A 122,383-nucleotide genomic window follows, 5' to 3' on the forward strand; every position below is an offset into this window, starting at 1 on the left:
GGCATCTCAAAGGACTATTTAGTAAGGCACATGGCATGAGTAGACCTAATTTGGATGTCTGATTGTCCCAATACCATTTGTTCAAACTTTATCCACTGAATTGTCTTTGTAAATTAAGCATAGCTATTTCTAGGCTTTCTACCCATCTATCTTATCTATCCTCCTGCCAATAATAAAATACTCTGCATTATTGTAGCTTCCTAGTGTATTTTCAAATTGGGTCAAGCTTTCCAACGTTTAGTGGAATTATGGCTTAATTTTTTAGAATTTCCAGCTGTGCACACCTACACAAAAGCTGATTGGGAATGACTAGCTGTACATTCAAACCTATGAAATTCACGAGACTCCCAACCATACCTGTCTCTCCATTTACTTAAGTCTTATGTATATATTTTTTAATTCTTAACACACAGGTGTCAATTACTGAGTAGTTCAAATACTTCGTTACTCCTATCCACACATTTCTTTGTAGGGAGAGGTGGTGAGAGTGGCATATTTGAAGCTTTGTTAAAAATTCTTCATGTAGGTCTTTAGACCTTTCACCAGCAACTTGAAGTAGTTTCTGTGGCTCCGTTCAGGTTTACATCTGAGAACAATTCTCAGATGTCCTGAGACTCCCCCTCAGTTCTCTGGGTGTTACACAGCTGTGGGTGGCATGTTCTCAGCTGGACATTCAACTGGGCACAACAGGTATATCACTGAACTCAATTTCTGAACACACGTTACTAAGGATGTATGACACACAAACTTGGAGTTCCAGTGGGCTTTTATTGAGATAAAGGAACAACAACAACAACAAAAAAAAAATCAAGATTTTACCAATCATCTTTTCTGAACCTTAACCGCAGTAGACTCTGGTCCATAAATGTGTACATACAACATAACACATCCCAACAAAAACAGAGACCCACTGGAACATTAGCCAATTAACAGAAAGCCAATTTTCCCAAATATTTTCAAAATTTTGAGTTCCCACTGCTCACTTCTCAGTGGAAAGTGGTCCCTTGTGGCTAGGGACATTAGAATTTTCTATTTTTACCAAACCAAAATAATAATAATTTCAAGTTTCAAAACAGGGAAGTGACTTTGTTTTCACCAGGCACCCCTCCCCCGCAACCACTGGTTAAAATACAGCAGCCTGTATCTTAATAACCCAGCCCTACCCCCTCCCTTGCCTTGCCCAGCATTGTCTACTGGAGAATTTAAATACACTTCTGTTGGAACCTGTCAGCTGTGGAGGGGCAGAGTCCAGGTGCCAGGATAGCTCCCTCTGACCTCATGAACTGTTTTAACCTTTGGACACTTCACTCTTTACCCTAAAGATGAGTTACTAGATCAGAGGAGAGATTTTATTCTTTGGGAGTTTTAAGAAACTATCTTTAGGAATATAAAGTAGAACTATAAGCTCATCAAAGTCCACTTAAGTTCACCAAAAAGCTGACTCACTTCAGCTCCCAGAGGACAATAATTTTGCTTGACAAAGGTTATTTGGCAAGATAATGATTCCATAAAAACAATTTTAAAGATACACAGAATGCTGGGGGGAAAAAAAAGGCAAATTAAAATAACATGGCTTAATTCCCAAGAATTTATTTCATCTTTTTGTTACTCATCTAGAAGGTCAGGAGTGTGGCTAAAGGCAGTTTCTGATGAGGTTATGAGCTTTCAAAGTGTTTCTAAATCCTTTGTGCAGACACCCACCCTTTGGGGGCACAATACCCTCCCCCTCCCACCCTATTAAAAAAACAAAACAAACAAAAAAACAGAAGTGATCAGAATGAGATGTTCTGAATCCGACAATTTACGCTAAAGGCTTTGTGCTGTCTTGTTTTAAACCAAGCCCGATGGTATCAGACACAAAGCAAAAATTAAAGGAAAGATGCTCCCATCTCATTCTGAAAACAAAAATGAATAACCACACCACCCCCCACCCCCAGCTTTTTGGGCCAACCCATGTTATATACTGGGATCAAACTAAAAATAAGATATATTTAGGTTTTCCTCTCCCTTGCTCTTTCCAGAAAGATCTTAGAAGGAACTTACTGCACTCCCCAGGGAAAGGCAAGAAAGCCATTTCCTCCATCAAAACAATGGGGAGAGACACAAAAGCAAAACCATAGGCCAGAGGCAGCATGGTGTGTAACAGTCCATAATCCATTACACAACTATACAACCAAATAGACCATGAATTGGATGCAGTTTTAATATTAAAAATAGGGACTAGTTCTCACTGAAATGAACCACACTGGAAAAATAAAACCATTACTGAAAACAAAAACAATATGAAAATAATTCCAATAACAATACTGAGGGATCCCCAAATTAAAAAAAAAAACAGAGGGGGGTAGGAAAAAGACCAGGCTTTAACCCAGTCGTTAGAGCATCTTTCCATTTCACAATTCCTAGTCAGGAGTCAAGCACCAAAACTGGACAGTTGCTTCTACAAAACTATGTCCAATAGTGGTGTCCCAGATAGTTTAAGTGCCACTCCTCCTCAGAGGCTGTACTTCAGTAATACTTTGCATGTTTAGTCTGTGCTTTAAGAGGGACCCATAGCATGTGGCACCAGGCTCAGCAGTCCAAAGTTGGCAGACTGCACTTTTTCTTAAATAGTCACCCACAGGTCTTCTAGCGAGATTAAAAAAAAAAATTGAGTTTATACTCCTGTCTTGCTTTCGCTCTAATGAAATGATCCCTCTCATCTCGCCAGAGGTGGGGGAGAAAGAGAGCTGCATCAGTACAAGGGCAAGATTTTTTGGTCAAATGTTAACACCTTTTAGATCCCCTCCCATGTCCCTTTCTGGGAAAAGGTTAGCTCTTTATTAAGTACAGTTTGCGTTTAGCAACCAACATTGACTGGGCAGACATGAATGACTTGACTCCCAAAAATGAGCTTGCTCTTTTTTGGGTTTGTACTGTGCAGCTCTTGCTACAGTTGTTACAGAGTCAGGGCTATGTCTGATCAGGAGGCATCTGTAGGATTTTGATCCCCAGGGCATTTTGGATGAGTCACAAAACAGGTTTGCTCAGAATTAGGCAGGTCAAAAAAGCAACTTCAAATAATTGATTTCTTTATCCAGATGAGTTAAGCATAAAAGCATATGCAGGACTTGCAATATTATAAGGTTTTAAAAAACAATAGAATATGGAAATAATTTTTTTGGTTTTTTTTTTTTTTTTTTTGCTTTTCTCCCCTCAGATGCCTCCTGATTGACCTAGTACACTGGGTTAAAGGGAATTAAAAACATTAAAAAAAAAAGTTCACTGGTTTTGATTCATCTCACTCCTTTTGCCTGGAGATCAGGCCAAACATCAAGCATGTTGGGAGGGGCACAATTTAAAGCAACACTATTTACTGTAAAGCATTTGCCAGCAATTTACAGTGCAGAATAACGTAACAGTTCCTGTCACAATGCAAGCAAGCAGCTCTCTTGAAGCATGGAACTAAACAACTCTTCAGGGGTTGCCCATTGCTGCAGAAGCTTATGAAATAATGTGGGCAGAGGGCAACACATTTACACACTACAGGAGATGATCCACAGAAAATTGAGCTCCTGAACTGCTAACGTTGCCAAAGCTGGTACCGGTTAACATCCTGAAATGCAGATCCACGCTTTATACATACATTGTTCAAGGACACTGCCACCCAGCAGAATTCCCACACTGCAAGCAGATTCATCTTTGCCCTCTTTTGCAGAGATTTTGAGCTTCCTCTTGAACTTTTAAAAAGGAAACAGTATCAGAGAGTCTCAAAAAAAATCATTTTGAATTACAGATTTTTGAAGCTTCCTTGATCCCTCTGATAAGTCTGCTAAAAAGGTTACTAGATGAGGCAGTGCGGCGTAAAGGGTGTGTCCCAGACTTATGGATCCCTCTTTTAACACAAGGGTCCCATTGGTGCCTGCATTCCATATTAAGAGGCCAAGAACTTTTTAGAATTTAGTGTTGCGGAAAACTGAGCCCCTCTCATCTTTAGCTGCTCCCATAATCACTCTAATCCCCTTAATCCCAGCAACCTTCATCCAGAAAAAAAATATTATATATATATGTATATATATATATATATGAACCCAGAAAAAAACTTATTTACAGAGTTTATACAAGTATACACACCCAATTTTCTATGGGACACGCTTCGCCACAGAGGAAAGAGGGTCAAGGCTCTGACATGTCTACACATCAAGTGCCATACTGCTAATGGAGGCGTATGTAAACCAGTCTTTAGTGTTCTGTTATAGAGCACAAAGGCTTGTCATATGGCTCCTGCAATGATTGACTGCTCTTTCCTTTGAGAGCGATGATGTTGGATCTACTCAGCCCAGAAGAAATTTTTTTACGTGGGATTGTTTTTTTTTTAAATACATGTATTTACAGTGCGGATGAACTGCGGTTGCATATCAACTCCTCCACATAAAGAAAAGAAAATGGTGTTAAACATCACTAGTAAGTTTCATCTTGCAGCCCTGGGCTTGAGTAGAAAGGGAAGAAAAAGATTTCAATTTGAAACCAAACTGAAAAAAGACAAATTCTAAAATATTAAAGAAAACAAAGAAAAAAAAAAAAGAACTACTATTGTTGATTCCTTGGGCTGTGTCTAAAGATGATATTCTGAATGGTCTCATAGCATAAGGCACTTCGCACAAATAAGTAATAAGCTCTTCAGGCTTAAAACGGATGAGTAATCAGGGAGAAGTTGAAATGCGCGAGAGTCAGCTGTTGGAGAAATTTGAATTCGTAGACAAGCTTGTGTATTCTTTGAGATTCTTCTCTTTTTAGGGTTTCTCTCCTTCTCTTCTTTTTCTTCCTTCCTTGTCCCCTTTCCCCAGAAAACATATTTTTTTTTAAAAAACCAGCAGTTAGTGCAACTAATGTTCAGTCAGCACACAGTGCAAACAAGTGGAACAAAAAAGGTATATTCCTTCTTTTCAGCTTTTTTTCCTCTTCACCAGTTAAAAAAAGAAAAAAATGTCTGAGCTCTTTTAAGTCTTCATAGTTCCAAAATAAAAGAAGATGAAAAACCCACAAAGAGAAGAGCATCCCCCCAAAAAATGATGTGTCACAGATCCAAACGAGCCTCCTGTAGTTTGTCAAAGCCTATAGAAAAAGGGAAACACGAAAATCAACATCTGTAAAAGCAACACAAACTAGGATACACTGGGTTTTTCACAATCCTCATCTAGTAATTTCTATTGAAGCCTTTACCTATTGTAAAATTCTCTGGTTACAATTAAGGAGTTTCTATCCTGAGAAAAACTTGGAAACCAAATGTTCTGGTAGCAGATAGCTAGCATTCATTTACAATAATTGAGGCAAGGGGGAAAAATGTATCTTACCTGAGCCGAAACAGTCTGCAAAGTACTTAGCAAATGTCACCTAGTTCTGTCTACTTGTTTTGTGTTTGATAATTCAGGAAAAAGAGGCTAAAGCCTCATTCTTTAAGCTCACTGTAATTTAGAAACTATCTTGTGAAACTAAATGAGATTGAAGGAGATTCAAGATGGTGGAACAGCGTAAGGACACGTTTTAATGGACGGAGACGCATTTAATCAGGATGAAGCAGAGAGGACACATCCCAGAAAATAGGAGAGGAGAGAACAACAGCAGAGGGGTACCTGGAGACTGACGGACACAGGAAAGCAGCGGACACAACCGTGTGGTGTGGCAGTGACTGATACTCTAGCAGCATTCAGCTAACGGTGATCTGAACTCCACCAGCAACCAGGTGGGAAAGGACTTTCACTGGGAACTCGGGAGGTGAGTCCAGACAAAGAACTGTCCGTCCTGCTGGTCCGTTTGATTTGATCAGGAGCAGAGACAGAGAGGATCCCAGACGGACAATGTGAGAACAGGGTGGATTTCACAGCCCAGTCAGCCCCTTAGAACCAAATTGGCCACCATTTTGCCTAAGGAGGCAAAGGCAAGGGTAAGAGTTGATCATAGCCAAGCTGACTCAGTGAACTGCATCAACATGGTATTCTACAGGTTCCACCCAAGACAGGTCTGGGTAGCCCTCAGATCTGATGGCCAGCAGATCAAGAGCTCTAGTAGTGGGTACGTCAGGTGCCATTTCTTACAGTGTGGCAAAGAATTTAAGACTGCAGAGGACAATAGTGAACTGCGCATGTGCTGAGCTCACAATAACTCACTAAGTTCAGTGGATTGCACTGGTCCTGCAGGAAAATAATGCTGACTGTGGCATTGTACGGGTCAAAATAGGTCCGTGTGGCACCTAAACCTAACTGCCAACAGGTTCCGGCAAGATCAGCACCAACAACAACCTAGCTATATAGGATACCTAGTGTTCTCTAATCCGGGGATCTGCTCAAACCAAAAGTGGGAGAAAGGTTGCAGAGACAACAGTGTAGCCTCAGCATGGTATCACAAGAGGTGTAGACTGGTGAGCCAGAAGTTGGGGCTATGGAGTTCTTGGTGGAAATCTGACATAAGAACCCAGACCAGAAACTCACTGCAGGTTGTGGCACAATTGGCTGCAAGCAAAGAGTTGTGTACCAATCACAATAAGTAAAATCGAACTGTAGACCTGTGGGTGACATAGCTTAGGAACCTGCCCTAAGAAGACTCTGCTAACCAGAAGTACAATGATCAAGAGCAAAAGAAGAGACAAAGGCACAATGAATATTACTGAAAACTCTTCTGCAAAAGTGCAAAACCCTTTGCAAACCTCAGAGTTAACTAAGGAAGAAATCGAGAAAATGGGGGACAGAGAATCCAGAAAACTCATTTTAAAGCTTCTGATCAACAATGGGAAGCACATATAAGAGTTCAAAGAATTTAAGGAAGCAATAAAGCAAACCAAGGCTGATACATCAGAAATTAAGAACATAGCAAATTAAAAGTACAGCGGAGAGTCTCCAAAGTAGAATGAAGCAAGCAGAAGAAAGAATCTCAGAATTGGCAGATATTTCCTGTCATCAGGGAGAAGCAAACAAAAATCTGGAAGCAGAGCTGGATCAGGCCAAAAAAAAGTATTCAAGAATTGAAAGACACGATTAAGAGCCCAAATAGAAGAGTTATGGGAGTCCCAGAGGTGCAGAAAGAGAAGCCGAGTTTGCAAATGTATTTAATGAAATAATAAAGGAAAATTTCCCTAATCTAGAGAAAGAATTGGGAAACAACATCTAGGAGGGGCACAGAACTCCCAACAGGCTTGGCCAAAAGAGATCTTCACCAAGACACATGATCATCAAGCTCTCTTCAATTGAACATAAGGTAAAGATTCTTAAATGTGCACGTGAAAAAAATCAGTTGACATATAAGAAATGCCAATTAAACTCACAGAAGGTCTCTCCCAGGAAACTCTACAGCCAAGAAGAGAATGGACTAACATATTCCAGAGTCTAAAAGAGAAAAATTGTCCACTTGGATAACATATGCAGCAAAGCTTTCTTTTGTCTTTGAAAATGAAATAAAATTTATCCACAGTAAAGAAATGTTAAAAGAATTTGCCTCTTCCAAACCTTCCCTACAAATGATGATACTTCAAGATGTTCTCTTGACAGAGAAGAGGAATAGCACCCAACAAAACCAAAGGCAAATGGGAAGAACATCCCAGTAAAATGACAACAGAAGACTAAATCAATGAAAAACCTGTTCCTAAAATGACAGGACCAAAATACCACCTGTGCATATTAGCCCTGAATATAAATGGCTTAAGCTCAATCAAATGTCAAAGATTAGTAGACTGGATTAAAAAACAAAACTCATCTATTTCTTGTCTAGAAGACACACATTTCACCAACAAAAATCAGTGGAATCTATATCTCATGGGATTTGATGTTTTCGGTTAGTTTCATCTCTTCAAAACACTTTCTTCTGATTAAATCATTCAATGACTCATAGATCATAGAGTAGCATCATTTTCTTCAAGAAGGTTCTTGATTTTCATTTCTTCAGCTACGTATTAGTCATTTAGTAACATTTATTTAACTTCATGGTGTTGTTAAATTCTTTTTTCTTCCTGATGTTGATTTTGTTTTGTGATTCTTCATTTAAGCGGATTTATAGTAGCTATGTAACAGAGACTGTTGTACCTAGTAACACGTTATTTAACTTCATGACATTGTTAATTTCTATTTTTCTATTGTTGATTTTGTATTATGATTTTTCATCTGAGGGGATGTACAGTAGCTGTGAAATAGAGACTAACATCCAGATGTGAAGATACAATGCCATATGCATCTCTACTTCCAGACAAAGATGGACTTACAATGAAACTGTTTACTATATCTTGACAATAGGATTCTGGACTCTCTGCCATTGTCCATGTCTGCTATGATGGACATATGACTGTGTAAGAACTATACTTTAGTAATGATATAGAGGAACTAGGTGGGGGTCGGGGGGAAATTGGGGCTGGGAGAAGGGAAATACCAGCAGCCTATGGAACTGTATCATAAAATGATAATGGACATTTGAAAAACGAAGTCATCCTCATAACCTGATTAAAGACTTGGTAATAAAGAGATTACACAGGTATCTTTACTCAATTTACTAATATATCCATTAGAATGCTAACAGAGGTTTCATTACTTTGGGAGTCTAAAATTATGTTCTGTTCACCTTTCACACTGTCCTGGAGCCTGCATTCCAGATTCTCTAATGAGATCTTAACCTCATTCAAGAGACATTTGCTATTTATTGTGTTTCACCTGTACTGCCATTAAATATGATAAGGTATCCAATTTCTCCCAGGAAGAAACTGCATTAACTGAAGATGGCTGAGCCTGGGGGCTGGTGCTGGGTTAAGCTGACCTTCTAATATTGACATCCCACCCAAAAGTACTGTTTACAGTCCCACCTGCTGTACTTCTGTTCTAACTTCCTACCATTACGCCTGGCAAGGCAGTAGCAAGTGACCCAATACCTGAGCTCCTGACACCTATATGGGAGTGGGAGATCAGGTCAGAGAAATACAGGTATGTACAGTTGCTGATTTTACTAACAGCAGTAATCCCACTGTTGACAGTATATTTTTCTCTTTAACTTGCATATTAAAGGCAGAATTAGGAAGAGGGAAGGCAACAGAGGGGAAGCGAAAGAGGAGGGAGTGTGGGAATGAGGGGAAGAGAGACCATTCACCTGCTGGTTTACTCCCCAAATGGCCAGAGCTAGGCTGATCTGAAACGGGGAGCTTTTCTGGTTCTCCCACATGGGTGAAGGAGTCTAAGCACCTGTACCCTCCTCAGGTATCTTGCCAGGTGCTTCAGTGGATAGCTGCACCAGAAGCAGAGCAGTGAGGACTGTTGCCCCTATGGGATGCTGACACCACAGGTGACAGCTTTACCTATTACACCAAAGCACTGGCCATGACAGCTTTTTAAGTTTTCCTTTGAGACCAGATGATCTGAACTGTGAAACCAGTCTAACAACACAGGGGGAACTAGTTGGTCTTGTTTGGTGGTCTGTACCGTTTCCATGGTTATACCTGTGAATGGTAACCTAGTTGCTGGGTAGGAAGGGACTCTACTGTAAGAGAATGGAAATACCTTAACTCGCTGAGTTAGAATTTTAAAGCTGGTCTTTGGTATCCCCCTTTGTGCCAGACAGTGATGGCAGCATACTTCCTTCCCCCTTCAAAGGTTCTGCTCACTCAGCTGTCAGGTACTCACATGCTTGTTAAGGTTTCTCATCTTCTACAGGCTCGCTGTGGTATTCTGCCACATACAGGCTCTTGTCAATGTTGCTTGGGATAGGTTTAATTTCTGTTCCCAGCTGCTCCTCAATACTTTTCAGGTTGAAACGATCATCATATGTGATCAAGTTGATGGCTAAGCCAAGATGACCAAAGCGACCTAGCAACAAACATTTAAATTCATTTTTAAAAAACTAAGTATAAACATCAACATGCACGTGCCAGTCTATAAATGGGGTGGAAAAACTCACATTAAGACTAACTTTTTTCAGTATCACTGTGAAAGATACTTATCAAACACATATTATGTCAAAACTTCAAGTTTCACATTCCAAAGTACAACAGTGAGAACTCCATATCTATGGATTCAATCAACCACAGCTCAAAAATACTTGGGGGAAAATATGTTTATGTACTGACCATGTAGATCTTACCCAGTAATTCCCTAATTAACACAGGTTAAAAAATATTTAATATGGACAGTTCAAACTGTCTTGGTATTCATTAGCTAGCGATCATTCAAAATATATGGAAAGCTGTAGAGAGTTTTATGCAAATATCATGCCACAGTCTTGAACCTGCACAGATTTTGAAATCCCCAGAGAGTCCTAGAAACTGTTCTCTGTAAATTTTGATGGTTGGCTACATTTTATCTTTGCGTAACAGAATAGCTGATTATTTCCAGTCAAAAGTTATCAGTGAATAAACTGATATATAAAGCACTAATTGTCCTCATATTAAGTCATTTTTAACTTTCTTAATAGTTCTAACAATAGGAAAACTTAAGTCTTAAACACTGCACAGATTACTGTTAACTCACTGTTCTGAGCATTCTCTCTAAAGGGTGTGAAAAAAGGCTTAGTGCCTTTCAATATCATTCTTCACAGGGAAACAAAATGTAGTGATTATATTTTTCAATATGTAATTTCCAGGAAAGCCATTGCCCTCTTCCTTACCTGATCTTCCAATACGATGAAGATAGGTCTCTGCCAGCTTTGGGAAGTCAAAATTAATCACCACATTCACAGCTTGGATATCAATACCTCGGGTAAACAGGTCTTTAAAAAAGAGAGATTATTTTCATTAAATCTTTCAACTAAAACACAAACATGGCTTCTAATATCACACACCTCTTTTAACATTTTGATCTAGTCTTAACCCTAGGTAAACTGACTTCATTCAAAGGTAATACCTTTCCTGATTATTTATCACAACCAGCTTTCTCCGCTCAAGGCTGCCTTTTCTCAGTACTGTCAACAGGTTTTAAAAATAAGCAAAGGTAGGGCCCGGCGCGGTGGCGCAAGTGGTTAAACGTCCTCGCCTTGCACGCCCGGGATCCCATATGGGCGCCGGTTCTAATCCCGGCAGCCCCACTTCCCTTCCAGCTCCCTGCCTGTGGCCTGGGAAAGCAGTCGAGGACGGCCCAAAGCTTTGGGACCCTGCACCCGCGTGGGAGACCCGGAAGAGGCTCCTGGCTTCGGATCGGCATAGTATCGGCCCGTTGCGCTCACTTGGGGAGTGAATCATCGGATGGAAGATCTTCCTCTCTGTCTCTCCTCTCTGTATATCCGCCTTTCCAATGAAAAAATAATAAAAATAAATCTTTAAAAAAAAAAAAAAATAAGCAAAGGTAATTTTGTAAATATAAAAGACTAGTAAGCCTTAAATGCAAGAGATGGGTATAGCCAGTAATTTTCTTTAAACTACTTTCTCAGAGTTAATCTATGATTCACAAATCTAGAGTAATGAAAAAGGAAGAAATAAAGTGTTTGGTCTAACAACTGAGATGGCCAAATACCACATGAGAGTGCCTAAGTCCACTGCTAGCTGCAGGTCCTAGTTTCCCTGTAGGGGAGAGTCTTGGAGCAGCAGGCGATGCCTGACCCATACAGACATCTGGAAAGTAAACCAGAAGATGTGAATTATCACTCCCTTTCTAAAGTTAAAAATTAAGGGAAAAGAATGACAAGTTGTTCCACTAACAGTAACCATGTATAATTTAGAATTAATCCATCCCGTTCTGCTACATGATTTGATCTAGGTTAATTTTCTTTTTTTTTTTTTAATTTTTAAAAAAGATTTATTTTTATTATGTTTTTATTGGAAAGGCGGATATACAGAGAGGAGAGACAGAGAGGAAGATCTTCCATCCGATGATTCACTCCCCAAGTGAGCGCAACGGCCGATACTATGCCGATCTGAAGCCAGGAGCCTCTTCCGGGTCTCCCATGCAGGTGCAGGGTCCCAAAGCTTTGGGCCATCCTTGACTGCTTTCCTGGGCCACAGGCAGGGAGCTGGAAGGGAAGCGGGGCTGCCGGGATAGAACCGGCGCCCATATGGGATCCCGGGAGTGCAAGGCGAGGACCTTAACCACTGCGCCACCGTGCCAGGCCCAATCTAGGTTAATTTTCAAAATCTCCAGGGCAACATTGTGACAAATGGGGCTAACCCTAAGGCCTACAATTCCAGCAATTCTTATGGTTGCTGGTTCGTGTCCCAGCTGCTCTACTTTCCATTCAGTTCCTTACTAATAATGTGCCTGGGAAAGCAGTGGAGGATGGCCCAAGTACTTGAGCCTCTGGTACCCACATGAGAGACCTCAAAGAAGCTACTAGCTACTGAATCCAACCCAGTCCAGCCCGGTTGATGCAGCAATTCATGGAATGAACTAGTGATGGAAGATCTCTCTCATTTTTAAAGATTTATTTACTTATTCCCTCTATTATTCCCCAGTCTCAATAATACATTGATTCAAACTCTGAAAAACCTATACAAACCCCAAATCTTTGGAAGCTATGTACATGTATGAAAGTTAAACAGCTTATTCCTAGACAACCAGTGGATCAAGGAAGAAATCAAGGAGGAAATTCAGAAATCTCCTAAAAATTATGAAAAGAGAAACACGAAAAAGCAAAACCTTTGAGATAATAGCAAAAGCAGTACCAAGAGAGAAGTTTATACCATTCAGTGCCTACATCAAAGAAACAGAAATATCTCACAAACACTTAACACCATAGCTTAAGAAACTGGAAAAGAACATAGAAAATCCAAAATTATTAGAAGTCAAGAAATAACAAAACTCAGAACAACAGTGACAGAAAAGTTCTAAAATGCAAATAAACACTACAAGGAAGCTGATGCCATAAAGATAAATCAAATTGATAAACTCTTAGCTACACAAGAAAATAAAGATTCATATACATAAAATCAGAGACAAAAGGCATTATAACTGATACCACAGAAAAACTAACTATATGGCAACAAAACGGAAGATAACCTGGAAGAAATGGACACATTTCTGGAAACAAACACCTTACCAAGACTGAATCATGGGGGGCTGGCATCATGACTTAGCAATTTAAACCACAATGTGTGATGCTAACATGCCTGTGATTCCTGGCTGCTCTGCTTCTGATCCATCTCCCTGCTACTGAGCCTGGGAAAGCAGCAGCAGGTGGCCCAAGTGGGAGAGCAGGAAGAGCTGGCTCTTGGCTTTGGCCTGGACCACGCCCTGAACCAATGATGGTTGAGCTCTCTCATTCCCTGTCTCTCAAATTAAATATATCTTAAGAAAAACAAACAAACCCATCAAAAAACTAAAGCATGAAGTACCAGAACATATAAAATACAAACAATGTATGTAGGAAAGCTGAATCAGTAAAAAGTCCATCTCTCATCAATGAAAAGCCCAAGATCAGATGGTCTCACTGCAGACTGATTAGCAGTAATGTGTTTCTTGAATTATTTCAAAAAAAGAGGGAGGAATTCATCCAAATTTACTCTATAAGGACTTGATACCATATCCACACCAGCATAAAATAGGAAAAAAAAAAAATTGCAGGCCAATATGCCTGATGAAAATATACAAGTAAGTCTTTGAAAAATACTGGCAAACAAAATTCAGTAACAGAGATGACAAATGGTTCACCATGTGAATCAATAAACATGATATACCATACACCGACAGAATGAAGGACAAAATCATATTATCGTTTCAATAGTCAAAGATTTAAAAAGATTGAAGAAATTAAAATTAAGTAAAGAAGAAACACACCTCAATACAATAAAGGTCACACACAACAAGCCAAAAGCCAGCATCACAGCAATTTATAGATTCAATGCAACCTCTATCAGAATTGCAATGGCATTTTTCACAAAGCTAAAAGAAATACTACTAAAATTTTTATGTAGCCACAGAAATCCCTGATTAGCCATAGCAATTTTGAGCACATGAACAAAACAAAACATTGCACTAACTGACCTTAAAATAAATTAGAGGTGCATACCTTGTGGCACAGTAGGTTAAGTTGCCACTTGGAACCTGCATCCCATATTGGAGCACCTGGGATGGAGTTGTACTCCACTGCCCACCCAATTCCCTGCTAATGGGCCTGGGAAACAACAGATGACAATCCAAGTAGTTGGATTCCTATCACCTACATAGCAGGTTCATAGAGCTCCTGACTCCTGGATTCACCCTGGCTATCCCTAGCTATGGCAGGTATTTGGGGAGTGAACCAGCAAATGCCAAGATCTTTCTTTCCGACTCTGTAACTCTGCCTTTTAAATACACCAATTTTAACACCAAAATAAGCATATGTTAAATACATTATAAAGCAAGAGTTTAAAAAACATGGTATTGGTATAAAAATATACAGTCCAAGGGCACAAAACAGAGATTCTAAAAGCCAACTACACATCATAGCTAACTACTTTGACAAAGATGCCAAGAACACGCACTGGAAAAGACAATCTTCCCAACAAATCTGCTCAGTAAATTGGCTATCTACATGTATAAGAATGAAACTAGAATCCTCCCAGCATGCACAGAAATCAGCTTAAAATTAATTAAAGACCTATAAGTGAGACCAACACTGTGACACAGCACCATGATTCCTGCCTCCCATATGAGTCCTGACTGCTCCACTTCCAACCCAGTTCCTGGCTACTGCACCTGAGAAAACAGTGGAAGGCAGCCCAAGTACATGGGGCCCCGCTACCCGCACAGGAGACCTGGACAGAGCTCTACATTTTTGGCTTCAGCATGACCTACTGGAAAATGCACCAGGAGATTTAAGATCTCTAATTCTGCCTTTCAAATAAATAAATAAATCTTTTTGAATATTTGAAATTACTACAATGTGCAAAGCTTTTTGGAATCAGATCTCGAAAACATGGGAAATAAGAATAAACAGAACTTTGTCAAGCTAAACGAGCTTTTCTCAACAAAAGAAACCAACTACCAGAGTTAAAAGATAATCTACAGAACCAGAAAAATATTTGCAAGTCATATATCTGACAAGGATTTAATAACCAGAATAAATAAGGAACTCAACAGCAAAATCCCTAAAGAATCCAAATTTTAAAAATGAGCAGATCAGACATTTCTCAAAGACAGACTTATAAACAGCCAGCAGGTACATCAAAAAAATGTCAAGATCACTAATTATCAGGGAAATACAAATCAGAATCCCAGGCAATACCATCTTATTCCAGTAAGACTGGCTATTGGCAAAGAAACAGAAATTAAATGCTAATGAAGAAATGAAAAAAGGGGACACCCTTACATTATTTGTGAGGATATAAATCAACACAGCCATTACTGAAAACAGTGGAAAGGTTCTTTAAAAACTAAAAGCAAAACTCAAATCCCATCAATGGGTATATAACCCAAAGAAATTAAAATCAGTCTAGCACCATTCACAACTGTCAAAAACAGGTATAACCAAAGCATCCATCCACTAGATAAAAAAAATGTGGGATGAGCCCGTGGAGCAGCAGTTAGCACATCACTTTGGATACTGACAACTTGCATCAGAGTGCCTATGCTTGAGAATCAACTCCAATTCCAGCTTCTCACTAATGAGCACTCTGGCAGACAACAGGCTCAAATACACAGGCTGCTGCCAGTTACAAGGGAGGCCCAGATTGAATTCCCAGTCCAGGCTCATGGCTTCAGACTGACCCAGCCCTGGCTGTTCTTGACACCCGGAGAACAAAAGTGGATGGAATTTCTGTTGGTCTGACTTTCAAATACATATCCACATAAAACTTTTAAAATCAAGTGAACTTCAGGAAGTGAATATACATTTTAAAAGATTACAAATGTACAGGGCTAGTATTGTGATACAGCGAGTTAAGCCGCCACTTACAAGAAAGGCATCCTGTATGGGTACCAGTTTCCTCTACTTAGAATCCACCTCCCTGCCAATAGTCTGGGTCAAGACAGCCTAAGTATTTGGTCCCCTGATATCCACACGGGAGATTCAGAGTTCCAAGGGCTGAACCAGAAGATGAAAGATCTGTATCTCTCTGCTCCTGAAACTTCACCTTTCAAATAAATAAATTAATCTCAAACTATCAATAGACATTTGCAGAATGAACTACAATAGATATTTAAAACTTAATTTATAAGGCAACCCAACTGTACAGACCAAGAAAGAAAGCCTAAGAGAAATATGACTTGCCTAAGGTCACATGGTTAAAAGGAAAAATTTAAAGACTCTGGGCCTGACACGATGGCTCAGTTGACTAATCTTCCCAGCACATAGAGCAACAGTTTGTGTCCCATCCAGCTCCTTGCTGGTGGCCTGGGAAAGCAGAAAAAAGAGGATGCACTGACATGGAAGCTCCAGAAGCAGCTCCTGGCTTTAGACTGGCTCATCTCTGGCTGTTGCAGGAGTGAACCCATGGATGGACATCTCTGTACATCTGCCTTTCCAATAAAAATAAATAAATCTTTTTTAAAAAAATTCAAAGATTTGGGACCTAATCTTAAAATTATAGGAGTCTAATGCCCTTTTATACAAAATCTGATAATTCTCTATTTTACATTTTGAGTGTGTCAATGTTTTAAAGGTCATGCCTACTAAGTAAACATAAAGATGTTAATTCACAATCACAATAACTGTCCAGATTTAAGACAAACAATATAAATTAACAGTGCATAGGATACTTTGTAATTTCTTTATTCTTTCCTACCAACTCTCATTTGGTTAGGCCAGCAGTTTTACAAAAAACCAAATTCCTAAATATTCTACACTTGATCTTAGCCAAAGGCCAAGAAACAACAGATTTCTAAATATTTTAAATCTTGACGTCAACAAGTTATAGTGGGTTTTACGTGTGCAAACACTCATAAAATATCTACAATACTTCCATTAAAATCAAGTTTCTTCTCTTCAGATGAAAAGGTATGTAATCTGCCTCTTCTGCTCTACATCATCCACATTATCTGTTTTAGTTATGCAGTAAAATAAAGCACACTAGTTTGCTTCTAAGGGAAAATTTTTAAAAATCACAACTCCTCGTAGTTTCTTAGTATAATTTCCTATGTGTTATCTAAAACTATTTTGGGGGCATACAGACTCAAAGCTAACTTAAAAGACAGAGGTGAGGTATGCATGTCAGAAAAATTATCTTTGGTTTCAGATATATAGCCCAATTTTAGGAGTTTAAACTGAAGTTCATGTTCAACTTCTTAACTTTGGAAAATTTATTCTTTTTTTTTTAAAGAAGACCTTATTTTTATTAGAAATGTAGGTTTATAGAGAGAATGAGACACAGGGCAGAAGACTTTCCATCTACTGGGGTTCACTCCCCAGAAGGCCAACCACAGCCTAGCCAATCCAAAGCCAGCCTACGCGGGTGCAGGGTCACATGGACTTGAGCCATCCTTCGTGGCTTTCACAGGCCACAAGCAGAGCTGGATGGGAAGCAGAGCAGTTGGGACTTGAACTGGCATCCATATGGGATGCTGGTATTTGCAAGTGGAGGATTAGCCAGTTTAGCCATCACATCAGTCCCAACTTCAGAAATTCTTAAAGTTGCAGTGGAGGATGTTGAACTGTATTATAGGCAGAAGTGAATGAAAACAGGCTAAGCAAAATAGAAGTAGGGACGAAAAATATGGGTAAAGGCAATATTAAATACGTACCAGTGCAAACAAGATTGCGGCATAAGCCATTTCGGAAATCATGAAATACACGATTTCGATGTTCCTAGGAAAAAAGCCATGTGTCATGTTTGATTATAATTCATACAAAGCACCAAATTTTCATTATTTCTATCAGTTCCTTATTCTAAAATGCTTACATAAATGATTCCATGACAAGGTTTTTTACAAAAGCAAATATGAACTGACTCAATCTGTTCTTAAAGAGTTGATAGAAACTTGTTACGAAATTATACAGTATAATTTAGCAAAAAAAATCTTGCTATTGCTTTGAATTATTTAAATTACAAAATTTAAACACTGGGATTTTTTCCTTAATTAAGCAAAGAAAACGTCAGTTTAAGGGCCATATACAACAATCCTCCTTGTCTTTATTTTCACTTTCCATGGTTTCAGTTACCTGCAGTCCAAACCTAGTAAATGGAAAATTTCAGAAATGAGCCAATTCATACTCTTTAAGTTACATGCCATTATGGTGTGCCGAAATCTCCTATTCTCCTGTCCTGCTATACTTTGTCCAGCATCATCTGCCCTGTGTCAGTTCTCATTTCACAGTAATCGCAGTTAGCAGAATAACTACTGTGGTATCACTGCTTGCATTCCAGTTACCCTTATATAATAGCATTACAATACCTTAGATGGCTGTGGTTCACCTCACTTCAACATAAGGGTGTGTACAAGGTGTCATGAGACAGACCTCTCACATTTACACAGCTCTTATTATTAATGAGTATGTTGCTATATTTTTCCTACTTGTACTAGTTACTGTCAATCTCCTATGCCTAATTCACAATTTTATCATAGGTATGTTATGTACAGGAAAAACCACATCACAATCAGTATCAACCATATCAGATATCCACTGATAGGGTAGAATCTTACAAAGTATCCCCTCAAAGGTAGTGCTTTAGTAGTTAACTCTCATGTCCATATCATAAGTGTCTGGGTTAGGGCCCTGTATCCAGCTACCTGATAATGGACACCTGACAGGCAGCAGGCAATGGCTCAAGTATCTGGATTGATGCTATCCACATGGGAGACTCAGGCTGAGTTCTTGGCACCTGGCTCGGCCTGCCCACCTCTAGGATGGAATATCACTTTCAAATTATTAAAAATTGGATTTTTAAAAAACTAAGTACCGCCTCTCCCTCCCTACCCCCAGACAAGCAATAATAGTAAATAAAAAATCTGGATTGCAGTGTTGCCCAGCAAAATTATGTATTAATGGGAATGTTTTGTGTCTGCACTTCCCAATACATCAGCCACAAAATGTGCTCATGTTACTTCATTTTAACTAATTTAAAATGTGATAGCCAGTGGTTATTACACTCAACAGATCAGATCCAGAGATCAGCTGAGGAAGGAGGGGAAGAATAAAATTTCATTTCTCTATTATGTATTTTAAGTTCCAAAATACTTACTCATGCATTACTGCAATCTTTCTAACAATCTTGTGAAGCTCGAATATGTGCTATTATTGTTATAAAACTAAATCCCAGAGTTAGCTGAGAAGGGTCCTTTGGATGCTAAGGGATACTTTGTTCCTAACTTTAGGGTAATTAGAGGAGCATTAAAAACCAAACAAAATCTTTGAAATACTTAGTTTGTTGTTTTATAAATTATAAAAATTCTAGTTTTATACTTACCTGCCTCATTTTAGCATGAATATAGAAGCAAGAATAACCCAGTTGAGAAATCTTCTTGGCTAGCAATTCAACTCTCTGAGAGGAGTTACAGAAAATGATTGACTGGTTTATCTGAAGCTACAGATATGAGGAAGAAAAATGAAAACTTTGATTCAGTTTGTCCAATTTTGAAATATCTAGTAAACAAGAAACATAAATAACATGGTCTAAAACTTAAAATCTCAGGGTACAAAAGAAACAGGGGTTGTAAAAATGGTAAATCTGGAGTAAGCATAAGGTGCAACAGCTAAGATGTCACCGAGGACACCTGCACTTGGCATCAGAGTGCCTGGGTTTAAGTCCTGACTCATTTTCCAGACAGCTTCTTCCTATGTTCCCTAAGGGGCAACAGTGCACAGCTTGAGCACTTGGTCCTTCCCACTCTCATGGAGGACTTGCACTGAATTTTGGGCTCCTAGTTCCTAGAAGTCTGCAACTAGACAGATACAAAAATACACACTCTTTGAACAATGAGGATCAACTATATTAGTATAAAATTATTCTAAAAACATAAGGACTCATATGAATCATACAGTATCAGCTTAAGATCAATAACTGAAACTGCTTTTAAGGAAATAACGAGGACTTTTCTGCAGTGAAGATGGTGGGAAAACTGTTGCAACGGTCTTTTACCAGGATTAAATGAAGGATAATATTTAGGAAAGGAATCTAAATCTACTGCTTACCCTGGAGAAAAGTGTGTTGAGGCAGTGTACTTTTTGGCGCTCAGTTACATATGCGTAGTATTGGGTTACTCCCTTCAAAGTTAGTTCCTCCATCAGGTTAATCTCATAGGGTTTCTGTAAATGGGAATTCTAAAAAAAAAAAAGGACAAATGAAAGCAGATTCTCCCAAACTCAAAACATACTATACATTTCTGAAAATAAGGGATTTGCTTTAAGGAATCTTTCTTCAAAACAAGCACAAAGGATTTGTCAAGAAAGAAAGAAATTACCGCAAGATGTAGTATGTCAGATTCAGAAACATAACAAAGTGATAGCTTTTCAAAAATGTTAACCTTAGCAAAGTAGCTGAAGGTCAAAAACTCGAAGTAATTAGCATACACAGATACACCAATAAAAAGACGTAATAATCAAAATCATGACATTGACGAAACTTATACTCACCATGAATTTTTGTACACTAAGAGGGAAAGTAGCGGAATATAGTAAAATCTGCCTGTTTTTAGGTAACGTGAGAATAATATCCTCCATTATCTGTACAAAATCCTGTGACAGCAACTTATCTGCCTGTAGATCAAAGAGAAAACACTTTTTGGAAAAAAAAAGCGCAAAAAATTGTGAAAGAATCGGCATCCAGCAAGAGCATTCATGTAACATTCTTCCTTGTAAATAGGAAATTCACTTCAACACACAAAATTCAATGGCCACAAACTTCCAGTGATTGATGAGCTAGTACATGACCTCCTTTTATGAAAAAAGTTCTAGACTAAGTAAACCCTTGTTTCCATATCAATTTTAATGCGTTTCTCATTAGAAAGGTAGTATGTACAACGGTTAAAAGTATGAGTTCTGAAGTCAAGCTACCTAAGGCTGTAATCTTATTTCCTTTACTTAATTAGCTATATGTTGGAATACTGCTTACCTGCTTGTTACTTTCACTAGTTTTCACAACTGCAAAACTGGCCATGCCTACATACTGTAGTAACTTCTCCTTGCAGAGCTATAAAAATTATAATCATAGTCTCTGTCCTGCCAATTTGTCTTTTAAGTTTCAAATAAGTAAGTAAATCTTTAGTGTAATGACAGGATAGATTGTATGCTTTTTCACTTTTTTTTTTAAGTGAACAGAATGGGACTAGAATGAACTTGGCTTTGAGGTTACCAGTAACTCTTGTTGAAAAACAGTACCCAAACCATTTGGCGCTTAAGCAGTTACAGAACAGAATACTATCTTTTCAAATAAAAAGACATTACCTCATCCAATACTATCATCTGGACATGATCAACCTTTGCTACTCCTTTCTTGATAAGATCCAGAATTCTCCCAGGGGTAGCAATCACCACGTGTACTAAATAACACAGAAAAAACACTGATTAATTTAGCTTAAATGAAAGAGAAGAGCATTTACTATCTTCATAAGAGACACCACTACAAAAATAGGAGTATAAAAAGCACACTGGTTTTTAGGATACAAATTTTCCTTTCACCTCAGGAGAACTAGAGAACATTTATTTGTTCCATCCATACAATTGGATGGGCAAGTTACAGCTTTTCAAGTCACATCTCAAATAGTGAACATAATCCCCTTATTTTAAGACAACCACCAAATGATTAACAGTAGGTTTATCAGGCTTCTGACAAACTATCAATGCCTTTAATCTGGAAGCAAGGACATTCAAAAGATGTTTTATGATCAAACAAAGCAATGATTTTAAGGAAATACCATAGTGCAAAGACTGTATCAAGGTAAGTCTCTGTGGGGCAGTGAATTAATTTGCCTACAAGAACGGTGTAATGCTGGTTTAAGTCCCGGCCTTTGCTTCCAATCCAACTCTCTGCTAATGTGTCTGGGACCCTGAACTCATGTAGGAAACTCAGCAGTTCCTGGATCCTGGCTCCCACTCCAGCTTTTGTGGCCATGTGGGGATTAATCAATAGATAGAAAATCCCTCTGTTACTCTGTCCTTCAGATGCATATTAAACAACAACAAAAGTATACATCAATTACATAAACAATTTCATGCTGGTTATTTTGTTTCAGTTTTCCCCACAAACGAACACAAAACAGCTTTTCTTTAACAGCTATTTGGAATTCCATTCAAATTACGCCCCCATGGGGACTGGCAGGGCTGGCTAGGCTGTAGCTCCCATCAGCTCCAGCTGGAATCGGGGTGGGCCGAACAAAGCCAGGCTAAAGCACCCACTGGCAAATGCTGAGGTGAGGCAGGCTGTGCCAGACTGGGCTGCAGGACACAACCAGCATATGAGAAACCTAGGGTTGGTGGAGACAGACCCAGTGGGGGGCTGAGGGACCCCCATACTTGGCCATTACTCCCACTGGCGAGCATGAGAGCTGGGATGGGGGAAGACCAGGCTAGACAGGGACACAACATCTGATGGCCTACTCATGAGCTGGATCAGGGACAGGCCAGGCTGGGCTGACTGTACTTTCTGGTACACGCATAAGCCAGAGTGGGTGTGGGTGGTTTGGGCTTTCCTGGAGAATCAGCTAGCAGATGCTGGCACAGGGGCAAATTCTATCAGGCACAGGCATGGCATGACAGATGGTGGCCAGTGTGGACTGGATAGTGGGGCTGGTTATGATGAAATGGGCTTCAATGCCCACTGACATGTACGAAAGCAGAAGGCGATATGACACAGATGGGACCAGTCAGCTGTACATACTGGCAAGCATGGGAACCAGGGTAGAGGGTGGGCCTGGTAGAGGCTATTGCTGGTTGCTCCAACTACGCTGTAGCTCCCGCTCGTTTGTGTGAAGGCCAAGTATGTGGTGGGCAGGATCAGGCATAAAATACGGGGTTGAAGACAGAACTGACCTAGCAACTGCAACTACCAGTGTGTGTGTAGGCTGATTTGGGTGACAGATTGAGCTGGACCCTACATTAGCACACACAAACAACAATCAGGTCTGGGATGGCCAAAGATGAGGTTTCTTTGGTGTGCCCCTACCAACTGAACCACTAGACTCAGAACCACAACCATGGAGAGAACTGCAATTTCCATGGTATGATTGTGGAGTGCCATGTGTCAGAGTTGGGCCTCCTCAGTGGCTCACATGGAGCAGTGCACAGCATATCCAAATAGACACGGAGGATATGACAGTACATTGAAGCCTCCAGAGGAGACCTGGTACCATGGCAGAGGACAGAACACAGAACAAACTGATCAACTACTCCAAACAAGCGTTGGCAATGAATATCTGGGCAGACGGACACTCTAAGGCAGACCACGGCAGTCAATGGATTCTGGAGAGATTTCATCTCAACTGGAGTGGCAGGATCAACAGCAATTCAGGACTGCTGAACTATCAAAACATCTTAAGAAATTCATGGTGTTGTAAATTTCTATTTTTCTTCCTGTTGTGGAGTTGTATTGTGCCTTTCCATTTAACGGGATATACAGTAACTGTGTAATGGAGACTATCATACCCAGATGTGAGGACATAATGCATTATGTATCTCTACTTCCAGATCAAAGATGGACTCCCACTGAAACTATGATATCGTAACAATAGGATTTTGGACTCTGCCACTGTCCATGCCCACAATGATGGACATACGACTGTTTTTGAAGAACTACACTACAGTAATAATATAAGGGAACTCAGTTGGGGCGGGGAGCAGACTTGGGGAAGAGCGTAAAGGAAATGTCAAGGCCTGTGGAACTGTATCATAAAATGATAATAATAAAAAACAAAACAAACAAAATACACCCTCCTATAGCCAATTTCCTGTCACATTTAGGGTGGGTTGATTTTTCAGTACTACAAACCATACTGCGAACAATATTCTATATATAGTCTTGCATTTAACCAATTGCAATTTCAGGGGAGATTCTTAAAAGTGCTAATTTGTAGTTTTAAAATATTCTACCAAGCTGTACATAGAGATCCAAATGGATTTAAATTTCTATACTGCAAATCAACTATTTTTACATAAATTCACATTATTGGTTTTTAACATTTTTCAGCTTCACCAAGTAGACACGTACAACGAATATAAATTCGGTTTCACTTACATTTTAAAGTTGTGACTATAATGGTGCACATCCTATCAATGATCAGTTTGCCTTTTCTTGGCATTTTTAAAATTGGTATTTTTACTGCAATAATTTTGTTCCTTAATTCTTAAACCATTTTTAATAACTTATTGAAAGGGAACATGTATAATTGAGAGCCATGCCACCCTGTGTCACTCATTTCCTACCTGTGTCATCAAGTCTCATTATGTCATCCCGCAAATTGGTTCCTCCTGTGGTTGCCATCACTTTGGCCCCTCCCATGTGTTTGCTGACCTGGATGCAAATTTGACTGACCTGTAGAGCAAGTTCTCTAGTGGGAACAATCACCATTGCTGGAAAATATCAAGAAAAAAGAGAAAACAGAACATGTCTGAATACCTTAAGAATTTAAGGAGCTCAGAAATATTAGCCCCTTGTAATCTAAATACCAAAACACATTCATTAGTAACTTCGGGGGCCAGTATTCAGGCACACTAACGTCAACACTCTGGATGTCAGCAACCTTTACGAGCAACAGTTCACCACCCAACTTCATTTTTTTCAATATTTCCTTTATCTTTATTTGATAAGGCAAATTTACAGAGAGAAGACAGAGTCTTTCCATTCATAGTTCACTCCCCAAATGGGTGCAATGGTTGCAGCTGAGCTGATTTGAAACCAGGAGCTTCCTCTGGATATCCCATGTGGGTAAAGGGCCCAAGGACTTAAGCCAATCTCCACTGCTTTCCCAGTCTACAACCAAGGAGCTGGATTGGAAGTGGAGTAATCAGGACACAAACTGGCACCCATATGGGATACAGGAGCTGGCAGGCAGATCAGCCTGTTGAGACATTGTGCTGACCCCAGCTGCTTTACTTCTAATCCAGCTCTGTGTTTATGGTCTGGGAAAAGCAGTGGAGGGTAACCCAAGTGCTTGAGTCCCTGCACGCATATGAAGACTCGAATAAAGTTCCTGGCTTCAGCCTGGCCCAACCCAGGCTAATGCAACCATCTGCAGGGGTGAATCAATAAATGGAAGCTAACTCTTTCTTTGAAATAATATTAAGAGGGAGGAAAAAGGTGTAATTTTAATGGGCATAGGAGATATATCAATTTACTATGACAAATGTCAAAGTTTGTGAAAATGGAATTGAAAGATAAATTTTGGTGGGGAAAAAAAAAACCCAAAACCAAAAAGAAACCTTTTTTAAAGACTCCACATATTTTTTATTAGAGGTCCTAGCTAGATTAATGTTTGACAATCATTCAACAGTTCCAACAACCAAGTAGGATTTCTGCTTATATCATATGAAAGTAGGTAGAAATAACAATTATGGATAAATAAAGAGGAAAATTTTAAGAGACTGGCATTATAGCATGGTGGGTTACACTGTTAGTTGTAACACTGGCATCCCATAATGAAGCACCAGTGCAAGTTCCCCTAGACCTACTTCTGATTCAGCTTCCCAAGAACAAAGCTTGGGAAAGCAGCACAAGATGGCCCAAGTACTTAAGGCCCTGACACCCACATGGAACAAACAAACCCTTACCTATTGATGTAATATGGCAAATTAACCAGTGGATGGAAGATTTTTGTCATTCCCTTATGTCACTCTGCCAATCAAATACATAGTTCTTTTAAGATTTATTATTATTATTTTTTTTTATTGGAAAGTTAGATTTCAGAGAGGAGGAAAGACAAAGATTTTCTGTCCACTGATTCACTCCCCAAGGGGCCACAATGGGCAGAGCTGAGCTGATCCAAAGCCAGGAGCCAGGAACTTCTGGGTGTTCCACGTGGGTGCAGGGTCCAAGGGCTTTGGGCTGTCCTCAACTGCTTTCCCAGGCCACAAGCAGGGAGCTGGATGGGAAGTGGAGCTGCTAGGGTTAGGACCGGCACCCACATGTGATCTCGGCACACACAAGGCGAGGACTTTAGCTGCTAGCCTACGGAGCCAGGCCCTAAATACATAATTCTTTTTAAAAAAAATTTTAAGCAAACATTAGAGGTAAAATCTTAACTGTATTAGCTTACTCTAGGTACAATTACAGAAATCTGTTTTTCTTTCAACTGCCTATAATTCTTAAAATCCCAAAGCCAGAAGCCTTTAAAACAGAAGTTCATATTTCTACCAAAAACTCCACAAATACCAACTGCTAACAAAAAACCCATAAACAACAACAGTTCCACAGTTTACACAGTCTACTCCTCATGTTCTTAGCTTTAATATCTATAGAATGACACTGATTTTGCTAGTTTCACTGCAGTGCTATGTAAACTTTAAGTAATATAAAAAATATTTTGAAAATTAGAAATCTCTTCAAAGTTGGGAATCACATCTATAAACATGTAGGCCAAACACTGTCAACAGAGAGAAGGCTGTCTCCGGGGAGATTATCTTCAGTATAGCAAGATCTAACTGCAATTTTTAGTTTAAAACACAAATTTTTCTCCAACTAACCTTGTATATTGTCCTTCTTCAGGTCTAGCCGTTCAAGTAAGGGAATGAGGTAGGCACCGCTCTTGCCCGTTCCATTTTTTGCTCTAGCTAAGATATCCCTACCAGATAAAGCAATGGGAATGCTCTCCTCCTAAAAGAAGTAAAACAACAGAAAATTGTTTTTGAGTTAAGAATTGAAAACAAGTAAATTATTCTCTAAAACACACTAAAGGATCATTTTTCTTGGTATTGTTTTAAAGCCCTATATTCATCTTATATGAAGAGCATATATCCAGGGACATTTAAAGCAGGACTAGTCAACATCACCATCAGTACCAATATACAACTTCTTGTAGAGTACATTTTACATCGTATCCTAATAAAAACTGTGTATGTGCATACAAAGAAAATGGGGGAATAGGGGTAGGATATAAAATAAACCCAAGATATTTCAATTAATAATTGGAACTATCAGAAACAATTCTTTTTTTTTTCAAAGATTTATTTATTTATTTTTATTGGAAAGGCAGATATATAGAGAGAGGAGGAGAGACAGAGAGGAAGATCTTCTGTCTGGTGGTTCACTCCCCAAGGGACTGCAACGTCCAGTGCTGCGCCAGTCTGAAGCCAGGAGCCAAGAGCTCTTCCAGGTCTCCCAAGTCCCAAAGCTTTGGACTGTCTCCACTGCTTTCCCAGGTCACAAGCAGGGAGCTGGATGGGAAGCGGGGCTGGCGGGATTAGAACTGGCATCCATATGGGATCCTGGAGCATTCAAGGCGAGTACTTCAGCTGCTAGGCCACCGCACCGACCCCTCAGAAACAATTCTAAGCAAAGACTATACAGCAATGATATTTAACTATTTTTGACCACAACGAAAAATGGTGTATAAAAAACAGGGCAGCTTATCCTTGCACAAAATAAATTACAGCTATAAAACCTAACCTCTGGTACTACTTGGTATTCATATATTATATACAATTCCAATGTCTGTATCTTACAGATTCCTTCTGTGTTCTGAAATAAGTTCATTTGGTGAGAGCTCTAATTGCATTTCAGTTATCTAATTCCAAAGTCACATCACTGAGGGTGACTTATTTTCCCATTTAGCTTACTTTTTCATATGTATTTTGCACAAGATATTTCTTACTAAATACTTAGAACAAATTTCTAAAACAGCCAAAGACCATTTAAGATTAAACACAAACATGCATGGAGAAGTTAAAAAGGGATACGAGACACAAAATAATAAAGCATCAGAACAGACAATGCTCAGCTTTTCTAGTACAGCTTGTTATCAAAGACACATTACTCAACAGTAGGTTCTTAGGGCAGAAGGAGACAAAATGAGGGATTTTCAACAAAGTTTATGGAAATGTATTTTATGAAAAATCATGTATGGATGCCATGGGTTTTTAAAATGCCAAATAAACAAGTTTTAACCGTTTTTCATTACCTTTTTTCAAGTATTCTCATTTATGTTGGAGGACATTGCCTCTAGAAAGAATTAAGGTCCCAGGAGCTAAGTAAAGCTTTGTCGCCTTCAGAACTGTCATCCTACATGTCCTAGCTGTTCTACTTCTGATCCAGCTCCCTGGTAATGGCCTGGATAAAGCAGCAGGCCCCTGCAAACCATGCAGGAAATCCAGATTGCATTGCAACTCCTGGTTCCAGCCTGGCCTATCCATGGATGTTACAGCCAACTGTGAAGTGAACTAGTCGAAGAAGAATCTCTCTCCTTCTCTCTAAATATATCTAACAATAAATGAATGTTAAAATAATAAGGCTGGGGCTCAGCGCAATAGCGTAGTGGTTAAAGTCCTCATCTTGCACGTGCTGGGGAGTGAATCATTGGACAGAAGATCTTCTTGTCTGTCCCTCTTCCTCTCTGTATATCTGCTTTTCCAATAAAAATAAATAAATCTTTAAAAAAATAATAAGGCTAAAACATTAGATACAAATGGAATTAAAAGAGAAATTTTATTTTGGTGGTAAAAAAAAGTGTCCTGTCCAGCAGGACAGTCAACGGGGGTCACAATCAACCTAGGAGAGAATGAAGGGGACAAGAGACACGAAGAATGGACAGCAAGACAGGATGTCTGATCAAGCTGTCAGTTTATTGATTTTAATTGAGGGGTTTTATATTCTTCAGTAACTAAGGCTCAGGGAGGAAAGGAGAAACTGGGACACAAGCCATGGTCTCAAGACCAATTGTTCTTGAGCAACTACCATATCAACAATAGTAACCAGCATATTGACAATAGCATAGGTAATCAGTAACAAGATGTCAGCAGGTACAGCATAAATCACATTCTGAAACAGTTGCTAGAAACAACTTAAGCTAAGGGTGTGATTAGTTTCATAACTTCTTTCCCAAGCATCTAGCCAGCCAGGGGTTTTCCACTGGTCCATAGTTCTATATTCAAAATGGCTTCAGTGTGGCTCTAGTACATGACTCCCTACATGGCTTTAGTGTGGCTATAGTACATGGCTCCTGACAAAAAAAGGATAACAAGGGCCCAGCATAGTAGCCAAGCAGCTAAAATCCTAGTCTTGCATGTGCCAGGATCCCATACTAGGTGCCGGTTCTAATCCCAACAGCTCCATTTCCCATTCAGCTTCCTGCTCGTGGTCTGGGAAAGCTATCAAGGACGGCCCAAAGCCTTGGGACCCTGCACCTGTGTGGAGACCTGGAAAAAGATTCTGGCTCCTGCCTTTGGATAAGCTCAGCTCTGGCTGTTGTGGCCACTTGGAAAGTCAATCAACACATGGAAGATCTTTCTCTCCTCCTCTCCGAATATATGACTTTCCAATAAAAATAACAAATAAAATAAATCTAAAAAAAAAAAATAGAGGGAAATCCATACAACAAGGGGTCTTCTGAAAGTTGATGGATGCATAGGTACAGCAGGTTGCTTGGGATGCCCACATCCAAAATGGGAGTGTCTAGGTCAAATCCCAGTCATCCACATTTCACATCTAACTTTCTGCTAATGTGTCTTGGAGGCAATGGATGATGGCCCAAAAATGTGGGTTCCTGTCACCCACATGAAACCTAAATGAAGTTTCTGGTTCCTGCCACCTTTCTGCTCTGGCCTAATCTAATATTGGTATTGTATTAGGAGAGTGAAGCAAGCAGCAAATGGAGGATACTTCTTTCTCTCATCACTATGCCTTTCAAATACATACATAAATAAATAAATAAATCTTGAAGTATTGATGGAAATCTTTATTATAAAAGGTTTTTGATTCTTTTGCACCAAAATGAACTTTTGTACAAAAATGAATTTTTACTAATTCCATTTTCCCACAAATTTCTGAAGTATATTTTTAAAAGGTTTATTTATTTTTATTAGGCAGATTTACAGAGAGCAATATACAAAGATCTGATATCCGCTGGTTAACTCCTCAAATGGCCACAACCAGAGCTGAACTGATCTGAAGCCAAGAGCCTCTTCCAGGTCTCTCATGTGGGTACAGGGTCCCATGGCTGTGGGCCATCCTCCACTGCTTTCCCAGGCCATAAGCAGGGAGCTGGTTGGGAAGTGGAATACCTGAGACATGAAATGGTACCCACATAGGATCCCAGTGCTTTGCAGGCGGGATCAATAGCCAAACGAGCCATCATGCTAGCCCCTGAACTATTCTTATAAAGTAAAGCCCATTCATTTATCTGACCTGGAAGTCTACAAAAGTTCAACTGTTTCAACTGCTAAGAGGAAATTGTGCCCAATTTTTTATTCTAAGAGTAATAAATCAGGAAAACTTTGTAACCAAGACAAACTATGAATATACATGGAATCCAAAATGTTTTTGCACTGAGCTAAATTTATCTTTTAAATTCCATTTTCTGCAAGTGTCTGGGTGCCTGTTACCCCTATGAGATACACAATGGAGTCCAAGGCTCCTGGGTTTGGCCTAGTCTAGGCCTGGCTGTTGCAACGTGGGCAGTAAACTAGCAGATGGAAGCCAGCTCTCTCTCTGCCTCTCCCCTTCTCTGTAGCTGTACCTTTAGACAAGTTAATAATAATACAAAAGAATTTAACTCTGATTCAAACAACTATGAAATCTAAGGTGAAATTTTGCTAGACTTTCAGGAGGGGCAAAAAACCAAAATTATTTTAAAATTTACCATGCAAACAATGTTAGGCAATTACATACTTAATATTATTTATATCCTTTTAATATGGATAGTTTTATAATTGACAATAAAGTCTCAAAGATATAAACTGTTCTGCTTCAATGTTACAGAGCAACACTAGAATTAGAATGCAAACATCTATTTACAAACAGATACGGACAACAATAAGAAGTAGACCCTTACACACTATTAGCGGAAATATATAGTCACTTTGGGAAATAGTCTGATAGCTCATCCAAAGGTTAAACAGAGTTACGGTGTAACAGTGTTCTTGGCATATATAAAAACTAAGTAAAAATATCTCTACCCAAAAACTTGCGTTATGTTCACAGTGGCATTATTCTCAGCCCAAAGTGGAAAAACTCTATTATCTACCAGTGATGAATGAATGAACAGAAAGTGGTATAGTCATACAATGGCATAGTTGCTAAGAAGAATGGAGAGGGCAGGTGTTTGGTACAAAAGTTGTCACCATTCACACTGGAGTACCTGGTTGGAGCCCTAGCTACTCAGTTTCTGATCCAGCTTCCTGCTAGTGTACACCATGGGAAAAGATGGCTCAAGTACTTGGGGTCCTGGCACACACGTGGTAGACCTGGACTGAGTTCTGAGCTTCTGTCTTCAGCCTGACCTATACTTAACTATTGTTGTCATTTGGGGAACGAATCAGCACATAGAATATCTCTATCCATCCTTCTGCCTTTCAAATAAAACTTGAAATGTGCACTAGAAAAAGAAATGGACATTTGACACATACTGAACATGGATGTGCTGAAAAGCCAGTCACATAAGACCACATACTGTGTAATTTCATTTACATGCAATGTCCACAGTAGGCAAAATGGTTAGTGGTTAGCTGCAGCTGGGCAATAATAAAGGATGATTAGTTGAAGGAGTTTTTAATTCTGGAGGAAGATAAAAATGTTTTAAAATGTGATTGTGCTAATGATGGTTACACAGCTTCAAATAAAACCCACTGAACTGAACCATTTACAAAATGTGTGATATGTGACTTCTATCTTCAAAGTTACCTCTCTAACGAGAAATAAAGACATCTACTATCTTAGGCTTCCTCCAAGTCATTGTTCCACTGTAAGATGTAGGGATCAATTCAACAGCTATTTGTTGAGTTCTGGTTACCCTAGCATCTCTTTCCTAATAACATCCTCAGTTCCTTGAACTGCAACCTAGCTTCCCCCCATCGAGATCAAATCCAGTCAACTGGGCTAGGTGTGAGGCTAAAGTCCTCACCTTGCAAGAGCCAGAATCCCAAATGGGAACTGATTTATATCCCCAATGCTCTGCTTCCCATCCAGATCCCTGCTGTGGCCTCGGAAAGCAGTGGAGGATGGCCCAAAGCCTTGGCACCCTACAACCGCATGGGAGACCCAGAAAAGACCCTAGGTTCAATCAATTCAGCTCTGGCCACGGTGGCCACTTGGGGATGAACCAATGGACAAAAGATCTTTCTCTGTCTCTCCTTCTCTCTGTAGATCTGACTTTCCAATAAAAATATCTTTAAAAAAATCCAGTCAGCCTTCTAAACGAAATGGTGAACAACCCAAATAAGGATAGCTAAATGCTCCCTAAGACACTTAAACTGCTACAGTGCATCCATTACAGTTAGCAAAGCTCTTGAGAGCTACCACAGTTCTTGGCCATTTCTGAATATATTTTCTTTAAACTTCTCCCAATTTTGTGAATTCAGTATTCTCTCAATAGTCTTAAAACAAGTTGGTTTAAACTGCCTACAACTAAAGAATAGCACATTTGTGATTTTCTGGTATTCAAATAATGCCTAATCAGTTATATCTTAGCTGCTTCCTCTTAATCCCTTCAAAGACATTTCAGCTGAAAAACAGAGACAGGCACCATGGTCAGGCCTCCACTGTAGTACCAGTACTATATGGGTGACAGTTCAATCCTTGGTTATTCTGTTTCTGATCTGGCTCCCTACTAATGCACCTGGAAAAGAGGCATAGGATGGCCCAAGCACTTCAACCCCTGTTCCCATAATGGAAATGTAGAAGTTCCTGCCTTCAAACTGGCCCAGCTCTGGTTGTTCTGGCCATCTGGGAAGTGAACCAGCAGATGGGAAGACCCCTCTGGTTTTTAATTGCCTCTCTTTTAGTCTGCCTTTCAACTAAAAGCAAACAAGCAATCAACAACAAAAACCCACTCATTTCAAAGGAAAAAACTATGGAGATGATAGGCAGGCCTTTAGCATAATGACTGAGTTATCACTTGGGAGACCTGCATCCCATACTAGGTAACTGGATTAATGTCTCAGCTCCACTTTTAGCTTCCTGATATTGCATACTTTGGAAATCAGCACAGTGGTAACTTAAACGCTTGAGCCCTGTATGGGAGACCCAGCTTGAGTTCTGGGCTCCTCCTTTAAGCTGCCGCAGTCCAGCTCTTGTAGGCATTTAAGGAATGAATAAGCAAATGGGATATTTCTAATTCTACTTTTCAAATAAAATTTTAATGTTTAAAAGCAAAAATGAGTACTGTAAAGGAAACAAAGTTATTACAGATACCTCACCTGCCCAGAAAAAGGGAGATAGAAGACAAACATACCCCAGGGCCCGGCGGCGTGGCCTAGTGGCTAAAGTCCTCGCCTTGAATGCGCCACCGGGATCCCATATGGGCGCCGATTCTATCCTGGCAGCTCCACTTCCTATCCAACTCCCTGCTTGTAGCCTGGGAAAGCAGTCGAGGACAGCCCAAAGCTTTCTCCCACCCATGTGGGAGACCGGGAGGAGGTTCCGGGTTCCCGGCTTCGGATTGGCGCAGCACCGGCCGTTGCACTCACTTGGGAAGTGAATCATCGGACAGAAGATCTTCCTCTCTGTCTCTCTTCCTCTCTGTATATCTGACTTTGTAATAAAAATAAATCTTTAAATTTACAATGGTAATCAGTAGGGAAATGCTAAATTTAAAGGCAGAGAAAATAATTCTCTTAGTCACACACACAAAAAACATTGTTAGCAGAGGGAATCACTTATTAAAGGCTTCAGAATACTATAATTCTTAGCTACAATTGTAGACCAAACTGACAAAATACTTTGAAATTCCTGATGTGATATGAAATTTTGTTGCTAACAGTGGGGAGTTTCCAGGTTTCCCTCAATAATAGAGTATCTGTCATTTCTGCACTCTCTCAGATCTAGAGAGATCTTTAGACCTAAAGTCTCACATGGTTACACTAAAGAAATATACAGAAGCAATCTACAGTATATCCAACTCCAACATGTCAGTGTAAAACACTTTTTTGAGAGCATGTATTTTTAAGTGTCCCATTTTACAGCAATATCATAGCAAGACTGCAACTAAATTCTACTTTCTAAAAAGACTCAAATGCAGAAGACTCATCCATATAATTAAAACAGCTCTTTTATTTTCTTAAAGATTTATTTATTTTTATTGGAAAGGCAGACCAGATTTAAAGTTACAGAGAGGGAGAGAAAGATCTTCCATCCACTGGTTTGCTCCCCAATGGCCACAATGGCTCTATCCAGAAGCCAGGAGTTTCTTCTGAGTTTCCCACACTGGTGCAGAGTCCCCAGGCTATGAGCTGTCCTCAACTGCTTTCCCAGGCCACAAGCAGGGAACTGGATTGGGAAGTGGAGCAGCTGGGGCATGAAAAGGTGTCCATATAGTAAACGGGCAGTTCCAGGGCAGGATTTATCCACTGAGCCATCATGACAGGCCAAGAGTGTCCCATCTTCCTGCATTCACATGCAATCCCAAATAGAAAGGTGTTCATATTATACTGTATGTATTACCCTAAAATGTAGTAACCCTGAGAAGACCCTAACATGACTTTTGTGTTTTGGCTGAGAAAGCATAACTTGGAACTAATCACGTGAAAAGATCAAACCCAAAAGGAATATTCTATTTTTTAAAAGAAGGAGGCTACATTTTTATGTTACTGTCATAAAAACATTCAAAAACAGAAAGAGGAAAATTATTATGAGTAATATAGGTTAAAGACATGCAGTAAGTATATGCGGGGGAGGGGAGGTTTAAAGAACATTTTTGGATAAACTAATTAGGATACAAATGATGAGACATAAGTATTAATTACACTGGCTGTAAGAGGATATCCTTATTCTTGAGAAACTGACACTGAAATTTTCAGAAGAGACACAATTTTGAATCTTATTCTTTAGAAGTTTAGCAAACATGGACATGTTTGCATGTACATGTAAGAAATGTTAAATCATCCACACAGATCAAAAAACTATTAAAAAGTATGTAATATATGACATATAATCTTACATGTGACCAAAGAGTACACATACCTGAATAGGAGATGGCTTTTCCCAGCCCATTTCAAAAATTCCCATCAGTAACTCCCGTTTCAAACAATAATCTTCAAACTCATTTCCTTTTGTGGAGGTCACATCCTAATGAAACAAAGAGCAAAAATACCCCACAAACTATTAAAGTACAATTATGTCCTTTAGTAAGTAGTTAGCATGATTAAAAAAAAATTCGTCATTTATTCAACCTTTATATAGACTTAATTTACTGCTCCTTTAATCTATACGTAAACTATTCCTGAAAAATAAACTCTCCTTTTGACATGTACAACCACTTAAAAACAATTTTGCAGAATGGCCATTGTTTGATCAGTCTTCCAAGCACTGGTGAAATACTGTACTCTGCTATGAATTACTAATCGAACCCACTTCTATTACTCATTAACTACATGTATCTCCTGGCTAGGGGTTTCTCAAATTCAGCATTATTCACATTTGGGGACACAAAATTCCTTACTCTAACAGGCTTTCTTAACAGCATGCTCTAGGTATGGTAAGAAACCCCTAAGAAGTATCAAATGCTACCTAGGAGAAAACAAAAACAAAAATAAAAACCCCATGGTTAGGGACACTGTGTTATAAGAAGTAACTCTGGTTGATCACTGCTTTCTTACCCAAAAAACAAAACCAATCTTCCTCTCTGTATATCTGCCTTTCCAATAAAAACAAAGTAAATCTTCAATTTAAATAACTTAAGAGTGGAAGAAACTTTTGAACAAATTACATAACATACATATTATTTAACACACACACGAATTCTGCAACAAAATTATGAAAAATTCTGGCAATTCAACACATATGACCTATACAATTTCACTCATTCCAACTGAGAACATGTTTACAGTTATTACAAATAACTACTTCACTTCCAGAGATCCCTTACATTTTTCCACTTGAAACGCATAACCAGCTTACCGAAGTTTTGATTCTTAGATCCTTTGGAGGGAGTTTTAAAGTCTTTTTCCAGTCGTCACCAGGTCTAAAGAGAATACAGTAAATCTGAAGTATCGAAATTCACAACATTCCACCTAACAATTAGATCCTAAGAATCACAGTAAATTTCTTGTACTGCCATGTACCCATAAACAGTTTTAAAGAGTCAAACATCTTAGAGGTGTTCTTACTGAAAACAATCTAGGCTAGATCACAAATCAAGAACAGGAGGGAGCACTTATTCCTGAAGAATGAAGAAAACTAGTATTGTATAAGATGCAGTTCCTGACTAGGTTTTGTTTTGCTTACATATACCACATGTATTTTAATTTAAAGCAGTTATCATTTAAAAATGTTGGAGACTCTCTAAGTTCACATTCTGGCTTTTTTCAAATGGCAAGATTTAGCAACATTTTTCCAAATTTCTATATGGTTACAAATTAATGGAGATTATTCATTTAGCAAAATTCAAAATCAAGCAACTGGACCTGACGTGGTAGCCTAGCGGCTAAAATCCTAGCTAGGTTCCCATATGGGCACCAGTTCTAATCCCGGCAGCCCCACTTCCTATCTAGCTCCCTGCCTGTGGCCTGGGAAAGCAGTCGAGGACGGCCCAAAGACTGGGGACCCTGCACCTGTATAGGAGAGATCTAAAAAGGCTCCTGACTCCTGGCTTTGGATTGAGAAGCTCCGGCCATTGCGGCCACTTTGGGGGTGAATCAGTGGATGGAAGATCTTCCTCTCGGTATATCTGCCTTTCCAATAAGAACAAAATAAATCTATTTAAAAAAAAAAAAATCAAGCAGCTGCCTGCTCTAACCGAAAAGAAATTATTTTTCTTAAAAAAATGGCTCCAACAAAAAAATGGCTCCCCAAATGGCTCCAACAGCTGAGGCTGGTTCAGGCCAAACCAAGCACAGAGCTCCTTCTGGGTCTCTCACATGAGGGGCCAAGGTCCAAGCACTTGGTCTAACTTTTGCTGCCTTCCCATGCACATTAGCAGTGAGCCAAAACTGAGTAGGAGGAACTTGAACAAGCACTCTGATACAGGAAGCTGGCATTGTAGGTGGCAGCTTAGCTCACTATATGGCAACCTTCTAGTATGGCACTATATCATGCAAGCATGTAAAATTTTAACTTCTTAGAGTTAATTAAAGCCAAGAGTTCTGAAATTTAATATGTGACTTAATTCCTGCTTCTATTGTTTATTAGGTCTGTATATGTGTACCAGTTACTTAAAGAAAAAAAAAAAAAAAAAGACTAATTTACTTAATTGAAAGAGAAATCTTGTATCTGTTAATTTACTCCCAAAATGTCCCCAACAGCTGAGAGTGGAACAGGCCACGCCAGGAATTTATCCATAAGTTAAAACCCAACCTGCCCTCAAAGTATTCAAAATCTTCTAAGACAAAACAGCAAATGATACAAATGAAAAAAGTGACAGATATAAGTATTAAAAGAGTTCTAAGACAGCTGATTGTATGCAGAAGGCTGCAGAAAAGATGGCACAAGAGGAGACTTTAAATGGAAAGAATTATAAAGAAACCATTTACCTTAGGAAAAGCAAAGGAGAACAAGTAATTCACAATTGTCTCAAGGCATAATCTCAAAAAATCCACACTTATCCTAATAATGAAATAATACATCTTTATCTATGTCTATTCTTAAGAACAGGGGGTAGGGCCCAGCATGGTAGCCTAGTGGCTAAAATCCTCGCCTTGGATGTCCAGGATCCCACATGGGTGCTAGTTCATGTCCTGGCAGCCCCGCTTCCCATTTAGCTCCCTGCTTGCGGTTGGGAAAGCAGTTGAGGATGGCTCAAAGCCTGGCGACCCTGCACCCGTGTGGGAGACCTGGAAGAAGCTCCTAGCTCCTGGCTTCGGATTGGCTCAGCTCTGGCTTTTGTGACCACTTTGGGAGTGAATCAGAGGACGAAGATCTTCCCCTGTCTCTCTTCCCTCTGTACATCTGACTTTCCAATAAAAATAAAGTAAATCTTAAAAACAAACAAAAACAGGATTTAGTTGGTGCCGGCATACCAAATCCACTGGCCATCTTTCACCTGCAAGCACCAGCATTCCACATGGGCACCAATTCTTGTCCCAGCTGCTACACTTCTCATCCAGCTCCCTGCTTATAAACTAGGAAAACAATGGAATATGGCATAAGTCCTTGAATCCCTGCACCCATGTGGAAGCTTCTGGCTCCTAGCTTCTGATCAGCTCAGCTCCAGCCACTGTGGTCATTTGGGGAATGACCCTGCAAATGGAGAATCTGTCCTTAACTCTGCAAATGTGCCTTTCCAATAAAAATACCTTCAAAAAATAGGGGTTAGCATTTTGGTTTAAAGAGTAGAGCTATACACTGTCAGCTTTCCACAGTTGATAGTTCAGCCCTTCCTGTTCCACCTCTAATTCAGGGCCCTACTAATAGCCTAAGAAAAGCAATAGAAGACGGTCTAACTGCTTAGGTTCCTGCCACACATGTGGGACACCACAGTAAGATTCCTTGTTTCAGCCTGGCCCAGCCCCAGGCCACTGCAGCCACAGGGGAAGTTAATCAGTCGATGGAAGATCCTCTCCCTCCAACTCAAATCAATCAATCAATCTTAGGGGGGAAAAAAGCATTAAACACACACTGTCCAGTGCTGTGATGCAATGGGTCAAGAAACTACTTCTGGGCCCAGCACGGTGGCCTAGCGGCTAAACTCCTTGCGTTAAACACAGTGGTTCTAATCCTGGCAGCCCCGCTTTCCATCCAGCTTCCTGCTTGTCAAGGACAGCCCAAAGCTTTGGGTTCCTGCACCTGAGTGAGAGACCTGGAACAGCTCCTGGCTTCAGATCCGCTCAGCTCCGCCCATTGCGGTCACTTGGGGAGTAAATCATTGGACGGCACATATTCCTCTTTGTCTCTCCTCCTCTATATATATCTGACTTTGCAATAAAAATAAATACTTTTAAAAAAAGAAAATATTGCCATTGTTAGCAACCCCTATGAGTGCCACTTTGAGTCCTAACTGTTCCACTTACAATCCAGCTCCCTGCTGATGTGCCTAAGAAAGCAGAAGATGGCTCAAGCACTTGGATCCCTGCCGCCCACATGAGACCAGAATGGAATTCCAGGTTTCTGTCTTCAACCTGGTCTAGACCCAACTACTATAGTCAGCTGGACAGGCAGCCAGCAGATGAAATAGCTCTCCCTCTCTACCTTTCAAATAAATAAATATATTAAAAATTTTTTTAAATAGCTAAACTTTGCTAACCTTTCATAATTTGTCACAACAAACCACAACTCAGAAAATATTAGAGTATTTCAAAAAGTTTTGGAAAACTGAATTGAAAGATAAATTTGAGTACCAAAAAATGTAAAATCCATGTTTTTTTTTTCTAATACACATTACCATGAGATTTCTCAAAACTCCTAACATCTTCATTTCTATAAATGAAAGCATGCATTTAAAAATCTAGGACTGGACTGGGCATGGTAGCCTAGTGGCTAAATCCTCAACCTGTACATGCCAGGATCACACATGGGCACTGGTTTGTGTCCTAGCTGCTCTACCTCCCATCGGGGGTCCTGCCTGTGGCTTGGGAAGGAAATGGAGGAAGTCCCAAAGCCTTGGAACTCTGCCCCAGTGTGGGAGACCCGGAAAATACTCCTGGCTTCTGATTGGCTCAGCTCCGGCTATTGTGGCCACTTGCAGAGTGAAACAGGAACTGGAGGATCTTTGTCTCTCCTTTTCTCTATAAATCTAACTTTCCAATTAAGAAAAAAAAAAAAAAAGGAGTGACCACCATGGTGGCTCACCTAGTTACTCCTCCACCTGTAAGCACCAGCATCTCAAATGGGTGCCAGCTTGTGTCCTGGCGGCTCCACTTCCCATCCAGCTCCCTGCCTGTGGCCTGGGAAAGCAGTCGAAGACAGCCCCAGCCTTGGGACCCTGCACCCACAAGGGAGACCCAAAAGTCCCTGGCTCCTGGCTTTGGATTAGTTCTGCTCTGGTCACTGTGGTCATTTGGTGAATGAATCAGCAGATAGAAGATCTTTGTCTTTCTCTCTGTAAATCGGCCTTTCCAATAAAAAGGAATAAACCTTTACATTACACACAAACACACACACACACAAAACATACTGTTTGCGCTGGTATGATGGCACTACTGGCTACTCCTTCACTTGTAGCACCAGCATCCCAAGTGGACACTGGTTCTAGCCCTGGCTGCTCCACTTCCCATCCAATTCACTCCACTTCCCATCCAATTCCCTGCTTATGATCTGGAAAAGCACCAAAAGATGGTGCAAGTTCTTGGGCCTCTGTACCCACAGGGGAGACTCAGAGGAAGTTCCTCTCTCCTAGCATAGGAATGCCCCAGTTCTGGTCGTTACAGCCATTCAGGGAGTGAACCAGCAGATGGAAGAGCTCCATCTCCCCTCTCAAAAAACAAACAAAACAAATTACAGTTAATTCTCCCAGTGAACACATGAATTTTTGTCAGGAATTAACTACATGACAATGACCACCTGCATACATGATAGTCTTGTAGCTTGAAGGCCTATTTTTCTGTAGAAAATGAAAAATAGTTCTCAGCAAAGCATACATTTCAGAAAACCAAATTATCATTTTATGAAGCTCTCTAGAAGCTAAACCATATTATATGGTCAGGTTCCTAACAAAATCCAAACCTTAATCGGGGTCAAGAGTCTTCAATGTTAACATCCTACAACTCCCAACTTTAAAGTGACAGTTACTATTGAACTAGCTTGAAGTACTCACTGAAGAGATGACAACACCTAAGTGTTCAGCTTTAATAAAGACTAAAAAAAAGAGAGATCGATCCTGCATCTGGTGCTTCAGTTCCCAAATAGCCATAGGGACCTTCTAGGGCTCCCATATGTCTGACAGCATCTCAAGCATTTAAGCTATCATCCACTGCTTTCCCAGGTACATCAGCACCAGAACAGAAAACAAAGCAGCCAGGACTCAGCTGGTATCAGTGTCCACAAGGGATATGGTGGCTTAGTCAGCCACACAAGGCCAGTTCCAGAACACTAAAATTTTAGTCAATAACAGGGTTTGAGACCATTCAGCAACATACATTGGGGTCAGCATTGTGGCACAGTGAGTTAAGCCATAGCATACAAAGCCAGCTTCCTGGCTCACTGGTTCACGTCCTCACTGCAATGCTTCTGACCCCAGCTCCCTGATAAGAAACGAGAAGGTAGCAGATAGCTCAAGTACTGGGGACCCTGTCACAGGGAAGATCCAAATGGAAGTCTAGGCCCAGCCCAACTGCCACAGCCATGCAGGAAATGTCAATCAACAGTCAAAAGAGTTCTTTCTGTGTCTTCCTAGCACCCTCTCAAATAAATGGGAAAACAAAACAAAAAAACAAAACTTGCGTTCCCAATGATTTTATGACTGAAAAGAAAAACAGAAAAGTACCATTTCCTGTAAGTAAATGAACTTGGAATTCAGAAGGCTGGTGGAAGTTTAAAAAAAAAGAAACTGGCATTAACTGCCAGTTAAACTAGCGTAAGTGGGTAAGCACTCTGACACAGTGTTAAATAAGCCAATGTTTGGAATAATCTTATATTGAAGTGCCAATTCAAGTCCTGGCTATGCCACTTTTGATCCTGCTCCCTGCTAATGTGTCCTGGAAGCAGTGGGATGACAGATCAAGTACCTGATAACCATACAGGAAACTTGAATGGATGGCCTGGCTGTGTCAGACATTTGGGGGAATGAATGAACAGATCTGTTATTTTGCCTGAAATATACCTTTTTAAAAAATACTAAACTAGCTTGAGGTATAACTGTAACACCAGGAAGAATTATACTGACAAAAACAAGATGAGTCTGACCATTTCATTAACTTAAAACAAACTCAGCTATTAACTTCTACACAGGACTAATTTGGAAAGCCAAGTATATTTCAAAAAATATTCTTTACAAGGCAAGTACTGTGGCACAGCAATTTAAGCTACTACTAGCAGCGCTGGCAGCCCATATCATAGTGTCGGTTCCAGTCCTGGCTGCTCTATTCCCAATCTGGCTTCCTCCTAAGGCACCTGGAAAAGCAGCAGAAGATGCCCAAATGCTTCAGCATGTGCCACTAATTTGAGATCAGCCCTGGAAGTTTCAGTTCTGCAGAGTGAACCAGTGAATGAAAGACCTCCATCTCTGTCACTCTACCTTTCAAATAAATATTTCTTAAAAAATGCACAAATTACTATCACCTACGACTCAATTACTTCTGACAGCAACACACTGTACTGTAACATTACCTGACAACATAAAATAGTTATTTGCAAACACAAAATAAGGTATACAAGTACTTAGTGAACAACAAGCAACAAAAGAAATGTTGGTTCTCCAAGTGTATTTATTAGTTACTTTAACACTTACTTAATAGTGGTGGTCAAACTCTGCGCTTGCTGCTGAGTGCCATTATTGATTGTGTTGGTGGTTTTCAGCTGGTTCATCTGTTGCTGCGTCTGTGTGCCCCCTCCTCCGGGGCCACCACTCGGCTTCACAGTGGCCCTCAGCTGACCATTCTGACTGGACAGACCCATTATAACAGGGTTCTCTGTTCTGGCCGTGCTCATGCTGTGTTAATTGCAAAGGTGTCTTTTTCAAACTTCAAAACTTTTCAAAGTCAGTAGAGAAACTGTAATAACAGTTTATTAGGCTCTCCAAAACGAAGAGATAAATAAGTCTTGCTCAATATATGAGTCCTTTATTGCAATGCAGGCAAGCACCTGTAAGTCTCTGAACAGCAAGCAGCAGTTAACTTGCTCTCATGCACCGAATCAACTTTTTATTTTTAAAAAGCCCTCTAACAACAAGGTTGAGTTATATCTGAATTCACTTGCTTCAATCTGAAACAAAGAAAAAAATTAAATTAGAACACAGTGGAAAGCACTCCTGTAGAACTCTCATCTTGTAAACTGAACAATTAAAAATACATAGGTAGACCTGTGTAGACCAAATCACTACACAAAGCTCGGAAAGATGCAATGATAAACCATCTCTTAAACCAAATCTAAGTGAGACCAATCTCAAACATTTAATATTAGGAGTTCAAAGCAACTCAAACTAGGCAGAAATATACAGACAGTGTAATTACATCAGCATTATTTAGCAAACAGCCATCTCTTTCATTTTCCCCATTAATTCTCTGCAGTTGGCTACCTCTGAAAATGATTATTCATTACACTCAACCAATGACAACTCAGTTAAGTATCATAAACTGACATAAAATTTACTTGAACAAAACCCATGTATTTCTAACAGCAACAGAGTCTTTTAAATTGAACTCTGCACTTTAAGAAAAATTGAGTTTTTAAATTGAACTCTGCACTTTAAGAAAAATTTCTGTGCTTAAGAAATTCACCTAGGGAAACTAAACTTCATCAAGAAAAGTATATTTTCTTCTTATCCATTAAGTTTTATCCCTTATATAACGAAACTATCAAGGGATACAAACATATCCACATGCTAAAATCTTTTGCTTTAAAAACAAGAAAAACTTTCACATTAATAAAGCCCAAATATGAAAAAACTACTGGCTGCCTTTCAAAATACTCTCTCCAAAGTATATACTAATTTAAATTAGCATTATTTAAAATGAGAAGAAAACTTCCTAAGGGTTTGGGTAACTATGCAAAGCTAAACATTAATGAGCATCCCAAGGAATTCCAGAATACAAAATCTAGCTCATAGTTGTCTTTTTTAAAAAGTACTGGTTAACCTCCTTCATTTTGAAATTGCTCCCAAAACAGAATTGTTCGTTTAAAAAATCAGGAAATAAAAATCGAATTTAGAAAGTCTAGAAAGCAAAATCTCTTTTGATTGCTTAATGCCCTAACATTTCTCACCAAAAATAACTAGTCTATTAACCAGTGATCATTTGCCATATACCGAGGCAGCTCAAACTCAAAACTTTAAAGACATCTTACAAATTTATTACAGAACGCTCCCTGATTACGTACTTTGAAAAGAAAAAAAAGAAACATCAAGTTGTTCACAAGCAAATCCTGATTATCACATCCTCAAAAATATTTATTCCAAAGTCTCCCTGAATCTGACCACTTCGACGAGGTGGTTAACAGTTTCGTTTCCAGTACTGACAGGTTTACATTACCATCAAGAGTATCACATAGTTCACACGGGGAGACAGGGCAATCTCTAAAACCCAGTCTCTTCATCACCACTCATCATACCCACTGAGACCTCGCATCTCCCCTAAATTCAAAAATAAGATCTGCACTGCAGCTTTATGTTTGAGAGGAAATATTCCTCCTACCCTTTCTCAATTTAGATTTGCAGGTTACAGTTCTACGTTTAAAAAAAATCGAAAAAGAACGAGGAAACGTAGACTATTTGGGAGGAGCCCCTGGTGGAGTTAATTACAGCACTTCCCAGATCGTAGTTAGCAATTGACAGCTTCACACCCCAAACAGTGTCGTCTCCAAAAAGAGCTTTTGCTTGCAAATACAGCGCAGTTTCTCTAAAAGCTTTGGCTACAAGTTGGTGCGACGGGTTTTTATTTTGGAGAGAAGGATATGGTGGACAAGGAGGGTAAGGAGTCAAGCCAATGACTAGAGGCCCTCAACTACAGGACATTTCTTTCCCCGTGCCCCCGTCTTCCTCCGTCCACCCCCCCGCACCCCCCTCCCCCCGCCAACCTCACACTTCAAGTCAGCTCCTTCTGACCACAAAAACAAAAGGTTTGGGGCCCTGCAATCCTATCTGCGCAACAAGAGCCAAAACTCAGCTCCGGCAGTCGCAAACAATAAGGACTCCTCCACTTAGGGGCCCCCAAGAGACACCCCCCCCCCGCCCGCCTTACAATCCAGGACGTCTCTCCTTAGCTCTACGACCCGGGGGCGCCATCAATACGCTCTGCTTATCGACCTACAGGCCTACTGCCATCAAACAGCAGCTCGTCCTCTTCCAGGTAGATCTTTCCAATACCGCAGATCCGTGCCGCCCCCTGTAGGGCTGCTCGTACCCTATAACCTCCAACATCACCTCCCCCGAAGTCCCTGCCGCCCCCATATTCCCTCATCTTCTATTAAACTCCTCGGAGCACTCGGCCCGCTCCTCCTCCTGACCCCGCGGCGCACCGAATTCCCATATTCGACTCCTCTGAGGCGCCCCCCACCCCACACAGCTGCCGGCCGCCTTCCTCCCCAGGCCCCGGCAGGCTTTAGGGCCTCCGCCCGGAGCGCACTCCTCACCGACCCGAGGGGCTCCCGGAGACCCCCATGGCATCGCTGACCAAAACCCCACGGCCTCACCCCGCGCCCTGCGACTCAGGCCCGAGTCCTACCACCGAGGCCACTCCCGCTCGGCACCCTCGGTCCTTTATTGTTGACTCGAAGCTCCCAAAATGGCGGCGGCTCCTTCCTCCTCGGAAACCTCCGCCCGCCCCCACCCGGCCCCTCGCCGCGGCCTCCCCCGCCCTCCGCCCCTGCCCCCGCCCCGCTCCCGGGACCGCGCCGCCCGCCGCCCGCGCCGTCGGCCCCGAGCCGTCCAGCCTACCTCGGCCGCTGCCCGCTCTCACGGCGCCGCCGGAGTCGCCGCCGAGCCGAGCTAACTCGGCTCTCTGCCCCCTCCCTCGTCCGCCCGCCGCCGCCTCCCTCCCTCACACCCTCCCTCTTTCCCTGACTCTCCGCATGGCGGCGGCCGCGGCTCCTCCTCCACTCAAGATGGCGAGAGCTCGGCCGTCGCTGGCGAACGGTGTTCGTTCCTTGGCGGCGAGATGAAGAAGCCCAGCAGAAGCTCCTTCAAGAAAGGGAGAAGGGAAAACACACACACACACACACACAACAAACCTGGAGGTCCGTTCTCTCACTGACGAGAGAAAAGCTCCAGGGGAAGCTGACTCCTTTCTGAAGGAACCGGAAGGCTTTTACTACAGCTGAGGAGAAATGCTTGGGGAACGGTGGCTGAGCAGAGTCACCTGCCTTCACGCCTCCAAAGTGAAAACCCAGGGTTGTGACCAGAAGAAGATCTGCTTGTTACTGGCCATGTTCTCGAGAACTACCTGGTCGGGCAGCTGTACGGAGACGGGCAGCCGCGCTGGCATCCCTCCGCCGCGGGCCGGGGTAGCTGCTGCTGGACCAGAGGGGCCGCGTCCGAGCCCCCCCAGACGCGCGCCTGCACCCGGGAACGCGCGGAACCAGTGGCCGTCAGGCGCCGGCTGCGGGAGGGAAGCAGCCGGGGGCCCCGGGACGCGCCCGGGGGAGAGTGAGGGAGGGCCGCGGGGGGCGGGAGGGCGCGCGGGCTGGACTGTGGGTTGAGATACTGCGTGGACCATGGGATCACGCGGGTGGGGTAGTTTGTGGGGACCGGGCCGAGATGGTGTGCGTCGGTGAGGGACCAGGGCGGCTCTGGAGAGCAACGTGGAGCAAGAAGGAGGCTGGGAGAAGACCCAGCCGTGAAGGTGCAGGGTGGGTGGCGTGACCCTCCCTTCCTGCCCACAACCTTCAAAGAGGTCTAAGCTCCTCCCCTCCGGAAAAAAGGGGGTACACGACTGAAGTGCCAGGGTGGAAATTGGCGTTCTATAAATATATGGGGTACTAGAAGGCAGAGTGAGTTTCTTCTCCTGCCTGATCCGCGCTATACAGATTTTCAGGCACTTATTCCCATAATTAGGTTTCAGATCCTAATGTTTCCGTTTATGCTTAACAGAATAGAAATGCTATGGTGACCTACTTTTTTTTTTAAGACTAGGTCAAGGGAAGGTAAAATCTTCGGTTTCGCCGGGATGAGAAACGGAGTGTACAAAACAATATGTGACAATAAAACTCCGACCCACCTCTGCAGCAGTGGGCTCAGAAGGGTCAGCACTTGGTCACTGACACGCAGCTTCCATATTTTTTGCCGCTGTGCCGCTGCCTCCGACTGGGGGCCAATCGCAGAAAGCCAAATATGCTGCGCAATCCAATCACATGAGGTCCCCTGCTTCTAGTTAGCCCTCCTCCAGCTTCCCGGTGCCAATGAGCTCCAATCGCAGCCGAGCCGATGCCTCCCCCAATTTTCACTATAAAGCTTTTCCTAGCCCGAGCAGACCGACGAGCTCCTGTGGCATGCTCTGAACCAATATCCTGTTCTCATTGAATGGTGTATTTCCACACAACCAATGGAAAGGCGGCAGAGAGCAATGAAAACACCACTCGTGACATTTAAAAAAAAATGTTTCCTTTAATTCTTTAAATTCTAGGTTTGGGCCCGGCGCGGTGGCGCAAGTGGTTAAGTCCTCGCCTTGCACGCCCGGGATCCCATATGGGCGCCGGTTCTAATCCCGGCAGCCCCGCTTCCCTTCCAGCTCCCTGCCTGTGGCCTGGGAAAGCAGTCGAGGACGGCCCAAAGCTTTGGGAACCTGCACCCGTGTGGGAGACCCAGAAGAGGCTCCTGGCTTCGGATCGGCATAGTATCGGCCCGTTGCGGCTCACTTGGGGAGTGAATCATCGGACGGAAGATCTTCCTCTCTGTCTCTCCTCTCTGTATATCTGCCTTTCCAATAAAAAATAATAAAAATAAATCTTTATAAAAAAAATTCTAGGTGTATGGCATGTCATCTGCCACCCAGATTTCTAAACTACTAGTCATAAGAGGGAAAGCCTGCACCCCATTCCTTTCCGGTGGAGAAGGCTAAAGCATAACCCGAGGTCTTGTTTTCCTCATTCTTGTTGCAAGTAGTAGGATTCAGGATTAAAAACGGGTCAGTTTCTTCCCTTAGACCACTCAAGCAATGGGTCTAGCAAAAGAAAGGTGCTCATGTCCACAAATAACTAGTGGTCAAACGGAGTTTGGGGTGAGGTCATGACAAAAAATGTGGAATATGAAATGGCTTCCCTTCTTGCCCAGGATTCCTATATGTCTCTGTATTTCTATATAATGTTCTTTTAAGATCGTTAAGTAGCCCCACAGCTCATCTATACCAGCCCTGTCCAGTTTTCTGATGGGATGTATAGATTGTTTAAACTATGAACCTTGGGTCTTCTACTTTACTTTCAATTTTAGTGTGTGATAGGTCAAAAGATTTTTCCCCTATTTGCATGTTAGTGAGAATAATGAAATATGACACGTTAGGAACACAGATTAGTTGGTGCTGCGTGCATTGTCATAAAATACTTTGGAGGGATGGAGAGAGGCTAGTTAGTGAGTACAGGGATGCAGTTGGGTGGAATAACATGATTGACAACAATTGATTGACTATTACAAAGAAGCCACCCAACCGCCTTCTCGTTAGAGTGGACACAAGGTATAGAATTCCTCCCTTAAGTATGGCCAGGTATTTTTAAATTTGGTAAGTGGTATGCCTGAAACAATTTGAAGAGGATTATGAATGTTCATAGCACAAGAAAAGAATACACATCTTGGGTGATAGCAACACCTGAGCATTGTATATTGTACATACATGGTGAAATGCCACATTGGACTCTTTTAAGTTACTAAAATTGTTCTATGTTGATTTGGAAAATTAAAAAATTTTTTAAAGATTTATTTATATTGCAAAGTCAGATCTACAGAGAGGAGGAGAGACAAAGAGGAAGTTCTTCCGTCTGATGATTCACTCCCCAGGTGACCTCAACAGCCGGTGCTCTGCCGATCAGAAGCCAGGAGCCAGGAACTTCCTCCAGGTCTCCCATGTGGATGCAGGGTCCCCAGGCATTGAGCTGTGCTCAACTGCTTTCCCAGGCCACACACTGGATGGGAAGGGGAGCTGCCAGGATTAAAACCAGCACCCATATGGAATCCCGGCGTTTTTAAGGTGATGACTTTAGCCACTAGGCCACCGCGCTGGGCATGGAAAATTAAAAATTTTTAGGAAAAATGTAATATAAATCAAGTCCTTTGGCCTTCTAGCGAACATTGAATGAAAGAGTTGTGAGTGAACTGTAGATATGGTTTCTGGAGGGTTGCTAGTCCCACTAAAGTCACCTATTGTCATATGCTTTTTTGAGATGTAATGGCCATTGTCTTTTGAAAATTTTTTTTAATTTATTTGAGAGATAGAGACAGACACCAAAAGCTCCGCACCACTGGTTTTCTCCCCCAAATACCTGCTGAAAGCAGGAACTGCAGGTTCAACCTGGGTAGCAGTGACTGACCTGCCTTCCCCAGAGTGCGCATTTGTAGGAAGCTGGTCTTAGGAGAAACCTGGAGCCAGGATTCAAACTAGGACACTCCAATAAGGATGCCGGTATCTTACCCACTATGAATTACAGGCCCTCGTCCTGGTGTTGATAGTCATTCTCACTTAATTGGCCCCAACCCACCCTCCCCAGCTGAACTTTTGGACTTTGAACTATGACGTGATAACCTGCAGTGTTCTGCCTTGATTGTTGAAGAGCTCTGACAGAATGCATGTGGGAGGGACATTTTTTAAACAGAAAAAGATTCACAAATAGATTTGAGGTTTTTGCAAGTCTGTTTAAAACACAACTGGAGAGGCAGATGTTGAGGGGGGAGGGGTGGACACAGATTGTGCTTCTGATAGAAACAGCTGCATCCCATGTCTGAGTGCCTGGTTTGAATTCCAATTCCTCCAGTTCCAATCTGACTTCTCACAAATGTGCCTTAGAAGGCTGCTCCACAACACCAGCCCCTCTGGATTCCCTTTCACAGACATTACGCGTTGGTCCCAGAGCACCCAGACCAACTAGCAGCCCAGGTATCTTAGGCCTCGTTGGCTCTCAGCACAGCATGCTTTGTGGTAATCACCCAAAGATTTGGAACTATTCATTTTGCTTCTTTGGTTTTTCCAAGATTACTGTGCATTAACAATTTTAACTTATGTATTATTTTGAAAATAATGTGTGGCTAGAAAGACACTGAAATCTGAAAACCAGGTATAAATTTACTTTAGACCATTCAAATCAAGAAAGAATTGAGTCTGCCTTCACTTAAGATGCCTTGGCCCCCTGGGTACTTCCCAAGTTGGTTCAGGGAAGTTGCTAATGAGCAATATAGTGGGATCTACATTCTGTTGATCTTATTGAATTGCCTTGGTGTTGCTGTGTGTACCAGGCCCATTCTACCCAAGCCTCATGGCAAGATTCCATTTCTGAGTATCCTTTGTGGGGATAGCAACAAGAGCCTGAACAATCAAGGGAAAGTGCCCTGCCCTGATTTCCTGCAGAGCCTTTGTGTTGATTTTTGTTTTGTTCTGTCCTTGAAGACAGAACTGTGACCTTTTAAATGTGAGACCTGGGAAGGGAGTTTATAGCTAAGGGACAGACTCTTGTCCTTGGTGGCTTAAGTAGCAGCAAGATGTGAAATAAAGGGAGAAAGTGGTATTTCAAGGCAAGGTGGCTTCAGTAAACTTCCTAATCTTTATCTGCCTGAAGAATTTGAAAGATTTTTTTTATGACTTTTATTTTAAATCATATTGTCCACCCCTAAATAACCGTCATCAGTGACTCCTAGCTTCATTTTACCATGTCAAAACAGCCCTCCAGAGCCCGGGACGCGATGCCCTAGCAATTAAAGTCCTTGCCTTGCATATGCGAGGATCCAATATGGGAGCTGATTCTAGTCCCGCTGGCCTTGCTTCCCATCCAGCTCCCTGCCTGTAGCCTGGGAAAGCAGTGGAGGACAGCCAAAGCCTTGGGACCCTGCACCTGTGTAGGAGACCCAGAAGAGGCTCCAGGCTCCTGGCTTTGGATTGGCTCAGCTCCGGCTATTTCTACTGCTTGGGGAGAGACCCATTGGATGGAAGATCTTCCTCTCTGTCTCTCCTCCTCTGAATATCTGACTTTCCAATAACAATAAACAAATCTTTAAAAGAAAGAAAAACAACCCACCATTGGTAAATTGGGAATGCCTATGTGGCTACCCTATACATTTCTCTCTGTTGCTTTTTACCCTCATCCTGGATGGGGATCCAAGTTTTTCTCCTTTCTCAATGAACCAACAAAGACAGTTTTCCCCACTCTTTCCCTGCTGAGTGAGAGAGGGAGGAAGCAGGAACCAGCATTCACTGGCTCCCAAGGACAAACTCTAGGCTAGGTGGTTCACCTCTTGCAAAATCCTGTCGGACTGCTCTGGGGTGTCACTTCCATCTGTGACCCTCCGCTGCCCTGGCACCATCCAAATCGGGAGGATTTTTTTATTCTGCTTGTTGAACTGTTTTAGTAGCTTCCTACATTCCTGCTTTTTAACCTGTTTGCCTGTCCCACCACCCTGACCACTCATACCATAGTAATTTTCCCAGTATATCACTAAGCTACTCGACAGACCTTCAAGCTTCTCCATTCCCTATAGAATAAAATGTGAATTTCCTCTCTCTCCAAAATAAGTAAAAGGCCTTTGGAACCAGCCCCTTTGTCAAGCCACTTGAGCTGGAATTTGGACCTACTGAATAAGAGAAGATAATTTTTTATGATTTTTTATTATTTATTTTGAAAATAGTTATTTAGAAATCAGAGTTACAGGGAAAGAGGAAAAGACAAGAGATTTCCTACCTATTGATTTATTCCCGAAGTGGTTGCAACAGCACAGACTGAGCCAAACAAAACCAGGAGCCAGGTGCTTCATCCGTGAGTCTCCCAGATAGCTGACAGGGGCCTAGCCAGTAGGGCCATCTGTAGCTTTTCCCAGACCATTACAGGGAGCTGGATGGAGAGTGGAGCAGCTGGGACTTGAACTGGAACCCATTTGAAGTGCTGATGTTGCAAGGAATGACTTTATCAGCTATACCACAGCGCTGGCCCATTATCCCCTTATATGATTTTTGTTTTGTTTTTACGTATCTTGGTCTTTAGCATTCTTTTCAGCTAAAGGTGGCTTCCTTGTAGCTGCCTTCTGTATTGTTACTTGTCCCTCACCACCCCCACTATATTATCTGAAATGACTATGTTTACATATTTTTTGCCTGGTGCCCTCCCAACTGTTAGATGATAACCACTGACCACCTGCCCGCTGGTGGAATAATATCAGTAAGTTGTTCATAGTTGTAACAGAAGCTTTATTGGAAAATTCACTCCTGGGTCCCCTTCACTCAGAGTGGAAGGAAGATGGAGGCGAAAAGGGCAGCTGAGATACGTGTCTGGGAGTTTTATACTCCTCTAGATACGTGGGCTGGGAAAGGGGCTGGGTATGCCCCAATTATGTAAGGAATATCCGTTCAGGTGTGCCATTGTTGGGCTGGAATCCCACCAGGCTGGTGACTTTACTGGCTCCTGTGGCCCCTCCCCCATCCCATTCTGGACTGAAACCTGGGAAACATGCCGAGTCTGGAGTAGACCCAGCCCCTCGCCTCCAGTGCCCTGGGTAACCATCACCATCAGCAAACCAAACTCTAATTCATGCCTACCACTGAGCTATGCTGAGTGATCCCAAATACTCCTTGGAGCTCTTTTGTTGCTAAGGTGATACAATCAGGCTTGGTGGAAACAGTGAGTTTTTCAAGAGTAATTGACAATACTGCTGTCAAAAGTATTCCAATTTGCACAATAAATTACATAATCACTGTATTTATAGCCTTGTGTCATCCATTTGTAAACATGGCTTATTCTGGTTTATTGAGGACAAAATGTCATTCAGTTTTCGACCAATATAAAATAAGGTATTTTATATATAGATAGTCCAGGACATGTTTATTGAATGGGATTAATAATACATTAAGACTGGCCCAGCACAATAGCCTAGTGGCTGAAGTCCTCGCTTTGCATCCGCTGGGATCCCATGTGTGTACCAATTCATGTCCCAGCTGCCCCACTCCTCATCCAGTTCCCTGCTTGTGGCCTAGGAAAGCAGTCAAGGATGGCCCAAAGCCTTGGGACCCTTCGCCTGCATGGGAGACCCAGAAGAAACTCCTGGCTCTTGGCTTCAGATCAGATTAGCTCCAGCCATTGTAGCCACTTTGGGAGTGATCTAACAGATGGAAGATTTTCTTTTTTATTGCTCCTCTCTGTAAATCTGATTTTCCAATAAAAATAATACAGTAAAATAATGTATATGATGAGACCAGCACAATATAACATCATAAATGTTAAATTTTATTGAAAGCTCAATTCTTTCAGATGACTCCTACTGTCATGTCTCCCATGGTCCTTATAAACTATGCTATGCAGCTTAGTACTGACGTACATCCTGCTTTATATGCCTTTAATGAGGTTTGTGGAAGTTTTTGCCATTTTTTTTTTTTTTGTATTTCTTAGATTGGAAGCACTTTTAAGACAAATATCATGTCTTAATCTCTCACTTCATGTAATGAAACTAGTGGTTATTTGCAATTGATTGATACAGAGATATTTAATACGAACAGGTTAATTTGTAGCAAAGGGCAAAATGACGAAAATAATATTAAGCCCACCTGATGCCATTTTCTTTTTTAAAAGATTAATTAGTTTTCATCCAAAGACAGATTTACAAAGGAAAGAGAACAGAAAGCTCTTCCATCTGGGCCCAGCACAATGGTTGAATGGCTAAATCCTTATCTTGTAAGAACTAATGATTCCATATGGGTACTGGTGCATGTCCTCATTGCTCCACTTCCCATCCAGCTCCCTGCTTGTAGCCTAGGAAAGCAGTAGAAGATGGTTCAAAGCCTTAGGCTTCTGCACCTGTGTAAGAGACCCAGAAGAAGCTCCTGGTTCCTGGCTTCAGATTGGCTTAGCTCCAGCTGTTGTGGCCATTTGGGCAGTGAACCAGCAAATGTCTCTCCTTCTCTCTGTAAGCTTTATCTGCCTTTCCAATAAAAATAAATACATCTTTAAAAAAGAAAAGAAAAAAATATCAGCTTAAATACACTCTTGGTGGGCCCAGCGCGGTGGCCTAGCAGCTAAAGTCCTTGCCTTGAACGCGCCACGATCCCATATGGGTGCCAGTTCTAATCCCAACTGTTCCACTTCCCATCCAGCTCCCTGCTTGTGGCCTGGGAAAGCAGTAGAGGACAGCCCAAAGCTTTGGGACCCTGCGCCCGTGTGGGAGACCTGGAGAAGATTCTTGGCTCCCAGCCATTGCGGTCACCTGGGGAGTGAATCATCGGGTGGAAGATCTTCCTCTCTGTCTCTCCTCCTCTCTATATGTCTGACTTTGCAATAAAAATAAATAAATCTTAAAAAAAAGAAAAAAGAAAAAAGAAAAAAGTACACTCATGGCACAATGAAATGTATGTCTTCATGTTCTTCCAGCCAGAAAACGTAGGTGCATCAGACATCTGCACTCCTAGTATTTTCAGCAACTATAAGAATGCAGGCTCCAGGGGCAAGTGCTGAGGCATAGCAAGTTAAGCCTCTGCTTGCAGCACCAGCATTTTGTATGGGTACCAGTTCAAGTCCAGCTGCTCTACTTCCCTTCTAGCTTCCTTCCAATGACCTGGAAAAGCAGTGAAGAATGGGCCAAGTGCTTGGACTCCTATACCCAAAGGGAAGACCCGGAAGAAATGCCTGACTTCAGACTGGCCCAACTCTGGCCATCGTACAGAGTGAACCAGCTGATGGAAAATCTCTCTGGCTCTCTTTCTGTGTTATTCTGCCTTTCAAATTAAAAAAATTAATTTTAAAAATGCAGGTACAAAAGACATGTTCAGCACCATTGTAAGGGTACAGATTCCCAGGTCTTAATATTCCACAGTCATCATTCCCCTACTCCAAAATAGAATTAATTCCTAAGTCCCTTAATGTCCCAACTAAGCCTGTTTTCTCAGCTGTAAAATGAAGATGAGACATTGGCCTCTGGGGATGTTGTAAGAAGAGTAAATGAGAATTATATGTAAAATGCTTAGCCTAGGGCTAACTCTCTTTAAATCTCAATAAACAATAGTTGTTTTTATAGCAGGCAAAGTAAATAGTTATCAAGCCTGTTTACTAAAGGTGAAACTAGCTAATAGAATTAATTTTTCAAATTTTTAAGGGAATCTTGTTTATAGTGTCAATGACAAACTATAGTTCTTTATTTGATTCTTCATGCATTATTCATTCATTGATTGTATTCCAGGTACACAACAAATATTTATTATGTGTGTTACTGAAAGAATACTAGAATAATAAGAAGCAATGGAAAATTAAGACTTTATGGCCTGCACTGTTGACGCTACACTATGAAGGGTTCTGGTGCTGCAATCAGGACATCACGCTGGTTTCTAAAGATGCAGATCCAGCCATGTCATTTATCTGGAAAACAGCCAAGAAGATACAGCACTCCTTTCAGTCTTTTAACCCATTACCTACTTACCACAGATGACTATGAAAAAATCAAGCTCATTAAACTCAGTGTTCCTCAATTTCCCTTCTCTACCTCTTGATTTATCTTTTCATGAATCAGGCCTTACTCCTTCCATATTTTTTGCCCTGTAGTACCCCAAGAAGGTACTTCATCTCTGTGCCACCTTTGAACAAATTTTTGTTACTGGGAAAATCACTGTGTGTGGAAGTTAATTTAGTTGTAGGACACAGTGAAAGAGATGGTCAAAAGCTCACTAGAAAGAGAAATCAAATAGAAGGAAATGCAAGCAAGGAAAGGAATGAAGAGACTCAAAAACTCCAAAGTCCAAAGTATTTGCATCTTTGATCCAGGATCTGGAAAGAGAGTTGCCAGGATGCTGGAGAGAAAAATCTTTCATCCACTGGTTCACTCTCCAAGTTGCTACAACACCCAGAGCTGAGCTGATCTGAAGCCAGGAGCCAGGAGCTTCTTCCAGGTCTCTCATGGAGAAGCAGGGTTCCAAGGCTTTGGGCCATCCTCTACTGCTTTCCCAGACCACAAGCAGGGTGCTGGATGGGAAGTGGAGCAGCTGCTGGGACTTGAATCAGTGCCTCTATGGGATCCTGGTGTATTGTAAAACAGGAAAAAGGGGTTTTAAAAAATATATCCTTAAGGGGAAAGAGGAGAGGACATGGATTTGAAAAGCTATTGAGCCAGCAAAATATTAAGAGGGGGAGAAGCAAGGGAGGGGAGAAGGCTGATCCCAGCTGCTAAACTTCATCAGCAACTGAGGATAAAGGATGTCTACTTGATGTCCTTCTAGAAGGTTAAATCCTTACCTTGCAAGTGCCAGAATCCCATATGGGCACCAGTTCATGTCCTGCCTGCTCCAGTTCCCATCCAGCTCTCTGTTTATGGCCTGGGAAAGCAGCTGCAGATGGCCCAAAGCCTTGGGATCCTGTACCCCCGTCAGAGACCCAGAAGAAGCACCTGACTCCTGGCTTTGGATTGGCTCAGATCTAACCATTGTGGTCATTTGGGCAGTGAACCAGTGGCAGCTGGAAGATCTTTCTCTCGGTCCTCTCTGTAAATCTGCCTTTCAAATAAAAATTTTAAAAAGAAAAAAAGAAACTCTGATATGGAGAATATGTTCTGAGGGTATGGCTTGAATGGTTTTGATAGTTCTGAGATACTATTGGTTTTGTTGCTCCAAGGTTGAGCAAATCTTCCCAAAGTTCATTGGCTGACAGAGTCCACCCAGTGCATCCACTCATCCAGTGACTTGCTGCCAAAGCTTGATCAGGAGAGTTGTCCAACCTGTTCTGGTCTCTATTTTCTTACATGGCTGTCAATGTCCTCTGCAGGCCTAAATGGCTGACCACCATGTCCCCCTTATATACCTCGGCATGCTGACCACACCAGCAATCAAGAAAGCCCCATGCCGATGCATACATTTCAAGGTCAGACCACAAATCCTATGATTTTCCCCTGTGGCTGAAGTCTTTTTTTTTTTTTTTCATTTTATTTTTGATGATGCTTACCTGGTTGATCAGTGTGGGAGGAGTTGAAGATTAGGAAAAGTGGGTGAGATCATCATTTATGCATTTTTTTAGTTTTTTTTTTTTTTCCTATATCTGGGAGAGGGAGGAATCAAAGGGAGAAACCATGCCCAGCCTCCCAACCGCCTCAGCACTCGGGAATGGGGAACAGCCACCCAATGTCATCCCAGGTTCCCCGTTGTGGAGCATTTTCTGAGGATTGTGCTCATGTGGTTTTGATAGTTTTGAGATGCTGTTGACATTGCTGCTCCAAGAATGAGGAAATTTTTTCAAGGTCAATTCTGTGGCAGAAGTCTTGAGTTCAGTGGTCGAGTTGGGCAATCCCCAAAGAAACCTCACCTGGGGTGATCCCACACCTGATTTCTGCATGTACCAGCCAGTACAGAACAGGGTCTGGTTCAGTCATCACCCACATCAGCCTACGCACATACTGATGATTGTAGTTACCAGGTCAGTTCCGTTCCCCTGCCTTCTGTCCTATGCTAACTGATGGGTACTGTGGCCCAGTCCAACCCAGTGTGCCAGTAAACTACACTATAGTTGGGGCAACCCCCAGTAATCCCCACTAGACCCACCCTAACCTCAGTTCTTGCACATGCCAGCATGTACACCAGACCAGTCTTGTTGTATCCCATTTTGGCTCTTGTTATACACCACGTGTGTTGCAGCTTGGCTTAGCTCACCCCAACCCATGACCCAATCCACATGTGTGCCAATGGATGTTGCTGCCTTGTCCATTCTGGCCTGCCCCCATTTCTGTCTCTCACACACTAGCAGGAGCTGCAGCCTAGTGGAGGAGTGCCCACAGTTTCCCTACTAGGCTCAAGCCCAGTCCCATTCCAAGATCTTGTACTTTCTAACGGCCACTACGGTACGGTCCAACATGGCCTACACCCTGTTCTGGCACTTGCCAGTGGATGCTGTGGCAAAGCCTGGCCAGTCAGCATTTATCCTGGCTCTTACATGTGCCAGTGGATGCAGTAGCCTGGCCAGACCAGCCCCCACCCAAACCCAGCCCGCATGCAACCTGATGGTTGTTGTAGCCCCATCCAGCTTGAACCACCCTCAGTTCCAGCTCTCACACTCCCCAGGGGGAGAGGTGGCCCTGCAGGAGGTGCCCCAGCAGTACCTCAACATGCTCATTCCTGTCTTGGGGTCTTGCATGTGCTGGTAGGTGCTCCGGGCAGTCTGGCATGGTCTGTCTTGTCTCAGCATTCACTGGTGGGTGCTACTGGTGGCCCAACAGGGCCAGCCCCCAGTCCCAGCCCCAATGTGAACTGGAAAATGTTGCATCCCAACCTATGCTTTTCTGCTTCCCATCCTGACACTCGCACCTGCCAGTGGATGTTGCAGACTGACCAGCCCAGCACGTTCCCAGACCCACATGTATGCCAACAGTACTGTCGCCACGGTAATATAGCCTGGCTTGGACTGACCCCAGCCTCAGTTATCTCACTCATCAGCCAGGCTTGTATCTTAACAGGGGAGTTGCTTTTCAAACACATATATAAAAAAATAAAACTTTTTTTGAGAAGTAGAGAGAGGTAAATACACAAAATAAGCCTCAAGACAATTGGATAAAAGCAGGAATCCAGAAGTTAATTAACAGATCTCAAGAGAAAGAGAATGGGGAAATTCAGGAAGGAGCAAGAGGACCTCAAATGAATAATTAAAGAATTGAATTGATGGATGGGAATCTCAAGATCAAAACATTCCATCTAGTGCCAGCACAGTGATTAAAAACAGACTGTGGTATGGCGCAATGATTCTGTTGGCTAATCCTTCACCTCCAAGTGCTAGTATCCCATACAGGCACCAGTTCATGTCCTGGATGCTCCACTTCCCATGCAGTTCTATGCTTATGGCCTGGGAAAGCAGTGAAGGATGGTCCAAAGATTTGGGATCCTGTACCCGAGTGGGAGACGCACAAGAAGCTCCTTGCTTTGGATCAGCTCAGTTCCTGCTGTTGCAAACTTTTGGGGAGTGAATCCATGGCTGGAAGATCTTTGTCTCTCCTTCTCTTTATAAATCTGCATTTCCAATAAAAATAAATAAATCTTAAAAAGAAAACAGTTCCTCCACAAGCTGTATCTCCAATGAATGTAAAAAAATAATAATAATAAAATAAAGGACAAAGAGAAGAGATACCAGACATGAATAACCTAAACTAAAATAGGTTGGGAATCAAAAGCGCTTTAGACCTTTAAAAGCCACAGGGAGCACAAGAACAAGATCCTTGGACATTCTGAAGGAAGGACTAGTGTTGCAGCATAGAGTATGAAGCTGCTGCTTGGGCTGCTGGCATCCCACATAAGCACACCAGTTCAAGTCCCAGCTGTCCGGCTTCCAATCCAGCTCCCCACTAACACACCTGGGAGGGCAGCAGAATATGACCCAAATATGTGTGTTCCTGCTACTTACATGAAGCCCCAGGATCCTCACTTCTGCTTAGACCAGCACCAGCTATTGTGTACATTTGAGGAGTTAAGCTTTCTTTTCTTTTTTTTTTTTTTTTAAGATTTATTTATTTTTATTGGAAAGGCAGATATACAGAGAGGAGGAGAGACAGAGAGGAAGATCTTTCATCCGATGGTTCACTCCCCAAGTGACCACAATGGCTGGAGCTGAGCAGATCCAAAGCCAGGAACCAGGAGCTCCTCTGGGTCTCCCACATGGGTGCAGGGTCCCAAGGCTTTGGGCTGTCCTCAACTGCTTTCCCAGGCCACAAGCAGGGAGCTGGATGGAAAGCGGGGCTACTGGGATTAGTACCAGTGACCTTATGGGATCCCGGTGCGTGCAAGGCGAGAACTTTAACCACTATGCTATCACACCAGGCCCAAAAGAGGTTTTCTATTCACTGGTTTGCTTCCCAAATATGTACAATATCTCGTGCTGGAAGCCAGGATGCTGGCACTCTATCTTTATCTTCCTCGTGGGGAGCAAGGACCCAAGCACCTGGAATATCCGCCACTGCTTTCCCAGGAGTGCTGGGAAACTCAGATCTAGGGAACTGGATCTGAGGCAGAGCAGCCAGGACTCCAACCAGCACTCATTAGGAATGCCAGTGCCACAGGTGGTGGCTTAACCCACTGAGGCACAAAGCTGACCTCTAAAGGTATATTCTTGTAAGTTTGTTGGGTCTCAGCTAACCATAACAAGACGAGCTTCAGCCAATCACAGATTGCCAACTAATCAGACCATGTCCATATTAGTCCAATGCTTTGTCACACCACATCTAGAGAAGGCAAATAAATGCTGACTACAGTTAACCAGTGTTTCTGCTGTCAATTCTTTTTCTCTGCTGTGAGGACAGCTTGCACTTGTGGCCGCCTGAGGCATTCTGAATCAACCTGGCTTCATTAGAGAAGCTTTCCCTCTCACAAATAAAATTTGTTACATTTAACTCATCTCTGATTCCTCAGTAACACTTTAGCCAGAGTTGGGATACAGTTCTGTTGGAGAACAGGTGGCTGAGTACATGGCGGTGGAGGAGTGTGGGAGAAGCTCAAGGAAATCCTCATCTTCCATAATGGAGAGGCCAATGAAAAATGTCTACAACAGAAAAATCATTATGTATCAGGATAACTGTGTGATTTAAAACATGCTGAAAAACAGAAGCTAATTAAAAGATTAGAAAGTGTTGCCCCTGGAAAGGAAGAACATAGGTGGAGGAAGCCAATACTCTATTTGCTTTAGTGTAACAAGTCTTACAGACTGTTTCAACATTAAAAAATGAAATTAAAATATCCATCTGGAAAGATGTTCAAATTGAAAATTTGCTGGAACCTCTTTTGAGAGCTTTTGGTTTTAGAAAATCCAATAAGACACTCATAGCCCCCTCTGGACCCTCATGGGCTAGCATCTGAACTGGAATATCGGAGAGTCTGCCTGCTGTGGGGGCACCTTAGCACCTGTGTTCCTCAACTGCTTGTGAGTAAACGTTTAGACTCCCCAGTGTCATACCTACAGGCCTTTTCTCAGAACATGCTTTCTTTAGTTTCATATGCAAATTTAATATATTTGATTCTTTAAAACGCAATAGGGGGCCCAGTACGATTTAGCCTAGTGGCTAAATCCTCATCTTGCATTCATCAGAATCCCATATGGGCACTAGTTTGTGTCCCGGCTGCTCCATTCCCCAGCCACCTCCCTGATTGTGGCCTGGGAAAGCAGTAGAGGATGGCCCAAAGCTTTAGGACCCTGCACCCATGTGAGAGACCCAGAAGAAGCCCCTGGCTCCTGGCTTCAGATCAGCTCAACTCTGGGCATTTCAGCCACTTAAGGAGAGAACCAGTGGGTGAAAGATCTTTCTGTCTCTCTATAAATCTGACTTTCCAATAGAAATAAAAATAAATATTTTTTTTAAAAAGCAATATTATATAGCAAAAAATAAACATAAATAAATAAAATGTATTAATTAAGTGATGTGAGATCTGAAAATCTTTCTCATGGCCTGCTATGCTTACATCCCATATGGATACCAGTTCAAGTCCTGGCTTCTTCACTTCTAATTCTGCCCCCTGTTAATGTGCCTCAGAAAACAGCAGAGAACAACTCAAGAAGCTGGGCTCCTTCATTCATGTGGGAGACCAAAATGAAGCTCCTGATTGAATCCTAGCTTTAGCCTGGCCCAACCTTGGCTACTGTGGCTATCTGGGACATGAACCAGCAGATGAAATATTTCTTGCTCTGTTTCTTTTTCTCTCTGTGTACCTCTGCCTTTTTCAAGAAATTAATAATTTTTTAAAAAATTGAGCTGAGATTTAGAGAAATACATTTCTTAAAAAAAAGGATAAAGAAAATCTGTTGACAATGAACTATGTTCATTTGTAGGATGAGTCACTAGTTTCTCCATTCAGAAAACAAATAGTGGTGTTTCTATTACTTTAAGGTGTTGAAATAGTTTATGTTTGTCAGAATTCTTTTGCCTCCAACAATAGAAACCCAACTCAAAAGTAGTTTAAACAGAAAAGGAATAAGATGAGCTAGAGCTATCAATGGGTGGGGGAGCTCCTATAACTGAGAAGTCCAGGAAATAGGGCTTTGCACGATACTATCAGGCCTGACCTCCTCTCAGTCATTCTCCTGGATGCTAGATGCTTTTTTGGTGGGCAGCAGGATGGATCCTGGTGGCTTGGCCTTCCCTGGTTTTTATGGCAGCAAGATGACTTCAAGAGAATGTCTTCCTGATTACTCTGTCAAAAATCTCAGGAGAGATTCTTACAGACCCAGCTTGGGTCATGTGTTCATCCCTATACCAGTAAGGGAGATGGAATATTATGATTGAACAGGCTAGGATCAAGTTCCAGTCCTAGGACTATGACCATAGGTTAGCCACAAAGATCAGATGCGTAAGTATGGTGCCAATGTCAATAACATTTGTCAGGGCCAGGGTGGCATGTAGGCTTATCTTCCACTTGCTGCACCAGGTATACCAAATGGCCTCGGTTCTAGTCCTGGTTGGTCCACTTCTGATGCAGCTTCCTGCTAATGGCTTGGAAAGGCAATGGAAGATGGTTCAATGCCTTGAGTCCCTGCACCCACATGGGAGATTCAGCAAAAGCTCTTGACTCCAGGCTTCAGACAGGCCCAGCTCTGGCCATTGTGAAAGTCTCTCACTCTCTCTCCATTTGGCTCTCTCTCTCTCTCTTTCACATTAAAATAAATAAATCTTGAAAGAAAAGTTGCTATCTGCCTAGAGAAGAGTCGAGTCTATGATAAGCAAGCTCTATCCTCACAGCAAAAATAAGTGGGAATGGACAACACAGTGACTGCAAAAGCTATAAACATCTCACATAAAAACTTTAGATTTGCAGTATTCTAGGACATTTGATACATAGATATGTGACTGTAAAAATTTTATTATACCTCATTATATACTTATAAAAATTTTACATACATTGGAAAGTCAGTTCTTAAAGAAGGCATCCTTGCCTAAGTGTTTAGCTTGTTTACTCAGAATGTCTCTTCCCAGAAGATTTGGTGGTTTAGCAGGGAACCCACCCCACTACAGGTTAATCTAGAACATAGTCTAGGTTTATTATGGGATAATGTGTCACCAGGAAGACATTGGTGCCTTACACATCGGGCTCTATGTAATAATTACATTTTTGGTTCTATTCTCGAAGATAAAATATTGGATTGGGTGGGTCTGTTGAGGAAGAGTGATTTTCATGTTTTTGTGTTAAGCTTGCTTGACCAGAACTTGCTACTCTAAAAATATACCCACTGTATGCTCTTCTAGGATGTAAACACATCCCTCGTTGTAGATGTGTGCTTAACTTCTTGAGTTCTCTTTGCAGTTTCCTCCTTACGAGGGCGTGTGTTGGCGGAACCTGCTCCTGACAGCACCAAGCACAGGCAGGTGTTTAACACATGAGTTTGCGTGCTGTCAGTGCTCCCAGAGGAGGAAACGTCTCACCTGCTGCCTTACCTTACCAGCAGCTCTGACATCAGATCGCGATCGCTCCAGGAGCTGCCGGCAGCTTCTGCTCAGACTATCACATCTCCCCACAGGCTCTGTGTGCCTCCCATGAAGAATGTCACCATCTTTCACGACCCATGCATGATCGCATCCTTCTGGAACTGTGATGCTATTAGAAAAAATAAAGAGGAGAAGCGGGAGGAAAGAGAGAGAGAAAGAGAGAGAGAGACAGGAGTTAACACACAGTCTGTAAAATGGCTAGGCTTGGTTTGTTCCCCCGATCCATATCCTTTGTGTTTGAACTACAAAATAGCCTAATTCTTGATTGCAACTAGATCAAGCATTATTATGGATGACCATTTTGTACCAATTTGTGTATGCTGCACTACTTCCTTGATGTGCTGTGCTGTTTATAGTCTTAGTCATAAAAAAAAAATGCTATTTCCTGATACAGCTATTTACTAGGAGACAAAATGGAAATATTCAATGTATCTCCAATTTTAAAGACCATCAGTATAGCTCTCCAGAAAAAAATTGTGAGATTTGGGGCACACACCTTGCCCAGTAGTTAAGGCACCATCAGTAATTATGCCACATCTATCACTGGAGTACTTGGGTTCAATATCCAGCTCTGCTTTCTGACTCCAGCTTTCTGTTAATTAAGGCAGACTTTGGGAAACAGAGGTGATCTCTGCAGTAATTGAGTTTCTGCTATCTGTGTTCCCAGCTCCTGACTTCAACCCCATTCAGTTCCAGGCTTGACAAGCATTTGGGGAATGAACTGAGCAAATAAGAACTTACTATCTCTATGCCTCTCAAATTAATTCATTTTAGGGGGAAAAAAAGTCTTTGCAGAAGTCATTCCCATGAGCGAGAGATTGGTTTGCTCATAGAATGTGTACATTGTATGACCAGTGAGTTAGCTCTGCTGGCTAATCCTCTACATACAAGCACAGGATCCCATAAAGGCACCAATTCATGTTCCAGCTGCTCTAATTTCTGTCCAGCTCTCTGCTTATGACCTGGGAAAGCAGCAGAAGATGGCCTCAAACCTTGGACCCCTGTGCCTATGTGGGAGACCTGGAAGAGGTCCCAGGCTCCTGGCTTTGGATTGGCTCAGCTCTGGCCATTGTCATTTAGGGAATGAACAAATGAACAAGGAGGTGAAAGATCTTTCTGTTTCTCCTTCTCTCTGTACATCTGATCTTCTTTTCCAATAAAAATAAATAAATCTTAAGAGCAAAAAAAAAAAGCAATATATACATTGGGAGACAAAAATTTATAGGTATTCACACATTCAAATGTGTAACCACAACAGAAGAAGGAACTTGGAGGAGAAAGTTGGGGAGCTAGGTAGCTCAGGGGAAAGAGGCTGACGGTGGTGTGGTGAGGGAAGCCAGTAGGTGGGGCGGAAGGTGGAAGGCAGCAGTCCAAGGAGAGGAAACTAGTTGTATTTGTTTATGTTTCCATGGCAATCACAGTCCCTTAGAAACAGGAAATAGACCAGGTGGAGAAATAAAGAGAAGTGTGAAACCCCAAATTGTAATATTCTTAACCGGAATTTAGAAGAGTTGGTTCCAGCTTTTCCTTTTTAAATTTTAGTGCTATTTATGTGAGAAACAAAGAGACAAATACAGAGTTAGTTTTTTGATTCCTGATCTAGAGAAGGCACAATAAAAATTCCACCAGATTTTTGGGGTTAACTGTTTGTACCCAGTGGCCTGACAGATCCTAACACAAAGTGAGCGCTTTCATCTGCTGCTGGTTTACTTCTCAAATGCCTGCAACAGCCACATCTCAGGCAGGCTGAAGCTGGGAGCCAGGAACTCAGGTCAGGTCTCCCAACTGCATAGCAGGAACCCAACCCCATCACTGTAACCTCCTCAGGAGTGCATTAGCTGAGAGCAGGAATTAGAAATAGAGTTGGCAGACGTAAGTATCTTAACTACCTGATCAAATGCACACCACATGTTGCAGAGCTCTGCTGACTTGATCTTTAGAGAAATGGCTGGGTTTTAGATTTAATATTTCATTTTACAAACATTTATCATCTCCCCCTCTCTCTCTTTTAGTTCATTTAGGCCAGATTTTTGAGAGAGAGAGAACGATCTTCTGTCCTCTGGTTCACTTCCCAGTTGGCTGCAACAGCCAGGGCTGAGCCAATCCAGAAGCCAGAAGCTTGTTGCTGGCCTCCCGTAAGTGTGGTAGAGGCCCAAGTACTTGGTCCATCTTCTGTTGCTTTTCCTAGGCTCATCAGTAGAGAGCTGGATCAGAGTAAAGCAGCCAACACTTGGACCAGTGTCCACATGGGATGCTGGCATTGCAGGTTGCAGGTTTACCTTCTATGCTAGCATACTAGCCTTATACTTAATATTTTACATTATCTTTTTTTTTTCTGCAAGACATCTATTAGTCTAGGGAATAAGAACCATCCCACAGGAAGCAGCCAAATAGAGCATTCACCCTTCTACATCTTCTTCGTCTTCTTTTTGCAACACATCAGGATTGTTTCCTCTACAAAGTCTGTTACCAGAGATGGCTGGAGCAGAGATTTTTGTTTTCCAAGCAGCAAAACGTTCAGAGTGTTGCACTGAAATGAGAGAGCAAAGAGCGAGATGGCTTAGCAATAGAATTTATGACTGAATGAAAACAGAAGAGAAATATTTGGAAAACCCCACAGCCTGGCCACATTAAGAGGGTAAAAGAACATTCGGGAGAGGAAAGCAAAGGTGTGGCCCAGTTGTGCTTGTTACGGGGGCTGATACAGGGGGAAGAGATCTTCAAGGCAATCAGAGAAAAACTTGGAAAGCATTTTAGAGATATTGAATTGTGCTTCCCAGCACAGACACAGGTTAGGACGGGTGAGAGGGCTGGGGTTGGTCCAGAGGAACTTGCCAAGGGACTGCTACATAGAGTCACTGTGGAACTCTGCTCTCCACATTACGGCCCAGCACCCCTTGGCTGCTCCAGCATGGCTCAGCTCAGGTGGTCCCAGGTGCTGCGGAGGGCACAGACTGTAAACCTTAGACCTGTTGAAATGGGATCACTTCTGTAGGGTTACAAATATAAGAGAAATGGCAGCCTGGAAGCTGCCACCTAGATTTCAAAGAAAGACCCTGAATGCCTGAGGGACCTAACAGGTCATTTGTCACAGAGCAAATTTCCCCCCCATGAGTCCCAGGGGACTGCCACCAGACCCCAGAATCACAGAGCTTACAACACATAAAAGTAGCCTGCAAAAGTCAGGCAGTGGGCGGAGGCCTACAAGGCCAAGGGGACACACTTCCCAAAGCTTAGCAGTCACCAGTGAGCTCAGAAGGCATGACAGACCCACTAACTTGTGAGAACAAAGACCCTAACTCCCTCCTCCATTTTTCATTTCTACAGCCATCAATTTGAGAAAGTTATCGAAATGGAATCACACATCAATTGACTTTTTTCCACGTTTCAATTTCCATTCACAAATCCACTTTGGATTTGTTTTGGTGCTGGGTGCGGGATAAGGACAAGGTTTTCTCTGTTCTTTAGCCTGAGTGCGTTTCGTTGCCCTGGGACCATTCGGTGGGATTTTTCCCTCCATGGAAGTGTTCCTGCCACTGTGTGGGTCATGGGGCGTTCTGTGAGTCCGTTCTGGTTCTCCAGCCCCTGGAGTTGCGTGCCTGTTACTCCCTGCTGTCTTGGTTGTCAGCGCAATCCAGTGCTGAGTTCATGGCCAATAGGAACTCTTCACATGAGGTGGAGTCATGCTTCCCACTATATTCTTTCCCAAAATCATTTTTTCTCTTCTAGCTGCTTTGCCTTGCCATATAAATTTTGGAATAAGTTTCGTCATTACATATGGAGAATCTTGAATTTTAGCCATTTTTAAAATTTTCTTCATTTCCTTTGTTTTTTCTTAGTACTTATTTTTATAATTAATTCTGTTGTATGCCATACAGATGTTCAGAGCACCAGCTTTCCTGTTTTTCTAAGACACAGGGCAAGCCCAGTTTGTGTACAGTGGTTTCCAAACAAATCCACATCTTAACTTTACAAATACTTGTTGAATTTCACACTAACCTAAGGGGAAGATACTAGTAGTATCTTTTTTAAAAAATTTATTTTTATTTAAAAAGCATAGCTACAGAGATAAAGAGAGACAAAGAGATAGAGAGATCTTCCTTATGTTGGTTCACTCCCCAAATGCTGGCAATAGCCAGAGGTTGTTGGTTAAGAGCCAGGAATTTCTTTCAGGTTTCCCACACATGTGCAGGGGCCCAAGCACTTGGATCTTATTCTTATGCTTTCCCAACAGGCAACTGAATTGGAAGTGGAGCAGCATGGCCTGAACCAGTGCCCATATGGCATGCCAGCATCACAGGTGGAAGTTTAACATGCTTTGCCACAACACAAGCCCCACCAGTAATATCTTTTTTTTTTTAAAGATTTATTTATTCTTATTACAAAGTCAGATATACAGAGAGGAGGAGAGACAGAGAGGAAGATCTTCCCTCCAATGATTCACCTCAAAGTGACTGCAACAGCTGGTGCTGCACTGATCTGAAGCCAGGAGCCTTGAAAGAACCTCCTCTGGGTCTCCCACACCAGTGCAGGAACCCAAGGCTTTGGGCCATCTTTAACTGCTTTTCCAGGCCACAAGCAGGGAGCTGGATGGGAAGTGGAGCTACCGGCGACAATATGGGATGCTGGCACGTTCGAGGCGAGGACTTCAGCTGCTAGGCCACCACACTGGGACCACCAGTAATATCTTAATATTACAGTTGAAGAAACTGAGGCATGGATAGATTTAAATAATGTGTCCAATGTCTCATAGCTAGTAAGTGGCAGAATAATGTTTCAAATAAAAATAGGTTAAATCTACAACATATATTTTTTTCTTCTATGCTAAGCTGCTTTCCTTTGAAATAACTGTTTAGTTCAAGAAAGTTTTCTTGGGCTTGGCGGCGTGGTCTAGCAGATAAGGTCCTCGCCTTGAACACAATGGGATCCCATATGGGCCCTGGTTCTAGTCCTGGCAGCTCCACTTCCATCCAGCTCCCTGCTTGTGGCCTGGGAAAGCAGTTGAAGATGGTTCTGTCTCTCCTCCTCTCTGTATATCTGACTTTGTAGTGAAAATAAAAATAAATTTTGAAAAAAAAAGTTTTCTTGAGTACCGACTATATGCCTGAGATTACTATAGATACTGGGACTGTGATTGCTTATGGCCTGGGAAAGCAGAGAGCCCTTTGCCCCCTGCAGGGCTCAGTTCTGGCCATGTGGGGTTTCGGGGTATGAACACACACATAGATCTCTTTCAGGAGACAGTGAGCTAACCCACCCAAGGAATAGACTGGTCCGGAAATTAGCTCTTGTTTGGCAGAAAGTGAGTCACATCTGCTCCCAACAGGGATTCAAGGGACCAAGAAGAGGGGTGAGGGTCATAATAAAAGGCTTGGGAGTCGCACTGTGGCACAGCAGGTTAAACTGTGATGTTGGAATTCTTTTTTTAATGTTATTTCACATATTGCTTACATATTTGAGATGGATATATCCCCATGTCAGCTACTGAATAGAATGGGGAGGGTTGGAGAGAATCAAGATGATGGACTAGGGTAAGGACATGTTTAAACAAACAGAAAAATATTAGCCAGTGTGAAGCAGAGAGGGCACATTCCAGGAGACAGGAGAGGACAAAACAGCAGCAGAGGGGTGCCAGCAGACTGACAGACATAGGGAAGCAGCGGACACAACAGTGTGGTTTGGAGTGACTGATACCCCAGCGGCATACAGCGAACGGCTATCTGAACTCAACAGGCAGCTGGAACTCCACCAGCAACCAGGTGGGAAGGGGCGTTTACTGGAAGCTCCAGAGGTAAACCCATACAAGGAATTGCTTGTCCTGCTGATCTGTTTGATTTGACCAGGAACAGAGACAGAGCAGCAGGTCCTAGATGGGCAGTGCGGGAACAGGGTGGATTTCACAACCCAGTTCCACTTCCTAGAGGCATATTGGGTACCATTTTGTTTAAGGAGGCAAGGGCTTATGGGGCAGGACTGCACATGCACTAAGCTGGGAATGAATTCATTTCTGACTCAGTGAACTGCAACAACGTACATCCTACGGGTTCCACCCAAGACAGGTCCAGGTAGCCCTCAGACCTGATGGCCAGCAGATCAAGAACTCCAGTGGTGGCACATCAGGCGCCATTTCTTACAGTGTGGCAAATAATTTAAGACTGCAGGGGACAACAGTGAGCTGTGTATGTGCTGAGCTTGGTGAGAACTCACAGGAAAATAATGCCGACCATGGCATTGTACGGGTCAAAATAGGTCCATGTGGCCCTCAGACCTAACTGCCAACAGGTTCTGGCAAGATCAGCACAAACAGCCTAGCTATATAGGACATCTGGTGTCTTCCCTAATCCTGGGACCTACTTCAACAGGAAGTGGGAAGTAGGTTGTACATACAACAGTACAGCCTCAGCACGGTATCACAGGAGGTGGAGACTGGTGAGCCAGGAGCTGGGGCTACGGAGACCATGGTGGAAATCTAACATAAGAACCTAGACCTGGAACTTGCTGGAGGTTGTGGCACAAGTGACTGCAAACAAAGAGCTGTGTACCCACTGCAGTAAGTACAATCAGACTGTAGACCTGTGGGTGACACAGCTTAGAAGCTGCCCCAAGGAGAAGACTCTGCTAACCAGAAGCACAATGACCACGAGCAAAAGAAAAGACAGAAATACAATGAATATTACCGAAGATTCCCCTGCAAAGGAGCAAAACCCGTTGCCAACTTCAGAGTTAACTGAGGAAGAAATCAAGAAAATGGGGGACACAGAATTCAGAAAATTTTTTTAAATGGCATCACCATCATTTTTAAGATTTATTTCTTTATTTTTTAAAGATTTATTTTATTTTCATTACAAAGTCAGATATATAGAGAGGAAGAGAGGCAGAGAGGAAGATCTTCCGTCCTCTGGTTCACTCCCCAAGTGAGCACAACGGCTGATGAATCCGAAGCCAGGAGCCAGGAGCCTCTTCCAGGTCTCCCACACAGGTACAGGGTCCCAAGGCTTTGGGCCGTCCTCCACTGCTTTCCCAGGCCACAAGCGGGGAGCTGGATGGGAAGTGGAGCTGCCAGGATTAGAACCGGTGCCCATATGGGATCCCTGTGGGTTCAAGGAGAGGACTTTAGCCGTTAGGCCACGCTGCTGGGCCCAAAAAAACTTGTTATAATTCACAACAAATTCAAAACTTATGATAAAGCCTCTTATCAACAACAAGAAGCACGTAAAGCAGGCGTTCAAAGAATTCAAGGAATATGTCACATTGGAAATTAATCAAATGAAAGCTAATGTATCAGAAATGAAAAATACAGTGGAGCAAATTAAAAGTACAGCAGAAAGTCTCCAAAATAGAATAAAGGAGACAAAAGAAAGAATCTCAAAATTAGAAGATATTTCCTGTTTTCAGGGGGAAACAAACAAAAAGCTGAAAGCACAGCTTGTTCAAGCAAAAAAAAAGTATTTAAGAATTAAAAGACACTGTTAAAAGACCAAATAGAGGAATTATGGGAGTCGCAGAAGGTGCAGAAAGAGAAGCTGGATTTACAAATGTATTTAATGAAATAATAAGGGAACATTTCCCTAATCTGGAGAATTGGGAAACAACATCTAGGAGGGGCACAGAACTCCCAACAGGGTTGACCAAAAGTGATCTTCACCAAGACACATGATCATCAAATTCTCTTCAACTGAAGATAAGAAAAAGATCCTTACATGTGCACGTGAAAAAAATCAATTGACATATAAAGGAATGTCAAACTCACAGAAGGCCTCTCCCAGGAAACTCTACAGGCAAGAAGAGAATGGAGCAACATATTCCAGATTCTAAAAGGAAAAATTATCGACCCAGGATAATGTACCCAGCAAAACTTTCCTTTGTCTTTGAAAATGAGATAAAAGTCTTCCCCAATAAAGAAAAGTCAAAAGAATATGCCTCTTTCAATTGCCCTACCAATGATACTTCAAGATGTTCTCTTGACAGAGAAAAGGAATAGCGCCCACCAAAACCAAAGGCAAATGGGAAGAATATCCCAGTAAAATGACAACAGAAAACTAAATCAATGAACAACCCATTACAAAAATGACAGAACCAAATTGCAAACCTATTTGTATTAACCCTGAATATAAATGGCTTAAATTCATCAATCAAACATCATGGATTAGTGCACTGGATTAGAAAACAAAAACCATCTATTTGTTGCCTACAGGAGACACATATCACCAACAAAGATCAGCTGAAACTGTGTCTCATGGATTTTGATTTTTTTTTTGTTAGCTTCCTCTCCTCAAAACACTTCTGATTAAATTCTTCAGTGACTCATAGATCATACAGAAGCATCATTTTCTTCAAGAAGGTTCTTGATTTTCTTTTTCATTTCTTCAGTGACACATTAGTCATTCAGTAACATGTTATTTAACTTCATGGTGTTGTCAATTTCTTTATTTTTCTTTGTGTTGTTGATTTTGTTTTGTGGCTTTTCATTTAAGGGGATGTATAGTAACTGTGTAATGGAGACTATCATATCCAGATATGGGGACACAATGCAGTATGCATCTCTACTTCCAGACAAAGACGGACTCCCACTGAAACTGTTAACTATGTCTTGACAATAGGATGCTGGACTCTCTGCCATTGTCCCACAATGATGGACACATGACTGTGTTTGAAGAACTATACTGTAGTAATGATATAGGGAAACTCAGTTAGGGGGGAAGGGAGTTGGGGAGAGGATAAGGGAAATCCCAAGGCCTATGGAACTGTATCATAAAATGATGATAATAATAAAAAGAAGTAAAATTTTTTAAAAATGGAGAGGGTCAAGTATGAAGGAAGGTGGATGGGACACATGTTTCAGGTTTGTGTTCTTTTTTACCCTGTGTCTGCAGGGGAGTAGGGGGAGAGGGGACTGCTCCTTGCTGTCAAACCACATCAACACCCAGGGATGGGCAACAGTCCTTTGATAACACCTTAGAGACCCCAATGTGGGGAAGAGTGTTCTGAGGGTGTTACTTGAATGGTTTTGATAGTTCTGAGATGTTGTCAGTTTCATTGCTCCCAAGTTGAGAGAACTCTTTCCAAGGTCTATTGATAAAGTTCACCTCAGTACATCTACAGACCCAAAAACATGCTGCAAAGCTTAGTCAGAGAACTGTCAAACCTGTTCTGTTTTCCATCTTCTGACAAGGCAGTCAACATCCCCTGCTGGCCCAGATGAGCTGGCCATCATGGCCCCCATGTGTGTCTAAGCAAGCATCAGCAACTGAGGAGGTCCAGTCCCGAAGCATGCATTCTAAGGTCAGACCACACATCCTGTAATTTTCCCTGTGACCAGGGTCTATCCAGCAGTCTGGCTGGGGAGTCCCCTAAGAAACCTCACCTGGGGTGACACCAGACTGGACTCTAACAAGCATCAGCCAATGCAGGGTCAGGTGTGTTCTGTCACTTGCACCAGCCAATGTAAATACCGGTAGATGCAGCTTAGTTCCACTTCAGTCCCTTATCTTACTTAAACCAACAGGTGCTGCAGCCCAGCCCAGCCAACCCGCCACAGACCAGTCCTCATGAATACCAGCATGTGACATAGCCTAGCTCCCCACCGTGCCCGCCCCCAGGCTCAATTTTTGAACGTTAGCTTCTGCTGTATCCTTGTTAGACCCAGCCAATATGCCATCTAGCTCTCGTGCACACCCACTGGTGTTATGGCTTAGCTCAGTCTGACCCATGTATGTTGACAGGTGCCACTGCCTTGTTCAGCCTGGCCTACCACCCAGCCCTGGTTCTTGTGCTCACCAGCAATAGTTACAATCTAGCAGGGGGGTTCTCCAAGTCTGCCTACCAGTTCTGCTCCCAACCCTGAATCCCATGTGTGCCTCAGGTGCTGCTGCCAAAACTGACATGGCCAGCCCCCAGTCCTGACTCTTATTGGTGAGTACTGCAGCCTAGCCAAACTGGCCAACCCACATTCTGGCTCTCACCAATGGGTGCTACCTAACCTAGCCTAGCCCACCCCCAGCCCTGGCTATTGTGTGATCTAGTGGGTGCTGCAGCCAGCCTGGTCTGTCCCATATCCATTCTGGCTTCAGTGAGCAGTAGTAGGGGTTGGAGCCTAGCCCAGTCTGACCTGTCTCTAGACACAGCCCACACACATGCCGATGGGTACTGCAAACTTGCCCTGCCTATTCTTCCCACAGTCTTGGCTCTCACACTCACTAGTGAGAGTTGCAGCTCAGGAAGGAAGTCCCCCAGGTTCTCCTACCAGACCTGTTCCCAGCCCCGGTCTTGCACTTACTGGCAGGTGCATCAACACAATCTGGCATGGCCCACCTGCAGTCTCAGCTTTTGCTGGCAAACATTGCAGCTTAGCATACCCATATACAGCTCACACGCTCTCCTGGCTCTCATGTGTGCTGACGGGTGCTAAGGTCTAGCCTAGCCTGGCCTGTCCTCAGATCCAGCCTACACAAATGCTGACAACTCCTGCAGACTTGCCTGGCCAGATCCACCCTCAGCCCCAACTCTTGTGCTCCTCAGAGGGAGCTGCAGCCTATCGGAGGAGTTACCTAAGTTCACCTACCAGGCCTGCTCCCTGTTCAGATCTCACTTGTGCCAGCAGGGGCAGTGGCCCTGTTTAGCACAGTCTACCCTTGGTCCTGGCCCATGCATGTACTGGCAGATGCTGTAACCTGACCCAGTCTGGCCTGGTTCCAGCCCCAGATCCCAAGAGTGTCAGCTGGATTCCTGTCAGGTAAGTTCTGTGGTCCAACTTGCTCATGTCGTCACCACTCTAGCTCTCCACATAAACCAATGAGGGCTGCAGTCCCACAGAAGTGAACCCACAATTCCCCTACAGAATCTGACCCCAGATCTGATTCTCTAGCGTTCTGGTGGGTGCTGTGGCCCACTCCGTGCCCCAACATTTATGGGCAGGTACTGCAGCCTTGCCTAGTCAGACATGCTCTGCAGCCCCAGATTTTGAGAGCGCCAGTGGGCAGTGGGTGATACTATTTACCCTAATCCAGGTCTCCCACATGGTTAGGTACCTTGGCCTGATCCAGGTTTCCATCTAGTTTTCCCTGTCTAAACCACTTAGTTTCAGCTCCCTTGCCTACCTACATGTGTAGTGGCCTGGTCCATGGAAGACCCCATAAATCTTTCCTTGCTTGTTAAAGATGCCTTCAGTTGCTCCCACTCCAATACATCCCCAGCCCCCTTCCCTGAGCAGCCCTTCCCACATATAAGGACTGATGTGGCACATCCTGGTCCAAAATTCCCTGACTACAACCGTTTTCTGATCAGAACGCAGCTCCCATTCCCGCCCACGTGTTCCTCGGTGAGAATCTTGGTGGGTGTCCCCTTAGCTTCCCAACCAGGCCTGTTCCTAGCCATAGATCACGCGCATGCCAGTGGTTGCTCTGACTCAGCTTGGCACAGCCCCTCACTTGTCCCTACCCCTGCCCTAGATGCTATGGCATAGCGTCCCTAGCTCATGCAGACCAGTAGGTGCAAGAGCCTAGCTCGGCATGACCTGTGCTCCATCCTGATTTCTAATTTTGCTTGTGGGAAAAGGTTTGCTCAATCCTGCCCAGTCCACCCCGTTCCATTATCATCCCACACATTAGCCAGCCATTGGAGCTACTTTGTCCAGCTTGTCCGACCCCCAGGTCTGGACCATGTGTTCACCTGCAGGAGCTAAGACCCGCCAGGGGAGTTTCCCAAGTTGCTCTATTTAATCCATTCCCAGACCCAGTTCTCATACATGCCATTGGGTTTTAGGCCAGTGTCAGGCATAGTGTAGCCTTCCATTTGGCCTTGTATGAGCTGGTGAACATTGCAGCCCGGCCCACCCCACACCCTATTCATGATGTACATTCGGGTGCTGCTGACTTGACCAGTCCTGACTGTTATCAGTTCCTTTGCCCATGAGTGATGGCAGGTTCCTTGGTCATACCTATCTTAGTCCATCACCACCCCAACTTTTGAGCTAACCAGTGGGGCTATTATTTCCACAGGGTTTGGCCCACACATCCCCCACAGAATTTACCCTCAGATATGGTTTTCTCATGTGCTAGTTAATGTCATGGCCCTGCCTAATGAGACTTGTCTTCTGATCCATCATCATGTCAGGTAATAGGATATGATTGAGCTAAACAAGCCTTGAGCCTTAGCTTTTGCATGGACTGGTGTTCGTTGCTCAGCTTTGTTCAGTGATTACAAGTTCTACACAGGATTGATAGGGGGTTGGTATATCAGACTTTTCCATAAAGATAATCTGGTCCCTCTCCTCCAACCTACCAGGTCTCATTACCCTCACTTACCTTCAAAGGAAAAGTTATTCTGTGGCTGGGAATCTTTAGGATTGATTGACATCCCAGAAGTACTGTGGGCTTAAAATGGAGCTACCTAAGCAGCAATTCAAATCCCCAAAACCCCAGAGCCGGCCGCCAGGCAGCCAGCAGGCGGAACCTGGCTCCTGGCCACCACGGGACAGGTCACCATGTGTATGCGTCGGCTGGAATCAGGGCTCCTAGCAAGGAGACGATCCCAGCCTGGCACTGACCAGCCCCCAGCAGACTGCTGGAAGTTTTAATTCCCAGACCCCAAGTTCACCCCCTCCCCAATCCCATCCACCGCACAATGATCCCTACATAAATATTCCAGTTCCTTACAATATTTGGTTATTGTAAACAGCGATGTTATGAACATTCGAGAAAATATTTGGGGGCAGGGTAAGCTATCATTTGTGAATCCCTGCTTCATCCCTTATCAGGAAGTTTGGTTCCAGTTCCAGCTGCTCTGTTTCTAATCTAACTTCCCCTGAGAATACACCTTGGGAGATAACACATCATGGCTCAAGGAACTGGGTTCTTGCTACATCTGGGGGAAACAGGGATTGAGTTCCACACTTCTGACTTTAGTCTGGCACAATCCCTTCTGTTGTGGTATTTTGGGTAAATAGATGATAGGTCATTGTCTGTGTATCTGTCTATCTTTCTCTCTCTGACATTGAAGTCAAAGAATAAATTTTGAAAAGCACACATTGGGTATATTCCTAAGAATGAAATCGCTGCATTATAGCTTTATTAGATAATGGCACAATTTTCCCAAGTTACATAGTTTTTTTTCCAACCTTTCCAAATGGCATTTTGGTATCTGTTATTTGGTAAAATACTTGTTGAGGACTTGAACTTATTTTATCTACAAACAAAAGTTTTGAAATCTATGCTTGGGCCAGAGTGTTAGCAAAGACACAGAAAATGTAGGAGAGAGGAAGACTAGATAAGCTCAAGAACAGGTGCTGGCTTTGTTGCAGTAAAACACAAGGTTCTCTTACATCGTTGAATTGCTTTTCAATTTGTGAATTAAATTGCCTCATTATTTCTTCAGGTCAAACATTGACACTGTAAGTTTAGGTAGAAAAGGAACTTTTGTGTTTTTCAGCACTATCGTCTCAGACTTAACAGATGTTGGGTAACAATTTGGGAAAATGAATGAATAAATAAATGATTGAGTTTCCTAAAACTTAGTGGCCAAGTATCATGGCTTGCTGTAGGAGGTTTGCCTCAGTCTGCAAATAGCAATCCATATTCCAGTTTTCATGATCCAGGCCCTTCTCCTGAACCTGCCCCGTATACCAGGAGACTTCTGTCTGATCTGTCTGGGGATTATTATAGCCGGAACCACCAGCGAGACAGCTCTATTGCCTCAGACAGGTCAACCCAGCACCTCCCCCATGGTCAACAAGCAGAGGCGGGCAGAGGGGATGTACAAGGGCTACGTGGGCACAGTCAGATGATGCAGCTGTGGCTTGGCCATTCTCGAGTGTGCACGAGTGGCTCATTTCCATAGAGTCTCACATTTAATCCTCCTCAGAAGCCCCGTGGGACGGTCATGCTATAGACAAGACACCTCCAAGACGGGAAACGAGCCATCCAAGGTCACAGTCAGTGATTACAAAGCCCAGATGAAAACACATGTCTGTCTGAACTAAGAGCCTGAGAGTTTTGTAATTATGTGGGCGTAAATAATTTAAAAACGAAGCGTCCCTTGGCTCACAAGTGCACGCAGTGTTTTTGCATTTGATTTCAATTAAATTAAATACACGCAGTGCCGACTAGGTAAGTTTATGTAACTTAATCTGCTATCAGAATAACTTACATTTTTTCAGCTTCCTTGGACATGAGGCACTCAGTCTTGAATGAAGGCTTCTGCTCTGATGATCACCGGATAGTGTCAAGGTCAGGGTTAAGGAGAACTGTTCCAGAGGGGAGATGAGCTAAAGTATGCAGGGCAGAGGAAAAGGACTTAGCAAGAAAAAGGCAGGAAAGGTACTTGAAGAAGAAGTCTGAAAATTCTTTCCATCAGAGCTCCCTGGGATCTGTTTTAAGACTAGCCATCCAGTTCTTAAAAGCCAAAGACAGCAGAATGAACTAGACGAGGGTTGTTGGCAGGTTCACGCAACGCTGGGCCATGGAGTACATAAACGCTCCTAGTTACAGACAACGCATCTTGTCGCCACCCCAGGCCCAATTCCTGCTAAGTTGGATGATGCCAGCTCCTCAGCCTGGTGTTGCCACCAGGTACTGGGATGGGGGTGGGACAAACACCAGGTAGCATCACTGCCATGTGCTGTGTTGCTTTGCTTAGGGACTGCAGTGACAGGATAGGGGACAGCAGGATTCCTGGAGCAAAAGTGGGAGATGAGGAGGTCTTTATCACAGGGCTCCAGCCAGAAAAGAAAATGCTGTGGACTTGTGGCTCTTGGCCCAGCTCCCAGTCTAGCTAAGCTTGGAACTGTCCACTTTTTTGGGTAGTTTCAATATTTTATCCCATGTAGCCGGGGTCTCTGTTTGGGTTTCCTTTGGCCCCTCAGTCTCAGATGGCCTGCTGTGGTCCACTGCAGCCCCCGCTCATGATTCAGACTGAAATAGCGGCTACTTTGCATGCCACTTCAGGCTGCATTTCAGTTCTTGTTTCTTTGAAAAGGACTTGTCAGGGAAGCAATATGAAATGTCAGGTTCCGGCCTGGTTTTCCCCACTTACCTTGAACCTTGCAGCTTGACATTTGTGGGATTCCCAGCCATGGCCAGAGATGCTGTATGCTGATCGACTTGTTTAATTCACAAGGAGCTGGACAGTGATGATGTCAAGTCCCGTGCGATCAGATTTCTCTCCTTCCAGCTCCTTCCATCAACCGCCTGGAGTCCACAACAGCTAGCCCGTCCCACTCCTGCCTAGGACACCCCTATTAAACTCCAAGAGTCAGCATGTGCTTGCCTGTTTCCTCCTACAAAGCACATGGTGAGACCTAATGTCATTGTCTGCTCTGGAAACTCAAACTTAACAAAAGTTGGCTGTGTCCTGTTAGTATCTAACACACACCTGTTCTAGACATTGAAAGTTAGTCTTTTTTTTTTCCCCTGTCTTAGACATAAATAATGACTTGCCATTTGTAGTTGTTTTCTTCTTTTGAAGTCTTTTCCAGATTTGGAATCACTGAGATTTAATTTTTTATCACTGTCCTGAGGAACTAAAGGTCAAGAACATACACAAGACATAGGGGACTTGAACTTGGATATTTTTAAGTACGGAAATTGCCAGTATCTACTTGTTTCCCACTAACAGAGACATGGACCAATCTCTGACTGTTGGGGCTGGTTAGAGAAAGCTGATTTTCCTTCCAGAAATGAATAATTCTCTCTGACCCTATTTATTCATCCCTTCACTTTCTGAAGTAGAACTGTTTTTCCAGAAATCTATATGTTCTTTAATATCCCCTTTATCCAGGAAACCCCATTCTGTAAGTTGCAAGTTAGACTCACGTGTGCTAAGAGTGGAGGAGTTGGGGCAATCATTTGACACAGCAGTGAAGATGCCACTTTGGATACCCACATATCAGATCACAATGCATGGATTCCAGGCCCAACTCTGGCTCCAATCAGCTTCCTGATAATGCACATTCTGGAGGCAGCAGGCATGGCACAAGTACATGGGCCTCACATGGGCAGCCTGAGGGGTTCAGGCTATTTTGACCTGGTCCAGCCCTAGCTGTTGCAGGAATTTGGAGAGTGAACCATTGGTTGGAAGATATTTCTCTCTCTCTTTTTTCTCTACACGGCAAGTAAATATTAATTAATTAAAACATTTGTATAATGTTGAGAAGTGATAGGAAAGCTAGGATCTAACATAATTAGCATCAATAGAGGATCCACCTGAAAAAACAAATGAACTTGAACAGTTCACAAAAGAGGAAATAAAGTGAGCTAAAAGACACGTGGGAAAATGTTCAACTTCACTAGTAACAAAAGAAATGCAAATGTTTAAAACCAGGTACCAATTTCATCTTACAAACCTGCAAAAACTATAAATAGAAGGGAAAGAAAATAGCCAGAACTGGCAGGTATGCAATACCATGGGCACCCTCACAGCCTGCGGGTGTATGTAATTTGGTATCACTTCTGGGATATTTGTCAGTTATGTTTCTGTTAGATTATCCTAGGAAGGGGCAAGCATTTGGTCTGATGATTATAGTGCCCAGCTATCGTGCCAAAGCACCTGAGTTTGATCATGCCTCCCGCTCTTGACTCAAGCTCCCTGCTAATGTACACCCTGGGGGACAGCAGGTGATGGCTGCAGTAGTTGGGGCTCGCCACCCACATGGGAGTCTTAAATTGAGTTTCTAACTCATGGCTTCACTTCCACCCAATTCTAAACATCACAAACATTAGTAGGGTGAACTAGCTGATGGAAGCTCTCTTTCTGTTTCTCTTCCTCTCAAATAAATAAGTAAACATTTTAATTTATTTTATTGATTTAAAGTCACAGTGACAGAGAGAAAAAGAGGGAAAGACAGAGAAAGAGATTTTCTATCAATTGGTTCACTCCCGCTAAATAGTTGCAGTGGCTAGGGCTGTGCCAGGCTGAAGCCAAGAGTCTGGAACTCCATCCAGGTCTCTCCTGTGGGTAGCAGTATTTGAACCATCTTCTGATGCTTTCCTAGGCACATTATTCAGAAGGTGGATCAGAAGTGGAGTAGCTGGAACTCAAACCAATGCAAGATACTGGCATTGCAATGTTAGCTTAACCTACTGTGCCAAAATGATGGCCACAGTAACGTTTTTTTCTTTCTTTTTAAGTCTTTCTTTCTTTCCTTCTTTTAATTTGCTATTGCAAAGTCAGGTATATAGAGAGGAGGAGAGACAGTGAGAAAGATATTCCATCTGATGATTCACTCTCCAAGTGAGAGCCAGGAGCCCAGAGTCTCTTCCGGGTCTCCAACACAGGTGCAGGGTCTCAACTGCTTTGGGTCATCCTCAACTGCTTTACCAGGCCACAGAATGGAACTGGATGGGAAACGGGCAGCCAGAATTAGAACCGGCATCATATGGGATGCAGGCGCATGCTAGGTGAGGACTTTAGCTGCTTGGCCACCACGCCAGGTTCTTTCTTTCTTTCTTTCTTTCTTTCTTTCTTTTTTTAAGCTAAATGTTAGAGCAGGTGTCCACCAGTCACAGAGCATTTCTAGGGAGGCTGACCCACCCTCCTCCCACTGAGACTGAAAAAACCAACTAAGGACAGTGATAAGGACTCATGGAAAGCATTCAGGGTAGACAGTTACTGGCATTCCTTTAAGGAGGCATGATTTTTTTCTTTTTTAATTGGAAAGAAAGACTTACAGAGAAAAGGAGACGCAGAGAGAAAGGTCTTTCATCCGCTGATGCCCCAAGTGGCTGCAACAGGAACCAGGAACCTCCTCTGAGTCTTCCATGTGGGTACAGCATCCTAAAACTTTCGGCCATCCTCTACTGCCACAAGCAGGGAGCTGGATGGGAATTAGAGCATTTGGGACATAAATCGGTGCGCATATGGGATCCCAGCACATCCAAGGCAAGAACTTAAGCCACTAGGTTATTGTGCTGGACCGGCATGAACATTTTGTAAAGTTAGAATGTAGTGATGGTTGTATAACCCATAAGTAAATAGAAAACATGGAATTGTGCGCTTTAAGTGTGTGTTTAGGGACTGGCATTCGGGGCAGCACTTAAGACGCTGCTTGGGATGCCTGTGCCCCATGCCAAAACACCTGAATGTGAGTACAACCCTGCTACCGATTCTAGCTTCTGGTGGATCTGCACCCTGAGAGGCTGCTCCCCAGTAGTTGGGATCCTGCCACTCACACGTGGGAGGCCCCATTGAGTCCCTAGCTCCTAACTCCAGCCCAGCCCAATCCCAACTGATGCAGGTATTTTGGGAATAGAGCCAGTATATGGGAGAGCTCTGTGTGTCTGTCCCTATCACTCTCTCTCCTTTTCAAATAAATAGAAAAAGAGTTCATTAAATAGCTTTTTACTTTGCATGACATGTGAATTACTTTTCTTTTGAAACTTTTTAATTTGGGGGAAAGAAAATCTATTCACCTAGTAGGTCAACATGTGGAGGTCAACTCACAAAAAACAGAAAAACAGCATCCCTCTCAGTTAAAGATCCAGGGAGCAAAACGGAGCTGAGTGTGAATTGAAGCACAGGGTGTGGGAAAGATCAGGAAGGGAGCCTCTATGTATTTTCAAGGAGTCCAAAACCAAAGTTACCTCCTAGGGCCCTGAAGAACTTGCAGGTACAGTTCATATTTAATCCGTGAAAAACCACAGAGAAGTAAGAGAAGTCCTAGCGATGAGCACGCTTAGGGAAAGGGGCATGCATAGAATGAAAATCAAAGACATCTTCCAGGCTCCTTAATAAATGCAAGGCTTTTTGCAAGAATGTGAGCTCTGGAAGGGTGCGGCCTTATGTATGCAACCACAGCCATCTCCTCAGGCCTAGAGCAGCAGCCAGCCAATGACGGGTCTGCAAATATTTGTCTAAGATTGAGTGCCAACTCCTCCTGACTGGCCTGGGAGGGAGAACCTTAGCACCTTAGCAAGTCAATCTACCCAGGGACTTCTGGGAGAAAAAGCCTAGTGAGAGTTTTGGTCGGGGAGAGAAGAGACAGTGTTTTCTGGTATTCTGTCGGTTGGCTTTTGTTTTTCATTTTTGGTTATAAATTTCAGTTCTCAATCGGGTTAATTGTTTTTTTCTGCGTTCATTGAGATACTCTCATAGTTTCCTTCACTCGTTTGAGCTAGTGAATTTCACTAATTCATTTTCTTCTGTATTTAATATTTGTTTATGTATCTATCTATCTGAAAGGCAAAACCGTTAAGAGAGACACAAGAGAGACATCGTCTACCTGGTACCTGCACCAGCTGGGGTTCGGCCAGTACAAAAGCAAGAAACTCCCACCAGGTCTCTCAATGGTTGGTAGGAATTCAAGCACTTTGGCCATTACTTGCTGTCTCCCAGAGTGTGCGTTAGCAGGGAGATGAATCACGACAAAGAACTTGATCAAAGCCTCTCTCGATATAGGTTGTACACATCCCTAAGGGCAGCTTAACCTGATACTCCACAACACCAGTTCCAATGAGTTGTTTTTCAAATTTTGCACTCTTAGGAAAACCCCACATTTGAATGCTGTGTGATTCTTACTGTTAAATTCAGTTTCTTAATACTTTGTTGACAAAAAAGCCATCTGGACCCAAGAGGATCTTTTTATTACCAGTCCACTTAAACTAACAAATAACAGACTATTTAGGCATTTTATTTCCTTTTGAGTCAGTGTGGTCATTTGTGTGTCTTTCAAGAAATATATGCGTTTTAAGCGGATTTTAATTTTTTTTCAATTTGAAAGGTAGAGTGAAAGAGAAAGAGAAAGGAATTTTTTACTAGTTTATTCCCCAAGTGGCTGCAACAGTTAAGTCCAGGCCAGGCCAAAAATCTAGGAGCCAGGAGCTTCAGCCTTATCTCCTGCATGGGTGGCAGGGGCCTATATATTTGGGCCATCTTCTGCTGCCCTCACAGGTACATTAGCAGGAAGCTGGTTTTGGAATTTGAGTAATTGGTACTGGAACCTGCATTCCAGTATAGGACATCAACATTGAAAGCAGTGTTCTTTTTTTTTTTTATTATATTTTTGACAATCTTTACATAGTTAATTAGGGTAAAAGGGTTCAAGGGCTATAGGAAAGTGGGTAAGACTATCGTTTTCATATTGTTTCCTTCAAGTTTAAAGGGGGATATTGAGGGAGAAGACCCACCCAGTTTCCCACCCACCCCAGATCCCAGATGTAGGGCATGTTCCAAGGGTTTTGACAGTTTAACAGTTATGAGTTGCTGCCAATCTTGCCACTCCGAGCACAATGAGGTTGCTGAAGAATCCACTGATTGACAAGGTCCATCATAGAGTGTTGCCAGCCGCATCCGTATGCACTGGCCACATGCCGTACCCAAAATGGTGCCAGCCGGAGAAGCCACACCTTGGTGCCTGGTGGAGAGTCACGTAGCTTTTGCGGCGTGGCCGGCGCGTGAACACTGGGGACTGACGAATCCGGTCGCCCAGGACCCTGCGTGATCATGACGCCGACCTATCATCGGCGGAGGCGGGGCCAGTCAGCACATAAGAGCAGGCAGCCGGCCGGGGTCGGCCCCCTTTCCTCTTCCTCATCTTGGTGTGCACAATAAAGTCTACCGCAGAAGACTTCACTCGCGTCTGCCTCTTATTGCTGGACGATAGGACTCGTGGGCGTGACAATAGAGTCTCAGTTTGCCCAGTATTTCACTGCCAACCTATAGCTGAGGTGGTTGATTGACCTGTTCTGTCCTCTGTCTTTTCTTGATTAGGGTTCTGAGTCCGGCATTTCGATTGAGGAGATCCCCAAAGAAACTTTGTCTGAGGTGTTCCCAGACCAGATTGCAAGCAGTGTCTTGACCCATCATGCCACAATGCTAGCCACTGTTTGAGTCTTAAAAATTTTAGAAGACATTTCCTTAATTTTTTTATGTTTAATTTTATTTGTAAGACAGATACACATTGAGAGAGAGAAAGAAAAAGAGACATACAGGGACAGCTTATCTACCTACTGGTTTGTTACACAAATGATTGAAATAGTCATATTGGGCTTCATCTGGGTTTCCCATATGGGTGTCAAACTTAAGTACTTTAGTCATCCTCTGCTGCATCCGGGGTAAACATTAGCAGGGAGCTGGATCGGAAATGAAGTCGGCAGAACTTAAACCAGGGACTCAGGTATGGATTACAGGAATTCCAAGCAATGACTTAACTACTAGATCAATCACCTGCCTTCATCTAAGTTGTTAAATCCCTATTTACATAAAGCTTCTTAAATGTTTTTATTTAAAAAGCAGAGAGAAAGAGAGACAGAAAGGAAGATCTTCCACCCACTGATTCACTCCCCAGGTGCCTGCAACAGCTGAAGCTGAGCTGGTCCAAAGCCAGGAGTCACGAGCTTCTTCGAAGTCTCCCATGCAGGTGCAGGGTCCCAAGGCTTTGGGCCATCCTCAACTGCTTCCCCAGGCCACAAAAAGGGAGCTGGATGAGAAGTGGAGCAGCCTGGACACCAACCAGCATTCATAATGCAAGCAAGGCAGGGATTTTGCCACTGAGCCACTTTTTATTCTATTCTATCATTGTCCTTTGAAAGAACCAGGCTAAGAAGAGCCTGTAAAAGGAGCTTCTATGTAAGGATGGGTGCAAGTCAGCCAGGGAAATCACAAAGGGAAGAGGATTCTTAGCAGTGTAAACAGAGAAGTCAAGACCTTGACTTGGGAAAGTGATGAGTTTGAGGAACTGAAAGGCTGATGTTGCTGGAAAGGAGTAGGAGAGAGCCACCCATGGGGCAAGAGGGGTGAAAAGGTCAAGTTATGCAAGTTTTGAAGGGCACGTTGGTTCTTATGTGAGTATTCATGCTGTCTGTGTTCAGATTCCACTAACAATCTGTGCGCAGCTGAGCTCTGCACTTACTGGCATCACAGCCAGCTGACAGTGACCGTGGCTTTTTTCTCCTTCCCCATAGTACCTCAGCACCGTGAGGACCAAGCAGAAGGAGAAGTGAATATGCAGACTGAAGCAGAAAAGAAGATAAGGCAGCAATCCAAGTGCCCTGTTGGCTTGCACCCACTTGGCTAACCTACAGAGCAGAAATAAGAAAGGCTGGGGGCTGGGGACAGTGGCACAAGCCATCGGACCACATGCTATTATCCAAAACTCACCTGTCAAAAAGACTAAAAACAAAACAAAAAAACACCACCTCCCAACCACCAAGGCTATCTTCCTGAAAGACTACCTGGCTCACACCTGCTGGTCCCTATGACAGTCTTGACAATCTTCTGTTCTCAGTTGTGGCTAAAGGTAATGTACACAGTAGTCACCTTTTGCACTGTCTTTAAAAAGAAAGTAGGCAGATCTGGCACAATGGCAAGGTTAGCTAATCCTCTCTTTTCAAGCACCAGGACTCTACATGGTCACTGGTTCATGTCCTGTCTGCTGCACTTCCCATCTGGCTCCTTGCTTGTGGCCTGAGAAGGCAGTGGAGGATGGCCCAAAGTCTTGAGATTCTGCACCTGGGTGGAAAACCCAGAAGAAGCTACTGGCTTTGGATCATCAGCTCCTGGCTTCAGGTTGGCTCAGCTCTGGCTGTTGCAGCCATTTAGAGTGAACCAATGGATGGAAGATCTTTATCTCTCCACTCTCTGTACATCTGTAGAGTTGAAAGCAAGATGGAGTTAACTTGACTCATGGTTAATTACAATACTTTTTGCCTTTGTAACTTCTTCTTTGCTTGCTTGGCTATCAAACTATGTGAGAGTATGTGAGCTTTCAAGTCCAGCCATCTACATGACCTTCAGCACGATAGTTCTTAGTTCCCAGGAATCAAGGTCTGAGTCTGGTTATCTCATAGGTGGCTTCAAGGGCTAAGTTTGGTTATCTTGACTACTAGACCAGAGAAGAGCCAGGCACAGGATATCCAGCCACAACAAGCTATTTTAAACTGCCCCTATAAAAGCCCTATGAATGTGCTGTTCAGGGCCACACTCTGTTAAGGGGTGCTGGTCCCGGTCAGTTGGTCCGTTGGTCAGTTGTTTGCCTTACCTTTCATTGTAATAAGATTTGTGGTGAGTGTAATATTCTGTTTTTGTGGTCCAGTGTGGATGCAACACATCTGTCTTTCCAATAAAAAACAAATAAATATTTTTAAAAATTTAAAAACTTGGGACCTAATCTTAAAATTATAGGAATCCAATGCCCTTTACACAAAATCTGATAATCATTTACACAAAATGCCAGTGAATGGAAGATCTCTCTCCTCTCTGTAAATATGCCTTTCAAAAAAGTAAATAAAATATTAAAAGGAGAGAGAGAAGAGAAAAAGAAAAAATGGCCCAGCATGATGGCTCAGTGGCCAATTCCTTGCCTTGCACACTCCAGAATCCCATATGGGCACCAGTTTGTGTCCTGGCTGCTTCACTTTCCTAATCAACTCCTTGTTTGTGACCTGGGAAAGCAGTGGAGGATGGTCCAAAGCCTTGGGACTATACACTCATGTGGGAGACCTGAAAGAAGCTCGTGGCTCCTGGCTTTGAATTAGCCCAGATCCAGCTATGGTAGCCATTTGGGGAGAGAGCCAGCAGATGGAAGAACTTTCTGTCTCTCCTTCTCTCTGTAAATCTCTTTCCAATAAACATAAATGAATCTTTAAAGAAAATAATAGAACAGACATTCTTGATGTTGTCAGCTAACCAGCAACTTCACGAGACTTAACATGTTTAAAATAACAATGAATAGTCATAATAATAATGTATCTATTTCCTTTGGTAGGTTATAAGATTCAAGAATTGGGGCCCATCTGAAATGAGGAACCAGAAACTTCTTTCAGTGTTGGGGTCCGTGCAGTAGATGTGAGGGACATAAGGGGGTGAAGGGTGTTCCATTGCAGGCAGGTCCGCAAGGAATCTCCAGCTGTTCAGCAGGGCCAGCCCAGTTGATGTCTCTACAACCACCTGAATGCAGCTCCACCTTCTTTTGCATGGACACCGGACCATCCTGCGGAAGAATTCTAATCCATCCTGGCATTTGCTACTGCGAGGTTAACCTTTTGCTCAGCCTGAGCTTGAAGGTCAATATCTTGCAAAAAGGGCCCTTTATCATTCCTACTGTTTTGGCTGTCCCCATTGAACCTATGCTAATCAAGGGACCTGTATTTAGGCTTTCATTCTTTCCTTGATCTTTAAGTTCTCCTTTTCTTTGTGATACAAGATTGAGTTGTAGGATAAGAATCCTAGCAGGAACTTCTAGGTAATGTTAGCAGGAACTTCTATTGTTTCTAGATAAAACTAATGGCAGAATTATCCTTAGAAACACCCACTTGGTCATGACGTGAAAAGTCTGAGCCAGAGTTTGACTGATTTTGTATAAATAAAGCGGACAGCTTTTGTGCGTTGTCCATTATGATCATGAAGTCCTAGTGGTCCGTCTCTTTCTTTCCTCTTTACGCCTCATCCATGCACCCTTCGCGAGTTCCGAACTCAGCTGGAGCTGGACTCCGGCATTTCAGGTCTCTGATATGGGTGTGGTGGCACAAAGATTTAGGCCATCTTTTGCTGCTTTCTCAAGGACATTAGCAGAGATTTGGATGAGAAGTGAAGCAACTGGAGCTTGTCCATATGTGATGCTGGCACTGCAGGTGGAGGCTAAGCTCACTATGCCATGGTGCCAGCCCCAAATTCTTTTAAAAGATGTAATAGTGGCAAAAGGCATGTCCAAAAGCACCATTAAGATAGGCAATAGAGTACAATAGAGTCATATAAATCCATTGCCTTTTCTAAAAACTTTTTTTGGGGGGTGGGAGGAGGCAGATTTACAGAGAAGGAAATTCAAAGGAAAAGATTTTCCATGTGCTGGTTCACTCCCCAAGTACCCACAACAGTTGAATGTGAAGTGATCCGAAACCAGGAGCCAGGAGCTTCTTGTGGGTCTCCCACATAGGTGCCGGGTCCCAAGGCTTTGGGCCGTCCTTGACTGCTTTCCCAGGCCACAAGCAGGGAGCACTGTGGGGATCAGAGTAGCCAGAACATAAACTGACACCCATATGGGATGCCAGTGCTTGGAGGGAGAGAATTAGAGCCATTAGAATTGAGCCATTAGAATTGAGCCATTGTGCCAGTCCCTAAAAAAATTGTCAAAGTATTTATTTTTAAAACAATGTGACTGAGACAGTTGGAGAGACAAAGAGAGCTCTTCCACCCAAAATGGATGCAATACCAGGGCTTGGTCAGGCCAAAGCCAGAAGCTTTGAACTCAGTCTGGAACTCTCACAGGAGTGACACTAGTCCAAGTACTTGGGTCATCATTTGCTGACCCGTGGTGCACTAGCAGGGAGCTGTATCAGAAGTAGAGCAACTGGAATTCGAACCAGTGCTCCAATATGGGAAGCTGGAGACCCAGAGTTTTTATTTATTATTTTATTATTTTTAAAAATTTACTTGAAAGAGAATCCCAGAGAGGAAGAAAAAAGGAGAGGTTTCCTATTTGCTGATTCACTCCCAAAATGGTCACAACAGTCATGGCTGGACCAAGCCTAAGGCAGAAGCCTGAAATTCACTCCAGATCTCTCCTGTGGGTAGCAGTGACCCAAGCCTCTCAGCCGTCGCTGCCTGTGTCCCAGTGTGTGTCAGCAGGAAACTGGAATTGTAGCCGGGACTCAAACCCAAGAACTTCCACATGAAATGTGCCTATCTTAAGAAGCATCTTGACTGCTGAGCCAAACACTTGTCCATAAATTCATTTCCTAATGTAATGCTTTCCCTGGCATTGTTTTACTATTGGAATTGTTCTGCTTTAGCAAATTCAAATTTTGCATAAGTTTCTGATTTTACTCAGTTTACTTTTGAGTAGCATTCTCATCTTTCTTGCATTTACAGATATCTAGAACTCATAGCAAATATTTAAATGCTTAAAAAAAAAAAAACACTGTGGGCCCAGCGGCATGACCTAGCGACTAAAGTCCTCGTCTTGAACACACCCGGATCCCATATGGGCCCTGGTTCTAATTCCAGCAGCTCCACTTCCCATCCAGCTCCCTGCTTGTACATTGGGAAAGCAGTTGAGGATGGCCCAAAGCTTTGGGACCCTGCACCATGTGGGAGACCTGGAGGAGGTTCCTGGCTCCTAGCTTCAGATCGGCACAGCACCAGCCATTGAGGATCACTTGGGGAGTGAATCAATGGATAGAAGATCTTCCTCTCTGCCTCTCTTCCTCTCTGTATATCTGACTTTGTAATAAAAATAAATAAATCTTTAAAAAAAAAAAAAAACCACTGCGATGCACATTAAGTAGTATTCAAGTAATGTAATATTCCTGGAACCATACAGAATCCTAGATTGAAATTACAAATTTAAGTTCTTACCTGGCCTCCAAAATGTGCTAATTCTTAGCTCACCATTCAAGGGATTTATATGAGTCAACTGTGCTTAAATTCCTTACAGTCTTATTTGGAAGAGCACTTGCCTCTAGCTATAGACAGTCCCCAAACACACGGAGGGACTCCCGCCTTGGTGGTGTGAGGACCGTCAAGATACTATTAAAAGTCTTCAAGCAGTTCTCCTGTTGGCTCGAGGACAGCCTGAGCAGGACACTGACAGGTATTACAGATGCAGCCGGAAATGAGCTTTGATCCTTAGGGTGGGTGAAGACCCTGAGAAAGGAGGAAGGGCCAAGGGCTGAAGAGGCGTGGTTTAGTGCAAGGGGAAAGTGAAAGAGGTGGAGCCCACCCGAGAAACCCGAATGGGAATTCACCAGCCCATCTTTGGCTGTTTCTGATGTCTCTGGGAAACCAGTGGGACTTTCTCCCTGCAAGGCACGCCAGACCCCTTCAAGGACCACCTCCACCGGCCACCCCGAGGGTGCCCCGCTCACAGCCTGCGCGTGACCGCCTCGGCGGACGTGTCTGTCCCTGCAAAGAATGAGGTAGATCTGCTATGTGAACGGCAGAGTATGAGAGAGAGAGAGAGAAAAGATGTTCTATCTGATTGTTCACTCTCCAAGTGGTAGAAATCACCGGGGCTGGGCCAGCGAGAAGCCAGAACAACTCCATCCAGGTCTCCGACGTGGGATGTACGAGCCGAGCCATTTGGGCCATCTTCCACTGCTTTCTGAAGCACGTTGACAGGGAGCTAAATGGGAAGCAGAGCAGTCAGAACCTGAACTGGGCTCTAATATGGGATGCCAGTATTGCAAGCAGTGGTTTAACCCACCTCACCACAATGATAATTATATTTAAAAAAAAAAAAAGACTCAGGGCCCTGAGCAGGAGCCTGGTGGCTAAAGTCCTCACCTTGCATGTGCCAGGATCTCATATAGCAGCAGTTCATGTCTCAGCTGCACTGTTTCCCATCCACCCCCTGCTTGTTCTGGGAAAGCAGTAGAGGACAACCCGAAGCCTTGGGACTCTGCACATGCATGAGAGATCTGGAAAAAGCTCATGACTCCTGGCTTTGGATGGCCTTAGCTCTCGCCATTGTGGCTACTTGGGGAATGAACCAGCAGATGGAAAATCTTTCTCTCTGTCTCTCCTCTGTAAATCTGACTTTCCACTAAAAAATAGTAAATAAATATTTTTAAAAGGAACAAAACATTTCTGGTATCATGTGTAGATCTGTTTATAATTGCATAGAAATCATTTTTAAAAGATACACATTGAATTTTTTCAAGATTTATTTATTCAAAAGTTGGAGTTATAGAAGGACACATAGACACATACACAGAGAGAGAGCTCTTCCATCTTCTGGTTTACTTTCCAGATAGCTACAATAGCTGGGGCTGGGCCAGGCCAAAGTCAGGAGCCAGGAGCTTCATCCAGGTCTCCCACATAAGGCCCAAGTACTTGCATCTTTTTCTACTACTTTTTCTAGGCATCCATGTGGAACACCAATGTCACAGGCAGAAGCTTTACAAGCTATGCCATAATGCTGACCACATACATTAAACTCTTTACAAAAAAAAAAAAAGATTTATTTATTTTTATTATTACAAAGTCAGATATACAGAGAGGAGGAGAGGCAGAGAGGAAGATCTTTCGTCCTTTGGTTCACTCCCCAAGTGAGCGCAATGGCCAGTGCTGCTTGGATCCAAAACCAGGAGTCAGGAACTTCTTCCAGGTCTCCCACACGGGTGCAAGGTCCCAAAGCTTTGGGCCGTCCTCAACTGCTTTCCCGGCAGGGAAACTGCTTTCACAGGCAGGGAGCTGGAAGGGAAGCGGGGCTGCCGGGATAGAACCGGCGCCCATATGGGATCCCGGGCGTGCAAGCCGAGGACCTTAACCACTGCGCCACCGCGCCAGGCCCCAAAAATAAATTTTTTAAAAGGCAGAGCTATAGTATTGGTGTACGGAGAATACTGGGTTAATGTGCACTTCATAGGGTAACTAAGTTGGTAGGGAAGGCCCCCACAGAGGCAATAGTCAAAGCATCTTTTAATTTCTCTCTTATCTTAGGATAAAACATTTCAGGGGCAGACATTAGGCCCATAGGGGTTAAGAACTGGGACACCAACACCCCATAATGGAGTACCTGGGTCTGGCCCCACTCTGCTTCCAATCCCAGCTTCCTGCTAATGCACACCTTGCGAGGCTGTGGGAATAGCCCATGCAATCAGGTCCCTGCTGTCCACAGGAGGGACATGGGCTGAGTTCACACTTCCCAGCTACAGCCTGGACCAGCCTCGGGCCCTTGAGGGCATTTGGGGAGTAAGCTAATAGAAAGGAAGTTTGTCTCTCTCTGTCTTCACTTAACAATAAATATTTTTATTAAATAATGTCAAGCAGGGACAAGTTTCATGGCACAACAAGTTAAGCTACAGCTTGTGGTACAGGCAATCCATACTAAAATGCCAATTTGAGTACCAGCTGCTCACCTTCTGGTCCAGCTCCCTGCTAATGCACCTGCAAAAGCAATGGCTGATGGCCCAGGTGCTTGGATTCCTGCCACCCAGATAGGAGACCCAGTAAAGTTACAGACTTCTGGCTTCAACCAAGCCCAGCCCTGGTCACTGTGGCTGTTTGGGAACTCACCAACAAATTTCTGCCCCCCCCTCAATATGGCCTGTCAGATCGACAAATAATAAAACAACAACAACAAAAAACACACATAGAAAAGTTGATCTATAGACCCCTCACTTAAATTCAACAATTGTTGACTTTTGCGAGTTACTTAATATGAAGCACAAATACATGCTAAAACAGTTGAAAGCTTACCCCTCAATATTTAAGGATTTAACTTCTTTTTTTAAAAAAAAAAAAAAAAGATTTATTTATTTTTATTACAAAGTCAGATAGACAGAGAGGAGGAGAGATAGAGAGGAAGATCTTCCGTCTGATGATTCACTCCCCAAGTGGTGCTGTGCCGATCCGAAGCCAGGAGCCAGGAACCTGCTCCAGGTCTCCTACGCAGGTGCAGGATCCCAAAGCATTGGGCCGTCCTCGACTGCTTTCCCAGGCCACAGGCAGGGAGCTGAATGGGAAGTGGAGCTGGCAGGATTAGAACCGGCACTCATATGGGATCCGGGTGCATGCAAGGCGAGGACTTTAATCACTACGCTATCGCACCGGGCCCGAGGATTTAACTTCTAACAACAATATTCTCTTACATTCTCAACATGTGGTTACAGTAACATAACCATGATGTTATTATCTGACGCAAAAATTAGTTTGCATTCTTTTTAATCATCTAAAGTCGAAAATTACGCCGTTACCTAAGCCCTAGTCCCCCTCCCTTAGCTTGCGTTTCGTCGCAAGCTATTCACTATGAGGATTCTAAGTCAGCTCCTTCTTAAAGGTTAATAATTCACTGGGGCCACTGGAGGACAACAGGTTAATTCTCCTCCTGCAGTGCTGGTATCCCATATGGGTGCTGGCTCATGTCCTGGCTGCTACATGTCTCATCCAGCTCCCTGCTGATAGACTAGAAGATCAGCAGAGGATGCCCCCCCCCCCCGCACCCACATGGGATATCTGGAGGCAAGTTCTGGTTCTTGGGTTTTTTCACATGTGTAAAGGGTAGGGGCTGCTCCTTGCTGCCAAAGCTCATCAGTACCTGGGGATGGACTATAGTCATTTGATATCATCTTAGAGACCCTAATGTGTGGAACAATGTCTCAAGGGTGTTACTTAAGTGGTTTTGATAGTTTGGGGATGTTGTCAGTTTGGTTGCTCCAGAGTTGAGAAAAATCTTTCCAAGGTCTAATAGTTGACAAAAATAAACAAATAATTTAAAAAATCAATTCATTAAATTAAGGGATCAAGTTGACTCCGTAAGACCCCCAGATCATCAGATTCACAATTAGTTAACATCCCAAAACTAGACTCCATTTTAAAATACTTTGCAAGAACACCAGAGCCTTTGATCCAACGACGTCATAACCACAGACCAGAAGACATGGTGTCATCACAGCACTCTCAGAAGAGCACACCAATCTCCTGTCACTGACAAGCAAAGGAGGGCCACGAGACTGCGTGGGCAGGAGGCCACACATGAGTTGATCACACACTGCTCAATCCCACCTGTAACCTCTAAAGTAGCCCCCACCCTGGACTGAATTGTGAAATAGTGAGTTAAGCCACTGCTTATGACACCAGCATCCCATACAAGTGCTGGCTGGCTCCAGTTTTGGCTACTCCACTTTTGATCCAACTCCTTGCTAATGTGCCTAGGAAAACAGTGGAGGATGATGGCCCAGGTATCCATGGATGATGGGCCCTTGATATCTATGTAGGAAACCAAAGTGAAGTTCTAGGATCCTGGTTTGCACCTGATCCACTTCCAGATGTTGTGGGCATTTGGGAAGTAAGTAAGGAAATGTAAGATCTGCCTCTCTGTCTCTACCTCTGTAACTCTGCCTTTCAGATAAAGAAACTTTTAAAAAGAAAGAAAGAGAGAAGGAAAGAAAGAAAGGAAAGGATGGAAGGAAGGAAGGAAAGAAGGAAGATAAAGGAAGGAAGACAGGAAGAAAGAAAGAAAGGAAGAAGGATCAACTACCATCATGCTTGTTCAGGCATCTGGGAAGTGAGCAGATGCCTGACTCCTTGTCCAGGGCATTTCAAAATATCCTTTTCTCCACTACCTTGGTGTCAGTGACTGACTTGTTGAGCATTAGATGAGTGAAAACAGTTTTTATTTTCAGTTTTACAATACCTTGCCCCAACACAATTTATCTCAATTTCCGTAAAATGTTTCTTCTTCTTTTTTTTTTTTTTTAACATCAGAAGGGTGTGTCAATGGCATAAGATCTGAGGGAGAGTCACTACATACAAAAGCATGGAAACCCAGTTACCGTGCCTGCTTCTGTACCGCAGAAGAATCCCAGGAAGTCATTAATGAGTTGCTTGCTGTTCTCACAGCTCAAGGGCCAGTCCAAGTCACACATTGCACCTGATGCGGTTTGTATTATGTGAACTGGTTTGAGTCAGGGCTGTGTTTCCCAGAACCCTATCCCCTGAATGGTTTCAGGTTAGAGTTGAGAAAAAGAGGAATTTGCATGTGATTTGAAAGGCAGAATAAAACAGCAAGTTGTATTGCCTGAAGATCAACACGGTCAGACGTGGGGACAGAGCATCAGTGAGCTCTAACTTGTCTTTGCTTTGCTTTACTCAGAGTCCACAAATTCTTCCCAACAGCTGACCTCCACCTGTCCCCAGGCCCAACCAGATACTTGGTACAATGGATCCTTACAAGTGGTGGCCACACAGTTACCCCAACAAACGTTCCCATCACAGTCACATGTCAGGTGTGGCGACTCTGATCTTCTGATTGTTGGGTTGGCCCTTCACCTCCTCAGCTCCTACCACAGCTATGGGAAGTCCAACAATTATTACAGAGTCCATATCTCATAATGTTGAGTGGCTCTAATTCCCTGGCTGATATGACGATGGGACAGTGTTAGATGATGACCACCGCCCGCCCGCCAGTGGAATAATATCAGCAAGTTGTTCAGAGCTGTAATGGAAGCTTTTTTTGAAAATCTGCTCCTGGGCCCCCTTTGCACAGAGGGGAAGGAAGATGGAGGAGAAAAGGGCAGCTGAGATACTTGTTGAGGAGTTTTATAGTCCTACAGACATGTGGGCAGGCAAAGAGGCTGTGCCCCAACTATGTAAGGAATGTCCATTCAAGTGTGTCATTGGTCAACTGGAATCCTGCCAGGTCGGTGACGTAACTGGCTCCTGTGGCCCCTTCTGTTCCAGGCTGAAGCCTGGGAAACATGCCGGGTCTGGAGCAGGCCAGCCCCTCGTCCCCGATGCCTCGGCAGCCATCAGACAGATTCCTAAGGATTTCTAAGCATTGGAATCTGGAACTGGCTTTTGGATTTGACTAAATGTAAACACATTCATGATTATTGGCATAATAACTACTTAAATTTTCATCTGTAGTCACCTGTGGCTGTGATAAATCACCTGGGATAAGTGCTTACAGAACCAAGGGTTTGGGTCACCCAATATTGGCTGCCATAGAACCTTTTATGGAAATAAGAATGTGATAATAAATATTAGTCCCTTTAAAGTATGAGGGAACTTCAGAAAAACAAAATGATTTGCTGTGGGCTTTATAGTCCCTGCTCAAGGTCTGGGAAAGGAACCAAAACACTTCAGCTTGCTGCCAAAGAAACTCTTCCTTTCTGCAAGTTCAGGGTCAAGGTATCTAATAACGAGATCCTAAACCTCCACTTGCAGGTGGTTGACTTTCAATGCAAATTGAATCCATCACCCAGTAGGGTCTCTCATGTCAAAAATAAGACAATGATTACAAAAGAGTGAGACTCGAACTTTAGGGTGGAAACATGTTAGATAAAGGCCAAAGACGTTGAAGACCTTCAACTCTGAATCCAGCTGGTTATGCCTCACCCAAAAAGTGTGTGACTCTAGCTAAAACTCATCTTCTCTTGCCCGATGAAGCAGCACAGAGCTCACAGGAGACGTTAGCAATGCAGGTCACTGGGAAATAACTGTACACTCATACACTTCTTTTGGATCTGTAACCAGACTCAAGTCACAGCAGTCCACAGCATGGCTCGTGAGGAAATGCCCAGCACACCAGAGACGATTGAGGATTAGTCAATTCAACCATTGCTTCACTTTTTGTTTGGACATAATTTCATATTTAACAAAGTTACACAACAATACAAACAATCCTTTTTTTTCCTTTTCTTTTAAATATTTATTTACTTATTTGAAAGGCAGAACAACAGAAAACAAAAGATCTGCTGGTTCATGCCTTAAATGGTCTCAATAACTGGGTCAAAGACAATAGCCAGGAATTCCATCTGGATCTCATGGGTGGCAGGGGCTCTGCGACATCTTCTGCTGTCTCCCTAGGTACATTAGCAAGGAGCTGGATTGGAAGTGGAACAGCTGGGACTCAAACCTCTTGCATCCACTCAACCACTAAAACAGAATGTTACATTCACCAGTGACGGTCACAATTAAGTTTTATTATAGTGAGAGGCAAGGCAACCGACCAACCGACCCAGATGACATCCCTTACCCGAGTGCGGCCCCAAACAACATGTTCATATGATAGGGACAGTTTGCAACAGCTTCAAAGGGGCGCTATACAATAGCTTGTAAAGTGAGGGAGGAAAGGCCACATATTCCTTGCCTATCTGGGCTGGGCAGCCTGTGCCTGACTCTTCTCTGGCCCAGCAATTAAGGTAACCAGACTCTAACCTTGGAGTCATCTGTGGGAAAACCAGGCTTGGACCTTGATTCATGGGAATTGATGTCCATTGGTGCTAAAGGTCATTTAGGCCATTTGTCCTGCACGCTCACACAGTTTCTTAACCAAGCAAGCAAAGCAGAAGTTACAAAAATGAGAAGTATATTGCAGTCAACAATGAGCCATGTTTACTCCATTTTGTTTTCAACTCTATAAACCCACACCCTTATAGGATGCAAGCATTGCAAGCTGAAGCTTTAGTTGCTACACTGCAGCAGTTACTGTGAATGGATTTTAAGGTAATGGATCAGGAAAGGAAGAATATAATTTTGAGTTTGGCTGAATTTCATTGATAAGAGTGCTGCACTTTAATTTTTTTCCCCAATATATCATGATGCTTCAACTTGGGAAAACACCTTTTTGGCTTCCACAGCTAGCCAATACTCACAGTAAATACTTCCACTCACATGTCTTTGTTACACAAATGAAGTGAAGTCAGGCCTCCTCTATACCTGAGGGCAAAACTCCTCTGCCCTATCCTGGGGCCAGGTTCCAGACTGGGGACCACCCCTATTGCCTAAAACCACCAAAATGCTTCATAGCGGTTTGCACTGTCCTGCCTGCCTTTCCCACTGGAACACCCCCGAAGGTCGAGGCCTGCGCCTTTGCCTCCCTCCTGTCTTCTGCTTCCAGGCCATGTGACAATAGAATGTTGTTTTCTTGAACTTCTCCTTTGCTTCCTTTTGCGCTTCCAGCTGGCCATTTAAAAGAAGATAAAACAGGAACAATAGGCAGTTTCTGGATTTAGGGTAGTTGCTCAGGTTGGTTGGGAGGGGCTCTAGTAGTTAAATTTCTATAAACTCACAGCTAATTTGTACTTACAGAAGCGGAGATGTTTGAACTCCCAACACCCAAGAGGAAAGTATCCAGAATGCACGGCAGACTTAAGTGAAAAAACATGCTTAGCTGTAGGCAACTGCCTAGGTTGTCTTGTACCTAGGCAAGTGTTAAAACAGTGCTGGAAGAAAAGAAGCCCATAACTGGCTGGCATCCTGGGCCTGGTTAATGACAAATCAGTGTTAACTACACCAATACGCTGGCAATTTTCTTTTCTTTCTTTCTTTAAAAAAAGATAAGTAGTGGGCCCGGCGGTGTGGCATAGTAGCTAATGTCCTTGCCTTGAACGCCCAGGATCCCATATGAGCGCTGGTTCTAATCCCAGCAGCTCCAGCTTCTCATGCAGCTCCCTGCTTGTGGCCTGGAAAATCAGTCGAGGACGGCCCAAAGCCTTGGGACCCTGCACCCATGTGGGATACCCGGAAGAAGTTCCTGAATCCTGGCTTTGGATCGGCATAGCACCGGCCGTTGCGCTCACTTGGGGAGTGAGTCATCGGACAGAAGATCATCCTCTCCGTCTCTCCTCCTCTCTGTATATCTGACTTTCCAATAAATAAATAAATCTTTAAAAAAAAAAAAGAAAGAAAGACAAGTAGTGAAGACAGGGAATACCAAACTAGAAATGCAGCCATCAAAATGGGTGTAATGGGACTAGCATGATATCAGCATGTCAGGAACCAGCTGGAGGCATTTGGAAACCAAGTACAAGTTAGTGTAGTCACTGGATGGGCAGCAGCGCCAAAGCAGGAGTCCAGGTGGCTTGGCCTGAAGGACTTCGGCAGGGGACAATGAATGCAGCATCTGTAGGGCACAAGGAGCAGGCATCCTCCTGGCATCTCACTGGATTTGAGTTTTGGAAGGGCTCTCGTGGTCATGAACTGAAGTCCACCTTGGGACAACAGAGGCCTCAAGTCCTCTGGCCAGTTCTTCAGTTGGAGACTGTTCAAGAACCTATTCCCTTGATGAAAGTGAAGACTGGGACCTCCTCCATTGCCCAAAAGTTATTCCATGAATTTCCTGCCCAATCTTTCTCCCAAAGAGATCTACAGGCATTCCACAGAGAAGAGAAATTTCTAGAAATCCCTGAGCCTTGCCTCTGAACCATTGGAGTGTATTCTCTGAGTATGGACTGTGGAGTCAGATGGCCTTGGGGCTCCTGCATCTCCTAGCAGGCCCAGTGTTCCCAGAATCTATTCCATTATCCCTCTCATACCAAAATCCACAGATTGCAGCATACATATATCCCGTAAGCATCAGAGGAGTTGTACTCAGGAGCTCCACGCCATCCCATTTTGACTCTGATCCAGAGAATGAAGTTGATCGTAGTAGAAAAGGTCAAGTGGGAGCCACCAGCACTGCGTCCACGCACTACATAAGCAGACGTAAAGTAGTATCGCATCCTGAAAGGACTGAAGGGATGAGAGCCAGCAACAAGGTCTTGAAAAGTATGGAGACAATGAGTTCTACCAGATTCCTAAGGAAATCATCTGACTGCTGTCAGTCAACTGGTAGACGTTGAGAAATGAAATATCCAAAGCTTGGTGACTCCAAATGCAGCTGCTGTTCTGGGTATGGGCTTGTTTGTTTGCTTGTTAGCTTTATTTTTTTAATGTTTATTTGTTTTTATTGGAAAGGCAGATTAAAAGAGAGGAGAGACAGAGGAAGAAAGATCTTCCAACTGTTGGTTTACTCCCAAAGGGCCACAAAAGCCAAACTGAGCCAATCTGAAACCAGGAGCCAAGAGCCTCCTTTGTATGGATGCATGCAGGGTCCTGAGGCTTTAGGCCATCCTCCACTGCTTTTCCAGGCCATTAGCAGAGAGCTGGATCAGAAGCGGAGCACCTGGGACATGAACTAGCACCCATAGGGGATGTTGGCACTTGCAGGCAGAGGAATAGCCAGGTAACCTATCACAGCGGCCTCTTGTTTGCTTTACTAAAGCAGATCAACACACCTCCATGAAACTGACAAGGCAAATGCTTTTCATTCCACACCTTTCAGAAGAGAACATCGATGTCATTTTCCTGTAGTTGCCTCACCTGCAGCCATATACCTACACTGACTCTAGTCTCTGACACAGTTTAGTCCGCATGGAACTTAGACCACAGGAATACAAGCTGTGATTGCTTGCTGTTTGGCTCCTCACCACAAGTGACTTTGCGTCAGGCCACCTGAATGTCCTTAGTGCAGGGGACGATATCCCCTAGAGCAGGTGGGAGAGCGAAGTAGCAATTGTGCTGTTTTATAGGACATCGTCTCAGCATCACACTTCACTTCAGCCAGATCTGTCGGTCATCTGGTCAGCTCTGGTGAACGTAGGTGGAGACCACCTGAGGGCCTGAATGCCAAGAGGCCAGAACTCTTGGGGATCAAACTGGAGACTAACTGACTGTCCTGGTCATGAAGGTTAGCAAAGTTCTTTGTCCCATTGACTTAATTTCTCTTGGTGAATAGTTGTTTCAAACCAAGCATTTACAAACCATAGTACTCATCTTGCCCATTGAGTGGACCTGGTCTCAGACCAGAAGACGAAGGGTTTGAGTGATTTTTTTTTTATTTTATTTATTTATTTTTGCTTCACATCTTTGGACTTTAGCTTCTGTGTTGCTAAAATCAGGAACAAATTCTTACCCCTTCCTTCTTATCCCAATGAAGTTTCTTTTTCTTTCTCTCTTTTTTTTTAAAGATTTTATTCATTTTTATTACAAAGTCAGATATACAGAGAGGAGGAGAGACAGAGAGGAAGATCTTCCGTCCAATGATTCACTCCCCAAGTGAGCCTCAACGGCCAGTGCTGTGCTGATCCGAAGCTGGGAACCAGGAACCTCTTCCGAGTCTCCCACACAGGTGCAGGGTCCCAAAGCCTTGAGAGTCCTCCACTGCTTTCCCAGGCCACAAGCAGGGAGCTGGATGGGAAGTGGAGCCGTCGGGATTAGAACCGGAACCCATATTGGATCCTGCCATGTTCAATGAGAGGACTTTGGCCACTAGGCCACCGTGCTGGGCCTGACATTTCTATTCTTTATAAACTCCTTGGTCTAAGCTATTTTGTATAGGAAACCAATAGCTATTCTTTGTGGGAAAGAGCTATGATTATTATTATTATCATCATCATCATCATTTTAAATGATGGCTTCAGTGGAAAGGAGGATTTTCCTGTTCTGCCTGCAGAATTTTGAAGAACCTCAATGGAGCTCCAGTTTTGGAGAAGAGTGAGAAGGCATTTTTATCTTATCCTGAAAATGCTTCCTGACAGGGTCTCAGGGACCGCCCAGATCCCCAGGCTATACCTGGGCCAACCCTGCTGCAGTGTTACCCTCAGGACTGGGGTCCCTCTGCCTCTCTATAGCATCTTAATTACCAGTGAGACAAAAATGTCAATGATTTGACCCAGTGTGATAGCCTAGCGGTTAAATCCTCTCCTTGCCATGTGCCAGAATCCCATAAGGGTGCCAGTTCATATCCCAGCTACCCCACTTTCTGTCTAGCTCTCTGCTAGTGGCCTGGGAAAGCAGTAAAGCATGGCCCAAAGGTTTAAGACACTGTACCCATGTGGGAGACCCAGCAAAAAGCTCCAGGCTCCTGGCTTCGGATCAGCTTAGCCCCAGCCACTATGGCCACTTAGGGAGTAAACCAGCAGATGGGAGATCCTTCTCTATGCATCTCCTTCTCTGTATATCTGTCTTTCCAATAAATATTTTTTAAAAATTAATGCTAGGGCCCGGCGCGGTGGCGCAAGTGGTTAAGGTCCTCGCCTTGCACGCCCGGGATCCCATATGGGCGCCGGTTCTACCCGGGCAGCCCCGCTTCCCTTCCAGCTCCCTGCCTGTGGCCCGGGAAAGCAGTTGAGGACAGCCCAGGGCTTTGGGACCCTGCACCCGTGTGGGAGACCCGGAAGAGGCTCCTGGCTTCGGGTCGGCATAGCATCAGCTGTTGCGCTCACTTGGAGAATGAATCATCGGACGGAAGATCTTCCTCTCTGTCTCTCCTCTCTGTATATCCGCCTTTCCAATAAAAAAATAATAAAAATAAATCTTTAAAAAAATTTTAAAAATTAATGCTAAAAATTTTTTAAATTTTAAATTAATGTTTATTGATCTTGCAGGAGACACAGTTTTGGCAAGGGGATTGTCACAAAAGGTGGTGACAGGATAAAGTTTAACAACCTCAGCTGGAAATCACTATGAAACAGGTGATGAATCACAAAATCACAATGAAATTTTGTGTGGAATGTCTCACATTTGCATTTGTCTCTATTTTTAGCCAGCTGCACGTGTACTAGAGGCACAGGATGGGAAGGTCTGGTCTGACAGTAGTTTGTATGAAAAAGATCTGGCAGTTTAGGTCAACCACAAGTTAAATATAAACCCACAGCTTGTAACGTGATGTTAAGCAGCATCCATCCACATACTTGTAACACTGAGTTGGGGCAGACAGGCAGGGCTGCTTGGACTAAGCTGTTGAGAGGAGAGAACTGTTGCATTTTCCTTACTCCAGGCCCAACCTGAGAATCCAGAAAATTCAGAGTGGATAAAATTCATGTAGCATTAGCATTTTGCTAACCATATGGTTTGAATACACAAGAAAGCTAAATCCACAATAACAAATGTCCCTTACAGACTTTCAAAGCCCATAGGACTAGGACATCTCACCACAGGTGGGACAGGAGACTCTCCTCCAGTTCCTGAACACCACTCACCCCTAAGCAGGTGGTTCTGGCCAGAGGCTTCTAGGCAGTGAGCTACTTTGGCAAAAACACTCAGGCTCCTTCTCCCCATCACCTAGCAGCCTTCCTCAGCATTGCCCTTAACTTGGCTTGGCCGCCTGGAGCTCAGCTCTTCCCATCGTGATCTAGGTTCTGGCTACTTCCTGCCCATTTCTAACAGCATCTTCGGGCCTTATGGTGTCAGGCGGCTCCACTCCTTCTCTCTTGGGTAAAGAAACAAGTTTCTCCGAAAGTCTCCAAGGATGGCCCAGACTGAACACGCTTCTGGCAGGTGGCAGATTCTCTTCCTTTGCTCCAATCTGCACAAGTCTTGAGGCCGGCACTCTTGTCTGGGCCCTCCATGGTTGTAGAGGATTATCAATGAGCTGGAAATGGTCCAGAGTGTGATTGAGGTGACATACCAGCTCTGGCATCTCACATGGGTTCAAATCCCTGGGCTTGCTGCTTGCTAACTGCAAGAACTCTGCACAAGTTACTTAAGCCCTAGGAAGTTCAATTCACCTGCATGGTATTTTTTTTTTAGAGATGCACTCATTGGAAAGGCCTGTTACTGGGACAAACTCAGCCTGGATTGCTAGACAAGGGCCACTCAGCACACCAGAGAGGTGGGTCACTGTAGAAGACAATGGGGTTGTTAGATGTGGCGGACTGTTTTCCAAAGGCTCCTCCCCACTTTACAATAGGGCACTTTTTTTTTTTTAAGGAGAAAGGGTCATTGTGGCAGGTCAGGGAAGATAACAGGTCTTGAAATTCTTAAACAAGTAAGATTGGTCACAAGTAAGTCACAAGGTTAGTCACAGGTAAGTCACATGATTAGTAGCTTTTGTTGAAATATAAAAAGACAGGAAGGAAAAATGCATTTATTACAAGCAGCCTGACAGATATCTGATTCATTCACCAAATGTGCACAACAGCTGGAGCTGGGCCAGACTGAAGCCAGGAGCCAGAAACTTCACCTGGCTCTGCCAAGTGGGTGGCAAGAACCCCAGTACCTGAGCCATCCTCTGCTTCTTTCCCCAGGTGCATCAGCAGGAAACTGGATCAGAAGTGGATTAGGCTAGATAGGAGCCAACACCCCTGTACAAGATGCCAGTCAACACTACAAGCAATGACTTAGCCCACTGCTACACCATGCCAGCCTCTCACTTATGAAATGCAATGATTACCAGTTACTCTGAAGATAGACCAGGATAATCCGAGTAAAAAGTTTGTCATGGTATCTGGCACCCAGTAACTATTCGTTCCAGAGGAATTGTGTAAATTACATTTCATGTACAAAACCAGGTCCACTGTGGTGCTTCAACAGGTTAATCCTCCACCTATAACCTCTAGCATCCCATATGGGTGTCAATTTGTGTCCCGGCTGCTCTGCTTCCCATCCAACTTCCTGCTTGTGATCTGGGAAAGAGCTCTGACTGTTTTAGCCATTTGGGACGTGAACCAACTCTTTCCGTCTTTCCTTCTCAGTATAAATCTCCCTTTCAAGTAAAAACAAGTAAATCTTTTTTTAAAAAAAAATCATGTGAAAATTTGCAAAGATTAACATTATCTGCAAAAATGCCTTTCCCCTACAACATCAGCCCCGACCGAACATGATCTGAGGGAGAAACAGCACCCAAGGGAGCCTGGCACACACAAGTTGGGCTCTACTTTTACATTCCTGAAAGTCTTCAGGCAGCTGTCCCCAAAGGACAATGGAGCCATGTCAGCTATGAAACGCCAGTTTTCCATTTTCTTCTCTTTCCTAACAACTTTCTACGATGTCAGTGTCAGGTGGCAGTGGGGGCTGGGATGTCAAGGGTCTGATGTGTCCCTCTTCTGCTTCTGTGGCATAAAAAGGATGGCATAGCAAAAAAGATTGCAGCAGTGTAGCCCTTCAGCCACCCCATCCCTGCCAAAGGCCAAGGCCAAAGAAGAGGACAGATGGAAGCCCACAGACCACAAAGTCTCAAGAGTTAAAAATTATGATGAGGCAAGTAGATGGAATATGGTCTCTCCTACCTCAGCACATACGCCTTTGTAGCAACCAGGTAAGGCCAGCCAAATTTAACATCCTTCTTTAAAGATTTAAGATAGCTTGGCCAGGTGCGCTAAAGTCCTCATCCTGCATGTGCCAGGACCCCGTATGAGTGCCGGTTCATATCCAGGCTGCTCCTCTTCCTATCCAGCTCCCTGCTTGTGGCCTGGGAAAGCAGTTGAGGATGGTCCAAAGCCTTGGGACCCTGCACCCATATGGGAGACTCGGAAGAAGCTCCTGGCTTCGGATTGGCTCAGCTCTGGCTGCTGCAGCCACTTGGAAAATGAAGCAGCAGATGGAAGATCTTTCTCTCTGTCTCCCCTTCTCTTTGTAAATCTGCCTTCCCTCCCCCCCCAAAAAAAGCTTCTTTTTAATAAACAGGAATGGAATGGAATGGAATGGAATGGAATGGAATGGAATGGAATGGAATGGAATGGAATGGAATGGAGCAGAATGGAACAGAATGGAATGGAACTGAGGGTTGGGCATGGAATACGTGGAAAATGAGTCTACCTGCTGTAAGAAGGATATATGCTACTTAATGAATTTTTAAATTAATTTTTGAATTTATATTTATATTTGCTGAGCTGTGACATCTCACAACTTTCAATACGTATTTATTATTTGAAAGTGACAGAGAGATCCTCCATCTATTTGTTCACTCCTCAAATGCCTGCAACAGCCCTGTCTGGGTCAGGCTGAAATCAGGAGCCAGCAACTCCAGCTGGGTCTCTCTCCCACGGGCGTGCAGAGATCCAAGCACTTTGACCATCATTTGTTGCCTTCCCAGGTGCATTAGAGGGAGCTGGATTTGAAGCAGCACAACTGGGACTCAAACATGCTCTCTGAAATGAGATTTGGGTTCATAAGCCTTGACCTAACCCATTACACAATGCCTGCACCCCACCTCACGTGTTTCTTGCTATAGCTCATACCTCCCTCCCAGCGCCACCCCCCGCCTCCAAGTTTCAAATCCCCTTTACAGACTGCAATAATAACATGTGATTATTTGATTTTAAGATTGGAGCAATTTCCCCAGAATCATTCAAAAGTAGTCCTCTCTTACCCCCATTGGACTGAGCCCCACTTTCCCAAGCACTGAATTCTAATTCTGGCAGTCAACCAGTATTTTCTCGGCATCTCCTGCGTGCTGTTTCAACACTAAGCCTGGGAGAAGTGACAATTGGTAAATAAAAGCAGTCCCTGTCCTCGTTCCTAGCACTCGTGAAAACGCCAGGGCATCTGTCTGGGTTATCTATTGCACTCCATCCGTCTTTCTATGGATTTTTGCTACAGCGCCACAGCTGTTATCAGTGTAATTGCCATTGATCGAACATCTGCTAAGGGCCAGGCACCGTGCTAAGTAGTTCCTTGAATACATCTGACAAGGCTAGAAATGATACACTCACTCATACTTGACTGGAGGAGGAAACAAGCCGGGGGCTATTAGGAGGCCTTCCCTGGGGGACTGTCCCTGTCAGCTCAGGCGGCCCTCACTAAGTTTTACAGGCCATGCAACTCACTCAATAGAATTCCTCTCTCAGTTCTGGAGGCTGCAAAGCCCAAACTCAGCTCCCAGCTTGTCTGGTTTCTGATGAAGATTCCCTCCTGGATTCCTTCTCGTTGGCCTTTCCTTTGGGCTTGTTATTCCCTCCAACTTAACATTGCATTTATTATTTCTTGGGATAACATATTTTTAATTTACATTAGAATCAAAAGCATAATGATCTTACTAAATACAAAATTCAACAAATAAAAAAAAAACATTATCCAGCTCAAGCTACACACACTAATGAAATGAAAAGATGATCAACTTCAATCACAAAAAATAAATTTGAAAATAGATTGGGGCCCGCGCTGTGGCATTAGCAGGTAACATGGGCGCCTGTGGCACTGACATCCCATACAGGCACCTGTTAGTGTTCCTGCAGCTGCATTTCCAAACCATTTCTCTCTTAAAGTGCCTGGGAAAGAGCAGAAGATGGTCCAAGTGCTTGGACTCAGAAGCTCTTGGCTCATGACTTCAACCTTACCCAACCCTGGGTTTCTTTTCTTTCTTAATCTAGATATAAACATATATGTTCACTATATATTGAACAATATATATAACATATATATTGTTCATTTTTATTGGAAAGACATATTTACAGAGAGAAGGAAAAAACAGAAAGATTTTCTGTCTGCTGGTTCACTCCCCAAATGGCTGCAGTGCTCAGAGTTAAGCCAATCCAAAACCAGGAGCCAGGAGCCTCTTCTGGGTCTCCCACGCGGGTAGAGTCCCAAAGCTTTGAGCCATCCTCTACTGTTTTTCTAAGCAATAAACAGGGAGCTGAGCTTGGGAAACTCAGAAGAAGCTCCTGTCTCCTGGCTTCTGGCTTCAGATCAGCTCAGCTCCAGCTGTTACGGCTGCTTGGGGAATGAATCATCAGATGGAAGATCTTCTTTCTGTCTCACCTCCTCTCTGTATATTTGACTTTACAATAAGAATAAAATAAATCTTTTTTTTAAAAGGAGCTGAATGGGAAGTAGAGCAGCTAGGACATAAACTGATGCCCATATATGGTTCTGGTTCTTGCAATGATAGAATTAGCCAACTGAGCCAAAGCACTGGGCCCCTGGCCTTCAAATTAATAAATAAATATTTAAAAGTCTCACAAACCATCAAAGCAATGGTATATGAATCCTATTTGTTTGACAAAATTTAAAACAAAATTTGGGCCCTGCACAGTGGCCTAGCAGTCTAAGTCCTTGCCTTGAAAGCTCCAGGATCCCATATGGGTGCCGGTTCTAATCCCAGCAGCTCCACTTCCCATCCAGCTCCCTGCTTGTGGCCTGGGAGGGCTGTCCTTGGGACCCTGCACCCGCATGGGAGACCCAGAGGAGGTTCCTGGCTCCTGGCTTCTGGCTCCTGTCTTCAGATTGGCTCGGCACTGACCATTGCGCTCACTTGGGAAGTGAACCATGGGACAGAAGATCTTCCTCCCTGTCTTTCCTCCTCTCTGTATATCTGACTTTGCAATAAAGATAAATAAATATTTTTTAAATTTGATAAAATGTTATATTTGTTGCAAAACTGATACATTTTTTTGAAATTTTTTTAGCTCCCACATATACGTTAGAGCATGTAGTATTTGTCTTTCTATGTCTGGCTTGGCTTATCTCAATCAACATGATGTCCTCTGGTTCTGACCATTTTGCTGAAAATTCCTTTGTGCTTTAAGGGGAGGATTTAGGGCTTCCTTATAAGAATTGGAGAGTGTGGCATAATGGGTAAAGCCATTGCCTGAGATATCAGCACCCCATATGAGTGCCAGTTCATGTCCTGGATGCTTCAGTTCTAATGCATCTCCTAGCTAATGTCCCTGAGGAAAGCAGCAGAAGATGACCCGAGTGTTTGGGCCCCTTCCATATACATGGGAGACTCAGATGATGCTATTGGCTCCTGGCTTCAGTCTGTCCCAGTCCTGGCCATTGTGGCCATCCATCTAAGGAGTGAGCCAGTGGATGGTAGACTGATCAATCTCCCTTCTCCAACCCTATCCCTCTTAAACAAATCAGCAGAAGGCAGTCTGAGTTCATGGGACTAAGGTGGAGTCCAGGTGGAGCTCTGGGTAGATGCTGGAAGGATGTGGGGCTGCAGGGGCACTCCAGGCACCTGGTTTGACATCACGCAATTTAAAGTGTGATGGTTCAGTCTCATATTTTCAAATTGGTGATGGGGACTGGCGCTGTGCTGCAATGGGTTAAGCCACCACCTGCAGCACTGGTATCCTCTATGGTTGCTGGTTCGTGACCCAGCTGCTTCACTTTCGATTCAGCTCTCTGCTCATGGCCTGGGAAAGCAGAAGAAGATAGCTCAAGCCCTATCATGGCTCTTGTGCATGCCAGTGGATGCTATGGCCTTGCCCACCTCAATCTGTCCCCAGACTTGGCCCACACAAACACTTACAAATGCTATAGCCTTGCCTGGCCTGCCCGTCTGCCACCCCAGCTTTTGTGCTCCTCAGCAGGAGATGCAGCCTTTAAAGGAGTTCCTCAAATTCCCCTACCTGCTTCCAGCCCTAGATCTCACATGTGCCAGCAGATACAGCAGCCCTGCTTTGGTTTGGTCTGCCCTCAATCCCAGCTTTTGCATGGGCAGGTAGGTTATACAGCCTGGCCCTGCTTGGCATCCTCTCAGCCCCAGTTCTGGTGAATGTCAGGTGAGTTCCTGTTAGGTGAGTTCTGTGGTCCAGCCTGGTTTGGCCTATCACCACCCCAAGATCTCCATGCAAACTGGCAGGTGCTGCAATCCCATGAGACGAACACACAAACCCCCTACAGAATCTGCCTCCAGATCCAGTTCTCTTGAGTTCTGGAGGGTGCTGCAGCCCAGCCTGATGTGGCCCACCTCCTACTCCAACACTCATGGGAGGGTACTGCAGCAAAGCCCAACAAGGCATGCCACAGCGTTTGCATGTGCCAGCAGGTGGCAGGTGATGCTAGCTGGCCAGTTCATGCTCTGGCTGCTCCACTTCTAATCCAACTCTCCACTTACGATCTGGGAAAGCAGCAGAAGATGCCCGAGTCCTTCAGCCCCTGCACCCACATGGGAGACCTGGAAGAAGCTCTTGGACTTGCTTCAAATCTCCACTCAACAGCTTAGTCTTTCCAGAACCAGTCTCTCTCTTTGCATTCATTTTTGTCAGCAGCACTCATGACCTTCTGATTGGGCATGCTGCTCTGGAGTGCTGTTTGACTTGTTGTTTGTATTTCCTCAACAAGACATGAAGAGAGGCATCTCAGCTTCGTTGCTGCCGTGGCCCCAACCCTCCACTTCAACCCAGCACATGGAAACTTCTTCTAATAATTGTTGATCACACTGAATGAGCACATGCTACTTCCAATGATTATTTTAACATTTTTGAGGCAGTAAGAAAGCACAAAAAGAACAATCTCAAGCATTGACATTTAGCACTGAAAACTTTCAAATGATATGCATGAGAAGGTGCTCAATGAAAAGGTATACTGCAAATTTAAATGGATTACCATGGTTATAAATTTGCAAAATGTGCATCTAAGAAAAAAGAGAGTGCACAACAGTTATTTCTCATCAGAACTTCATGACTGATTTTTTTCTTGCTGCCTTCTGATGAGGTATAATGTTGCTCCTAAAGCAGAATGAAATTTTAACTTGCTGAAATATGAACAGTGTTATATGCTTCACATAAAAGCAAAACAGGAGTGAGCATTTAGCTAACAGGAGACTTAAAGCTCATGCACAAGTGCCTGGGTTCAATTCCCAGCTCTGGCTGCTGACTCTAACTTCCCACTAATGTAGACCCTGGGATGTGGTGATGGTGGCTCAAATAACTGGATTCTTGCTACACATGTGGGAGACCTGGATTGAGTTCCTTGCTCCTGGTTCCAGTCCTAACCCATCCCTGGCCATTACAGTCATTTGGGGGAGTGAACAAATAGATGGAATTCTTGCGGCCTCTTAAATCAATCCAAGAAACAAATCACAACAACAAAAGCAAATTTTGCCTTGTATTTTCTGAAATGCATAGACAGGTCTGGAAAACGTAGATGCTACCCTGGCTACTATAGGTATCCCCGGGAAGAATGGGACTGATCATAGGGCTTTTGCTATAATAGTCAAAGCATTGATGAAAAACTGTGTTCTTGTATAGTATAAATAGATTTTTAAAAGCCAGCTAGAGGACCCAGTGCTGTGGTGTAGCAGGTTAAGTCTGTAACACTGGCATCTCACATGGACACCAGTTCAAGTCCCAGCAGCTCCACTTCCCATCCAGCTACCTGTTTATGGCCGGGGAAAGTGGAGGATGGCCCTAGTGATTGGGACCCTGCACCCATGTAGGAGACCCAGAAGGAGCTCCAGCTTCAGACCAACTTCGTTCTGGCCATAGTGGTCTCTTCAGGAGTAAACCAGTGGATGAAGGCTTGTTCTCACTCTCTCTCCCCTCTCCACCACTTTTTTAATGTTTATTTTAAATTTTTTTACATCTTCTTTTTAATAATATTTACATGGTTGAGAGGGATGTGTGCCCATGTGGGCCTCTGATTAAGGTGGGGAGGGGCAAGTATGGAGGAAGGTAGGTAAGATGTATGTTTAAAGTTGTTTTTTTTGTTTTTGTCTTTTTTCCTGTGTCCACAAGAGAGGAGGCAGAGCACTGCTCATTACTGTCAAAATACATCAGAACCCAGGGATGGGGGATGGTCTTTTGAGATGCCTTAAAGACCCTGATTTGGGAAAGAGTGTTTTGAGGGTGTTACTTGAGTGGTTTTGATAGTTCTGAGAAGTTGTCAGTTTCGTTGCACCAGGGATGAGAAAATCTTTCCAAGTCCACCTTGTTGCATCCATAGGCTCCGGAACATGCTACAAAGCTTCAAAACATACACGATCTGCAGGGCTATCCACAAGATGGGGGAGTCAGAGAATTCCATTCTCCTGCTGGCCAAGGCCAATAGAATTGTCTCCAAGAACTTCTGAGAATCCAGGATGCTGGCAGGATTGGGGTCTTTTCCTGGGTGACTGACCAATAAAAGGAGAAAATAAAAAAAGGGGGGTGGGGAGGGGGAAGAGGTGGTGGTAGCAAGTGCAATACTTAGCCTGCAAGTGCCAGTACCCAGTATGCGTGCTTGTGTGTGTCCTGGCTGCTCTGCTTCCCATCCAGCTCCCTGCCTGTGGCCTGGGAAAGCAGTAGAGGACAGCCCAAAGCCTTGGGACTCTGCACCCGCGTGGGAGATCCAGAAGAAACTCCTGCCTCCCAGCTTCAGCTCAACTCCAGCCATTGTGGCCATTTAGAGTGAACCAACAGACAGAAGATTTTTCTCTCTGTCTCTCCTTCTCTCTGCAAATCTGATCTGCCTTTCCAATAAAAATAAATCTTAAAAAAAAAAAAAAGAAAAAGAAAGAAAATGTGGTCTCCAATTACAGACTTCCCAAAGCAACAGAACCCATTCCTGCCCCCAACTTAAATTACCTTCATTTAGACACAAATGTGAGGTTTGGGTAGAGGTCAGGAAACCCCTATCTCATGTGAGACTGTGGCTCCTGTGGCTCCAGGTGACACTACCAGTGCTGGCTGCCTGCCCTGGATGTGAATAGGGTGCCTAGAACACCCTCACTTTCTCCTCCCTGCATCCAGTGGGGCACCCAAAAGTTCCCATTGCAGACTCCCAGCCCAGCAAGGGGAAAGTGCATGGACCCTTTGGCTGTGAATTGGTCTCCTGCCTGTAGGAAAGGCTGGAGAGAAACCGGCCTCCTAAAAACATTCCAACAAGCAAATTCTTGCCACTCAGGGCCACTGGGCAGCAGCCAAGTGGTTTTATGTCACAGATGCACCTGCACTGGCCACATCCTCATGCACTCACCTCACATTAAGGAAGACCTAAACACACACACACACACACACACACACACACACCACCCGACCCACCACTAATGCCATCCTGTGCTCCACTCACCCCACAGCAGGTGCCACATGCCCGCATTGGCAAGGCCAAGTTGAAAGCCCCTCCCATTCCCAGGCTTCTCCTCAGCCACTGTCTACTCCACTGTCCAGACCAAGGAATCCCCTCTGCAGCTGACCAGGGCTCAGCTCCTGTGCCTCTCTCCAGGACAGCAAGTTCCAAGTTGGGTCAACCTCCAAGGGCTTTGTGTACTGTGGCTTTCCCCTCCTCTCCACCCAACACTGGGGAGAGATATCTCTGAACTGGCCATCAGGCCAAGGGGAATGGCCTACATGACCAAGCTGAGCTTGTCTCCAGGTGGCAATAGCTGGGCTACCTGCCCTCACCCTGCCCCTGCACCAGCCCAGCACAGAGCCAGGGTCCCTGGAGGGTCATACAGCACCACCAAAGGCCATGAACTTTGCCTGCAGCAGAACCACAGCCACAGTTTATAACCACAAAGCTTCCAAAGCACCTGGCTTCACCAGAAGTACAAGTCCACTTATATATTTTTTAAGATTTATGTGTTGATTTCTCTGAAAGACAGAGAGAAATATCTCAAACACTGCTTCACTCCCCAGATGTTCTCAGTAGCCAAGGCTGCACATGGCTGAAGCCAGAAAGCAAGAGCCTCCTTGGGGTCTCCCACATGCACGGCAGGGGTCATTACCTACTTCATCAGGAACTTGGATGGGCTCTGCAGCAGTCGAGACTCAAATCAGTATTCTAACATGGGATGCCAGTACCACAAGCAGTGACTCCACCCACTGCACCACAATGCCAGCCCAGGATTTTTTTTTTAAGATTTATTTTATTTTTATTGGAAAGGCAGATTTACAGATATACAGAGAGGAGAAGAAACAGAGGATGATCTTCTGTCCAATAGTTCACTCCCCAAGCAGCTGCAACGACTGGAACTGAACCAATCCAAAGCCAGGAGCCTCTTCCAGGTCTCCCACGCCAGTGCAGGGTCCCAAAGCTTTGGGCTGTCCTCCACTGCTTTCCCAGGCCACAAGCAGGGAGGTGGATGGGAAGCGAGGCTGCCAGGATTAGAACCGGAGCCTATAAGGGATCCTGGTGCGTTCAAGGCAGGGATTTTAACCGCTACGCTATCGCACCAGGCCCAAGATTTTTTTTTCTAAATTATAAAGAGACAGAAAGTTCCTCCATCCACTGGTTCATTCCCCAAGTGGCCGCAAAAGCTGGAGCTAAGCCAAAATCAGGAGCCAGGAGCTTCTTCCAGGTCTCCCACGTAGGTACAGGATCCCAAGGCTTTGAGCCATTCTCCACTGCTTTCCCAGGCCATAGTCAGGGAGCTGGATTGGAAGTGGAGTAGCCAGGACACAAACCAGCTTCCATTCGGGATGCCAGCACTTACAAAGTGAGGATTTAGACACTGAACCATTGTGCCAGCCCCTGGCCCAGAGTTTTAAACTCCAGAGGGAACCAATTCCTGTGCCAGATTTGTATTCACCCATCCATTCACCAAACCTCTGCTGACAGCAGCATGTGTGGTGAGAATTTACTGGCAAGAAGCCCACAAAGAACACCCACAGGACTCTGCTACCAGAGGAGTCGGGCAAACTCACACCCCCACCCCCAAGCCCGAAACAGAAAAAACGTGTAAAAGGAAAAAAAAGAGAGAGATAAAAGAAAAGAAAAGAAACCTCCTCTTAGCAAGACAACTCATCATGAGTACCCGCTAGGTGCTGGGTAGTGATGTCACATGATACTTGCATTAACCACCAAGCTAGATGACAGACCCAAGGAAGGATCCAGAGCAAAGCAAAGCTCGGGTCTTTCGCCCAGGAACCCAGCTACCGCAGCACAAGCACAGCCATGGAGACCGTTAGGGAGACCCAAACTGGGCTTGACTCCCCCACTTCCCGGCCCCCTTCAGCTCCCCAGCCTCTTCCTCTTCATTCCTTTCTCCATTCACTCAGACAAAGCCAATTACTCAACTCCTACCAGGTGCACAGCTCTTGGGGGAAGAAGGGAAAGGATGACTCATAAATGACATCTCAGACCCAATAGGAGAGCCCTGTGCTTCAACAGGCGAAGCACAAGCAATGTAGGCACAGAGCCAGGTGCAGCTGGGGTCAGGGGTGGCGTGGGATTATCCTGATTTAGGAGTATCCGTGGGTGAAAGGGCTCTGAGATGGGTCTTGAGGATTATTTGTGTGGAGTAACACTGCCCAGGTTCCTGAATGGAAGGGTCTAAGTAAGGGAGGGGAGGAGAGACACAGGCAGAAGGCGAACAAGGGGCGGCGTGGTTGTGGGGAGGCCAAACCTCATCCCTCGAGAATCGGAGCATCTGGGCCAGATACCCGAGAACTCCAGCAGGCCACACAGCAGCAGCCCCAGCCATGGCCCCACGTCTCCCACGGCAGCTCAGTGTCAGGTACAGACAGGTGGCTGCTCCGCCTCTGCCCTCCCCACAGCCCAGTGAGTTGAGAGGTGGCAGCTGGGGGGCCCCTGATGCTGTGTCATCATATGCTCATCCACAGAGGCCTGGCCCCCGGCCTGCGGCCCCAAGGCAGCGCTTCCTTCCTGGGGCAGCAGGGCCCAGTCATTCGGAAACCTCTCTCTGATGAGCTCCGTGATGAAGATGCTGACAGGGCAGCTGGGCCAGCCTCCCCTTGTCCCCAATCTCGGAGGTGAATGCGGTAGGAGTTTCGCTGGCCTGTCACCTCCGCCTCAGGCCCCGCTCACTTTCACTGCTAGGGTGGGTGCGGCTGCCTTTGATCCTGCCCGAGTGCCCGATCCTGCCTTTGCAACCAGCCCCACTCTGAGCTGCACCAGGCCCAAAATCTGATCTCCGGTCACTGACACCCATGTCTCACGGCAGTCGCGCAAGGAGATCTGGGGCTAGAAATGGAGCCGCGAGCTTCAGTGCCACCCACAGCTCAGTCTGTTCATGAGAACAGGGGGCACGCTGACCACTGCAGGCAGTGCCTCCTCGGTTCCATGTGGCCGGAGGACCTGGGGACGGAAGCAGCACCAGCCAGGATGGCTCTCCATCCAAGAGGCGGTGAATACTCTTAAATCAGCTGAGAGCTCCTGGCTGATTTTCTCCGTGGGTTGAGATCAAACTCCCAGGAGACAAAGGATGTGGGAGGAATCCCACAGCTGCAAATTCATCTGGCAGGGTGGCCGCAGCAGTTAACAGTGCTGCAAGGGAAGGACTGCGCCTGCATTCGTTCTCTGCACTCCACTGGCTTTCCCACGGCAGGTGTGGATGTAATAATGGTAATTGCAGTTACCATGGCAGCCAAGCAGCTACTTTCTCTACTCCCAAGGTATACAAGCAGCGTAGAGCAGGAACCACCCATCCAAGGAGAAACTGTCATCAGGCTACTCTGCCTAGCTCACTACTCAAGCCTGGCACACAGTAGGCAATTAAAAGTGTATTTGGGGCCCGGTGCAAAAATGTAGCAGTTAAAGTCCTTGCCTTGAACACACCGGGATCCCTTATAGACGCCGGTTCTAGTCCTGGCGGCCCTGCTTCCCATCCAGCTCTCTGCTTGTAGCGTGGGAAAGCAGTCGAGGACGACCTAAAGCCTTGGGAATCCTGCACCTGTATGGGAGACCTGGAAGAAGCCCCTGGCTTCTGGCTTTGGACTGGCTCAGCTCCAGGCATTGCAGCTGCTTGGGGAGTGAACCATCAGACAGAAGATCATTCTGTCTCTCCTTCTCTCAGTATATCTGCCTTTCCAATAAAAATAAATAAACTTTTTTTTTAAGTGCATTTGGAAGTGGAAATGAAGGCTTCTCCTTAAAAATCACTGAAAAGGGCTTGGTGCAATGGCTCAATGACGAAAACCTCACCTTGCAAGTGTCAGCATTCCATACAGCTGCTGGTTTATTTCCTGGCTGCTCCACTTTCCATCAAGCTCCCTGTTTGTGGTCTGGAAAAGCAGCAGAGGATGGCCCAAAGCCTTAGGACCCTGCACCCATGTGGTAGACCCAAAAAAAGCGCCTGGCTCCTGGCTTCAGAGTGGCTTAGCTCTGGCCGTTGTGGCTGTTTGAGGTGTTAGCCAACAGATAGAAGAGCTTTTTCTCTTTCTGTATAATTTGATCTGCCTTTCCAACAAAAATAAATACATTTTTTAATCAAACCCGGTGCACCTCCTCTCTGTAAATCTTTCCAATAAAAAGTAAATAAATCTTTGAAAAAAATCACTGAGGAAGCTCCAGTGCTTTGACATAGCAAGTTAAATCTCCTCCTAAGGCACCAGCATCCCCAATTGGCACCAGTTCAAATCCCAGCTGCTCCTCTTCCCATCCAGCTCCCTGCTTGTGGCCTGGGAAGACAGTAGAAGATAGCCCAAAGCCTTGGGACCCTGTATCCATGTGGGAGACCCAGAAAAAATCCCAGGCTCCTGGCTTCAGACCAGCCCAGCTCCAGCTGTTGCAGCCATTTTGGGGAGTAAGCCAGAGGATAGAAGCTCTTTCTTTTTTTGTTTTTCCTTCTCTCTGTAAATCTGCTTTTTTTTAAATTAAAATAAATCTTTAAAAATAAATAAATATGTATTTCTCACTATGGATCACATTCAAAGTGACAGGATTATAGCAGGTAGAGAGATACAGCAAGTTATGCTGCTGCTTGAGATGCCCTTACCCCATATCAGAGTACCAGTTCAAGTCCCAGATACTCTCCTTCCAATCCTGTCACTTTGAAAAGGTAACAGAGGGACCCAGCACAGTAGCTGAGTGGCTAAAGTCCTTGCCTTGCATGGTCTGGCATCGCATATGGGCACCAGTTCATTTCCCGGTTGCTCCACCTCCCTTCCAGCTCTCTGCTTGTGGCCTGGGAAAGCTGTCAAGGACAGTCCAAGGCCATGGGACCCTGCACCCACATGGGAGACTCAGAGATGCTCCTAGCTCCTGGCTTCAGATTGGCTCAGCTTTGGCCATTACAGCCACTTGGGGAGTAAACCAGTGGATGGAAGGTCTTTCTCTCTGTCTCTCCTCTCCACAGACTTTTTAAAAAGATGAAAGAAAGAAAGAAAGAAAGAAAGAAAGAAAGAAAGAAAGAAAGAAAGAAAGAAAGAAAGAAAGAAAGAAAGAAAGAAAGAAAGAAAGAAAGAAAGAAAGAAAGAAAGAAAGAAAGAAGCTGGCAAGCAGTTCAATGGGCTATCTGCATGTACCATCCTGCTCAGGCCCAGGCTGCTCTCCCAGCAACGGCAGCCTTGGCTAAACACTCCTCAGCTTTACAGCCCCAAGCTTCTGAGCCAGACTCCCCAGAGAGGGTGCCCTGAGCTTGACATGCACTTCAGGTGATCCTGGGGTAGGACGTTTGAGAACCTCTCTCCTTGGGCTGCCTGTGTCTTAGAACCCACTGGCCAGGTCTGCTCTGAGAGCAGACTTGCTGGAAAACACCCATGTGGGGTTCACAGCCCAAACCATTTGGTGTAAATCCCTCCCCAACTCAACCTCACAGTTTCCTCAGCACATTCACACGTAGCGCCCTGCGTGGCAGAACGCTGTGTGCATCCTTCTGCCGTGTGTGCCTGCTGCACCGCTGGACTCCACCCACACTGTTTTCATCAGCTCAGAACTGTGCCCAAGTTGCACGTGTGTGCATGTGTGTGCACAAGGGTGCAGCATGCATACCAGCACCTTCTCTGCCTTCTCTGTCAGTCCCAGGGCTCCCGGGCACAGTTTCAGCTGGTGCTCACTCAGTACCCACTATGCAAATCCCTGATGCAAGCAGCTGACTCGCTCTCCAACCTTGGCCAATACAGCCTGCCTCCAGGCTGGGGTTTGCAGACCCACTCATGGCTCCTCTAACCTTGCGGTAAACTTGAAGACGCTCCCCTGAGCACCTGCAGCCCATTTCCTCCTGCTTGAAGGACACCTACCTGACACCTAATGACAGAGGGAGCTGTGCGTGGGTGCTGGCTCCCAGCAGTGACAACCTTTACCAGCCCGTTTCCTGTGTTGATTCGTAGTGTGCTGTTGGGTGCCTAGTGCCTGAGCCAACTGTGAGCATTTGCCTGACTTCCCACTGCTGTCTGAAGCTGTTTCCATGACTGTGGTATGGTAATGAAGCATCCAACACTTGAAGACTGTTGGGAGGATGAAAGAAAATGGTGTGCTTGAAGAACGCCATGCAGTTAGCTGTGTACACCCGCACCTGCTCTGTCTTCTCTGTGAGACCTAGTGTCCAGGCACAGTCTCTGCCTGATGCTCACTCAGTCCCTGTCAAGGGGCTGATGTAGCTTCCCCCTGCTCCCCCCACCCACATTACAGTAAATGCTTGTGCAAAACGGCATTCTCTGAGAGGCTTCTGTGGTCATGAGGGGAGACCCCAAAGCCAATGTCCACAGAGCTGACTTTCGATGCCTCTGCCTGTAATCATGAGCAAGAAAATTGAACTCTCTTGCATCAATCCCCTGAAAGCTACTGCCAGAGGTAAAGCTGGCACTTCCTGCTCAGGGCACTTTGAAGAATACATATACACACTGTATTTGGTGAGTCACATATGACAAAGTATGAAGGTAAAGTGAAATATGAAGACTAATTACAAATGCAATTTCAGATGTGTGGGGCCACGGAGATGGGTAAATGCTGTTGTGGGGGCAAATGTCACTGGGATTGTCCCTGAAGCTGGGGAGGCGGGACCTCTAGGGCTCTGCTCTGAGACCTGTGAGCTAGCCTGTGGAAGACCAAAGAGAGAGTGTGGCCCTGGTATCGCGAAGGAAGTTAGGGAATCCCAGCCCATTGGCCATAGCAACTCCCAAGGCTATGGAACAAGTTCCTTTCTCTGTGGAATATGGAGACTTCATCACAAGCAGTTACATTTTCTGGAACAGACAGAAATGTGGTCAAATGCATAAACTACAAACACATGATTGTGGAAGAAATCCACTCAGGATGAGGCTTAGCAACCGTTCCAACTGGCACCAGACACAGGTTCCACTGTGGTGACACCCCCTTCTCAGGAGGCAAGTCTTTCCCTTTCTGTTTTTTAAACTTTGCTTTATCAGTGTCTTTATATTTTAATTTGAAATGTTAATAAGACAGAGGGGGACCCAGCACGGTAAACTGGCAGCTAAAGTCCTCGCCCTGCATGTGCTAGAATCCAATATGGACGCTGGTTCTAATCCTGGGAGCCCCACTTCTCATCCAGCTCCATGCTTGTGGTCTGGGAAAGCAGTCAAGAACGGCCCAGGGCCTGGTGCGGTGGCACAGTGGTTAAGGTCCTTGCCTTGCACGCCCGGGATCCCATATGGGCGCCAGTTCTATCCCGGCAGCCCCGCTTCCCATCCAGCTCCCTGCCTGTGGCCCGGGAAAACAGTCGAGGATGGCCCAAAGCTTTGGGACCCTGCACCCATGTGGGAGACCCGGAAGAGGTTCCTGGTTCCTGGCTTTGGATCAGCACAGCACTGGCCGTTGAGGCTCACTTGGGGAGTGAATCATCGGACAGAAGATCTTCCTCTCTGTCTCTCCTCTCTGTATATCCGCCTTTCCAATAAAAAAATAATAAAAATAAATCTTAAAAAAAAAAAAAAGAACGGCCCAAAGCTTTGGGATCTTGCACCCATGTGGGAAACCCAGAAGAGGCTCCAGGTTTCTGGCTTCAGATCGGCACAGCTCCAGCCATGCAGCCACTTAGGGATTGAACCAACGGACAAAAGATCTTCCTCTCTGTCTTTCCTCCTCTCTGTATATCCACATTTCCAATTTTAAAAAAATGTTTAAAAAAAAAAAAAGAAGAAGAAGAAGACAGGTAGGAAGATTGCCTATCTGCTGCTTCACTCCCACAATACCTAAAGTCCAGGCCAGTCTGGAGTCAAGAGCTGAGAAATCAATCGGGGTCTCCCACATGGGTGGCAGGAATCCAAGTGCTTGAGTCATGACCTGCTGCTTCCCCTGGATGCAAATGCGCAAGCAGCTGAATCAGAAGTGGAAATGGGATTTGAATTAAGCACTCAGGTACATGGGCTGTGGAATGCCCAAGTGGTAGTTGAACCACTGCACCAATGCATCCTTCCAGGGTCGCTTGAAAGGGAAACCTAGAAAACAAGTAGATTCAGTGAACTACCCAGAGGCTCAGAAATGGGCTCTCACAGAGGCCAACTTGCAACTGAAATGAAATTGCTGCTGCCTCATGTGGAACGGTGCCCTCCTGGCTGATAGTCACTCATGGGTGGAAACCTTGCCACCGTCTCATCTTCGGGTCACAGGGTCACAGCTTGGGCTACTCCTGCCCTACACCATCAGAGTCAAAGCCACCAGCCAGAGCCTACCGTTGCAGTGGCAGCCGTAGCAGCAATCAAGTCCTGTGCCTCTACTAAGCCCTGCCTGGGGCTCACCACACCTCACAGGAAGTGGACAACTGTGGGAAAGGTACAAGAGGAGAAGACACCAAGGGAGCAGCTCCAACCTTGTCCTATATACACCCCAGTCTCCCCTGTTCCTCCTTCCCCCTCCCATCGTCATGATCACTGTTGTCATGGCCACACCCAACACACTGTGTCCACAACATGCCAAGCACAGCACACTTCTTTACACACGTTTCTCACACAATGTGAGAAATGTCCCCTCCCTCTGAGAATACCACCCCTGCCTCTCCCCTAACCTTCAGTGTACAGCTTGTGTCCCTCTTCCATGCAGTCTTGACCTTGACCTTGGAGAATAGTGGGTCTCCAAATGGCAAGAGACAGGATTCTGCTTTTGGCTTTGTCCTGTCAATATTTTCCATCAGGTCTTGGATGGACTCAAGGATGTCCTATCTGCATTGTCATTAGATCACCAGATGCCCAATTTGGGACTGCAGAAGTTCTCTTCATTGGCTGAAAGCATTAAAGTAAAATCCATTAGGCATGTGGTCAAGGTGAGTGGAAAACCACTGGAAAGTCCATTTGAATTGCAGCTATACCAGTAAGAGGTCTTTTCATTTTGTAAGTTGATTCAAAAAAGAAAAGATTATGAATTTGAAAGACAGAGGAAGTGAGAGGGAGAGAGACACATAGGAAGAAGTCTTCCATCTGCTGGCCCATCCCCTGAAATGGCTACAATAGCCAAGGCTGGATCAGGCTGGAGCCAGGAACCAGGAATTCCACCTGGGTCTCCCACGTGGGTAACAGAGGCCTAAAGCATTGGGCTCTCTCCTGCTGCCTTCCCAGGAGCATTAGCAGGAATCTGAATAGGAAGCAAAACAGCCAGGACTCAAAACAGCACTCTGATAGTCTTGCCCCACTTGCTGTGTGACAATGCCAGCCCCTTAGTATGGGGTCTTAAACAAGAACTCGTAACTTTTTGTGTTTCGTCCTAATCAGATGAGACAACATCACCCAAAGGTCAAAGAAGCAGCTGCTGAGAATGGAGAAAAAAGCCTTGGAAGGTTGGTTGAAGACACTAGACTATGTATTTTGGTTTCCATCTTGAAGGGGCGTTTGTTGGAAGAGGAACTTGACCATGAGACTGGAGACACAGCCAGGACCCCTGTGGATGAGTCACAGGAAAGCACACTTTGACTCAGCATGAGGAATGAGATTCGAAACACTACACCCTCTCACCTTGAATCAGGAGCTTCTGACAGGAGTGTGTCTCTCACCCTGGTGATGTCTCTGTCTGATGCCATCAGATAAGGACAGGTGCTAAGAAACTTGCATTTGCTGGGGTTGGCAGGAGGAAGGAGTGCTTTGTCTTCCAAAGGTCTTTTCAGTTCCTGCTTGAGTCTATTTGCTCTATTCGATCTTAGTTCTTATTTTCATTTTATTTGAAATGCGAGGGGTTGGAGGGGGAGGGAGGAAAGGAGAAAGGGAAAGAGAGATCTCGCATACACCGGTTTATTCCCCAAATGCCTGCAGCAAGTGAGGCTGAAGCCAGGCACTGGGAATGCCCACTGGTTCTCCCACATGGGTGGCAGGGACCCAGGTATTTGAGTCATATCTCTTGCCTCCAAGGGTACACATGAGCAAGAAGTCAGACTGGAAGCAGAACCAGGACTCAAACATAGGATGAGACAGGATGCCAGTGACTGCTGGGGCCCAGGACCAGAAGTCTGGACAAGGAGACCTGACCTCTGACCTGGAATCCTCCCTCCTTGAGAGCAGTATCTGAAGACAGGGTAGGGATGGGGCAGGGGAGACACAATGATACACACAGAGGCTAAATATTCCTCCAGCTATTGAAACAAGAGGAGATACCTGTAGGGGTGAGGTGGAAGCTGTAGGGATGTGCAATTCCCCAATGAAATGGGAGTGGAAGTTGGGGGCACCGGGAAATCAGGACCCTGTCCAAGGGCAATCTGGCTTCCAGAGGCAGAGTGAGGACAGGGATAGGGTGGGGGGTGCTGCTGTATGTGCAGTCACCAATTATACAGCATCATCAGCCAAGACAGGAAATGCCTTCTCATGGAAGAAAAAGTACAAAGATGAGCCGAGCCATAAAGGGAAAATTCATCAAGCCCTGCCAAGGGGCTTCTTGGAGGAAGAAGCCAGGACAGATGGGAGGGGGGTGAGAGCAGGTGAGCCCCTGAGAGGGACCGCCTGGTACCATGGAGACAGCAGGGAATGCTCAGGGTTCAGTGGCAGCTCCCCCAGCCCAGGCTGTGAGATTCTGCCCCAACCCCTTCCCCAACTCCAGCCACAAGGACCTCCTGTCTAAAACCTCAGGGGCAGATGACCTCTCAAATCCTCTTGGTCTGGGCCATCTATGCC

The 122,383-nt window shown here is 44.0% G+C and overlaps 1 protein-coding gene across 4 annotated transcripts; it reads right to left on the reverse strand.

Moving 5' to 3' along the window:
* Positions 1-748: 748 nt before the first annotated feature.
* DDX6 (DEAD-box helicase 6) lies at positions 749-45,873 on the reverse strand. 4 transcript variants are annotated; one of them, XM_040977074.1, is made up of 14 exons: positions 45,674-45,873; positions 42,240-42,712; positions 35,819-35,882; positions 34,883-34,987; positions 26,458-26,587; positions 24,202-24,348; positions 21,229-21,323; positions 20,419-20,541; positions 19,978-20,106; positions 19,253-19,369; positions 17,589-17,652; positions 10,609-10,710; positions 9,630-9,812; positions 749-5,094 (listed from the first exon to the last, which is right to left on the reverse strand). In XM_040977074.1, the coding sequence occupies exons 2-13, from the start codon at positions 42,437-42,439 to the stop codon at positions 9,637-9,639; spliced, it is 1,452 nt and encodes a 483-aa protein (XP_040833008.1). In that variant the 5' UTR covers positions 42,440-42,712; positions 45,674-45,873; the 3' UTR covers positions 749-5,094; positions 9,630-9,636. The 4 variants fall into 4 exon arrangements, with proteins under 4 accessions (XP_040833008.1, XP_040833005.1, XP_040833006.1 ...); XM_040977071.1 differs by lacking the exon at positions 45,674-45,873 and adding an exon at positions 45,381-45,444; XM_040977072.1 differs by lacking the exon at positions 45,674-45,873 and adding an exon at positions 45,169-45,264.
* Between the last annotated feature and the right edge of the window lie 76,510 nt (positions 45,874-122,383).

Source organism: Ochotona curzoniae, unplaced genomic scaffold (genome assembly GCF_017591425.1).
Source record: "Ochotona curzoniae isolate NIBS_2020 unplaced genomic scaffold, NIBS_Ocur_1.0 contig_2723, whole genome shotgun sequence".
Taxonomy (NCBI): domain Eukaryota; kingdom Metazoa; phylum Chordata; class Mammalia; order Lagomorpha; family Ochotonidae; genus Ochotona; species Ochotona curzoniae.

Coding starts and splice junctions, on each gene's coding strand:
- DDX6 (XM_040977074.1), bottom strand. CDS start 42,439: ATGAGCACGGCCAGAACAGAGAACCCTGTTATAATGGGTCTGTCCAGT. Junction 24,349..26,457: donor GAAGAAGGACAATATACAAG/GTTAGTTGGAGA, acceptor GATATTTTCCAG/CAATGGTGATTGTTCCCACT. Junction 10,711..17,588: donor CCGCAATCTTGTTTGCACTG/GTACGTATTTAA, acceptor TCTTTTTTAAAG/ACCTGTTTACCCGAGGTATT.